This window comes from Choloepus didactylus, chromosome 5 (genome assembly GCF_015220235.1).
Source record: "Choloepus didactylus isolate mChoDid1 chromosome 5, mChoDid1.pri, whole genome shotgun sequence".
In the NCBI taxonomy this organism is placed as follows: domain Eukaryota; kingdom Metazoa; phylum Chordata; class Mammalia; order Pilosa; family Megalonychidae; genus Choloepus; species Choloepus didactylus.
Window position 1 is genome coordinate 21,956,480 of NC_051311.1, and position 144,179 is coordinate 22,100,658.

Genomic DNA, 144,179 nt, shown 5'->3' on the forward strand with positions numbered 1-144,179 from the left:
ATAAAGTTCTTGAAAATCATTTCTTGAAAATGATTGTATAACTATATAGCTTACAATACGTGACCATGTGATTGTGAAAACCGTGTGGCTCACACTCCCTTTATCCAGTGTATGAACAGATGAGTAGAAAAATGGGGACAAAAATTAAATGACTAATAGGGAAGATGGGAGTATGGGATGTTTTGGGTGTTCTTTTTTACTTTTCTTTTTATTCTCATTTTTTTTTTTTGGAATAATAAAAATGTTCAAAAATTGATTGTGTTGAATGTACAACTATATAATAGTACTGTGAACAATTGATTGTACACTTTGGATGATTCTATGTTATGTGAATATGTCTCAATAAAATTGAATAATTAAAAAACATAATAAGAGTTAGTCTTACTGAGAAGTTAGATATAATATTTTTCAGTGGTACAAGGTAAAATGGTTTCTATAATGGAATATCTTGCACAACCTATCAACAGTTCTTTAGGGATGTATATAAGTATGTGTTTGGAGGAAAAAGACAAGACATAATTTATTTCATTCTACACAATTTGTTTTGACTTGCAAATAAGACTACATGTTTTCCTATTCACATTACTACCTTGTTACACAGAGATTGTTTAAATAAAATATGTTTTTTAAATTAAAATTTTCCTGTTAGAGTTTGTATTTTGAAATTATTTGTTATAGGTTAAAAGAAGTGTTTTGTCAAAAACATAGCACCAATTACAGTTAGCACATAATAGGTCATCAGTATTGCCTCTTGACTGATTAATGTGGAGATCCAAAGGATAAAGATAGAGAAAAATGGGCTCTTCCTGAGTCCATTGGTGAAAAATTATTTAAAGTATTTTTATAAAATATATGGGCCAAGATAAGGGCATTGAAATTATAGTTTACCAGTGACTCTTCTTAATACCAAACTAGGTATTTTCTCTTAACTATGTTTTCTGGTTTGCTAAAGCTGCTGTTATGCAAAATACCAGAAATGGATTGGCTTTTATCAAGGGGATTTATTAGGTTACAAATTTATAGTCCTAAGGCCATAAAAGGGTCCAAACCAAGTCATCAACAAGAGAAACCTTCACTGAAGAAAGGCAGATGGCATCTGAAAAATCTCTGTCAGCTGGGAAGGCATGTGGCTGGTGTCTGCCAGTCCTCTGCTCCTGAGTTGTGTTTCAAAATGGCTTTATCCAAATTGTGTCTGCTCTTCTGCCTCTCTTAACTACTTTCAGTTCAGTTCTCTGCTTGGTTCTCCTGGAGCATTTCTCTCTAAGCATCTGGGAGTCCTCTCTTAGCTTCTCTGGGGCAAACTCTGGGCTTCATCTCTAAGCTTAGCATCTCCAAGTGTCCTTCTGTCTGCATCTCCAAGTGTCTGGCTCTTAGCTTCTCCCAAACTGACAAATCTTAGTTTCTCTCCAAAATGTCCCTCTCAGCTCCTCTTCAAAATGTCTCTGCCTTTTATCCTTTCATAGAGGGTGCCAGTGAACTAATTAAGACCCACCCAGAATTGGGGGTGGGTGTCACATTTCCATGGAAATTATCTAATCAAAAGGTCTTATCTACAGTTGGGTGGGTGACATCTCCATGGAAACACCCTAATCAATAGGTTCCACCCTAATCAAAAGACTAATAAGTCTACCCCAATAATATTGCATTAAAGAACACAGCTTTTGTGGGGGACATAATAGATTCAAACCAGGATGCTATGTCTTTGGAGAACTTTTTTTTTTTTTTCTTTGGTTCAGATTCTGTCAAAAATATTCTATGTCAACTTAATGAGGCAATTTAACCCCTCTGTGCCTGAATGCTATCGCTTGGAAAATTGGAGTTAGCCAGCTAGGTGGTTGATCTACCCTTAATCTCAATGTGGCAAGAGTTGTAAAGCTGCATTGACATCCCATAGGTGGAAACTTGAATTCATTCATGTCTCTTAATAACACATATCAGTTTTCCCCTATCTAATATTTTTAGATACCACTTCTCTCTTATTCCTACCCTGTCTGCTCCTGGAGTATAAACTCTTTTTAACATGAGGATTTGAGCTTTAGCCTAGGGGTATCAACTGCTGGTGTTTAACTATACTGAACACAACATATATATATCATCATTATTGGAACCAAAGGTGGTGGTAGGGTCTTCCTATGAATAGAAAGAGGCCTAGACAAGTAACAAAGACACTTTTCAATAAGGGTGTGGTAATAATTGTGAATATTTGTTGCCTGTATTTTATGAAAAGCAGAAATAGTAAAAAAATGAAGATTGAGTTTAGGAGACATGACAAAAACTCTATGAAACATAGAGGCACATGTAACTTTACTTTGGAATCTTTCCAAATGAATACAAGACAAAGGGGAAGGACTTGTTTCTGCTATTTTGTCATCAAACAACATTTAATTTGTCATTGTTAGATCTCTAATAGTCCTATTTAAAACAATGTATCGAGTCTATACATGGAATACTGCGTGTGTGTGTGATTTCTTCTCTTGATTATAAATATAGAAAGTAGATGGATAGATAGTAGGTGGATGGAGAGAGTGAGAGAATGAAACAGAAAGAAAGAAGAAAAGTAGACAAATTATTATAGTGTTGAAAGAAAAGGGATCTGGGGAGAGCAAATATCAAGATGAACTGAATGGAGTGTCTTCCCTGTAAGAACTGATAAGAAATTAGGGCTTGTTTGTCTGACACAAAATGAAAGCTGAGATGAAGATATGATCAAAGTTTATAAATCTGTGAAAGGCATTGCTAAGATGATCATGGACCTGTTAACCAAATCCCAGAATATTTGAACTATAGGGTTGTCTTTGAAGTTTGAACAGGATAGTCTTAGGATAGATGAAAGAAAGTACTGATTTGCAGTAGGAAGGAAATTTGTGGAACTTTTCAGAAGTTACATACTGAAAGTACTGTATAAACATTTTCAGAGGCATAATAGTCCCATCTTAGGTTTATTTAGGGAAGCTTGAGGAACATGCAAAACACTTAAACATAACGGAAAGCAAGCATGTCCTTTGTAGTATTCACTTAGTTTCACTTTCTTAATCACTACATATATGTATAATATTACTTTTTTAAAAGATGTTCACAATCATGCATGGCACTAGTATAAAATAGTAACATGACATCAGTCAATGCCCAGTTTGACTGTGATTTCTAAAATTCCTCTTTCTGGAAGAGATTATTGCTCTGCCAGCAGGTCCAGTGGAACCTCTTCATTTGGAGGAGAAGTGATCATCACTTTCTTAACCATCTACAGCTTTTTGGTCATTGGCATAATTAAACCCCATTCTAGCCTTGTGTCTTATTCTAACAGGGCTCCTATGACAAATACCATACAATTTGTTGACTTTAACAACAGGAATTTATTATCTCATGGTTTTGAAGTCCAACATCAAAGTCTTGACAGGCCTTGCTTTCTCCTGGAGTCTGTAGCATTCTGCTGCTGACTGGTTGCAGTCCTTGGGGCTCCTTGGCTTATAGATGCGTCGCTCCAAACTCGGTCTCCTTCCTCTTGATGTGGCTTTTGATTTCTGGCTTCTGTGGACTTCAGGCTTCTATTGATGACTGCATCTGAATTTCCTTTCCCTATAAGGACTCCAGTCATGTGGATTAAAGCTCACCCTTATCCAATTTGGCCCCATCTAAATAGGATCTTTGAAGATCATATTCACAGATGAGTCTCCATCTTAGCTAATAACAACACTGTCAAAGATCCTATTTGCAAATGGATTCACACCCTCAGGAACGCGGATTAAGAATTGAACACCTTTATGGAGAGCACAATTCAATCCCCAACACCTTGGGAGAGGGGAACAAGCAAAAGTCAAAATTCTACTTCATTTTCTCATTATTGAGAGATGGACAAACAAAACTCATATTTCCCTTGCATCTTTTTGAGCTGTATAACCCAATGCTATCTAAATAATGACTTTTTCACAATCCATTTCTTTTCACAAGTGGACTCTATATCTTGCTTGATACATATTATTTCTACAGAAACACTTTTTCTTCTTTCCTTGCCATCTATTCAAATTCAACAGTCATTCACTAAAGATCTATTAAGTATCAGGCACAACTGCACTCCATGCTGTCACTTACATGTATTTTGATCAGTCTTCCTAACAACCTTAGGTGGGCTTCGTGGCCACGAACAATCACACACATGTTCAGGAGATCCCCACGCTTGGTTTATGAAATTCTTAATATTTTTCATGCATGGGATCCCACATTTTCCTATTGCACTGGGCCCCACAAATTATATAGCCAGTCCTGGAGAAACAGACTTTTATCTCCATTTTACAGATGAAAACACCGATGTTCAAAAGCAGCGAGTAACTCATCTCCCTAGAGGGACAGAACTAGAAAGCAGCTGAGCCAAGTTTTCAGATTCAGGACTTCTGACACACATCCTTCTTCCATTGACAAACCACTCACTCATTGTCCCTCTAGGAACACAGCCCCATCTTTGGAACGCTACTGCCGTGGGAAAACAGCCGTTCTCTGTGGCGAGGGCAGGTTTAGAGCAGGCCCAGGGAAAACAGACTGTTTTGTACACTGCAGTTGAAAGACTCATTTCCTTTAATTGACCTTCCATTTGCCCTCACTTGATGGACAAGAGACGATGGTTGAGTGGAGGGGGTGGAGGAGTGAGGGACAAACAATATTCATATACACTTTCAAACTGAGATGCCCAGCTCCTATGAAATGAACCATTTTGGCACTGGCAACCTTCAAACTCAGTGCGCATGAGGATTCTGTATTAAATGATTATTTCCTCTTCGCCTGACCCTTTCCTGTTTTCCTCCTTTAGACCCTGCCTCTATTCAAAAGACTGTGTTGGGGCGAATTGGGAACAGTGAACCAGCCGTGATATCACTGCTGAGGCAGCAGCGGTTTATGAACCTGTCATCAAGAGCAGAACAATGATGCCATTTTCTCTAAAGCCGGAAGTGCTTTTTTCAATGCCAAATAAATGTCCAAAGCGCCGTTGCTTTTGTTTTTGGCTGAAATTTTTCCCTTCCCCCAGTGGTCTTCTGTTTTCTTTCGGTTCCTGTGAAGAGACACATATATTTTTTATTTTTATTTTTTACAGGCTTGGCTCTCTGGTGACCATTTAAATGAACAGAGGCTGACCTGCTGCTATTTGATAAAAGAAGAGGCACCTGCTCAAAGCCACAATTTTATTAGGAATCTGGCTTTTAAAGTGTAAATCTACATGCCATCGCTTATCTCCCTATAGCGTCTGCTTCTGAGAATGACAAAAAGACATCCTTTTTTTTTTTTAGATTAACAATTTGTGACTTAAATGTCAGAAACGTTGAAGCTGGATTAAAAGACATGGGTGATCGGTGCAATTGAAAGGTCTTTACAATTAGGAGTCCTAGAAGGGCACATGCACAAAGAAATTGTTTTGACCAAGAAGAGGAAGGGGGGAGTTTCTTTAGAATTTCCTTTGCTCAGTTTTATAGCTTGATCACTGTCCCTTGACATCGACTAGCTTTTCATGGCCATGACCTGAATCGTTACTGTGGGGTTCCATTTGTGTCATATTTTGGGAGTTGGGGGTGGGAGTGGGGAGCAGAGGAGAAAGACACCCCAGGCAGGGCCAACTTCATGTACCCTATACAGCTGCACTGTGCAGTCCCAGAGGGCCCCATGCTCAGAAAGGGCCTGAGCTTAGTTTAATGCTCTGATATCTCAAAATTCATAATTTTTTATCAAGGGTCCCCACATTTTAACTTTGCACTGAGCCCTGCAGGTTATGTACCCAGTCCTGCCCACAGGTGGTTTAAGAACATCTCTAATAAGTTGTCACCAAATTTTGAAATTCTTTTCCATGCATATGTGGAATCACTTTGCTGCTTATGTCAAATTTTGTGATAAATATGTGTGTGTGTGCATGTGTTCATAAAGAGGTGTGTGTGAATCAGAAAAAGAAACCCTCATAGGTGTATTTTGAATTAAAGTGATAACAGAACTGCTGCTGAGTCAATTTCACATCCATTTGTAGGCGTATTTGTTCCATCTGTTCCATTGTAATTTAATATTTTCAACTTCACCTATGACATGTTTGTGGATTACATTAAAGCTTATTCAATTAGCATATGACACAGTAGCTGACCCCTATTGTTTAGACAAGCCATCACTCGTACACAACATATAAAATTGAAGAAAACATAGTATTGTAATTGGGAGTTCCTTGCTAATATTATTAATATCACATCTCTGACCTAGTATGCAAAAGGCTCAGTCTTCCATAAGTCGTAAATTTTGTAAATTTACTTTAAAAGGGTTCATTTTTTAAAAATTGAAATCTTCTTGTTCTGTTAAGTCATTTATGATGTTATTTCCATTTAAGGCCTGACTGATTATTTTATTCGGCTTCTAATTTTAAGGGGCAAGATAGACTTTGGAACACATATAAATAACTGTCTACATCCATAAATAAAAGAAGAAAGAGGGCAGGGTAGCAAATGTACCTTGTGGTTGCATGTCTTACAGAGCTGGTGTGGGTTTGAATGTATTCTGTACCCCAGAAAAAGCCATATTCTTTGACGCAATCTTCTTGGGTAGATGTTTTAGTGCTGATTAGACTGGAATCCTTTGAGTATTTCCATGGAGATGTGACCCACCCAACTGTAGGTGATAACTCTGATGAGATAATTTCCATGGAGGTGTGGCCCTACCCATTCAGCATGGGCCTTGATTACTGGAGCACTATATAAGCTCAGACAGAAGCAACAAGCTTCCACAGCCAAGACGGATACTTTGAAGAATGCACAGGAGCTGAGAGAGGAACTGCAGTTTACAGAGAGATTTTAGAGATGGCCTTTGAAAGCAGACTTCTGCTCCGGAGAAGCCAAGAAAGAACAAATGCCCCAAGAGCAACTGAGAGTGACATTTTTGAGGAACTGCAGCCTAGAGAGGAACATCCTGGGAGGAGGCCATTTTGAAACCAGAGCTCTGGAGCAGACACCAGCCACGTGCCTTCCCAGCTAACAGAGGTTTTCCGGACACCATTGGCCATCCTGCGGTGAAGGTGCCCGATTGTTGATGACTTCCCTTGGACACTTTATGGCCTTAAGACTGCAACTTTGTTACCAAATAAACTCCCTTTATAAAAGCCAATCCATTTCTGGTGTTTTGCATCCTAGCTATTAGCAAACTAGAATAGCTGGTATACATGGAGTTGTCTGAGGGTAGTTTGGAACTTGACCTCCTCCTCAGTGTTCATCCAGCAGTTCTAGGGTTTGGTTTGCAAAGGATCAGCAAACTTTTTCTGTAAAGGGCCAGATAGGAAATATTTTTGGTTTAGGGTGCTGTAAGTTCTCTGACACAATGACTCAATTCTGCAGTTATAGTGTGGATGCAGCCATAGTCAATATGCAAATGAATGAGACATTGCACTGCAATATAAAAAGTTTGGGCTTGCTTCAGGATGGGTAGCCTGAAAAGAGGTGGTAGTAATGGGTCAGTTTTGTCTTTGATATACTTGCCAACCCCACCTCTATGTTTAGGCCTGGCAAGGAGAATAGTGATTAGAGGGAAAAAAAGTACAGTCTTCCAAGGCTGGTGCAGGTTCAATTAAGGAATGTACCCTCTGAGGGTGATTGATATCCAACTGCTAGTTCTTTCTCTCTGGGGGCTCTCTGGGGGTTTCTTGGAAAGAAACCTACAGAGACATCCAACTACATTCCCACGTGCTGGTATCCTCCTCTGCCTGGCTGCTTCCAATCCCCTTTCAGCCTACCTATCTTCTCCCTATGGGGTCTACTCCATAAAAAGTATCTTTTTGTTGGGGACACCGCTCTAGACAGCAAGGCTTCTTGGATGGAAGAAACTGATGGAATCCAGCTCTTACATAATGTCCACATCTGGCCCCCCAGGAATGCACATTTGGTCCCATCCTTGACAGAAGAGGCCCCTGTTCCCAGCATGGCCTCTCTTTCTTCTGGCAAACCTAACCAGAGCTTGTCTTTATCCTTTCTCAGGCATGTTACATATTAATTGCTGCCTTCTTCAAATTCTAGGGGCATCGCTCAAGCTCTTTAGCTGTGTTTCTTGAAGCTTCTTATATTTAGCATAGGAGGAAGAGAAGGCAAAACCTGCCCCTGTCCCATGGCATAAAGCATTATTGCACAGAGAACTCTTCTAAAGGCATCTTCAATACCTCATCAACTTCCTCCCCTCCTTATATGTAGCATAGAGCTCAGTGATGAGCTAACACCATCCCAACAGCTTTCGGGTACCTTTCTTTGGGACTTGAGGTTTTGGGCACTCTTTTTGTTGTTGATGACATTGTTGTATTTGGTATAAGAAACCTTTGCTGAAACCCTAAGAGAAGAAAAGCACATGTGGCATTCTGTGACATCTAAGTGAGATGGGTCATCAGTGGGCTAATGGCTTAAGATATAAACACGCATAGATTGTTGCTTTTTCCATTTTGCTTTCTAAGTGCAATAATATCTTGCCAGGAAGGTAACACTGTTGATTAAAATTAAAAAAAAAAGCTAACTAATTGAATGAGATAACTGAAAATCTACCTAGTATTTTTAAGTCTATTGCTTTAAAAAAATGTTTTAGACTCCCATGAAAAATAACCCAGAGGAGTAGAAACTTGGTCTTGTAATATTTCAGTGCTATACTCATGTTCTTCTGTTGCTCTTAGCATTTCTCTACTATCTCTACCTGCGGCAGGTAGGAAAACAACGTTGATGGAGTAGCAATATGAACATTGTTTTAATATTGCCATATTCAGTGGTTGGTCATTGCTGGCTTAAATTATGAATGATGATGTCAGCATCTTACCCTTGGAAGAAGGATGCAGTCTGATATATAATTGTTCTCCCTTGTATGCTGCTAAGATATTCGATATTTAGGTGTTCTGCATTCACTATGTGGTGTCACAGGGCTGTAAAAATCTATGACGAAACAATATGCTCTATGAATACCTAGTTTTGGAAATATATTTTTAGAAACATTTAAAACCAGATGTAGTTATCACTCTCTACTCCAAACATTTCCCTTAGTCGTTGTTCTAAATCACTCTGCCTTTTCTGAAAGTATCCTACGCCTTAGGCATAGAAATTTTTCTTAGATAAAATATCACTTTTTGTCTTCTGCATTTTACTTTCTGTATCAGCTAGCTTTTGCTGTGTACAAATCACCTCCCAAACTTAGCATTTTAGATTGCCAATCATATATTATCTCACAATTCTGTATCTTTGCACTTTGAGCTGGGTTAGCTGGGTGGTTCTTCTGCTGATCTGTGCAAGAACACACAGCTTACTCATTCAACTGCAGTAAACTGATGCATTGGTCAGAAGCTGGGTGTTCCTGGGTGGCTTCTCTCACATGTCTGGTGGTTGCCATGAATGATGAGGACAAATGGGCCACATGTCTCCAGACCCAAGCAGGCTAGACTAGACTTCTTGTGCTGGCATCTGTGTTCCATCACATTGAGAAAGAGAGACAGACTTAAGTAAGTTCAGTGCTCAGGGGCTTTTTAAGCCTCTACTTGTATCACATTCACTAATGTCCTACTGTCCAAAGCAAGTCACCAGGTGAAGTCCAGATTCAACCTAGGTCTTAGTGGAAGGAGCTGCAAACTCTTTGTCCCTATTTTCCTATCTACCACACTGTGTGTGTACAGTGTACAATGGGTGAGGCCAATTATTGAATTTATTCATTAGAATCAGGTTTTAAAGTTTCGTTTTTAATTTTTTTTTTTTTAATCATCATTTTATTGAGATATATTCACATACCACGCAGTCATACAAAACAAATTGTACTTTCGATTGTTTACAGTACCATTACATAGTTGTACATTCATCACCTAAATCAATCCCTGACACCTTCATTAGCACACACACAAAAATAACAAGAATAATAATTAGAGTGAAAAAGAGCAATTGAAGTAAAAAAGAACACTAGGTACCTTTGTCTGTTTGTTTGCTTCCCCTACTTTTCTACACATCGATCCATAAACTAGACAAAGTGGAGTTTGGTCCTTATGGCATTCCCAATCCCACTGTCACCCCTCATAAGCTACATTTTTATACAACTGTCTTCGAGATTCATGGGTTCTGGGTTGTAGTTTAATAGTTTCAGGTATCCACCACCAGCTACCCCAATTCTTTAGAACCTAAAAAAGGTTGTCTAAAGTGTGCGTAAGAGTGCCCACCAGAGTGATCTCTCGGCTCGTTTTGGAATCTCTCTGCCACTGAAGCTTATTTCATTTCCTTTCACATCCCCCTTTTGGTCAAGAAGATGTTCTCCATCCCACGATGCCGGGTCTACATTCCTCCCCGGGAGTCATATTCCACGTTGCCAGGGAGATTCACTTCCCTGGGTGTCTGATCCCACGTAGGGGGGAGGGCAGTGATTTCATCTTTCAAGTTGGCTTAGCCAGAGAGAGAGGGCCACATCTGAGCAACAAAGAGGCATTCAGGAGGAGACTCTTAGGCACAAATACAGGGAGGCCTAGCCTCTCCTTTGCAGCAACCGTCTTCCCAAGGGTAAAACTTATGGTAGAGGGCTCAACCCATCAAACCACCAGTCCCCTATGTCTGTGGTCATGTTAGCAACCATGGAGGTGGGGTAGGCGAATACCCCTGCATTCTCCACAGGCTCCTCAAGGGGGCACTACATCGTTTTTTTTTTTTTTGTTTTTTGTTTTTTTCCTTGTTTGTCTTTTTTCTTTTTTTTTTTTTTTTTTAACTTTCCCTTCTTTTTTCAAATCAACTGTATGAAAAAAAAAAGTTAAAAAGAAAACAAACATACAATAAAAGAACATTTCAAAGAGACCATAGCAAGGGAGTAAGAAAAAGACAACTAACCTAAGATAACTGCTTAACTTCCAACATGTTCCTACTTTACCCCAAGAAAGTTACATACTATAGCAACATTTCAGTGAACTTGTTTCTACTACATCCATCAGAAATTAACAGACCATAGTCATTTCTGGGCATCCCCAGAACGTTAAATAGCTTATCTGTTCTTCTTGGATTATTGTTCCCCCTTCCTTAATTGCTCTCTACTGCTAGTTCCCCTACATTCTACATTATAAACCATTTGTTTTACATTTTTCAAAGTTCACATTAGTGGTAGCATATAATATTTCTCTTTTTGTGCCTGGCTTATTTCGCTCAGCATTATGTCTTCAAGGTTCATCCATGTTGTCATATGTTTCACCAGATCGTTCCTTCTTACTGCCGCGTAGTATTCCATCGTGTGTATATACCACATTTTATTTATCCACTCATCTGTTGATGGACATTTGGGTTGTTTCCATCTCTTGGCAATTGTGAATAATGCTGCTATGAACATTGGCGTGCAGATATCTGTTCGTGTCACTGCTTTCCGATCTTCCGGGTATATCCCGAGAAGTGCAATCGCTGGATCGAATGGTAGCTCTATCTCTAGTTTTCTAAGGAACTGCCAGACTGACTTCCAGAGTGGCTGAACCATTATACAGTCCCACCAACAATGAATAAGAGTTCCAATTTCTCCACATCCCCTCCAGCATTTGTAGTTTCCTGTTTGTTTAATGGCAGCCATTCTAACCGGTGTTAGATGGTATCTCATTGTGGTCTTAATTTGCATCTCTCTAATAGCTAGTGAAGCTGAACATTTTTTCATGTGTTTCTTGGCCATTTGTATTTCCTCTTCAGAGAACTGTCTTTTCATATCTTTTGCCCATTTTATAATTGGGCTGTCTGTACTATTGTCATTGAGTTGTAGGATTTCTTTGTATATGCAAGATATCAGTCTTTTGTCAGATACATGGTTTCCAAAAATTTTTTCCCATTGAGTTGGCTGCCTCTTTAACTTTTGAGAAATTCCTTTGAGGTGCAGAAACTTCTAAGCTTGAGGAGTTCCCATTTATCTATTTTCTCTTTTGTTGCTTGTGCTTTGGGTGTAAAGTCTAGGAAGTGGCCTCCTAATACAAGGTCTTGAAGATGTTTTCCTACATTATCTTCTAGGAGTTTAATGGTACTTTCTTTTATATTGAGATCTTTGGTCCATTTTGAGTTAATTTTTGTGTAGGGGGTGAGGTAGGGGTCCTCTTTCATTCTTTTGGATATGGATATCCAACTCTCCCAGCCCCATTTGTTGAAAAGACCATTATGGCTCAGTTCGGTGACTTTGGGGGCCTTATCAAAGATCAGTCGGCCATAGATCTGAGGGTCTATCTCTGAATTCTCAATTCGATTCCATTGATCTATATGTCTATCTTTGTGCCAGTACCATGCTGTTTTGGCAACTGTGGCTTTATAATAAGCTTCAAAGTCAGGGAGTGTAAGTCCTCCCACTTCGTTTTTCTTTTTTAGAGTGTCTTTAGCAATTCGAGGCATCTTCCCTTTCCAAATAAATTTGATAACTAGCTTTTCCAAGTCTGCAAAGTAGGTTGTTGGAATTTTGATTGGGATTGCATTGAATCTGTAGATGAGTTTGGGTAGAATTGACATCTTAATGACATTTAGTCTTCCTATCCATGAACATGGAATATTTTTCCATCTTTTAAGGTCCCCTTCTATTTCTTTTAGTAGAGTTATGTAGTTTTCTTTGTATAGGTCTTTTACATCTTTGGTTAAGTTTATTCCTAGGTACTTGATTTTTTTAGTTGCTATTGAAAATGGTATCTTTTTCTTGAGTGTCTCTTCAGTTTGTTCATTTCTAGCATATAGAAACATTACTGACTTATGTGCATTAATCTTGTATCCCGCTACTTTGCTAAATTTGTTTATTAGCTCTAGTAGGTGTATCGTTGATTTCTCAGGGTTTTCTAGATATAAGATCATATCATCTGCAAACAATGACAGTTTTACTTCTTCTTTTCCAATTTGGATGCCTTTTATTTCTTTGTCTTGCCGGATTGCCCTGGCTAGCACTTCCAGCACAATGTTGAATAACAGTGGTGACAGCGGGCATCCTTGTCTTGTTCCTGATCTTAGAGGGAAGGCTTTCAGTCTCTCACCATTGAGTACTATGCTGGCTGTGGGTTTTTCATATATGCTCTTTATCATGTTGAGGAAGTTTCCTTCAATTCCTACCTTTTGAAGTGTTTTTATCAAAAAGGGATGTTGGATTTTGTCAAATGCTTTTTCAGCATCTATTGAGATGATCAATTGATTTTTCCCTTTCGAGTTTTTAATGTGTTGTAATACATTGATTGTTTTTCTGATGTTGAACCATCCTTGCATGCCTGGAATGAACCCCACTTGGTCATGGTGTATGATTTTTTTAATGTGTCTTTGGATTCGATTTGCAAGTATTTTGTTGAGGATTTTTGCATCTATATTCATTAGGGAGATTGGCCGGTAGTTTTCCTTTTTTGTAGCATCTTTGCCTGGTTTTGGTATTAGATTGATGTTAGCTTCATAAAATGAGTTAGGTAGTGTTCCATTTTTTTCAATGTTTTGAAAGAGTTTGAGTAAGATTGGTGTCAGTTCTTTCTGGAAAGTTTGGTAGAATTCCCCTGTGAAGCCATCTGGCCCTGGGCATTTATTTGTGGGAAGAGTTTTGATGACTGATTGGATCTCTTTGCTTGTGATGGGTTGGTTGAGGTCTTCTATTTCTTCTCTGGTCAGTCTAGGTTGTTCATATGTTTCCAGGAAATTGTCCATTTCTTCTACATTATCCAGTTTGTTGCCATACAGTTGTTCATAATATCCTCTTATAATTTTTTTAATTTCTTCAGTATCTGCAGTTATGTCACCTTTTTCATTCATTATTTTGTTTATATGGGTCTTCTCTCTTTTTGATTTTGTCAGTCTAGCTAGGGGCTTGTCAATCTTGTTGATCTTCTCAAAGAACCAACTTTTGGTGATATTTATCCTTTCTATTGTTTTTTTGTTCTCTATGTCATTTATTTCTGCTTTAATCCTTGTTATTTCTTTTCTTGTACTTGGTTTAGGATTGGTTTGCTGTTCATTTTCTAGCTTCTTCAGTTGATCCATTAGTTCTTTGATTTTGGCTCTTTCTTCCTTTTTAATATATGCGTTTAGTGCTATAAATTTCCCCCTTAGCACTGCTTTTGCTGCATCCCACAGGTTTTGGTATGTTGTGTTCTCATTTTCATTCGTCTCTATATATTTAGCAATTTCTCTTGCTATTTCTTCTTTAACCCACTGATTGTTTAGGAGTGTGTTGTTTAACCTCCAGGTATTTGTGAATTTTCTAAGTCTCTGATGGTTATTGACTTCTAATTGTATTCCATTGTGGTCAGAGAATGTGCTTTGAATAATTTCAATCTTTTTAAATTTATTGAGGCTTGTTTTATGTCCCAGCATATGATCTATTCTGGAGAAAGTTCCGTGAGCACTAGAAAAGTATGTGTATCCTGGTGATTTGGGATGTAATGTCCTGTAGATGTCTGTTAAATCTAATTCATTTATCAGATTGTTTAGGTTTTCAATTTCCTTATTGGTCTTCTGTCTGGTTGATCTATCTATAGGAGAGAGTGATGTGTTGAAGTCTCCCACAATTATTGTGGAAACATCAATTGCTTCCTTTAGTTTTGCCAGTGTTTCTCTCATGTATTTTGTGGCACCTTGATTGGGTGCATAGACATTTACGATTGTTATTTCTTCTTGATGAATTGCCCCTTTTATTAGTATGTAGTGGCCTTCTTTGTCTCTCAAAACATCCCTGCATTTGAAGTCTATTTTATCTGAGATTAATATTGCTACACCTGCTTTCTTTTGGCTGTAGCTTGCATGAAATATTTTTTTCCATCCTTTCACTTTCAGTTTCTTTGTGTCCCTGTGTCTAAGATGAGTCTCTTGTATGCAACATATTGATGGTTCATTTTTTTTGATCCATTCTGCGAATCTATATCTTTTAATTGGGGAGTTTAATCCATTTACATTCAACGTTAAAACCGTGAAGGCATTTCTTGAATCGGCCATCTTATCCTTTGGATTATGTTTGCCATATTTTTCCCTCTCTCTATTAATATCCTTTATTGTACCCATACCGAATCTCTTTAGTACTGAACCTTTCTCCAAGTCTCTCTGTCCTGTCTTTGTTTCTCTGTCTGTAGGGCTCCCTTTAGTATCTCCAGTAGGGCAGGTCTCTTGTTAGCAAATTCTCTCAGCATTTGTTTGTCTGTGAAAAATTTAATCTCTCCCTCAAATTTGAAGGAGAGCTTTGCTGGATAAAGTATTCTTGGCTGGAAATTCCTCTCACTCAGAATTTTAAATATATCGTGCCACTGCCTTCTCGCCTCCATGGTGGCTGCTGAGTAGTCACTACTTAGTCTTATGCTGTTTCCTTTGTATGTGGTGAATTGCTTTTCTCTTGCTGCTTTCAGAACTTGCTCCTTCTCTTCTATGTTTGACAGTGTGATCAGTATATGTCTCGGAGTGGGTTTTTTTGGATTTATTCTATTTGGAGTTCGCTGAGCATTTATGATTTGTGTATTTATGTTGTTTAGAAGATTTGGGAAGTTTTCCCCAACAATTTCTTTGAATACTCTTCCTAGACCTTTACCCTTTTCTTCCCCTTCTGGGACACCAATGAGTCTTATATTCGGACGTTTCATATTATCTATCATATCCCTGAGGTCCATTTCGAGTTTTTCAATTTTTTTCCCCATTCTTTCTTTTATGTTTTCATTTTCCATTCTGTCATCTTCCAGGTCACTGATTCGTTGTTCAACTTCCTCTAGTCTTGTACTATGAGTGTCCAGAATCTTTTTAATTTGGTCAACAGTTTCTTTAATTTCCATAAGATCATCCATTTTTTTATTTAGTCTTGCAATGTCTTCTTTATGCTCTTCTAGGGTCTTCTTGATTTCCTTCATATCCCGTACTAGGGTCTCATTGTTCATCTTTAGTTCTTTGAGTAGCTGCTCTAGGTGTGTCTCTTCTGGTCTTTTGATTTGGGTGCTTGGGCTTGGGTTATCCATATCGTCTGGTTTTTTCATATGCTTTATAATTTTCTGTTGTTTTTGGCCTCGTGGCATTTGCTGACCTTGATAGGGTTCTTTTAGGGTTTGTAGACCAGTTGAAGTCCTTATCTCTAATTTATCAGATCTACAGCTTCGTGGAGTACACTTTCTCTAACTAACCAGCAGGTGGCGTCCACGAGCCACCTGTTCTCCACAAGCCAGATCTCCCCTGCTTAGCCTTTTTGGTGAGTGGGGGAGTGAGTCTTGTGGGGCCCAATTGGTGTCCCAAGCTTGCGTGTGTAGTTGGTGTTGCCTGCCCTGTATGTGGGGCGTGTTTCTGGGCAGTCGGGGAGGGGGGGTTGCCCTAACAATCAAATCTCCCTGATGATCCTAGAGTTTTAAAGCTACTGCAATAGTCTAATCCTTCAGTTCAGTCCTGCCACAGTTTGTCTCTGCCACTGACCCACAAGTCTTTGGTATTGGCGTATGGCTCCTGAGACTTGCAAGTGGGCCCCTCTTCCAGGCTGTGCACCCCGGGTCCTCTGTTGAGGGATGACTGTGCTATGTCGCAGGTGAGTGCCGTCCCCCCAGGGCAGTTCTGGGCTGCTGGGCTGTGTTGGGAGGCTCCCAGTCTGCTCAAATGATGGCTGAATGGGGCTTTGTTAATTCACACTGCTCCCCCTTCCCAGCTCTGGGACATTCAGCTGAGGTTGCAGGGAAGGCTAATGTCCACGCCCAGTTTTGTGGTGTGTGCCTGTTATTTGAAGCACTTCCGTCACACTGGGTTGTCTGGGGCAGCTCTGGGCTATGGGGCTGGCGATGGGCAGGAGTGTTTCCTGTCCACCAGGATGGTGGCTGTGAGCGGACACCCCCCTTTTCTTGGGAAGTTGTGTTGTTTAGTGAATTTTCTCAGCCACTGGATTATTGCCTTTTGTCTCAGAGCTCTCTTAGTTCTGCTCTTGACTTGACGTGCCCAAATTTCAATTCTTTGAAGCTTTCTGTATTGAGCTTCTTAGAGTAATTGTTTTAGAAAAAGCAAAAAGGATTTAAAAAAAAAAAAAAAAAAAAAAAACGGCCCTCCTCAGAGATCTAATGGGTTATTGAAATGCTAATAGACAAAGCAACCAGGGCCATTAAGGAAAGGTGCCCAGGGCAGAGAGATCAGCCTTGCTTCGGGATTTGCATATGCGCCTCAAGGCCTGATCTCCGCCCTTCCCCTTTCTGTGTTCACCAGAACTCCAAAAATCCTCTGCTTTTATTTTGGAGTTTTTCGTGTTTTTTTTTTTTTTTCTATGCCTGTCTCCTCTCTGCTGGGCTGGCTGCTCTCAGAGTCTCTGGTGTCTGGCCTCAGTCTATCTATGGTTGGAGTTTGAATCAGTAGAATGAGTTTCCGGTAAGAGCAGCCACTGCAATTCTCCCTTCTCCTTCCTGGAGCTGACAGCCCCTCCTCCCCCGGGACTGAGCCTGGCAGGGAGGGGCGCGGGTCCCCTGGCCGCAAAAACTTACAGGTTTCGCTGATCTCAGCAGTTCCACGTTTTCATGAGTGTTGTATGAAGTATGCCCAAAGACAGATTGCTCTGTGGTGTCCAGTCCACGCAGTTCCTGGCTTTTTACCTACTTTCCTGGAGGAGTAACTAAAACATACAGCTCACCAGTCTGCCATCTTGCCCCGCCTCCCGTTTTTAATTTTTATAAGTTGTTTTAATTACAAAAATAATAAGTGCTCATTGTAAAATTTTCATACATAGAAAGGCGTAAAATATGCACTAAAAAATCCCTGATGTAACCATTGGGGGAAACTGGGTGAAGGGTAGGTATATGGGCCCTCTCTGTGCTATCTTTGCGACATCCTGTGATCCTACAATTATTTCAAAATAAAAAGTTTTAAAGTAAATAAAATAAAAGTTCCCTCCCCTTCAATTCAACTCTACAGATTAACTATAGTTAAGTAGTATATCTTTTTCTGACACTACTTGCATATACTATTTGTTTGTCTATATATTTTTAACAGCTTCGTTTTTAAACACATACGCATGTCATCTATTGAATACCCTAGAGTCATTCTCACTCTTCTTTCAGGCTAATAGAATGCTGGTGTGTTCTAGGGATTTCTTGGTCTCAGGGAGGGTAGAACCCTACCACGGAGTCAAATGAAAAGTCCTTAATTGGTCTCTGTAGGTCATGGGGAATTTCATTCCCCCAGCCAGCGATTGGTCTACTGATCAGCAAGCAATGCATGCCTGGCTAGTAAGTGTGCAGGTTAGACTTTAGAGAAGTCTTCCCTTCCTCAGTAAAGAGAAAAGCTGCAAAATAATGATTATAATAATAATAAAAGTAATAGCTAACATTTATACAACACTTCAAATGTGCATGTCAGCTCTCTAAATGCCTTTCCTATGTCAATGCATTTAATATTCACAACAGCCATGTGCAGAGGTGCTATTAATATCTCCATTTTACAAATGAGGAACCTGAGGGCACAGAGGTTAAGTAACTTGCCCAAGCTGACAAGGAGAGCAAATGATTTCAGTCCAGAAAATCTCATTTCAGAGTCTATGTTTTTAACCAATACATTGTACTATCTTTTGGCACTTTATTGCTTCTCTATTCTTTGTATTGTGAACATGGATGCGATGTCTGGAGATGAAGTGGCCACTTTGTGACTCTAAAGTCACAGAACATTATGATATTGTGAAACTACATATAAGCCCTGGCCTTCCTATGCCCAGACTTCTTCCTATGTATGAAAAATAAACCCTGTATTTATTTAAACCATTCTGCTGATTTTTCTATCATTCATGGTCAAAAATTCTAACTCATAAAACAAATTACTGTGCAACATGATTTTTTAAAATTTAATAATGTGGTTTGTTAATTTCTGGTGGGTATGGTAGAACAAGTTCACAGAAATGTTGCTATATTAGGTTATTTTCTTGGGGTAGAGTAGGAACACGTTGGAAGTAAAGTAGTTATTTTCGGTTAGCTGTCTTTAGGGTAGTTGCCTTTTTCTTATTCCCTTGTTTTGGTTTGTTTGAAATGTTTTTTTATTGCATTTTTTTTCATTTTTATTTTTTATTATTTTGATATAGTTAATAGTCAATTAAAAAAAAAAATGAAAAAAATATGCAAAGCACCGCTGAGGAGCTGCGGGAGAATACAGGGCTATTGGGCTTCCCCACCTTGATGGTTGCTGATGTGCTCACAGACATTGAGGACTGGTGGTTTGATGGGCTGAGCCCTCTACCACAGAACTTGCCCTTGGGAAGACTGTTGCTGCAAAGGAGAGGCTAGGCCTGCCTATAATTGTGCCTTAGTGTCTCCTCCTGAATGCCTCTTTGTTGCTCAGATGTGGCCCTCTCTCTCTAGCTAAGCCAACTTGGCGGGTGAAATCACTGCCCTCCCCCCTACATGGGATCTGACACCCAGGGGAGTAAATTTCCCTGGCAACGTGGAATATGACTCCCAGGGAGGAATCTAGACCTGGCATCCTGGGATGTAAAATAAAATGAAATAAGTTTCAGTGGGGCTGAGAGATTCCATAAGGAGCTGAGAGGTCACTATGGTGGACACTCTTATGCACAATATAGATAACCCTTTTTAGGTTCTAATGAATTGGAATAGCTAGCAGTAAATACCTGAAACTATCAAACTACAACCCAGAACCCTTGAATCTTGAAGACGATTGTATAACCATGTAGTATATGAGGGGTGACAATGTGATTGGAAAAGTCATGTGGATCACACCCCTTTGTCCAGTGTATGGATGGATGAATAGAAAAACGGGGGGCAAAAAAAAAAGAAAAAAAAAAAAACCTAAAAAAACAACAGCAACAAAAACTGAATGAAAAATAGGGTGGGGTGGGGAGATGATTTGGATGTTTGCTTTTATTTTTATTCTAATTCTGATTCTTTCTGATGTAAAGAAAATGTTCAAAAATAGATTGGGGTGATGAATGCATGATTATATGATGGTACTATGAACAGTTGATTGTACACCCTGGATGAATGTATGGCATGTGAATATATTTCAATAAAACTGAATTTAATTTAAAAAAAAAATAGTAATGTACCTTAGACATGTTTTCACATGAGCACCAAAATACATAGATTTACTACATTATTTACAATGTCCCGTAGGATTTTGTATTACGGCTGTCAAACAATTTATTACAAGCCACTGTTTATAAACATTTAGCCTGTTTCTAATTATTTGCCACAACTAACAAAATTCTGTGAACAATCCCTTTGTTTAGTCAAGCTTCTTCCTATTTGGTAGAAATTGAGACTGTTTGAATTAAACAGAAAAAGAATTTATTGAAAAGATTTTGGATATTTCCCAGAGCCACTCAAACAGACAGAAGAATAGGCTCAGAACATGGGATAAGAAAGAGTTTAGGCATCAGGAACCGTAGCCAAAATCATGCCCAGAATCAGCCAGATGGGGCCACGGTGAGTGTGGATCTGCGGCGTGCACTGTCGGCGCGGTCAGCACTGGGCCTCAGATGCTGCCACTGGTACTGCTACTTCTGTTTTCCCTAGATATTGGATTTTGTTTTTCAACCATTATAAAAAAAATTACATATCCCATATTCCTGCCTCTTTGTGTCATTATTTCCAGGTTAACGTTCTGCCCAGTAGCCTGTAATTGGCTGAGCCTGTATCACTGCCTTATGCAGTGACTCTCTGGACAGTGGTGGGCAAGGGGGACTGTTGGAGAGGGGGTGGCTGCCATTTTCAGCTTCTGTAGTGAGTTGTGGGCTCTGCTTCACACCAGGATGTAAACATGGGGGATTTCCCCAAACAGAAGAAGAGGGTTCAGATGTTACGTAGATAAACGGGAAGAAAAAAGATAAATGTCTCTTATATTCTCCTGTGTGGATTTTTCTGCACTTGTGCAAGTTTATTTGCAGGGCAGAAGTGGAATGTTTGGGTCAAATGCACATATAAATTTCAAAATTTGATATATTTCCAAGTTTCTTTTACAAAAAGTTTGTGCTAATTTATAGTCCTACCAATAGCATATGTAAGTTCTAATTTCTCCACACCCTCAAAACACTGGAAATTTCAGTCATTCAAGTGAAATGCTTTTATAAGAAATACTAAAACTCCTCAAGAATTCTTAGTTTGAGTAGTCTAATCTCGCTCTGTCTGTAGTTATTTAACACATGCAGTTTCTCTTAAAACCTTAAGCAATAATATTTTCAAAGAGAAGTATAACTGTTAAGACATGAATACATTTACTTTAAGTCTTTCACAAGATTCTAGCTAAGTTTATTCAACAGTATTACACATGCATTAATAGAAATCAAAATATATCATTAACTATGTGTGCAAATATACATATATAATGTAAATGTATCTATATGTAACTGAAAAAACAGCAAGCTAATTTAAAAACATTATTTTTCTATGGTGAGAATTACTTTCTAATTAATATATAAAATGTATGAATACATCATATGGCTAATATAATTTAACAAAGAGCAAATGAACTCAGAAAGATATTTATGCTAAGTGTGATGGTTAAGTTTATGTGTCAACTTGTCTAGGTTATGGTGTTTGGTCACTCTGGACTGATTGTTATTGTAAGGGTATTCCATAGATGCGTTTGCATGGATAGTCAGTTGATTGCATTTACAGCTGGCTGCATCTACAGTCAGCAAAGGAGCTTACCCTCAGCAATGAGGGGAGTCTCCTCCTCCAGTCAGTTGAAGGTCTTAAAGCCAGAATCGAGGATTTCAGAAGTCAGAAGTAATTTCTATCTCTGCTTCATCCAGCCAGCTTCTCCTGGGGAATTCAATGTCACCTTCATCAAGTTTCTAACTTGCAGCCTCCCTATGGAATTTGGCTGCATGAGCCAATTCCTATGATAAATCTCTTAATATTCAAATACATGTATATATTTAAATGTATATTTACATGGATATACACATACGTATCTTGCTGGTTCTATTTCTCTGGAGAACCCTGACTAATATACTAAGCAAACTATGATTTCTACATTGAATTATATCCTGGAGTGCTTTATCTCCATCTCTTAAGATACCACATTATACATTAGATCTAAATGTGTAGGTGTTAAAACATGGTATTAAAAATAATAACGATAAAGGTTCATGATCTAAAACATTTGAGAAAGCCTGGGTTAATCTACACTAGACAGACTTCCTTTCTACAGGGCCTCTATGTGCCTTTATATGCTGATGATAGGTTAAATCTCTAAAAGGGGAAAATAACAGGGAGGTTTTCCCAATTGAGAAGTCATGGGGTTACATATATCCTGGGACTGTATATTAGACTATGGTCCTAGTGTCCAATCAAAGACATTAGATATGTGTTTTCCCTGGGTGTAGATCCCCTGAATAGGAGATACTCATTATTAACTTCAGTGTTCTGCTTGATGCAGACACTCTACATAATACCTGACTGATTGAACAAATAAATAAATGAATTAATTCCATTTAATTGGAATCCAGACAATTGACATTCTCCAACAACTTACATTGAAAAAAGGGCCTTAGAAGTCTAAGCAGAAATTACACATTTCATGTCTTAACTTGTTTGATGTTTATGACATCTAGAAACAGCTTAACATTTACATATTTATTAGTAATTTAGAAGTCCCCTTCAACTGAGCCATTATTATTTAATTCTAAATTTAGCAGCTTATATTTTAGGCTTGCTCCTCTGTGGGGTTTCAGGTAAAGAAGAGGAAGATTAGTAATCTATGTTACTTGTGCTTTCTGCTTTGCCTTTATTGGATAGTGTCATTATGTTTTGTCTGTGCTTTCTTTGTTTAGTATGATTTTCCCCTGTGGTCACCCATCAAACACTTACTTCCCTTTAAAAATGAAGCTTCCTGAAACTCCTTTGCCCAGATGAAATTTTGTGTTTCCCAGTGCTCCGTAAATACCTCTATCATATAACATCTTATTCACTTATTTTGTCATTCATCAGTTCCTCTGTACCTCCAAAGTCAGATGAGAATCTAGCACATGGGCATCTCTCAATTAATACTTACTGCAAAATAATTGAATGGTTATATTGTTCAAAGCTTTGCTTACGAGATCTAGAATATTCTTTGTTAAAGCTTGGTGTTTCTAAAAATGCATTTTTAGAAATGCACTCAACTCACTATTCAGCTGAGTTCAGTGTCTTGCAAACTTAGGTCATAAACAGATGACTTTTAAAGGAAAAATAAAAGTTCTCGCGGACTGCCAGTGTTGATTTAAACAATTTTTTAAAACAATTTTACATAAATATACACAAACTTTAAACTAGGTCTAAATACTTGATGCTTATAAATCCAATAAGTAAAACCAAATAACCATAAATTTGTCCATTAAATGCAAACTACAAAACCAATAAAATTCAAATTAAGATTATGTAATTTAATAGGTTATATTGTTTTGCTATTAAGACACTCCCATTCAAAATGTAAATATTGTACCCTACAATGCTGGTAGTTTGATTTCAGCCTGACTTTACTGTAATTCACTTCTTCTGTGGCCTTTCTAAAGTCTAACTTCGGCAACATCTTAGTAACTTAATTATTATAGCACTGTCATTTCAGCTTGATTTCACTTCATGGAAATGTATCACTTATGCATTAAGTATATATCTACTGTCTCAGCATCAAGCCAAATTTAAATTAGTACCATGTTTTTCCCAATTTGATTATAAAGATATGCAGAAAAATATGCTAAAAAATTCCAAGGCAATATTCAGTCATGTGGTGATTTGAGATGACAACAATGATATTATCAATGAAATGAAATCATAGCATTAAGCACTTTGATAGTTAAAATAATTTACAGAAATTATATCCTACTTTGAAAATTACTTTTGAAGTCTGAGGTGTTTACATTCTGCTACTTTTTTGCCAATGCCATCTTAGAGTGTAATGTTATTAACTACATAAAACGAAAAATTCAGTTAATCAGAGCACATTACTCTTTGGCCATAATGATTAATTGATGTGTTTATCTAGCTGTTTCAATCTATATGCAATGTTCATCGTACCCATCCGTAAGTACAGTGACACGGTCATTTAGTAATGATTTTACAACATTTCCATTAAATGATATTTTTAAACAGAAGGTTTCCAAACAACAGCTTTTTTCATCTATAAAGAGGGACAGTTTTATCTCACACGTGGCTGATATATACAATTAAATGAGATAATGTGTAAAGCACTTGGCACTGAGGCTGACACCCCTTGGGGGCCTGATAAAGCCGTGTTTCCTCTCTTCTCCTGTTCACCAAGAGCTTCTCCATTTGTATTCAATTTGACTCCTGTTCATCTTTGTCATTTCATGAACTGTCCTACAGTTATAACTCATTCTATGCCAGGGTCTTAATTATTTAAACTTGTGACTTAATAAGAGGAACTTTTTCAAGAAACTCCGGCATTATTAAAAGGAGCAGAAAGATCTTGGACTCAGGCATGCTAGGTATGGTTTTGGCTCTGAAGGAGTGTGTCCTTGAGAAAGTCAACTCTTTTCTCGATAGTGTTTACACTTCAAGCAATATCTCTTTAGGGATTAGAAGGATTTTTTTTTTTTTTTTTTAAATGTATGTACAGAACCTGAGAGAGCTTGAAACAGGAGAGTTTGTAGACAAGTATAAAGCACTGTTCTTTATGTATCCTTGAGTTCTCCTTATTTCAAAGCATGGTTGAAAGAAAGGAATAGAATAACTGGAATGGCCACCAAACATCTTCAAGGACAAATATATGAATATTGCCAACCATCCCGAGACTCTCACACTGGGTCAAATAATGTAGAGCTAGAATTATAGCTAGGTAAAGTAGCCTTAAAATGTCCACAGTCTGAAGGTCAACAATGAACAACTTAATGGGAAACACCCAAGTTTTTCCTGCCAACAGCAGAAAAAAGACAAGGAAACCACCACTAAAATTGGAGTATAAACTAAACATCATAAATAAAAATAGTGTAGTGGAGGGAAAAAATACTATGGCTGGAAGGGTTATAAATATAGCTCATTTTACAGATTTGATTTTTGAACTATATATATTTTATATACTGTAAAATGAAATTAAATCTAAATTTAAAAAGTATTCTCTAAATACTGAAAATAAAAAGAAAATAAAAGATCCTAACTATTTATCAAGTTGGTAGCTACCCTGCAAATAAAGGGTACTTTATATTAAGTAACTTCAAAGCACCATAATTTTTTTTTTTTAAATTCAGTTTTATTGAAATATATTCACACACCATACAATCATCCATGGTATACAATCAAGTATCCACAGTATGATCACATAGTTATGCGCTCATCACCACAATCTATCTCTGAACATTTTCCTTACATCAGAAAGAACCAGAACAAGAATAAAAAATAAAAGTGAAAAAAGAATACCCAAACCATCTCTGCCATCCCACCCCATTTAGTTTTTATCCCCATTTTTCTACTCATCCATACACTAGATAAAGGGGGTGTGATCCACAAGGTCTTCACAATCACACAGTCACCGCTTGTAATCTACATTATTATATAATCGCCTTTAGGAGTCCAGACTGCTGGGTTGGGGTTTGGTAGTTTCAGGTATTTACTTCTAGCTATTCCAGTACATTAAAACCTAATAGGAAAACACCAAAATTTAACTGTACATCATTAGTGAGATATTTAATATGGGCCAAAAATATATAAAAACATATTAAACTCTTTTCAGTAATCATAATATTAATGATAATTTTGGTATTGTTATTTTGAAACTATTGTATATTCATAGTTAGAATCAGTAATTTAATTGATGCCTTTAGAAACTAATATTTTTTAAATGGGGATAAAAAGGGATCTAGCCACAGAATTTTAAAATTAAGCAAAAAACTCTATATTTATAAATTCAAATTAAATTTATAAGTATGTTCCTATGTATTTTCTTAAAATAAAAAGAAATTTCCTTAGTACTGTCTACTGAAAAAGCCTAGAAATAATAATCCATTCAGAAAAAAATAAGCAACACCAATATATAGATTGTGATCTCTCAACACCATTTCCCATTAAAGGGAACCAGAGCTCCTTGGAGAAAATGCTGATTCTAGGTATGGGCAGGAAATGTCCAAGATGACCCTGGGCCAGCTTCTCTTTCCAGAGACTAAGAAAGCTTTCTGGACTACTAGAATATGGCAAAAAGAACTAGAAACCCACTTGAAGGGATTCCTATTGGCAAAATTGAGTCAATTTGAACATCAAAAAGAGTATTGCAAAAAAGTTGATTGAAGCACATCAGATTGTTAAAATCTGTCAGTTCATAATAATACTAAATACAAATTCAGAAAATCAGCAAAAATGAAAGGAACAAACTTTTTTACATTTTTTTTCCCAGAATAAACTATTAATCTGAAATCTAGTAAACAGAGGGTAAAAAGTAAGCATTTATACCACTTTACCTGTATGAAACTTACTTTGGGTTTTTAAAAAAAGGTTGTTAAAGGAAAGTTATTTATAAAAGAATTTGGGTAATAAAAGATTTCATAGAATTAGAATACCACAATTTTGCAATCCCTAATGAAGCAGAGATCAAGGCAATAATCATCAATGCTGCAAAAACCATTAGGTGAAAAGCTGATAGAGAATTTGAAAATGGATGGATCAAGGCTTATAGAGAACTTTATATTGATTAACTGATTGCTCAATCCTAACCTCACAAAAGAGAAACCACTAGTTATCCCGTGCCTCTTCATCACCCATAGAATAGGCTTGTTCAGAAAGAGGAATCTGAATCTAATTTAAGCCTCTGGATCAGTGTTGTTCAATACAAATATTATGCAAGTCACATATGGAATTTAAAATGTTTTAGTAACCACATTTAAAAATTAAAAAGAGAGAGGCAAAGTTATTTTAATATTAATTTTGTTTAATTCAGTGTATCCAAAATACTATCATTTCAGCAGATAATCAACATAGAAATACTAATGAACTACTTTGCATTCTTTTTCCATATGAAGTCTTTGATATCTTGTGTATATTTTGCATTTATAGTACGTCTTACTTTCACTTTAAAATTTTCATTGGTAAAAACTTAATTTCTATTTAGATTTTATAAAATTTGTAGTTAAAAAGTAGATTCTTATACCCAAGTCACTCCAAACACACTTGAAAACTTTCCAAGAAGTAGAATATCAGTTTTTAAATTTACATCAATTTAAATAAAATAGAATAAAAAATGCAGTTCCTTGGTTGCAAAAGCTACATTTTAAGCACTCAGTAGCCACAGGTTACTAGTGGTAACTGTGTTAGATAGTACAGACATAGAAATTTTTACCTCTTTACAGGAAAACACAGGAAACAAAGAATAAGATGAGAGACATTATTAATATGCAATTCCTAAAATACACGATATGGAAAATCCTATAGGATAGATAATTCCATTTATTCAACAAATAAATTGCAAGTTATAAAAAGGAGAGGGAACTTGTAGATTAAAGAGACTTAAGGGACTTGTCAACCAGACATAATGCCTGGAATTTCTTTGGACTCTGATTCAAATAAATTGATCAAATTTATTGATATAATATGATATATGCATATATATTTATTTAAAATCAGATAATTTCAACACTGTTCAAATATAAAGTCTGAGATTTCCTTCTAAATAATTCTGGGGAAGGGATTGTACTTTTCAAGTAAGCCATATGTTAGTAATTGTTGAAACTAGAGGATGAGTACATGAGGAGTTATTTTGGAAATTGACCACATCCTAGATAATAAAAAGCCCCCAAAATGAAAACAAACTCAATTTTTATCAATAGAAAATGGTTGAATAAATTGTGGTTCAACTTTACCATGGAATATTATATTGCCATTTAAAGAGAATAATTTTTTGTAAACTGTTTAACACACTGAAATGAGAAAAGCAAGATGCAAATAAGTTACATCATATTGATTCCATTTTTATAGATTGAATAGTTTTTAGGAGCATGGCAAAAGAAATAGTAAGATATATAAATACGGGAAGAGCAGTTAGAGTACAGTAGAGGGAGTGAGGGGGATGAGTAGAATATTCTGTAATAAAAGACACTTGTGATAAAAATATCCCACCCACCCTGTGAGTGTATCTATACATGTAGGGTTGCAGTAGATAAATCATAGTTTGACACTAGTTTTCGCAAGATTTTGGGAGACATTTACATCTTCATATATATACATTTTTAAATAAGGAACAAACATTATTTAACAAGCAAAAATGCCTATTTTCTTTTTCAAAACAAAAGTATTAGCATGCCTAGAAAAGTTACACTAAATTCTAGCTCAGTATGGCCCAGTGGGCCAAGAGGTTGGACTTTGCTATCAGGTCCACTTCAGTTAAAATGCTTGCCATAGCTCCTACCAAAATTTCTCTGATCTCAGCTTTGCATCTGTTAAATGGAGATAGTAGTTCCAACTACATAGTTGTTTTGAGACTTTAAATATACCACTGTATATTCATGTATCCTTTGGTATATATTGAATTTCCAATGAATAATAATGGAATATTATATATTTTTTTATACAAAAGTTGCAACATGAATGAATGGCTTCCCTTGGGTTGCCATTCTATATTAGCAATTACTAAATGCTGCAAAACAGGATCAGAAAGGAGCCATAACCCATGCAATGGTGAAAACTTGGAGCATCAGGGCTTCCAAAAGGGCAATGCTTGGCTACCAGACCATCAATGCTCATTTGAAGGTCCACCATAGAATCTTCTGAATACTTGCCAGAGGAGGGTCTTGAGCCCAAAAGGGATGAATTGTTCAACTAAGCTGAGCTAAGAAGGCTCAGTCCGGCCACAAAGCAGCCCAGGAACAAGAGTTTCTAAAAGTAATTTCAATATTTCAGGGGGAATAAAAAGCATTAACATTTTCTTCATGGGAAAAATTAGAACATTGCAGAATTTCCTTACCTTTAAGATTAGTATTAATTTTATTTTGGGTTACAAAAATGACAAGCTGGGTATCTGGCTGGGACAATCTTTTTGGTGATCCAGGTGTTCACCTGACCCTAGAGAACAGATTATAATAAAAGAAGGGTAATTGAGGGCACATTGGGTGACATTACTCAGCCTGGTAGTGGGGGGAGGGGGGGCGGCACAAATCCCTGCTCTCCCATTAGACTTTACGCAGGAATCAATCCTCCTTTCCTATCGAGAACAACACGATTATCGATTCTGAGGATTTCCCAGATCATGGCTCCTTCAGGTCCTACTGAAACCTGGAACTTCCAGAAAGTTTTGTGTCTCTTGTGATAAATGTTAAGTCACTGTAATTCTATAGAAGCATAATATATATCCATTTTGAAGATTATTTTAATACAAGGATTGGGAGTGGAGTGCAAAATGTACTCAAACATTAGTGTGAAATAGAGTTTTGGGGCAAGAACTTGACTTGTGGACAATCTTACTTGATCAGGTTTGTGGCCAGTTCAGAGCCTAACTTTTATCAATCTGAGTCTATGCTCCATTTTCTGATTTTTCTGTTTTTGTTTTGTTTTCCACAAATCTGAGTCTCTAACCAGTGTCTTTCCTTTGAACTTGGCAGAGGAAGTTTGAGGCTGGCAGTTCCTTACCAAGAAAAATGGTTTGAAAAGTTTATACTCATTACTTTAATTCCCCAATAAAAGGCAACGCCTGCACTTGTTTGCTGTTAATACCTGTGAGGGTCTTTAAATCAGAGTGGATTAGTGCTATGTAGGGCCTGAACTGTTGCAGAAATCTTGACCTGAAATACAACTTTATCTGCCATTAATTTGAATTACTTCCGCTTGTGTGTCAGCACTATTTTTAAGAGGATCAGTGAAGGTTTATGAAGAAAATAAGCCTTGTCATCTACTACGCCCAAATGGACTAAATTAATTAAATTGCTGGAGCCAAATCTATGATACTTTTTATATATTGTTACTTTTTATGAATTGGTTGCTGACATTGATTAGAACAAAAAGATGCACCTTTTCAGCTGAGCACAATAGATGGTTTTCAGCAAACAGACATTCGTAATTTAACTTTCTTAGTTGTCAGAGTGGGATATGAGTGGCATAATTCTTATAAATCTTGAGGGTCTCCTAGCATCTGGTGGGAATATAATACACACCAATTAAAAACTGCAACAACTTCCAATTGATAGTAAAATCTCCCCAGCTACAAAATTTTGTAAATCCCTAGTGGGAAGCCTTTTCTCCACTCCTTTTAAGGACAACCTTGTCTTTCTTCCTCCCAGATTTGGGGAATGTCCTGGAAGTGTAATGAGGTAGATGTGGAGTCTGGGAAAAGAAATGTGACCTAGCTCCAAATCAGCCACAACAGTGTGGTCCTGGGCAAAAATTAGAAAGGGGGTCATGTATATATTTGCATTTTTTTAATCTCAAATTTCTATGTCCTGACATTCCTCCTTTTCACCTAGTACCCTTTGAAAGGTGACAAAGCTGAAAGGGCACTAAACTTAGAATCAAAAGATTGCAAGTGTTTTTCCCTACAGTTTTATGACTTATTTACTGTACATTAAGCAACCCATTTAATCCCTGAACCTCAGTTAACTTGTCATAGGATTGGCAGCTGAACAAAGGCAGCAATACAAGGAAGCAATTTGTTCCCTGTGTAAATGGCCTCCTACTGAAGACTACTCATCTCAGATGATGCTTCATCCCCTTTTGCCTCTCAAGACTTACCTGTTCTGAATCTTTACAAGGCCAAGGACTAATCTGTGGAAATTATTCCTATTATCTCCCAATAGTTGATAACAGACTTTTGTATTTTTAACAAATTTCTCCTACCCCACAGTGCTGTGAACATCATGATGGGTCAATGAGGGAGATACTTTTGGGCAGGGAAGTCTTTCCAAAACTGCCCTAAAATCACACCACTTTGGATGCAATGCACCATTGACTTTAAAGCAGCCCTGCATGCTGAAAATGGACAGCAGAGTGTGGCAGAATGAGCGTACAGTTTAGATTTTTAAAATATGACTTCAATTTCTGATTTCCCCACTTGCTAGCTGAGAAAGTTGTCCTGAGGATGCATGTGGCCTGGCTTGACCCAGTCATTGCGGACTGTGGGTCCCCTCCCTTTCCATGGTGATGTTTCCGGGCTGGGAGCCAATGAGCCAATGTGATCCATGTAAGGACAGATTTGTTGGTATTTTTGGGAAAACAAACAAAACAAACAAACAGAAAACACTTATTATACTTCCTTAAGACCTATGGAAAAAATTCTCTCTCCTAAATGGATGATATAGTATAGAAATACGGGCAACCCTGTTGACGGTTTGAGGGGTGAGCTTGCCTAGCATGGAGTCTGTACAGAGAGAGCAGAGACAAAATGTGAGCCTGGAGCCAATCTGCATTTGGTATGTGAGAACCTAGGCCTGGATTATTCTACCGTGGGAGCCAATAAATTCCCTTTAATTTAATGTTTCATCTGGTTTGGATTGGGTATTCTGTTCATTGCAACACAAAGGGTTTTCCCTGATGCGGTGGCCAAACACCAGTCAAACCCAGATCCACTGAGGAGCACGAAGTGCACCAGGAACCTTAGGCATTGATGGCACTTTTTCTTCTCTCATCATTTTTGTGCATCTTGCAGAAACCAGAAATCCTATCACCTAGAAAACTACAGGGTTCATAGTTTTGTGTATCATCCCAAGATCACCTTATTCACTTAGAACCTGGGTCCTTTCAAATGAGGAGTGTGGAAAGAATGGCATCTATCCCTGTATTACAATTTCTATGTCCCCTGGTACTTAACAAACATTAAGTAAAATACGGATTTATAATACCTAAATCTGTAGCGCCCTTCATTGATCGAATGGATCTGCTATTGTGTTGTGAAACACAATGAGTTAAATTCATAGAAAACTCTCGGGAAGACTCTACAGCCAGCCTGGATTGGGTAAGATGCCAGTGGCAACTCTGTTTACCACTGAGCTTTAATCTGCTCAGCCTGATTAGGAGACGTCTGTGTTGTGTTTATGTTTTATCACACTCTCACTCCCTGCTTAGACTCTGCAGAAGATTTGCAACATGGTGTATCCTATATGTTTTCCTAGTCTGTAAAATTCCCCAAACTAAGTGGAAGCTTCCATACCTCAAAATCTTAAAAATCTATATTTATGGAATGAGACGAATTAATCACATTCATATACAATAGGTCTTGATCACATCAGAGAAGAAAAATGCTTCCAAAACAGAAGGTTTTTGGAAATTCTGCTGAGAATGGCTCCTAAAACTGAATTAATATTTCTTTTCTATGGCCTTTTGATTACAAGGGCAAGATTCTACTTGGTATTGCAAGTAAAATATGCATACATCTCACGCATGTGATATGTGTTGCTACTCTTTCTAGAACTAGGAAGTTAGTCCATGTGAGAATAAATTTTAAGAGACTATGAACATGATTTGCATAGCTTCTTCCTGGAAATTCCATCTTTGAAGGTTGTGCATTCAAGAACAATGAGGACATTTTTAGGATGTCTGTGATACCCTGATGGCTAGAGTGCCCTGATATAATAACTGAAAGATGAGAGCTAGCTCTTCTGTCTAGCTATTAATGTGAATGCAAAGTAGCACTGTTCCACAGGTTCAAGGTCCTAAAGAAGTGAATTTATAAATTATGAAATCATAAAACAATAAGAACTTATCTCCCTACATAGAATTACTAGTCAATGTAGTGACTATTCCCTTATTTACAATACCTTCTTCAATGAACCAGGTTAAATGACCAAACCTTAAAGCACTTTGAGGCTCTCAGATTGCTATGAAACTAGAGTGGTCTCTCTTATGAGTCCACTAATTATTAATAATAATTAGCATTTGAATAGTTTCATAGAGTTTATATGACAATCGCACATACTTAATTTTATTCGATCCTCATAAAACTTTGTGAGGTAAGAAGACATTATTATTCCTTCTTCGTAGTTGACTGATAATCGCGATTCTTAAAAGTGTAGGGGCTGCTTACATAGCTGACAAGCTCTCATGGTTAGAAATCAGGTTTTTAAAATGTAATTCCTATGCTCTTTTTACTTAACTAGCTTTCTAATCCTGTGTCAGCCCATAGTTGGGTATAAAGGATGAATAGAAGATTTAGGGGAATCCAGGTACTTTTGAATGTCCAAATTTAAAAGTGTCTGCTTTATGCTCGAGGTAATTATAGCTAACTTTGTTATTGTTTGTGATGAAATAAATTATTCATTCATTCATTCATTCTTTCATTTAATAAGCATGTATTGAATGGCTACTATATAGGAAGAAATGTTCTAGACACTCAATACATAGATGAATAAAAGTCAAAGTCCCTGAGTGTACATTCAAGTAGAGGAGACACACACTAAACAAATAAGCAAGGAACTATATAATATGGCAGACAATAAGTGCAATGAAGAAAAACAAATCAGGATAAAGGGGAGGGAAAATACTGAATCAGGGTGGGAGTTGCTACTTTGCATAGGCTTCAAAAACCATGGCATTTATTCTGAGACCTGAAAGCAGGGGTAGAGAAAGCCATGTGAATTTGGGGAGAAGAATTTTCAAGGTAGAGGGAGAAGGAAGTAGAAAGGTCTTATACAGGAGTGTGACTGGCTAGTTTGAAGAAAAGTTAGGAGACTGAGGAGGGGAAGAGTGATAAGCAGTGAAATAAAAGGTTGCCAGGGACCAGATGGTACAGGGCTTTATGCAACCTTTGAAGAATTGAAGAGACAGGAGCAGTGTCATCATATGTGTGCTGGTTTGAATGTATTATGTCCCCCAGAAAAAGCCATATTCTTTGATGCAATCTTGTGGGGCAGACATAATAGTGGGGATTAAGTTGGAATGTTTGGTTTAGGTTGTTTGCATGGAGATGCGCCCCACCCAACTGTAGATGATAACTGATGGGATATTTCCATGGAGGCGTGGCCCCACCCATTGAGGATGGGCCTTCATCAGTGGAGCCATATAAACGTGCTGACTCAGGGAGATGGAACTCAGTGCAGCTGTGAGTGACGTTTTGAAGAGGAGCAAGCTTGCTAGAGAGGAACGTCCTGGAGGAAGCCATTTTGAAACCAGAACTTTGGAGCAGACGCCAGCCACATGCCTTCCCAGCTAACAGAGGTTTTCCGGATGCCATTGGCCATCCTCCAGTGAAGGTACCCGATTACTGATGTGTTACCTTGGACAATTTATGGCCTTAAGACTGTAACTGTGTAGCCAAATAAACCCCCTTTTCATAAAAGCCAATCCATCTCTGGTGTTTTGCATTCCACAGCATTAGCAAACTAGAACAATATGACATATTTTTTTTTTTTTTTTCAGTTATTCACTGTGGCTTTTTTTTTTTTTTATTAAATTCAGTTTTATTGAAATACATTCACACACCATACAATCATCCATGATATACAATCCATTGTCCACAGTATGATAACATAGTTATGCGTTCATCACCACAGTCTATCTCAGAACATTTTCCTTACATCAGAAAGAACCAGAACAAGATAAAAAATAAAAGTGAAAAAAAACACCCAAATCATCCCCCCATCCCACCCCATTTGTCCTTTAGTTTTTATCCCCATTCCTCCACTCATCCATACACTAGATAAAGGAGGTGTGATCCACACGGTCTTCACAATCACACTGTCACCTCTTGTAATCCACATTATTATATAATTATCTTCAGGAGTCCAGACTGCTGGGTTGGAGTTTGGTAGTTTCAGGTATTTACTTCTAGCTATTCCAATCCATTAAAGCCTAAGAGGTGTTATCTATATAGTGCATAAGAATGTCCACCAGAGTGACCTCTCGACTCCATTTGGAATCTCTCAGCCACTGAAACTATTTCGTCTCATTTTGCATCCCCCTTTTGGTCAAGAAGATACTCTCAGTCCCACGATGCCGGGTCCACATTCATCCCCGGGAGTCATACTCTGCGTTGCCAGGGAGATTTACAACCCTGGGAGTATGACATATTTTTAAAAGGATTACTGGAACTGTTGGATTGAAAACAGGTTATGGGGCAAGGGCTGAATCAGGGGGAAGAAATAAAAGAGGATTGCAATTTCCCAGGTTAGTGAGGATGATGGTGTGGGCAAGTATGTTAGTGGTGGAGATGGAGAGAAGTCATAATATTCCAGATTATTCTAACATTAGAAATAATGAGATTTGCTGATGCAGTGTTGAGAGAAAAAAAAGGGTCAAGGATAATACCATGTTTGGGGTACAGAGAACTTAGAGGGTTGAATTTGTCTTTGACTGATATGGGAAAGATTATGGGAAGAGAATCTATTGGGTGGTAGATCAACAGTCTGCTTTTGTAGGTAGTCAATACGATTGCCTGTTGGCCCAAGGAAGTGAGTAATAAATAATGGGCTCTATTTTAAGAAATAATTCATACTGGATCCCTGCCCACTTAAAAAAGCCCCTTTTTTCCTTGGATTAACTTTGCTCACTTTAGTTCCCCTTGACCCAAATTTTTTGTTCTAAGTCTCTCTAAATGCCACCAACTTCTCCACACCCTGCCAGGCATTTTTCATCATTTGTATTCTAATTTGCTTTTCCCTTCTTTGTGGTGATTGGTGTGAACCATTCCACCTCCAGATCTTGTTGTAACTTACTCTCTAGTCAGACAAAGCCATTCTCCACTGTCACTCCTCCCATGCAAAGGAGGGATTTGTCAAACCCTCCCAATCACATACTATCCTGGCAGAATAATTTCAGCCATACTCATAGGCCTCCAAATTATTTAACATTTCTTTTCTCATTTTCCCAGTAAAGATATTCTCTTAGAGTTGAATGGCAAAATCCCCATGTTAACAAACAGAAAATAGTGCTAATTTGGTTTTCTGTCAAGCTTTAGAGGCTTAAACCAGTGCATCCCGGAAACAAACCTGCTTCAAGTCACAAAAGGCATGGAAAGCAAATTAAAGTCCATGATTTTACAATAATACCATTTTTCCCTATTTATTTTTAAATGTTTCAAGAAGAATACATATAAAGCATACTATGTATCCAGTTGCTTATGCTAATAGAAAGAAAAAACAAACACTTATGAATATAAAATAATTGGAGTGTCTTCTCGTCCCTTTTAAATACTTCTAAAATGCTGTGGCAAATTTAAATTCAATTTTTTTACACTAACTGTAACTATTCAGTATATGTAAAATGATTATAAAATAAGAGAAATATTAATTTCCAAAGTGATGCTTTATCCAAGAAGCCAGTTTTCCAATAAATTTGAGTTGTGTATGAAGTAGCTAACATGAGGCAATTGAATGGGCAGAAAAGAAATTTGTTGATGAGAAGGTAAAATACCAGCTGTAACAGCAGCTTTTGCCACAACAGCAGCCAAATACGTTGGTCTGGAAATTTGGAGAGTATCCCAGGCCGGAAACCTATGGCCATCAAAAGGGCCTTTTGCTCACTGGTCCTAAGATCAAATAGGCACAAAAAGAAAGGACTATCGTGGAGCAGATAGTTCTAAAGCATGCAATTTCAAAGCTTCTTACCTAAAATGGAAACTGTACCACAGTAAGAATAAATTTTAATTATGTTTATCTTTAATGAAGCTGAAATGTAGGGAAATTGCCATTCCTGTGCACCCATGTTGCTTCTTCCTCTGGGTCTACAGAGCTTTACACAACATTGATCAGAGACTGACTCTGTTTGAATTGCTGACTACCTCACTGAACCATGAACTTGTCTGTGACAGGGCTCTGTTTTCCTATTCTTCGTAATTTTAGTGCCTCTTGGGATGACTGACTGTTATATGAATAAGAAAATACAATGAAATCAATAAACAGCAGAATCTCCATTTGAAAAGTTCAGCATCATCATTAGAGGAATGCATTGAACTAAACTGATGCAATGAGTGGATGTAGATGCTGATACAAAGTGTAAGGGGGTCAAACAGGGAAAAAGCTGCTAAGAATGTTGTGCAGTTTGTGCACTGCACAAAGTTGTCTATGAAGGGGGGGAGGGCTAAAATCCACATGGGTGTCCTAGTGTGGCTGCAAAGGACAGAGAGGCAGCCCTGTAAGTCACCCCCTTCTCCGTCCCAACACACACATAGCCTAGTTGTGACTTTGTGACTTTGCAAGGAAATGTGTTCCTATTTCTCTCAGTAGTTGTTAGAGAAGATAATCCTTGGTATCAGCCCAAGAAGGCTCATTTGGAATAGAGACATAAAATAAAAATTCATGATATGATCTAAGTCAGTGACTCTCAAGTGTTAAAATTCATACAACTCACCTCAGGGTCTTTATTACATGCAGATTCTAATTCCATGGGTCAAGGTAGGGAGTGGTGCTGAGATTCTGCATTTCCTCGCACAAGCTCCCAGGTGATAATCACTGCTGCTGTCTGCAGCCCACCCCCCTCTTTTTTTTTTAAAAGAGAGAAAGAATTTATTGCTAGATGTGAAGCAGGAGATGAGCCCTAAAATCTGTCTCCCCAGGTCTAAGGAATTCAAGGTTTTTATGGATTCAAACAAGGGGAGATGGAGTCATTAAAATTCAGTAGCAAGTATAAGCAGAAAGGAGGGTAGATGGTGTTATTACCATCTCAATAGCAAGTATGGGCAAAAACAATCTACAAATATAAAGGAGAGGAACTATGCTAGTACCAAGTTAATGGTTAGTTCTGAGCCGATTCAAGGGCCTCCATTATCATTAGGGGGTTGCCCTTGTGATGACAAGTTATAAAGTAAAAAACAAAACAAACAAACAAACAAAAAAACGGATAATGGGAGTACAAATTAAGGTCAGTCACAGGATTTTACAATCACAAATTCATAAGATAAAAGCTATACAATCATTATCAGAGATCAAGGCAACTGGATTACAGTTCAGAGATTTCAGGTATTTCCCTCTGTCTACTCAAATATACAAGAAAGTAAAAAGGAATATCTACATAATGATTCAGTAATTATAATCACCCCTTAAATCCTAACTTCTCAGTTATAACTCCTTCCTCTCATTTGATAATTCTCTCAATCTTGAGGGATATCTGGATGATGATCATTTTAACTTCTTTATGCTGAAAAGGGGCACTGACACTATGGGTTAGAGGAAAGAACTAGTTGTTCTCAGAGACTGGTACTTCTGGGTTTTGGTGCTTATCTGGCATAGGAACAATCCAGAAGCTTTAAGTCTCTGGAAAATAAACTTAATAAGTAAAGCTTTTATGGAGCCCAAAGTATTCTTTAGGTTTTCAGGAATATTGTTGGTTGGGGCTTTCCATACTGTGGCAGTTTGCAATATCTGGCTAAAACTTGCATAAGAGTAAACTCCAGAATGACTTCTTGACTCTATTTGAAATCTCTTAGCCATTGAAACTTTATTTCTTTCCCTCCTTCTGGTCAAACAATCCTACAATGCCAGGACCTACCCCTGGGAGTCATGCTCCACTTTTCTAGGAGACTTACACTCCTGGAAGTCATATCCCATATAGGGGGGAAGTAAGTGGGTTTATTTGCAGAGTTTGTGTAGTCCTCAATTTGAGTATTAAGAATCTAAGATACAGTGTGGTACACAGCAGCAGCATAGAACCTGTGGGCAGGAAGGTAGAGCAAGAAAACTCTACATTTTCCAGAAACCTCTTCCAGCTTGGAGACCTTTTCTTGCCTGCACCCAACAGATCCAGCCCTATTTATCAGGAATCACAATAATGTTTTATCTTCACTAAGGTCAACCAATGTTCAGTTCAAGAGATAAGTATACAGATGAGGTTTTGCTCCAGGGATAGTTCCAATCAGAAAAGAAAGGAAAAAGCCCTGTTTAATGGATCTTAAGGTGTTGCTCAATAAGCCAAAAGTCAGCCTTGCCAGGGCTCTCATAAGAGCAATGCCAATACTTGACCACTGGGCCTCTCGGTTAGAGAGCCTTTTTACTAGTTTCTCCAATTTTCAGCTCTTTAAGTGCTGCAACAGCATTAAGAAATCCTTATTATTTGGGGGAGGGTGGTGCTGTTGGGGATTGAATCATGTCCCCCACAAAAGGCATGTTCAGTTCCCGACCCCTGGTCCTGTAAGTGTGAACCCATTTGTAAGTAGGATCTTTGAAGATGTTATTAAGTTAAGGTGTGCCCACACTGATTGAGGGTGGGCCTCAATCCCCTAAAAGACTGAGGTCCTTATAAGCAAAGGAAATTGGACACAGAAGGGGAGGAAGCCAGCCACAGGGAGCAGCCAGAAGCTGGAAGTCAATGGAACCCAAAAGAGAAGATGCCACCCAGTACATCACCATTTGACACAAAAGACCAAAGACTGAACCCCGGTGATTGCCAACCATCCAGAAAATCCAAACTTCAGGAGGAAGCAAGCCTTCTAGCTTCTGAAACCGTGAGCCAATAAATTTCCATTATTGAAGCCAACCCATTTTGTGGTATTTATGATCACAGCAAAGAAATTGAAACAGTAGAGTTCTTCAGTTTCAGCATTCTGAGCAAGATCTTATTTTTCTCAGATTCCATGCCCTCAATATTTAATGGTTAATGTATATGGTTACAGTACAACCATATAATTCTTATAATGATGATGATGATAAATAGTAACAGTAATGAAACAATGGAACTCAAAATATAGCATATCAGATTTTATACCAGTGCATTCACTCATGCTTTTTCTTTTAATCTTCAAAACACCCTATGAGGATTTAGCATTTCTTCCATTCCACATTCCAGGACAAAATCCAAACCAAACATGGCATTTTCTGAGAATCTTTTATTTCTCATCCCTTGGACCAAATAAGTAGTCTGACATTTTAAAATATGTTTAGCCCCAAACCGATTTAGTTTCACAATAAATGAAAATGCTCTTTGCAGGATTTTGGCAACTTGGAAGGCTTCACAGCTACAAGCCAAGGAAGGCAAACCAAGAGAGAAAGTGATGCTCCCACAGCACAATTAATCATTCTTCATGCAAATTACACATCATGGTTTAGAAGTGACTTGTGTGTTTTTGACACAGAGGGAGTCCACTGTCCAACTGGGGTTTTGAATGCAGCTGCTCCATGGGGTATACCTGAACTGAAACTATGAGCAAAACTCTCTCTGCTCATCTTAAATATATACCACAAATCAGAAATTTTGAGCCACGTCTATGCATGCATTCCTGTGGTATGCATCTATCTCTCTTATTCTGATGAGAATTTATATGGTTATCTATTGAAGTCTACTTGGAAAAAAAGAAACGATTTCACATGGACCCAATGATGTGCATTAGAAAGCTTGATTAGAATATGACTTTTTAAAATTGACTTACTTGGTTGAGTCCAACCCCAAGAAATTTGGAGGGAAGTAAAATGAACTTCCTTCTCCCAGAATGAGTTGAAAGTAATCTTTGGAATTAAGAATTCATTATTTCAGTGAAAAATCCCCCTTTAAAATTTACAACTGTACACCATTTGACACGCAATGTAAAATGGTTTTTGCATGGGTATCAGTGTTCCGATTTGCTAATTCTGCCATTTTGCAAAACACCAGAAATGGATTGGCTTTTATAAAGGGGGTTTATTTTGTTACAAAGTTACAGTCTTAAGGCTATAAAGTGTCCAAGGTAAGATATCAACAATAGGTACCTTCACTGAAGAACACCAATAGTATCCGAAAAACCTCTGTTAGCTGGGAAGGCACATGACTGGTGTCTGCTCCAGGGTTCTGGTTTCAGAATGGCTTTCTCCTAGGACAGTTCTTTCTAGGCATCTGGGGGTGTTCTCTTAGTTTCTTCCAGGCAAACTCTGGACAAGCAAAAGTCTACTTTCAATGGCCATCTCCAAAAATGACTCTCTCGGCTGCAGCTCCTCTGAAGTCCTTCTGTTTCTGAGCTTTTACAGGGCTCCAGTAATTAAATCAAGACCCAAGCTGAACTGGAGGAGACACACCTCCATGGAAACAATCCCATCAACAAGTCACACCCTAATCAAACGTGTTAGTAGTCACATTTCCATGGAAATAATCAAAAGGTTCCCACCTAATCAACACTAATACGTTTGCCCCCACAAGATTGCATGAAAGAACATGGCTTCTCTGGGGGACATAATATATCCAAACTGGCACAATCAGTTTTTGTTCTTTTCTTTCTTTTTAACCAACAGAAATAAGCTGTTCTGTTTACATGAAATATGTCCATCTTCTAAGTCCAGTTAATTAATGATATTTGTGAGTGTATATTTATTGTACATATTTATATGTCTACTTATATATATAGTATGTAACTATGTGTGAAAGAATCTGCTTTCTCATTTATCATAGTGATTCCTTTTTATATAGAATCTAAAATAAGAGTTCAGAATATGATATTAAAGGGAGACAGAGTAGTGGGGGAGAAAACCTGAGCTTAGAATAAAAAAATCTGGGTTCAAGTATTGAATGCCTCCACTTCTTTGCCCCATTTTTCTTGGGAAGTCACCTCTACTCAGCCACAGTTTCCTCGTTTGTAAAACGGAGAGTCACCCAGCTCCATCTACGATGCAACGTTGCTGAGCAGACTGACTGGCATAGTATGTGGACTGCTTTGTAAACTCCAGTGTGCCATGCGGTGTGATGTATTATTGTAAAGAATCCAGTTACTCATGGCCAGCTTAGCACTGGTAATGATTTATATTATGTCATATATAATCATGGCATGTATTTGTGTAAAATTTTTAAACATTTTCTTGTAAATGTCATTTACCGGGTGATGCTATCTTAACATGCCCTGGGTTATAACTCATATTAAGTATATTAGGACCATGCAAACATCTTCTGAATTTTAAGTAACTATGGTGTAATTATTATAGGTGTTTGTCTCTGAATCAAACCAAAACAAATCTGATGTTTGAAAAGCAAAAATGAAAGGTTAACATTTCCCTGGATCACCAAAGAAAGCATCCTCAGGGAACCCTCCACCTCTGGAAAACCATGCCTTATGGGCATGGGGATGAAAAGAATTTGACCCATTAATCCAATATACACATGATGTCCTACTGTGAGCCAGGCACCATGCCAGTTGACAGCATGTTGAATAAGAACAAAAACTGCATAAAAGGTGGGGGAGAGGGGAGGATTCTGGGAAAAAGAAACTACTCGAGTGAAGGCCTTGAGGCAGAAGATGAATAAGGCTCTGAGAAAATGAAAAATGTTAACATAAAAGGCAGAGAGAAAAACTGAGTGGTTAGAAATGGATTGGAGATGTGGGCAGAGCCAGATCATTCAAGGCTTCATCGGTTACACTAAGAAATTGAGTTCTTTTCCTAAATGCAGTGGGAAACATTGAAGGCTTTTAAATGGGGATGGCAGGTTAAAACTATGCTGGCTGCTGTGTGGACAACTAATGTGAGAGGGCCAACGTGGGAGGCAGGAGGACCAAGTAAAGAACTCATGCAGGGAAACATAATCTGGGCATGAGAATGTGGTAGCCTGAAGCAGAGCAGTGTCTAGTCTAGGACCAAAAACATAAGAGAGATTCCAGATATATTTTAGAGCAGAATCAATGGACTCCATGACAGCCTGGATGTGGTAGGTGAGGGTGGTGGAGGGGCTGAGCTTGGCTTTGGAAGTGTTGTGTTTGAGCTATCCAGCTGGAGGTGTTGAATAGGTGGTTGGACATTCAGGTCTGGATTTTGGGGAGGGGACAGGGTTGGAAAGGCGGCTTTGGGATGAGTTGAGACCACAGTAGGAAAGTGTAGAAAACAGCGCACTCCCCAGGGCAGAGCTCTGAAGAACATTGATGGTTGGAGGACAGGGGCTTACACAGAAAACGAACACTGCCAGAGAAACAGGGCCAACTCTGGGAGAGTGTGGTGGCAGAACGAGCTCGGTTAAATGGTGTTTTGAGAAGGAGGGTATGATAAACAGGGCCAAGTGCTACTGAAAGGTCAATCAAAATAAAGATGAAAACAATGTCTGTTTGACTTAGCAATCTGGTTGGTGGAAGCAGTTTGTTGGAGAGGTTGGATCAGAAGCCAAATTGCCATGCAATGAGGAGCAAATAGAAGGTGAAGAAATGGAAACATTGGGTTCGGGCAATGTAGGCAATGGCGAGTATAGTTTGGCTACCCAGTTTATGTGCAGGTGTGTGTGTGTGCTAATCTGGACACAACTGGTCTTTTTATCTATACCACTTCCTCATAATTTCATGGTCTAGATATATTTTGAAAACCAGTATTCCATAATAAATGAGACTTGTATTCCAACTGGCTACCCAAGCGAGTTGTTCTTATCACCTCTTGACAGCAGGAACTCTACCTGCTATTCTGTCTGGTTGGCAACAAAGATAGGTTGCTTGAATTCTGTGTCAATGGATAGCTGCAGGAACTGTCCTGTGTTGCTAGGATAGGAATCTACTTCCTATGTCAAAAACTGTGTTGCCCAAAATGGTGGCCTGTTAGCCTATGTGACGTTTAGATTTAAATTAAAAAAAAATTAAAATTAATGTAAAATAAAATTTCTTCAGTTCTTCAGTTGCATTAGCAACATTCTGATGGCTCAATGACCCCCGTGGTTAGTGACGACCATATGGCACACTGCAGACTAATGGAACATTCCATCATTGCAGAATCTTACATTGGACAGCACTGGTCTACAAGTGTGAGGTAACCCAATGGATTGGGGATAAGCAGAGCGTGAATAGTCTAAGATAGTAGCCTGGAAATCTCAAGATAAATCAAGGTGGAGATTCAATAGCCAATGATACTCAGACTTAAAGGATCAAATCAACAGAAAGTCCCCATTGAGCAGTGGTTTCAACTTAATTCTACATGTGTGTTTTACCCTAGATCCATCTTAGAGCCAGGACTACAACCATCTTCCAGAAACCTCCTTTTTTACCAGGTCCTTGCTGGCATTTGGCCAGGATTTTTCTCCTCTATTATTGCCAGATGGTAGGGCTGCAGTCTAATAAATAATTGGATTTCTCATGAGTGAAACACAAATTTCCAAGGAAGAATATAGAAAAAAAATGAAAAATATGAGGATATAATAAGGGAGAGTTAGCCCTACTGGGTCTACAGGAATTAAAATAGTGCAATACTGGCAGAGAAGTGAATGTTTAATCACTGGGAAAAAATAGTTTTTCCAAAAGCAAATGCTGATAGAGAAAAGTAATGGATGACGAGGAAAGTGAAGATTATTCAATAAATGATGCTGGAAAATTTGTAGACTTAGCTGGGGAAAAAATCAACTAAAATTCTTAATTATACATAATGCAAAATAAATTGGAGAAGAATTAAATGGGAAATGTATCGACAATTAAAACAAAACAACAAACAACAATAAAAAACAGAGGAATATTTAAGTGATCTCAGAAAGGAAAAAGACTTTCCAAGGAGATAATCAATAGAAGAAATTATAAAACAAAATGCAGATAGATTTGATTATTATTCAGGATTAGCAACAACATCAAAGTATTGATTTTCTCCTCTCAGTCACTAATTTGTATCAGTGCTGGATCCTGGCTTGGTTTTAAAAATCCATCACAACACAGATCTTCAGATTGCTGCTATCAATTGGTACATTGCACTAAAGATAAAATCCACTTGCCATCCTAGGATTTCATATACTTGGATAAAGTGTAGAGAATGAAAAAAAAAACTTGGATAAATGAAAAAGCTTTCATTATAGGAAAACTTAAGCATATTTAAGAAGCTAGGGAGCTATATGCCACAAGGATTACAGACAAATTGTCTCCAGCAGAAAAACAGCCAAGGATTACTCATAAAATGGGAAATACAAAGACTTAAAAGCAAATAAAAAATTCTTCATACTCTCTAGTAATGAAAATAAATCCAAATTCTTAAAATGTTGAGATATCTTTTTGTTTTTTGCCTAACAAATTTGCAAACTTTTCATTTTCATTTATCTTTATTAATTAAAACCCCCCATTGATGCTAGAATTTCTGAGAGATAGACAATCTCATTAAATCTGGTAGGAGTCTAAATTGCTACAGAATTCCCAGAAAGTGAGTTTTCACTTTATAAAAATTGCCTTAAAATTATTAATGCCCCTTGACCTGGTAACTCCATTTCTAGGAATATAACCTAATAAATAATATGACTTATCTATAATTTATGTCAATGATGTTTGCCCTAATTATGTAGACGTGTTAACAGAAGTATTCAAGGCTAAGAGAATAGCTAAATAATTTGGGTACATTAATATGGTGAAATATGTACTTAGTCAATAAAAATTATAGTTTTAAAGTATTTTTAATGACTTGGAAAAGTTAGATGAAAAAAAGCAGGGTCTCAAGTTGAATAGGCAGCATATTCAGCATGATATGCACATAAATGTAGATTTGATTTTATAAACCAACTCAGATTCCCATAGCAAAGAAGATGGGGAGTATATATCCCATCCCCCAAAATAACAGTTTAAACTGCTAGGTTTACTAACATGACTGATGTTTATTTCCTTCTTTACATTTTCCATATTTTCCAAGTTTTAAAAAAATAATCATTTCCACAAAAATGTCAAAATGCACAATTTTAAAAAGAGGTTTCAGTGATGAAGTGACTCAGGCTTAATCCAAGGTTCTCCTCAATCTTATTTCTGTACTTCTGTAAAATGGGTTCAAGGGTCCTCTCTAGTTACGACGTCTCATTTTGTGGAGTGTGAGAACTAGCCTCGAGTCCTGAGATCCCATCTGAAATTCAGACTGTAAATTATTGTCTTATGACAGCAGAGAAGGCCATTAGAGATGATGGAGTCCTTTTATTTGGGGTGTATATCAAGATTGTGATGCAGTGGCAGAGACCAGTTAGAGAAGGATGTGTATAGCTAACTCAACAAACATAAGTCATTTGACAAACGTGTATTACATGCCTTTTTCACGTTCTAAGTATTATCTTCAATGTTAGGTTAGTCCAGCTATTCCATACTTACTAGTTCAAGAGAAACCCAAGATCACACATTGAGATTTCAGAAAACCTGGTTTGCTGAGCCTAGACTGAGCAGTTGAATAGTCAGAGGAGATTGGTGACTTATCAAAATTAGAAGCTGATTAGATTTAGAATGCATCTCAAGAATGTAGTGAGAACTTAACATATGCCCATGCTTGTGCTAGAAACTATGAAAGATACAGTAGAAACAAGTCCTCAGAATTTTTATAAACCAGTAAATTGACATGGAAAAACATATAAGCACAAGAGGTTTAAATAACAGTGCAAGACTATGTATGGCTTAGAACGGAATTTCCCAGACTGTTCAACCAAACACTACTTTCTCAAGATTTAGTAAGGAAATACACCACACACTCTCTCTCACACACACACACATGCACGTGTGCATTTATTCGATCAATTGAGCCTTTAAAAAGGTTAAATTAAACTAACTTCATTATTCCTTGTTTTTTCAAATACTTCAATATGCTAATGCTGTGCAGTGTAGATTGCTATTCTACCTCAGAAGACTTAGTGGTGGGGTCATCCCTATTAAGAATTGAATGGTCACCATTTGAAAAATGCTGGTTTAATGAAAAAAAAAAGTTACTGAAAAAAGTGCTTTGGCTGTTCAGGAGAGGAAAGATCAACGTGAGCTGCATGAAACTTGAGCAAGGCTGTGAAGGATTTAGTCCTTCTGGGTAGCCAGGTTAAAAAGAACTTGAGCTAAGCATCCTTCCAACCAGGTGCTTGGATAGAACTCTCTAGAATTTGGATTTTGAAGCACATAACATTAATGATGAAAGAGACCTTACAATATTCAAGTCATGCTTCTTCATTTTCCAAATATGGGAACTGTGTCCCAAAGATGTTAAGTGGCTTTCTTCCCAGATGCCATACATTAATTCTTGTGGCAGAACCAAGGATAGAATGGAGCCAGTGAACCTTGTGTGCTATTCCAAAGTCATTCTCAGGGGCCTTCCAGAGAAGGGTGCATAACCTGAGTCAAGCTAGGCTCTCGGTGTCTACTCCATGTACCTCAGTTTTCTTCACATAAATAATTTGTGCCTCATCTTCTCCCCTGGTGTGGTTTAAGTATCTTGCATTCAATATTCACCAGAGAATATGTGCATCTTTCTAAGCCTCACTGTAAAGAAAGACAAAAGGTAGAAATCCTCAGGTGAAAGCCAAGGAGGATTCTTAGTCCCTTCCACTGTCCAGATGTCACAATTCCCGTGACAATAAAGCACTAGAAACTCAATCACTCAATAATACCTGCACAAAGTGAGTCTATGCTCCCCTCTCTGTCATCATGAGATAATGTTAACAATATCCTAATAGCTAAGGCTCACTAAGCACTTATAGCCATAGTACTTTATAAGCCTTATATTGTTTAATCTTCAGAAAATCCTATAAATTGGAATTACAGTCATTGCCATTTTATAGATAAGGAAAAATGCCCATGATTAGCCAAAGCTAGACCTTGAACTCAGGGATTCTGACCTCAGAGCCTTGCTGAGCCAGGACCCTAGAGTTCCATTTCTTGTCATGTTGAAACTTCTTTGTGATGGACATCCTTTGATGCTCTGCAGTTCCATGAATTTCCTGAAGTGTCAGACAGAAAAGTAAGGGGAGAAGAGCAGTCAACGAGATAGTTTTACTTGGGAATTGCATTATTTCCATCCTGATGCCCCAGAGAAATCTAAGAAGACCAAGAAGATAAGTGAAGTAGTTACCCAAACGAAAACGAGTATCTGTTCACCAGCTGTGAGAGAAATTCCACAAAATGCAAAATTACCTTGTCACTTATTACTACTCTTAAAATTGAACACTACTCTTAAAATTGAGTTTACTTTGGACCACTAATAGATTTCCAGTTGTATAAATTATGTCTCCTTCCTTTTCAGCTGTCACTACGAATAAGACAGCCCCTGAACATCTGATTTAACACTTGAGGTGGCAAGTTTGTGGATTTCCTGTTTAATTTACATAGGGTGTAATGTGTGTTAAAGGGTTTAAAATATATTTTTCGTGGAGGAAATAGAAGGAGTGGGGGGATGCCATCACTCCCCCTGTCTTTCTATGGCCAATTTCAAATTCCACAGTAAGGAATTTAAAGAACAGAGCCCAGTTCCAAATGACACAGTCTCTCTGTGGGCTTGTATGCACCAGGTTCATGGACCTAGTGGTGACCAACACTACCAATTCATCTGGCTGGACCTCAAAACCAGTCCCATGTGGATGGGTTTAATATTTCAGTTCTACTCTCTACCGTGTTCTGTTTTTTTTTTTTTTCCCCATGAAAATGGAAGCTCTGCTCCCCTTCTGTCCCTCTCCTACCCATCCGCCAGAGCTGCGTTAGAAACTGGAGCTAGAGGAAACAAATTGCAGTACATGTGTTCTCACTCTGGGATTTCCAAGTGTAAATTAAAGGGTCATAAGGAGTAATCAGTGGTGGTTAAGTCTCTAGTCACCCAAACATCAACATTTGCATTTGACTTAATATATAATTCTAGGAGGCATGTGGGGGCAGCACTGCCAGCCCTTTGTCTTCTGCTGAAATCTACCCTTTGATCAGGAAGTGTGACTCATTGATTCCATCCCTGACACAAATGCCCCAAATGAATGTGAATTAACAAGAAGCAGAGTGACTACTTTCTTTAAGAATATTACAGAAAGTTCTGGCAAGTTTAGAAAAATTGTGAAGCCATTAAGTCATAATAGTAGAACACAACTCTTACTGAACCAGAAAACAAGCAAATGAAGACAGGCAGTAGGTGGGCATCCTGCTGTGAAAAACTAGCGGTTACAAATTCGTTCCCTAAAGCCAGAGTTGTCCCTCACTGCTTTAAATTCTCACAGCTTTTCCTTCAGAGCCTTCATGAGCTTTGATAGAAATGGAGCCCTGATTTGACTCCTTTATTGACTGAGAACCCAGATGCATGAATCCAGGTTCTGCAAAAACCCACAGCCCACACAGTTCTAAATTATGAGAGATTCATTAGGATCATAAAAATAGGGGACAGGGACATTTTATGTAATGTGGAAAGTAAAACATCTTATTCGTGTGCCTTGAATTAACTGGTGATGCCTTGAGGGTTTTGCAATTCAAGTATAATTGGTTAGTAAGAAGAAAACATCCCATTTTATTGTGTTAGTCACCCAAATCCAAACCCATTTTCTGTCTAAAAAGAAGATAATCATGCTCAAAAATTATACAATTTTTTTATAATATGGTATTGTTTATTCTAACCAGTATCCATTCCCAGAGAGATACAATGAACTAATCAACAAATATTTATTGAGCAACTCTTCTGAGCATACATGCAAAACACCATATCATTGATGTATAATAATAATAGATACGGAAAACTAGGTCCTTGTTCCAGTATGATTGTCTAATTATAATATCATTGTATTTCTGCCCCTGTTTACAGTTTACACTCTATAAAACACTGATGGTTAACATTGGCCCACTTTAAAGTATTGTTAGGCCTCTACGATGAGATAATGGGATCACATACACTGACAATCCCAAATGAAGGTTTAGAACAGTTAAGAGACATACACAAGATCACAGAGATAATAGATTTCGGAATCAGGACTAGACCCCCGTTCAATGATTGTACATCCATGACATGAAACATGAATATGATGACAACAAACAGGTTAGACTCCTATGAACAAAGAAACAAACAACAAACTGCAAAACTAAACAAGACCAATGACTGCTCCCCTTGAGGGAGTTCACGGACATTGGAGTCAGGCAGCCTGGATTTTAGCTCTGCTCCATCCCTCACTCAGTGGGGAAACTTGCTATCCACTCTGTGTCTCAGTTTCGTCATTTCCAATGAGCAAAATAGTAATATATCTTAGGGTTGTTTTAAAAATGTTATGAGTCGATATATGCAAAGGCTTTAGAAAACCTTCCATTAGTTATTAGAGGGAATGTGTGGAAATAGACTTGGCGACCAGTAGGCAGAAATAGAGATTTTGGTGGGGGAGGCAACCTGGAGCTGGGTGGAGCACATGGAAACCATAAGTTTGAAGTGTACGCTTTCTTCCTATGATTGAGAAACTGCACTAGCCTAAAAGCTGCCATTTCTGGAAACCAAACATGTCTTTGGTAAGTCCCCTATCCATCAGAGTGCTGGGCATCATGAAAATATGAGAGGACTCTAATCTTTACCTTAGAGTAGCCCAAAACTAGAATTGAGAAGACCAGATACAGTTTAAATCCCGTGGCCCAAATATAGTAGAAACAGAGGAAAAGAGATTTAGTAGTCCAGAAAGGCTTCTTGGACAAGGTGAAATTCCAATGAGACCTTGAAATGTAGGTGAAATATTTAAAGGAAAGTAATTTGAATAGGTGTAAGATCAAAAATTAGAATAATGGAACTAGACAGTAATGGGGATTAAATTATAGAAATGCCTAAAGGGTGGCAATCCCAAAATTGAGGGTCAAACTAAATAATTCTGCTATTGCAAAACACATTTCTAAAAATTGTACTGAATCTACATGAAAACATAATTTTAAAGGACTTTTTAAAAATTCCATTTTGTCCCTAAGCTATACTATGTTACCGACACACGTTTGATGCTTCTCTTTCCGACCAAGGAGGGAGGAACATTTTGTAAATGGAGACAATTCATTCTTGAGGCTTCAAACTGTGAATCTTAAAGACCTTGGTAGTATTTTTTTTAAAGCATACTAAATTACACAGGTGCAACTGCACACAGATTAAGTTTAGTAATTCCAGACGCAAAATATCGCTAATGTTTTTATTGTTATTGCTCCATTGTTACAGGACTATAAATGTTTTGAATTTTATTTCCTTTGTGGGAATGCTCTTGGTTCTGAGGATTTTAGTGTTTTCAGCAGAAGCCATTTCACTAATTTTTACATTTTACATCTACAGTCTTGAGGGAATAAGAAATGCCATATTATCCTAACTTACGGTTATAAGGTCCTATCTTTAATTTTACATGCTATATGCCCCTGGTTATCTTCACTACACCATTTACTCACTGTGTCAATCAGCTTTTTTCTTTTTTTTTTTTTTTTTTAATTTGAGTTGATGTAAATGGTCTCAGATGGAAACAGGGCTTATTCTTGTGCTGTCCTTGCTCCTTAGCCCCTCCAACAATGGAAGTTCCTTTGAAGCCAATGGGCAGCTGGCAAGTGGAGGAAGCTGGTAATGAGCTTTTGATGTATAAAGAAAGAGAAGGGAAGGCCTAGGTAAAATAAAGTGTAAGTTGCATGGTGGATAAATATGTGTCCCAAACTATCCAGATTCAAATCCTGGTTCTGCCATTTATTAGGTGATTCAGTTGGCTTCACTTTCTCATCTGTAAAGCATGGACAATAATAGTTCCATATTCTCGGGGTTACTATGAGGATTAAAGTCAATACATGAGAGGCATTTGGAACTAGCTCCTGCACATGATAAGAATGCTACAAATGTTTGTGATTACTGTGAAGGAGACATTAAGAAAGAACAGAGAGACATTTACCGAGCAATACTTTTATCCATCAAAAATTTAATGAGTGATTACATAGCAGGGGGATATTATAGACTTTGAAGTAAAAAATAAACAGATGAAGTCATTGTTGATTTAGGTAAAATAACACATAAAACAGTTATTATGTATTATGCAAAGCAATTAGTAAAGTATCTTCAAAGTGCTTTAAATGTATAGAGAAAGAATCAGTGTATTCCTTACATGAAAGAAAATTTACACCTTTGCAGAGAAATGAATATTTGATCATGTTCCTTAGGCCAAATTCAGTATCAGAAACATCCAGATAAAAAAGGTATGAAATAAGCCTCAAGGGGCAATGGTCTATTTAAAACACTAGAAATCTGGAAGCCATGATAAGGTTCAGAGATACCTGGAAATTGACTCTGCTCTCTCTTCCTGGGTGAGAGTGTGGCCTAGCTGATGTGAAGTTCTGTCCAAGAATAAATGAAGCCTCTCTGGCAGTGCAGGTTTTCATGAAGGGTGAAATAAGTATAAAAAGGTGATGGCCCAGCAAATGTTAAGTGTCTTGAATCCTCTCAATCCATAGCCTACCTGAAAGGCTGCAGTTCTTCGTCAATTAAAAATAGTGTCACCAGACCCTTTTGGTAATAAGATCTGAGCTTTACCCCTTTCTTGGCCTGACCTCTGAGGTCAAGGTGAGAAGTGAGATTGCGCTGCTCTTTGGGACTAAATTACAGGAACCTAAAAGTTGGTAGAGCATTTTCTAAGGCAGCCCAGAACTCATTATTAGACCAGAAGGTAAGTCTTAACTGGGAGATCAGCACAGTTCAATTCCAAAACTCAAACACAGGGAAAGAATAGAGTGAGATAATAATAATAATAATAATAATAAGAAGAAGAAGAAGAATAGAATAAGAATAATAGAATAAGAATATAATAATAATAATAATAATAGAACAAGATGCTGCCCATTTAGAGGGTTGAGGACTTCTACAGAGAATATACATGAGGACACCTTTTAATTGGTGCCTGTGCTTATTGTTGAGGAGTGTATTGCTGCTTAAAAGGTTATAAATAGTGAAATTAGACCAAATCTTCTAAAAGTGGTCATGGGCTATCCCAAGTTATTTGCACTCTTTCTTGGTGGCCCTGCTTTGAACTATGGCTGATTTTATAGCAGTCACCTGCGGCCATTTAATAATTTATTAGCCTGCCAGTCCTTTAGGATCTAAGCTGTAATATAATACTGTGCTCTAAACAAGGGCTCTCTGGTATTTTTCATATTTTTCACATCAAAGCAGATATAGGAAATGCTAATATTTATATAGCCCACAGGATAATTGGATGCTGCCACTCCTGGGGTTAGAGCCCCACCAGGTTCCACTCAGTTGCCCCAAGGGCTGAGGGATCCTATCTCCATATACTTGTAACTAATTCACCACAGACCAGACTGCCTGACAATGTGGTTGGGAAGCTCTGATCTGTAGAGCAGACCTACCAGTAAAGAGCTGGGATTTTTTTCCTTAACCTTTTAAAATTTATGTGAACCCATTTCATTTCAAGCATTTTTTTTTTTTTTTTTGGCAAGACATTTTAGACTCCTTTTGAAAAAAAGAACCAATATAAATAATAAATAAAATAATAGCCCCAAGCCAAAATTCACTTATAAATAGAAAAAGATATATGCAGAATGTGTCCAGAGAAAATAGGATAGAGAATTAATTACTAAAGGTCTTTTCCTCTCCAATTTGTCCATTTCCCATCCCTTGGGTCCTCAGTGATGCGAAGGAGAAAAAAAAAAATCAGCAGATTTTATTTAGATCAGTTTTGCTCAATGTTTTTCTTTCCTTCTTCTTTTCTTTTTTTTAAGCAAAGAAATATATCCCAAACACAAACCTTTGTCTGTTTAGAGTGTGATAACTTGAACCACTGAAGCAGCATCATGAGTTAATGAACTTTCAAGAAGCCAAGAAGTTTGTGCTCAGGATACGCTAGTGTAATTTTCTGTTTTTTAATATTAAATAAATGAACTGTGGGTGAACAACGTGATGGCAATATACATAAACAAACACCCATGGCAACCACTGTGAATTTAAGGTAAAATCTTGCTTTATTTTTGGTAAAGCCTGAGCTTATTTTGTTGTCTCTAAGGGATTGATGAACTAAGCAGGAATCATGACAGGATAACTTTCTTTTCTATGTTTTGTTGCAGCTGGGTACTATTGTCCACCATTTACATTTATGTATAGTTCAGTATACTCAACACTATGGGATTCAACTCTATGTCATCCCTGAGGGTCTCATCTCCCAAATTTTAAATAATTAAGATTCCTGTCACAGATTTCTGCGATTAGGAGTATAGATTTGATTTCTAATATCTTAGAAACAAAACTTTTTGTGAGTTTTGGAATTCAACTCCATTTTGTTAATTTTTAAGCTTGAGAATATTTTTCCTTTGAGTAGAGTATAAATGTAGGAGGGTTTTCCCCCTTTATTTGTCTGTTGTTTCCTTTGACCATATATTGCAACTATAATTGGCTGAAAGTAAAAGAGGAGTCCAGATAACCAGGAGTTTTGTGGGTCTTCATTACTCTCAATGTGAGTAATTTCACTCACTAAATTTATTGGACATTCAGCACAGGCCAGACAAATGTTGGGCATAACGCATGCAAGGATGAGAAAAATACAGGGCCTGTGCTCAGTGAGTTCACAGGCAAATGAGGAACACACAGCCAAAATAATTTGAATTTTTGTTTCAATAAACTGTCTGATTACAGTACTACTTTAGTACACCAGCCAAAATTTCTAGTATTGTGTAGACACACTTCTCTCTATTTCTTGAATTTATACCTATGTGTAAAGTACTGGGTGAAGCATAAAAAATGAAGACTCTGCACAAGGGTGGACAGCTGAGTATATCAGGAGGATCAGAGAGGAAGCTGCAGGCATAGATATGTAGAAAGAGACTAGTGGCACAGACAAACACTGACCATATACAGGAACAAAAGGACATGGGTTTCTCCGTTTTGATTTTGTAATTAATGAGTCTTCAAATTAAAAAAGAAAAAAAAAGAAAAAAGAAGTATGCATTTTTAAACTTTAAATAATACAAATAGTTAGATACTAGGAATTCCAAAACATCCCATCCCAATGAATGTGATGTTTGGGACTATATAACTGCTACTCAGATTTTTACATTTTGTCTGCGACTGCAAATGGAAGGCAGACTTTGTAAAGCAGAAACTCTTTTTCACTAGACCATGTCCAGGTATGGACAAAAAAAAAACTTCCAATGTATATATTTTCAGAGCTTCTCAGACATGGTCATTGGTATTCACCCATCCTTGACCAATAATATACATATCTTTAAAAAGTATTTCACTTCCTTTTCTCTTGAGCATGAAACTGCTATTAGCAGACTTTCACAGTAGCCTGTCTGAGCTGGTTTGAAACTGTATGGTCCCAGAAAAACATGTTCTTAAATCTAATCCATTCCTCTGCGTGTGAACCCATTGTAAATAGGACATTTTGATAAGTTTACTTCAGTTAAGGTGTGGCCCAACCCAATCAAGATTAGTCTTAATCCTATTACTAGAGTACTTTATAGGGGGAATGAAATTCAGACAGACAGTGAGAAAACCACAGGAAGCAAGACGCTGAGCAGAACAAAACCCAAAAGAGAAAGGAGAGACCAGGAGACGAGACCAGGAGAGGCTGTATGTGCCATGTGTCAAGCTAAGAACCAAGAATCACAGGCAGCCAGCCCCAGAACTCCACAGTCTTCAGGAAGAAAGCATCACCTTGATGATGCCTTGATTTAGATATTTCCCGAGTCTCAAATTGTGAGTGAATAAATACCCACCTTTTAACCCAAATCATTTTGTGTTATCTGCTTGAGCATCCCAGGAAACCAAAACCCTACCCCACGTGGAAGCCAAGCAACACCACTGCCAAAGTCATCCTGTAGACAAACCTGAACACCTGGGTCTTTCCAACAAAAAGAAAGAAAGAGGCTTCTCAGTCTCTGCGCACCTTTATGTGGCTGTCTGATAAGTACATTCTCCTCTTGCCAACATTATGAGGTATGTTTATAGCAAGGGAAGACTTTTCTTTCTGAACTTGCCTTCATGAATGAGATGACAAAGCTTTAAGAGCAAGAAAAGAGAGTGAGAAGAGCCCTGTTAGAGTAATCCAAGAAACATAAATCCCTTTGTAAATAAGGGAAATAAATGCTTCTCAGAATGTCTCCACAAAGGCTAACTTGAATAAGACAGGAATGCAAATGAAATCAAATCATAGGGCAGGCAGCAGGCTTTGAGTGGCAGGAGTAATGTATGAGTCTGTTGCTGAAAATGTAGACAATGAGAGAAAAACAGTCAACTGAAGAAGCTCAGCCAGGGGGCATCCAATCTATTTTGTATACACTGGTTACTGTCCCAATTTTAAACCCCTGATGAGGAGGACTGTAATTTCCGTATACTATATAAACCAGACAAAATGTTGAGGCAGGTTGCCATATTGGACCAGGTGCTGGAGGGGGGTAGGTAGTGAAGCAGTAGGTAATGAGAAGCAACTTACACACATCACATTGCAGCCATCCGGAGGCGATTACACCACGTCTTATGGAGAATTCCCAATTGCAGACATCAGTGGTTGCCAGTGTACACATCACTAGTTATTCTGGAACCGAGTCAAAGCTCAACAAAGTGGTGAAACAATATATGAGCTGAGAAGGAAGAGACATAATCCACTGCCTGATATGCACATAGCTACAGATCATCCTCATTCAATATTTATTTCAGTCCAAGTAGAAGAATGACTGACATCACTGACAGTGTGCTGAACAGGTGATTAACTTGCCTTTATTGGCACTGTAACATATGATTTCCCTTCATTGTTCCGATGGCACACATAAGCAAATCACTGTCATGTACGGAATTAGATCTTGAGATTTTTTTTTTCTACACAACAATTGAAATTCTGCCGGAAATACTGGACCAAAAAGCAACACATCCCATCCCCTAATTTTCAGCCTCAATAAAAATAAACTGCATGTCTTTAACACCGAAAATTAGTTGCCACTGTTAACTGAAACATTAATCGTATTATAAGTATCCTTAAGAAGATGAGTCTCCATTTATTCCAGTAGTAAATCCAAGATTTACTGAAATCTTCACCAGATCAATGGTGCAGCTTTCCAAGAGGAATGAGTAGTAAAAGGGCTGATAGTTCATACGGTGATGGCAAAGATTAGAATAGCTCTACCAATACACATCAAAGATTTATCTACCTTCAGCTTCTACAAAAGAAGTTATTTTTGTCACAGCTGTACAGGCCGTGCATGCATGAACAAGCAACGTTAAACCGAGAAAAAGTGAATGAATGCACAGATGATACAGGATGGGAGAGAATTTGGTTATTTTCAGGTTTCATAATCTAGAGACATGATGGACCTGAGAATATTTGACAAAAGATGTGTGTAAATGAAAAACTAAATAACATTAGAAAAATGTACCTCCTTTGCTCTCTCTCTCTCTTCCTTCCCTCTCCCTCTCCCTCTCCTTCTTTCTCTCTCACACACACATACACACAATATCCCTAGAAAACATGGAAATCCTCATTATAAGGATATAATTAAGTGAAAGTGATAAGGGCAGCCATCTTGAGGATGGCAATATGTAGAAGCAGAGAAAAAGGAATGGCAGGTATACAATTTATACAGTTAGGGGGGATAGTGGCCTGATCTGCATGAGTTCAAAGCACACAGTGAGAGAGATCAGTAGTAACAGAGTTAAAAAAAAAAAAAAAAGACTAGTAGTGATGGTTGCCTCTAACAAGAGCCTGCACTGTGACTTCACTATCAGAAGATATAAAAAAGCTCAAGTTATTTTCCACAAATTTGAGAATTCTGTATCACTATCATCAGGTCAGTGATTCATATATATGAATGACTTTAAACTTTTTCTATGCGGGGATTTATTTTCAGTTGTATGAAGCATTGCATCTTGTATATCCTGGATGTCCAATAGGTACTGTCAAAAACAAGCATATATTCAGGAATCAGCAATAATGGCAAAGGGTCTAGAAACCATTTTGTACAATTAATATCAGACTGAGGATATGTCACATGAAAATGGGTAGACTTACAGAGGAACATAATAGTTCTCTGCAAATATTTTAAGGGATACTATATGGAAAAGGAAGTAGACTGATATTCTAATCCACCAAAGGGAAAACCTAGGACCAAGGGACAGAAGTTACTTGAAAGCAGATTATCTCTCAATATAAGACTATTTTAGTCCTCAAAGGGCCACAACACTTTGGGAGCAATTAGGCTTTACGTTCCCATCTATCTTTAAAATGAAATTGAGTAACTACAGAGCACCTTTGCAGATCCCGTCCCCAAGCAAGAGAATTTACCCTCAATTAGTCAAATTCGAGTTGTGTTTACAAGATGCATAAATATTTGGTCAATTCATCAAAATCTAGTCAAGAAAATAAAATAATTTGGCTATTGTCATTTGGCCTGAACATTAGCTGAATCCACTTGAGGTAATTACTAACATCCAATGGTCTGTCAGTCAGAAAACTTTGATAGATTTCTTGAGTAACAAGTTTAAAAACCAGGAAGACTTCATCATGAAATTAATAAACCAGGCACTTCTGCTTTCCAACCAAGGGATCCGTCATTCATACAGCATAGCATACTCCACTCTCTTATTAACTAACAGTTTAGTTGTCCACTGCAGAGTAAAAATGACCAGTACTGCTTATGTCGAAACAGGGCTAAGATTTACCACAGTACTTTTAAGTAAGGGCAGGAGGTGAGTGGAAGACAGGATATGATGTAATGGCAGAGTCTAGTTCACATAAATATACTTGACAAGAATTCTCTGGATAAAGACAGCAAGCAAGAGATTGTGTGGAGAGTTGTTATTTATACTGAAAAAAAAAAAAAGCCTATCAAAATTGTTGCTGAATACTAAACCAGATACTCCTAATTTTAAAACAATCTTGTTAAGAAAAATATGCTCTGAAAAACATCATTAAAATTGAAAGCCAATGAAGTCTTGAACAAATGCTGACTTTACTAAATGGCTGCTCAATCAGCTTTCATGTGCGAGAAGCTCAGATGTTGAGTCTTGGTTATAAATAATTTATGGTAATTCAGCTAATGAAACTATCTCTAACAAAAACTCCTATCCATATCTAATCCACATATCCCAGGATTCCAGCTATGTTTGATATAAATATAAAATAGATAGTAATGATTTTTGTTGTATTCACTGCTTTTAGTATTCATGAACATTTGAATGTATTTCTCAGAATCCTGCTGAGATTTTCTCTGAACTAGAGGGTGCCAATTTAAAGACTTGGCTGGGAGTAAAATAGGGAAACCGTAGAATGCATTCATGTTGGGTAAGGGCATGGTTGTTGAGGCTTAAGGTGTAAGGTTTGGAAAGCAAAGGCAGTTAAAGAAAGGGGGAACAGGAAAGAGACCTCAGACCACCCAAAAGGTCTCAAAACTCTAGAATCTGCTACCTGGTTTCTTTGTGAACAGAGAATATGGATCTACATTAACTTCTATGATTAACTTGGAACCAGATCTTAGAAGAGCTAGTTTATTATGATTATGTTTTTAATCACTCTAACAGTACTTGTTGGTTATTTTTATAAAGAAGCTTCCTGTTGTTGTCTTGGAATCCACAGGGAGAAGAAAGTTAGAAAGTGTCAAAGAGACCATAAAATGCTTCAGAAGGAAATATGAGGCAAGGATCAGCGAGTAAAGCAATGAATTCTAAATCTTGTTTTATTACTGGTTAAGGAATATCTTTCTACTCTTATCATTGACTTGGAAATGTTTCCACTATTATGTTTGCATCCCATTTGCCTTCCTTATGAGGACTAACTGGTACATCTGATGACCACACACACCATCATTTGAATGGCTATTTGTCAAAGAAAGAAATGGAGGCCTCCCCTGCCCAGCAAAAGTCTCTTGAATGATTTATGCTTATTAAATTATGCTTCAGCACTCTCATCCTGTTAAAAAGTCTTAACTGTTTTGACCCAGAGTGTGTCTAGCTAGACAGCCAACATCACCAAAACCACTAAGCCAGCAGAAAGTTCTTCTCCTGGAGGAAGGAAGACAAGAGAGGCCCCTGACGGTGCTTACCTGGGCTGGGTGAGGTCATCTGGCAGCATCCCAAAGCACACATCAGGACTAAGTGGAATTCTCTCTAATGATAAAACCACATCATTAGTTACAGAACACCACTTAGAAATTGTCGCCATTTAAAATTTCTGTTAATTGGTTTCTATAATCGTTGTATAAAATATTGGTAGATGCAAATAATTTACATTTATGTGCATTGGGTTCTGCTTAAATGCACTATTGTCTCTGGTTTTCCATTGGAACAAATTGCTAGTCCATCAGCCACACATGTTCATTCAAGTCTTTCCTTCTTGCTGTCTACAAAGGGAAAAAAAATCCTCATTCACTATACAAATTATATCACAGGATGTGGGGATGAGATCATTTGTATTCAAACAAAAGAAATTTTGCATGCAAAGGAATAATAAAAACACAAATTAAGCAAAGCAAACATTTTGCTGGCCTGCCCAATAATACTATTGCACTTTCAAAACACTGTTCACCTAAGCAAAAAGAAAGAAAAGTCAAGGAAACGATTCAAAGAAACAAAATTTCCAAGTGGAGAAACCAATGAAAAACAGGATTTAAATGTGTAATTGTACTCAGACTCAAAGGGTCACAGTATGTCAGAAATGATAGAGTCTAACTTATTTTAAATAAGATGAAAAAACAAACCTGAGGAAACACTATATGAGGTGATAGGTTCCTATCTTAATAATTATATGGTTCCCCAAAGGGAGTGGAAATATCCCAAATCTACTGACATATACACTCTCTATCATACAAATCATATTTCACTAGAGAGATTTTTCTGGACTATATCTTTACTTTTAAATAATTTCCCCCCATTACTGAATTTGGCCTGTAAGGAACAAAGGAAAAAGTTAGTTATAGTGTTAGTGAATATACTGATGACTTTGGAGGACCCATAAAGCAAAATTCAGAATTATTGGTCTTTGTGTGTAGCCTCTTTATACCTCTACTTTATTGCAGAAAAATGGTTTTAGGAGGGAAAAGAAAATCATCTGATATTTTATTTTCGTCTATAATTTATGCCCCTGACTGCTTCTAAAATGTTTGAGGTCACAATGGTTCTAGTTAGTTGACCAGCTGTGCACAAATTGTGAAATAATCCTTTGAAAATTAAAAGAACTTCTTCATATTCATTTTTACTTTTTCTATGACTTGCTCATTTTTAGTGTATTTCATGACATTTCAAATTTTGATCTAAATAACAGAAACAACTATCTTCAGACTCTAAAAATATAATAAACCAAAAGTGATTTCATGCTGACATTTTGCTGAATTCAAATGACAGAGCCACATCTGCAACATTTAACAGATTCTCCAGCAGACAGGGCAGCTGAACGTCAGGACACGGCCCTACCAGTCATTGGGAAACTTTTATCAGAGCAAGAAGGAAAATAACAATAATAAACTTAAGAACGTTTTTGTGGTGTTTGAGGACAAACTCATTTTAAGGAAACTTATAATTGGTGGATATGAAGAAATGGAAATAACAGCACTTGCAAGTATTATAAAGGATAAATCTGAGGCTCGTGGTTTTCAGTGATACTCAAAGTTTGCATCATTTAACAAGCACTGGGAAGAGATAGGAAAGAGGCAAGATCTTTGAAGCTGGCTAGACCAGAGTTTGGTCTCAAAGTCAAAAGGCCCATTTTGGAAAGGATTCAGAAACCTCTATGGAGTAAAAATCCTTCTCTTTTGATTTTGAATTGCTTATTTTGCTTCAGGGATATTAGACGTTTCTTAGAAATGAGCTGTACTTGAGCAGCAACATGGAAAAAATGTCTTCACCACAAATAAGACCATTTGAGAAACAAATGAGTTTCTCAAGTATGGACAGCCATTGATGCAAAATGCACTTGATTCATCATTTGAAGGGAAGCTATATTTAGTTGTGATATTTTTAGAAATAGTACCATTTGTGGAATTATTTTAAATGTTGGATGACAATTTTAGGAGATGTTCAGAAGTGACCCTTGCCACCTGGAAACTTGGAACTCCTCTTCTGTCGCTCCTCTGCTGCAGCTTCACCCAGTGAACAGCCCCTGCAAGTCATCTTAAGCAGGCAAAAGTTCTGATTATTCAGCCCCCGTGGCTGGGGCCTGCCTAATCCTATATGGAGAATCTGGGTCTGGGTGTGTAAAATTCCCCCTGCAGGAAGCCATTGCATAATTCTTTTTGAGATTCTCAAATCACATCTGGGTCCCTGGAAAAGATAGCAGCAGAATTTCAGAACTGGAAGGACTTTATTGATAAATGAACATGTCTGGCAATCTCAATTTAAATGAAAAAATTGAGGCCGCCACTGGTTAAGTAATCTTAGCATAGCCTGTCCAAAGCATTGGTGGGACTCGAACGCAGATTTCTCAGCATTCCACCCTGTGCGTATTCGTCCACAACACAGCTGCCTCTCATTAGTTACCAAAATGAAGTTATGTAACACCGAATTCTGCAGAGGGAGGCTAAAGCCCTCTGCTGCTTCATAAGAATAATACTCTTTCAGCCGAAACTGGATTGTGGTTTCCTGAGAAGTATGCTGTCTGGTCATTCCACGTCTTTCCTCTCGGAGTAATACAATTTTTCCATGGATCTAATTCAAAGAAATATCACCCTTCCATGGAAGAACCATATGTGGTTAAATATCCACCTTACTACCCCCTTCCGGTAATACTTTTGCCCTTTCCCAGCTTTCCACAACTTTTCCTGGGATTCACGACTATTTCTGATTCATAGTCACATTTGCAGATGTGGTCATCACTTATCACATTTTGTTCCATATGACCAGTAACCATCATTGTTTTCCTGAATCTGACTACAGCAACACAAGTGGATGTAATACAAAATCAAAGCAAAACCATGCACATAAACTTCATCTTTCTCTCCTTTAAAAAGAAACCGTTACGTTTAAACCTGATTCAACAAAAATGCCAGGGAAAGCAAAGGAGTAGTAACAACAGTTCAAATATTTGAGCTCTCTTATTAATGTTTCATTCACGGTGAATTGACCTTTACGAAGGTGATTCTTACAATGTGCATATGAAAAACAGGTCCTGTACAAACCAGTGAACCAAAAAGCCACATTAAAGATTTACTTTAAAACCATCTCTAAGCCAGGTGGCTTGGACTTAATATTTTGGCATCTTTTTTTTCCTCATTTTTTTCCCATTCCATTATAATCATTTCCAACCCTTTAATTTTTTTCATGCAACTAAGCTATGAGCATATTACTGCATTTTGGATCTGTACAGTTATCACAGACTTAAATAAATGTTTTGATCATTAGGATTTGGCAAAGAATGTCTACAGACACATAGGATGTTGTTGCTTTGTTGTGAGAGCTATAAAACAAGGAATGTGAAATTCCAAATATCTTAAGCATGAAGGATACAGTATGTTTGCTGACATAATGGATTCAGACCAGATCACTCTTTCTAAGTGGTATTCAGAGCTGGTGGTCTTATCTGAGTGTTGATCAAACACAGGAATGGGAGATGACCACCCATTTGCCAGTTTCTGTGCTCTGAGTGGATATACTGGTGATATTTTTAGACATTCCTACAAAACCAAGATTTTGTAAATGCAGACTATTAGGCAAAGGCATATGTCAGTCTTGTTTCTAAAATAATGACTCAGGAGAAAAAGCACAGGAGAAAAATAATGTTTTACTATGCTCGATTTCCTAATTCATCTTAATGGTGAAGCTAAACCATCATTTTATTTGAACGCTGGCTTTGATTTCTCCTCTCACGGAAAGGAACAGTGTTAGTGTCAGCTGTGCAACAAAACAACTCAAAACATGCATGGAACCTATGGGAGCAACCTCTGGATCATGCCAGGATGCCACTAAGATAATGCTACCTCCCCCATTCTCCATGTGATCTCTCCAAGAATTCACAGAGAAATTTGGGGACTGGTTACTAATATTTTCAATCTCGTAGAGAGGTTATTTAAATTTACATATGAAAAAAAGTTTGGTTAGGAGTCATCACTGAGTTAAACTTCAATGTGTGATAAAGCAGGAAATAATGTGTTTCAAGACTCAGTACTCGAGGGCCACTTTTCTTTTCTCACTGTGCTCTCTCCCTTGATGGTAGGGTAAGTGTCATGGCTTTAAAAGCTCTCTTTAGGCTGATAACTCCCAAATTTGTATTCCTATCAGGGACCTCTCTCCTAACATTCCAGATAGTCTACCCAAGCACCTATTCAACATCCCCATTTCAATGGTTTACTGGCATCTCAAAACTAACATGCCCAAAACTAAGCTAAAGATGTTCTTCCCCCAAACTGCTCATCTTTCAGTCATCCCTATATCAATGGATGACAATTCCATTCTTCTGGTTGCTCAGGACAAAAATCTTGGACTCATCCTTGACTCTTTTCTGTCAGTTCATGCATCCAATCATTCAGCACACACCATTGGTTCTGTCTTTAAAATATATCCAAGTCTTGCCACTTCTCATTGCACTACAACAATGACACAGGTATGATCAGTTCAAGTCTTTCTCCCAAATTATTGCAATAGACTCCTTGTTGGTCTTTCTGCTTCTACCCCTGGCTCTATTGCAATCTATTTTGGACACAGCAGCCAGAGCAATCCTTGGCAATTTAAAATATAAGTCCAATAAGGTCACTCATTTGCTCAATGGATCCCCATTTTGCTCTGAGTAAAAGCCAAGCCCTGCAAGCTCTGGTACTTTATCTCCCTTGACCTCAACTCTATTCTGCACCTCCACTGCTCTGCTCCAGCCACACCTGCTTCCTTACTCTTCTTAAAACACACTTAGAATCTCTTTCCCAAATAGTGCCAATGCTTGGAACTTTCTTCCCTCTGATTCTGTACGGTCAACTCCCTCAACTCCTTTAAGCCTTTGGTCAAATGCCAACTTCTCAATGAAATCCATCCTGGCCAGCCTTGCCATCCTGCAGTATATTCCTGATCATCTCACCCTGCCATTCCCACCCCACCCATTGTACTCATCACCTAGTAAGACCGTGTATAATGTATTTATTTGATCTATTCTTTAATGAATACCCTGCATCACCAGAATGTAAACCCCACCATAAGGATGAAGATCTTTGCTTATTTTGCTTACAATGTATCTCAAATGCCAAGAACAGTGTCTAGTATATACCAGTGGCTGCTGGGTGCACATTTAATATCTGTTGAATGGATGGATGTTGTGGTATGAAGAGGAGGCCCTAGAAGCAGACAAGGAATTATACCCCCCATTGTAGCCTTTACTAATTATTTTTGACATAGAAGGACAATCCATAGAACGTACCTCAACTTTCGTACCAGAAACCTGCCCCTGAAACAGCCCTAGCTTTGGGTTGGTTCCCAAGGCTGACTTTCTGTTGGTTTTCATGTCTTCTTCAGACATGGGCCTTCAGAAATTCATCTCTTGAGTATGATAATTCTTGCTAACTGCCTTTTTATGCAGAAAAATAGAAGAAATGAGAGCAAAATGCAAGCAAGAAATCATGTTGTGAGAGGCAAAATGGGTTGGTATTTTAGAATTATAGTTCCGGCGTCATGCTGCATGAGTTTGAATTCCTGTTCTGCCATTTACTAGCTCAATATTTTGAGCAAATCACTTAATGTCTCAGTTTCTCAATTTTCTCATCAGTAAAATGGGCCTAACATGATTCCTATGGTGATTAAATGGGAAAATATACATAAGGTTCATAGCACCCTTCCTACAAGTGCTCAATAAGTAGTACCAATACTTATTATTTCCTAGGCTTAAAAGATATTATTTTTACAGCAGAAAAAATTACTCTAAGTATCAGAGATGAAGTAGCTCTCTTACTGTAGACATTTGAGTAGTTTCTATGTATTATGTACACACACATACAAAACACACACACACAGCCAAAATTTTGTGTAGAAAAGCTTTATAAATGCCAGCAACCACACTGAAATCTTTGTACACATTGTCTAATCCCTCTTTTTATTCCAGCTGCACTATTGCAGTTGCTTCTCAACCTTCTCACCCCACCACCCCTACAATCTTCAGTTAGAATTTTTGTCCTAGTACACAAAGCCTTAAGTGACTTCTCGTCACCGATGCTATGAATGCAACACCTTCTCCTAAGCTTATCCAAGTCTCAGACTTGGTTCCCAAGCCGCTACTGCCACGGTCGTACGATTATGGCCATTCATCTTTCCCTGGGCTCTCCTATAATTTTCTGTTTCCAGGTTTTGGCCCAATATCTCTCTGGATCCTTTTCCTTCAGCTCAGTTCAAATACCACATCCTACCCCAAGCCCTTTCTAATCCTTTCTGCCGCCCACTGTACTGTAACACATTTCAAAAGCTCCACAGTGATTATTCCACATTGCCTTCTCTGTCCATTTTTTGTTTTCTCTTTAGATTCAGCACAGCCTAGGTGCAGACCTTCATCACATTTTCCTCTCAGGTAATCTTCCTATCTTTAAATATAGTAAGTGCTATTGAATGACTTTTTCTGATACATAGGAGTTTCTCTTAGAGGTCAAAAGCCAACAGTGAAGGTACTGAGTACCCCCCACATTCCAGTGGGAGTGCTGGCACATTCCAAACAGCTGCCAGAACCATGCCCACTCTCAAACTAGGACATGGATATCCTGACCTTAGACACTCTTCAACTCCATCACCCATCCAGCCTATATAAAACTATAAAAACTGAAGGCTAAAATGCGTTTTGCTTGAGTTGCAGATTTTGCTTGACTTATTGATCCCTTGGGGGTATTGCAGCAAATAAGTGCTCCCTAATCCATGCAGAAATTGGGGTGCCTGACATCTCACTCCTTGGTTGAGCACTTGTCTGATAGCAGAATTTTTTAAGCCTTCCTTGGGTGGCCCCTAAATTGGAGCATGGAATGGGGCTCTGAGAAGTTGACATGTCTTCCCTAGAGGTTGAGGATGTGTGTACACATAGAAACAAGTGCCTGTTTCTTTGTTGAGAACGGGGAGCTGGAGAGCAAGCTAGCAATGGGCAATCTATACACCCCACCCACCCCCACAATGTTTGCTGTGGAAATGTTATTGAAGGGGAATTATTCCGAGGGTGGCATTATGGAGAGATAGCCTATCATCCCTAATAATTATTTTTACACATGGTAGACATTTTTAAAAGTGGGTGAGGGGAGGCTTACAAACACACACAAAATACTCCATTTGGTATGGTTCTTTGTGAGCTTACATGATCAAAACAAATATCACAGAAAAGAGGGAAATGGCTCTGGAATCTGGGGTTGCAAAGTCAACGGAAGTGTGATCAATTACTATTTAAGGGTAATAGGGTATCAGCTTCTTACTTTTCACCCATCTCCCTGCTGCACTGAAGTATGATTCTTTGAAGTACAGTATCATCTCTATGACACAATATTTCACCAAAATGATGCTTTAGTACTGATCAATCTATACACTTGCCACTGTGTAAGTACAGTGTCCAGAAGTTTTATGCTTGAAAAAATGAGTCTTTTGCAATAAAGCACTATTTATAGGACACCTCATCATGTAGGCATCTAAAATGTCTAATATAAAACACCAAAGAAAAACAAACCCAGCTCAGTCACAAGGAAAATCACATACGACGAGTTCCAATTTATTTAGAAGATTAACTACATGAAAGGTGCCATATTCCCTTTATTTATTTGGTTTTATACATAAATGTCATACCTAGAATAGTTTCAAATTCTTTAAAGAATAAGGGGATGTCCACTCTCCTCCAAAGACATTTTAAATAAATTTCTGGATGAGAGAAAGAAAAAATGAAGTAGAGTAATTCATGTTAACAATCATAATGTTGCCAGATGGACCTGGATAAATTATTAAAAGCAGGTTCCTTTTGATTGCTTTAAATGTTTGTTTGTTTGTTTGGTTGGTTGGTTGGTCATTTTTAATATCAGGTCAACTTCTATATAAGACTAAACTTTGACTTTGTCCCTACTTAGAGTAGAATGTTCAAGCAGGAATGAATCTTTGTAACCACATGGTTTATCTCCATTTTAAAGTTGGCCAGAGTTTGCATCATTTTCTCAAGTTTACAGAGCTACTTAGTGTGGGCTGTGTCAGTCTCTTGCCTAGCACAAGTGACCTTTCTCTCAATACTATGGATTTTTCATTGTTTTTGGTAATATCCAGCCTCTGTCATTAACTAGCTGTGTGGCCTTGCATCTTAGTTTTCTCTGAAGGCAGCTGAAGGAATTCAGTTAGATAATCTCTGAGACTTCCTCCAGCTCTGAAATTTAGTGTCACTAGAGATTCAAAGATCATGAGCAAGAATTTCCTAGCATAAAGGAAGTATCCGATTCAACAAAGATTTTATGAAATGGATTGTGGAATATATTTCTTCATTCGTTCTACTTATAAATCAATTAACCAATATTTCTTGAATTTTTTATGAATTGGACATTGTATTATATTTTATTCCTAATCCATCCAAAGGCGCACACTGGAATTACAAAATATGCAGCCTAAGTGGCCATGCCTGGCCGCCCAGCATCCTTGCAGGCTCAACTCATTTCCTGGGTAATTAGAAAGTCCTCTCTGGATATTCGAAGCAGCATTGATTCACTTCTCTTATAAAATCAGAGTGCTGCACTGTTCCTTTGACATTCAATATGACATTTAATCATTTGCCTTTATAATACACAGTTACTTGTAGTGTTGATTTTTGCATGTTCTATATTTTATCTTCTAATGTAGGCCAAATGCTCCTCGAAGAGACAGGTGCTATGTTTTTGTTTTTTCTTTTCCCTGTAGTATCTACACCAACACTAAATATCACTCAAAAGTTGGCTGAAATGGATGGATGCAGTCCAAGGGTCCATTTACTGATGAGTGGAAGGGCAATCTGTGGTGTATACATATGATGGAATATTGTGCAGCTGCAGGAAGGAATGAAGTTGTGATGCATGCAACGACGTGAATGAACCTCGAGGACATTATATTGAGTGAAATAAGCCAGAAACAAAAGGATAAATATTGTATGGTCTCACTAATATGAACTAACTATAATGAGCAAACTCTGAGAGTTAAATTTGAGAGTGCAGGTTTTCAAGAGATAGAAAGATGTTAGATATTGGGCAATCAATGCTTAAGGAGTACAGAATATTTAATACAGTTGATCGCAAGGGTTCCGAAATGGATAGTGCAATATTGTGTGAAGGTAGCACAATACTGTAAGTGTAATTAAAAAGCTGAGTGTGAATATGATTGAAAGAGAAAGGCTAGGATTATGTATGTGACCAGAGGATAAAAGCTGGGACTGTATATATTCTGGTTTGCTAAAGTTGCCAGAATGCAAAATACCAGAAATGGATTGGCTTTTATAAAGGGGGTTTATTAGGTTATAAATTTATAGTTCTAAGGCCACAAAAGTGTCCAAACTAAGGCATCAAGAAGAGGATAACTTCACTGAAGAAAGGCCGATAGCATCTGGGGTTCCTCTGCCACATGGGAAGACACATGGCAATGACTGCTGGTTCTTCTCTCCTGGGTTCTGGTTTCAAAATGTCTCTGCCTTTTATCCTCTCAAAGAGAACACCAGTAAAGACGATTAAGACCCACTCTGATGGGTAGAGTCACATCTCCATGGAAATAATCTAATCAAAAGATCCCACACCAGTAAGTCTGTCCCCCCAAGAGTGGATAAAAAAGAACATAGTCTTTTTCTGGAGTACATAATAGATTCAAACAACACAGTATAAATTAGCAAACTCTACAGTGGACAATGGTGGTGGTTAATTGTACAAATATAAGTTCTTACATGAACTAGAACAAACATAGATCACTATTACAATGTGTTAATAATGGGGTGGTAAATGGGAGAAAATACATTTAATGCAAACTATAGTTAACAGTAACATTGTAATGTTCTTTCATTAATTGTATCAAAGGGTTTATACCAAAGCTAAATGTCAATAATAGGGGATATAAGAGGTATGGAATATTTTCTTTTTAGAAGAAATGAGAATGTTCCCATATTGACTGTAGTGGTGAATGCATAACTATGTGATTATATCAAGAGATATTGATTGTACAATTAAGATGGATCGTACGGTATATGAATAAAACTGTTTAAAAACCGGTTGGCTGAGTAAATGGTAAAGTGGTAGATGTAGACGCCTGGATGGAAAATGGCTGGTAATGTTGGAGATTGACAAAGATCAGCTGTTAAACTGAGGAGGACTCAGGGTTAGGCATTATCTTGGTAAATTTTCCATGATTCAGGGTCTGTCTTCAGCCATACCGAGCCAGAAGTTTACCAGAATGATGATCTCTAGCTCTGAATGCCTTTCAGAGAGAGAAATACAATTAGATGACTTAGATGGACATGTCAGAAACTACAAGTCTAGCTACATCTACTGGGAGCCAGGTAATATTCTGAGGTTTACATAAATGCTTTCTGCTAATGAGTTTTACATAGCCATATTATTGAAGCTTAGAAAGGTTAAGTAACTGTTTGGGCCTATGCTGCTATAAGTGATAAGACCAGATCTCAAACACCAAAACATAATCTCTTTCACCAAAGCTATCAATAGAAAACTTCAATTATTTTGATTCTGGGGCGGTTAATATTTATGAGTGGACACTATGGATTGAGCACTTTTGTATACATTTTCTCATTTGGTTCCCTTAAGAAGGTAGTGACTTCCCCATTGTAGAAATGGAATAACCTTCTCAAAATTACACAGTTAGGAAATGAGTTAACACAGATTAATAAATGCAGGATTTTCAGAGCTCCAGACTTAGTCAAAATGAGCAAAGCAAAGGTCTTGAACAGGAATAGTGCAGCAATTATATTAATTTAGAATTCAGATAGAAACTGGGAGTGAGAGTCATACCATCCATAAACTTCTTTAAATGAAAATAATGCCCAGTCTTGAGATAAGAGCAGGTATTTCAGAAGAGAAAATCCTAAAACAAACCCTGGAAAGTGTGTTGCACTTCTCCTGCTAGATTCAACATAACTGGGGCTATTTTAAAGAGAATTCCTTTTATTTTGTGCCCAGCCTGCAATGACAACCTTTAACTGGAGGCTAGCTAGGGAGTAGGGAAACCATCGTGGATTCAGTCCTGACGTTTATGGACATTGATGGATTAAATCATGTGAGCAAACCTGATTTCATTTCCTCATAGAATTATAAGATTGATAGCAAAGGGGAGGAGAGTAGATGGTATATATGCTGGTTTTAGAAAAATACTTGACAGTATTTTCATGACATTTTCCTTTATAAAGAAATTCAAAATGGTTTGGAAACAATCACCATCATTTATATTTAAAAGTAGCTGCGTGGAAAATCCAATGGAACTTTGTCTCTCTGGGTAGTGAAAAACAGCAAGGACGAGAGGGTTGAAATTCAGAATGCCTAAAGTATAATGAAAAAAAAATCTCTGCTAGGGAAATGAAAAAAAGCACAGATGATTTGGAATAAGGGTTTCAAACATAATGGAAAGCAGATAAGCTCTAGAAAAGAATCTTACAAGACAGAGTCAGAGATAATTCACAAAATGAGTTCAAATCCAAAGGTTCTTAAAGGTGCTTGCCAGATTACAATCGTGTTAGCAATGTATGAAAATAGCAAAATACTGGTTTCTATTGGCTATTTTCCCAACAGTGAGCCATGTTGCCTCTTGCCAGATGAACATCCAAGACAAATGTCAGATAAGCCATTCTTCCCACGAGTCATTGGGGCAGTACATTCATATACAAAAATTATCAATCTTTCCTGATGGACCAGGAATATCTATAATCTAAACTCTTTTGATCCCATACGATTGTAAACATTTAGTCTTTTAAAAATTTCCCACCATTGTTTTATTTCTTCCCTGTCCATTCAGGACTATTTTTATTTTTCTACTAGAAAGAATATATTCGAAGATCCCATTATCTCACTTAAAAAATTAAAAAAAATAATAATTTCTTTGTATCTTCAGTTATTTATTAGAAAGTGGAATAAGCAGGAAAAAGTGCCTTTTCTTTTTTATTTTTTTCCAAATGAGTCAAGGATATTTTTAAGGCAAAAGTTGTTCAAATGTCTCACATAAAAATATCCTCCTTGTTTTGTGCTGTGAATATGCTACTTATCTACTAAAAACCCTGTCTTGATCCTAAGAAATCTAAGGCAGAAGATTTAACACCAAAAGACACACTAACACCCACTCCACTCCCAATAAATTAAAGAAGTCATCCAAATTTCAATCTGGATTATAGGCTATATGATAGAGGTTTCTCTAACATGCCCCTTATTCTGATCAAATCCAGTTAATTCACTGTTTTACAATCACAGATTAAAAAGGGTCCTCAAACAGCCACTGGGTTAGCTGGAGTCCTGGCTAAAATGTCTTCCTCACGCAAGTGCCTAGAGGCGAGCAGGTGATCCAGGGAGGGGAGGCAGATAGATCTCTTCCGCAAGATGATCCAGGAGCTGGGTTCCTTCTCTCTTGTTGCTCCACCATCCTCCAGGATGTTTATTTTTTCTGGTCTGCAGAGTCGAATCTGGCTCCACTACTACCAATTCCATTTTCTAGTCTATGAGACAGAGGAAAGGGGAAGTGGGCAGTGCACATATCTCTTTGATCATACTCATATCCAGAAAGTAGCCATATGCTCATACTTAGCTATACTCAGCTAAAAATTCAATTGGGGGCGTGTGAGAGTAGGAAGCAGCATCTATTACTAAAAGGGGGGGGGGAGGAATAGGTATGGGGTGACAATGAGTAGTCTCCTTCACAATTACCTATCCATGTTTAAAAAGCATAATTTAAGATAAAGATGATGTGGTTGTGACCAGCCACAGAGAATGTTCAAATTATCACTTGAAATAAGCTCACGCTTCATTTTCTAAAAAAAAAATATACAAAATTTATTGAAAGTAAAAGTAGAAAATGGGCATCCACACCATAGATTCTTTTTTCACAATGTTGCCAAAATCCATCCATTACTTTCCAGCTCAAAGACACCATTGTTCAGTCACTTAATTTATTTAATACCCATTAAATAAATGCAGCAGCCACTCAACGGGTCTCTCTGCCTTTCAGTTTCTCCCACATCTGATCTCTCCTATACCTGATACATTCCTGAGTATTGATCATCTTAATTCCTTCCACAAGAGCTGCTAGTGGCTTTACAGCTCCTACCAAACTCCAGACTCCCCCGCCTAGCTTTCACAGTACGCTACGATCTGGCTCCCAAACTAGCCAATAATGAGGTGTATTTTCTCATTCCTGCTCACGGAATTCAGGCAGACATGTGTGTGAACACTCCTTTGAATGCTGTGTCTCCTAATCTTTTTATCCTTTGTTAAAAAAAAATGCTTTTTATTTTAATTCCTCTATATTTTTTGTCTGCATCTGAAATCCTTTTCCTGTTAATGACCTTGCAGTGGATGTTTCCCTTATTTGAGGAAAGAACAACAAAGCATTAGACACCACCGTTCTGCCTTTCATGCCTATTAGTTCCTTATTAAAGTATTATATGATGCACAAACAGCTGTTTTCAGAGAACTTTTTACTTTAAGCTCCTGACACAAAGAAAATATACTCCATGGCAAATCATTGTTAAGCACCCCAGCAGGCAGACTGTTTTCAGAAGTAATCACTCCTTATGGGGTCCCAAACAATATATGTGTATATTTAGAAAAAAAAAAAAATCAGTCAAGAGCATTCATTTTTGAGCAGTTGGTAAGACAGACAATATAATAGCTTTAGCCTTCAAAGTAACTCCACATGCCTTTCATCTTAATTAGCTACTGCAATAGCCCAGGCAAAGCAAACAAAAGTTACTTTCAGAAGGCTAGGTTTAAGGGCGAAAGGTAAATTGGTAATTGGATTCCTTTCCATGGCATAAGCGTCACTGACTGAGCAATGGGGAACCAGCTGGTGGCTGGCTAAGCAGACAAGAGCAGTATTTGCCAAGCAACATTTAGTTCTGTCTGAATTGTCTAACGTATTATATACATGGTCAGCAGACAAAACACATCTTTGATCTTTTTTCTCTCACACGGTATAGAACGTTTTGTTCCTTCTTCCTGAGATTTTATTAATATTTGCTCTTAGGAAAGCCTGGAGTGTCAGTTTATTTTACGTCTGGGTGAATTAAATCAACATACCACCTCTTCAGGAGCATTTTCTTCTGAAGCCTAATCTGTACCTGTGGAATAGAAGATCTGTTCCCAGGTTTACAAACTTTTGTTACCTATGGGTTAGTAAGAAAGCATTTTTCTAAGTCATAAGGGTAATAACAAAAATGGTATATTGTTATATTAGACAAAGCATGATGTGATGGTCCCATGGTATATCTATAATAACATTCTAAAAATCAGTAAGGCACTGTCAGGCAAGTATGAATTTTAAGAGTGGTAAAAAATACATCATGAGAACAAATTAAGGAAACGAACCCTGGGAGTTCCGTGTCCATTGCAGATGCCAAGAAATCTCCTTTCCCCTCCCTTAAAGAGCTACACGAGGAGGTCACATTCCAATTCCATTCTGCAAGCCTTTATGAAGATTAACTGAATTGGGCTGAATCGAATTGAGAAAGCTTTGAGGAGGTCAGATTTCCAGAGGAGCATTGTATACAACTCTTAGGGACCAGTAAGGCAAGCAGCCTGGCCATGGGGAGAACCACCTGTTCCGCTATTGATATTTCATGTAATTTTTTCTTTAACTAGTAAAAGGGAATTATAAGTGGCATCGAAGATCATATTTGTGGATATTTGCCAGTGAACTCTGTATAATGCTCTGGCTGTTGCTTTTGCCCAGAATTACTGTCCTCTGCCCTGTCCACGGCACATCTTGTCCACCTTTTCCATGGGTGAAACCTCCTTATCCTTGAAGAATCACTTCAGCAGGCATTTCCCTCCATGGATATTTTTCTGTCTTCTGCCTTTCTCCCCCACTCCCTCCCACTGGCGTCCCTGCTCTGAGCTCCCCTAAGCTAGAGGCACTGCATTTAACACATCCTATCGTGTGTCACAATGTATATATCTGTCTCCCCCAGAAGTTTGTCTTATTCATCTTTATGTTCTTAGCACCTGGCACAACACTGTAGGAGATACACAATATGTGCCCAAGTTAATATATGTAAAATCATAGTGAAATATGTATGAAACAGTATTGATTTGGCTGGAGTGGATACGGATGAAGGAATCCCCTGCTGTAACTGTGTATACTCTGACTCTGCAGCTCACGATTTGGGAATCACTAATCAGAATGAATCTAGAAAAAAAGTTAGAAAGTGACACATTAGCTCCGGTGGTCCCTATAAAGTTGAGCTGATTCTGTGGATTTCTGTGTTTATTACTTAAAGTAAAGGCCCCAAACATGGAAATTGAGCAGAAGCTTGTTGAGTCTTTAGAGAGGATGCCTCACCCATTCTGAGTGAACCGAGAAAACACCAGCACAGAATTCAAAGGCCTTTCTACTCTTTCACTTAGAAATTGGCTTTTTGCAGAGTAGTCTTGGAGCAGGATTGTCCTGAGTCCTAAAGGCTACTGTGCAATTTAGACTCTAGGTTCAAAGCACATGGGTGATAATAATAACTCACATTTATTGATTGCTTCTTATCTAATAGGAAGGCACTTTAAATGTATTATTTTATTTAAACTTTGTAACAATCCTATGAGATTGCTTTTTGTAATACCCATTTCACATATGTGATAACCGAGACTCAGAGAGGTAACTTGAGTACCTTAATTTTACTGGTGGAAACAGGACTTCAATTTATCCATCTGCAAAGCCTACCATTTTCACTATCTACAGAGGGAACCATATGATCCTGTGAAGTGTTCCAACATTGCCACCAAGATTTGGTGGCTCTCTAATAATCGATGCATTCAGATTATGCAGTATCTTCAAAATGTACCCATATAAAAACAGAGAGGATATACCATTTTTCCTTCCAAATCATTATCGCTGTTAATTGTTGTCCTTGGTCTGGTGGAAAGATCACTGGTTCTGAAGAGAGCATTTGAGTCTTGCCTCAGTTGTAAGCTTGTTATGTGATCTTGGATAAGTCATTTTATCTTGCTGTGTCTCAGCTTTCTCTAAAATGGGAAGATTGGTTGAGAATTACCCTTAGGGTTCCTTTAAGACAGTACATTCTACAATATTTTTTTTCTTTTTTTTTTTTTGTCTTCCTGAACAGTTAGCTAGAATGAGTGAATTGGTTCTGCCCTTTCATCTTGCTTTATGAAGCTTATTTTGAAAAAAATTAAAACCAGATAGGAAAAAAGCAGAACTGATTATGCTGAGTATTTACAACAGGGCTTTCTTTGCTGCTTTTTTGTATGTGGCCATTGCTATGTGACATGTCAAATGCACTTTCCTGTGAAGGGGGAAGGGTAAAAAACACATGGATATCTCTGGACTTATAACTGACACCTAAGCTGGGATAGAGATCTTGAGGCGAGGGTTTGGGCCATTTTCCAGGGATCTGCCTGAGGAATGTCACAAGCAGATGTTTTTGTAGAGCCGTCTTTCTCTATAGTTGTTACTAAAGTAACTATCCCACATTTGTGAGGTTTCACTCATTAAGCCAAAGCATATGAATATTTTATCTGCTACACTTATTCATACGGTGGTAGGTACTTCGTATATTGATAGCCGAATTGTAATGATCATTTCCTGAACCACATATCTTTTAAAAATATCTAAGACTCTAATATGGCTAGGTTATTTTTTCTTACGTGCCTTTTGAAAGTTAATTCAAACAAACATGAATATATTATGTTCTGTTTTCTATTGATTCTGTGGCAGCCTTAAAAAAAAAAAATAGCCTCTCATCTAAAGAAGGATTTTGTAAAAATAGCAGACAAGTATTTAAAATAAGTATAGCTTTAGGCATGACCCATGGTGGTTGTCTTGAAATAGGACATTAATTCAATCAGGTTTTTTTCATTAATATGTGAGAATATCATGCCAATCCGATTTGTGGTACTGGGGCATCTTGCCCTGATTAAGTTCTTTTCTTTCACTCTTGGAGGTGCCTCTACAGCATTCAACTTTTTTATCTGTAGTCTCTCTAAGTCTGGTGGCCTCCAGGATTGAGATGACAGTTGTCAGCTGCACTCCGAGTGCAGGCACCCAGTACACAGCAACACTGGCCCATGACATGGGGGTGCTAGAAGTCGTTTCCCTTCCCCACCAGTGTTATGTGAAATGCACCTGCCCAGAACTGCAGTCAACCTATTCGAGGGCTCTTTGAATCTTTTCGTTGATCACAAAAATCACTTATGAAGATTAATTGTTTCTCACTTATAACTGTAGCTTTCAGTAGACCCATTTTACAGAAAAATAAGGGGCAGCAAGGGTTGTTGTGTGTTCAACAAACATTGAATATTATTAACAACCATGCTTCAATAAACTTGTATTCATTTCCCATTGCTACTGTATCAAGAGCTTAATGGCTTAAAAACAACACAGATTTATTACCTTATAGTTCTGGAGGTCAGAAATTTGAAATAGGTCTCACTGGACTAAAAGCAAGGGGTTGGCCAGCTGCATTCCTTTCTTCCAGGGGAGAATCTGTTTCCTGGCCTTCTCCAACTTCTGGAGACCACCAGAATTCTTGAATTCCTTCGTTTGTGACCATAATTCTCCCCCTTCAAAGCCAGTAATGCCAGGCTGAGTCCCTCATATGCTGCCATCTCTCTGGTTCTCCCCCTTTCGTATCCCTCTCCCACAACTAAGGATGCTTGTGATTACATTGAGCTCACTTGGGTAATCTAGGATCCTTTCCCCATCTCAAGATCATTAGTTTAATCGCCAATTGCAAAGTCCTTACAACCATACGAAGTCACATCTGCACAGGTTGTGGAGATTAGGACATGGGCATCTTTGGGGAAACATTATTGACCTTACCACAGTCTCCCCTCTGGCTGCCAAAGATACACATCTTCCACATACAAAACACATTAACTTCATCCCAAGTTCCCCCAAAATCTCAACTCATGACAGCATCATACTAACATCCCAAATCTCATCCAAGTCTTATCAGCTCCAAAGTCCCAAATCTCATCACACGAATCATCTAAATCAGTTATGGACGAGACTCTAGCTATGATTCATCCTAGGGCAAACTTCTTTCTCCATCTGTGATCCTGTGCAACTCAAGAAACAAGTTATTGGCTCCCAAAATAAAATAATGGGACAGGCATAGGATAACAGTTATGGACATTCATATTTCCAAAGAGGGAGAACTAAGGAAAAAGAAGTCACCAGAACCAAGTAATTTCAAAATCCAGATGGGAAAATCTCATTAGGTTTCAAGGTCTGGGAATAATCATCTGTGGTTTGAGGCTCTGCCGTCCCCCTGTGCCCACAGCTCCACCCTCTAAATCATCCATCCTTTTTCATGAAGTGTATCATCTGTTCGCCACTGAGTTGTTTTATCAGTCCATTTCCTGTCTGTAGAGTCTTGGAAGTCCAACAGCGTACTTCATCCTCTTTCTGTTCCCTTCAGTCCAAGCTGGCAGTGTTTTTGTTGGCGTAACATTCTACAAAACTCTGTGGCTCTCCCACCCACATACACCACTAGGATTCACACCATTAGACAAGAATTTCCTGCATAGGTCTTTCCTGGACATTCTAGTCTCTATTACTGGCTTCTGCTGAGATGGCTGAGGGGATCCATGAGTCAGAGGCCTGATTTCTTCAAAGAGCCCTCTGAATGACTGAATACTGAAGGAACTTTTGATCCTTCCGAGGCAACAGCAAAAGGTCATCCAGTCACACCCTTGGTGTTCTCTCCAGAGCACACTTTCTTGACACTGAATCTCCTAATTTCAGCATTTTTTTGCAGTTTGGATGGGCAGAGAATTTCCCAAATCATCCAGTCCTGGTTCCTTTTAGCTTAACAGTTCTTCCCTCAATTTACTTCTCTTTCTTCTCCCATTTTACTGTAAGCAGAAAGGAAAAACAAAAACAAAAACACACAGGCTGTACCTTCTATACTTTTCTTGGAAATCTCCTAGGCTAAATATCCACCTTCATTGCTTGTAAGTCCTGTTTTCTGTATAACTGTAGGAAACTATTCAGCTAAGCTTTCAGCCACTAGATAAAAAGGATCCCCATTCATCAGCTTCTAATATCACATTCCTAATTTCCATATGAGCCCCCACCAGTAACCCCATTAACTTCCCTATTTCTACCAACAGTCTGTTTATGATGATTTAGGTATTCTTGAAGATGATATAGGTTTTCAGTACCCTGTTCCTCACTTCCTTCTGGGCCTTTAACATCCATATTTCTACTTAGTCTGCTCACCACAATCCAGGCTTTTCCATCGCACTTCTCAAAATTCTTCAAGCCTCTGTCCTTTACCCAATTCCAAAACCACTTCCACATTTTTAGAAATTTGATACAGCAGCACCCCACTTCCAGGTACCCAAATCTATATTAGTATCCTATTGCTACTCTAACAAATTAACACAAAATGAGTGGTAGTTCAGGATGTGAGAAATCTGAAATGGTATTTCCTGGGCTGAAATTAAGGCTTTGACAGGGCTGTCCTATCTCTGGAGGCTCAAGGAAAATATCCATTTTATTGCGTTTCCCAGTTTCCCAAGGCCACCTGCATTCCTTGGTTCATGATCCCTTCCTCTAGCTTCAAAGCACATCACTCCAACCTCTGCTCCCATTGTCCTATTTCCTCTCTCTGATCTTTATCCTCCCACCTCCCTCTTACAAGGACCCTGTGATTACATTGGGCCTGCCAGATAATTCAGGATAAATCTCCTCATCTCAAAATACATAACTCAATCATTTATGCAAAGTCCCTTTTACCATGTGAGATTACATATTGACAGGTTCTAGGAATTAGAACCTGGAGATCTGCTTGGGGCCATGGTTCAGTCTACCATAATGACGGTGTCCCATATTCATCTAGAAAACAATGAAATGAAAGTTGGGGCTTGAAGACTTACAGGTAATTAAAATGTGTAAAGTCCTTGCCTTATTTTAGCAGAGAAAAGTGAGAACTAATTTTCACATTGTTATCAAAATCTCTTTACAAATATCTGTCATATATTTGAGGATAGCTACTAAGAGAAGAGAGATACCAAGTTAGTGGAGAGAAAAAAGTGGGGGAGGGGAGGAAATGTCATTAAAGCAACAAAGGGCAAAAAATAGAGGGGAAAGGAAACACATGATAATAAAGATATACATAATAAAACAGTAGGTAAAGTAATTCTAAACATATGAGCAATCACAGTAAATGTAACTGTTAAATTAATCCAAGAAAAGATAGAGATGGACTGATTAGACAAAAGCCAACATACAAAAACCCACTAAGTCACTTAGAAGAGATATATCTGCAACAAAAGAATTTTAAAAATTGGACATGGAAGCAATAGCAGATGATACACACTGGATAAAGTTTAACCAAGATAAAGCTATAGTAACAATGTTCATCATATCCAAATAAAGGTAGAATATAAATTTAAAAGAAAGCTTTATTAAGCATAAAGAGGAATAATGCATGATGATAAAAGTAATAATCAACTTACAAAAAAAATGGACAATCAGAAATGTGTATGCCCCTAACAACATGTTCTCAACATATACACAGCAAAAAGTGATGTTATGGAATAGCGCTGACAAAACCAACAATGGAAATGGGAGACTTTTAAATGCCTCTCTCAGAAATTGATCAACCAAGTAGATAAAATATTGGTAAGGACAAGTAAGATTTGAAAAGCCAAGACAACAAGCTTCATGTAGTTGACAAATACAATCCTGAACTCCGAAATAGAAAACATACATTCTTTGTTTTAAGCCACTAAGTTTTAAATTCTTATTCTCAGGAATGCTACTCCCAAGAATGGTAAAAACACTCTTCTCAATCAGCGTAGTTCCAACTCCCTGCTCTGCAGCGCATGAAATTATATTATATACCTTGTAGGGCCCAGAAGATGAGGAAACTTTTCACTGTTCCAGTTCTCCATTCAGTACGGACTCCTACACTCTTTGAGAAAATGTCTTTACACTGTTCTCCAGAGCCAAATACGAATCTCTTAGTATTTTCCCCCCTAAAAGCTGTTTGAGAAAGAGTCAAAATAAATCAAGCCCCAAAGAAAAACTTGTATGAGAAGCTCTAATATTCCTATATTGGTAGAATTGTTGCACCTTCCATTTTTTTTCTTCCCTGTGTCAAATCATTGCTATCTGAGTCAGAGTCAGGGATAACTCAGATGATCAGTCATGAGTCAAGACCCAAGAGTAGAATGGAGAGAATTCTATTAAGGTCTCAAAGGCTAAAAAGTCTAGAAAAGATTTTTTGTGTGTGTTTGTTTGTTGTTTTGTCATAATTCAAGTTCAATTCCATCAAGATCTGGAAGCAGCTAAGGTGAAGTTTCCTATAAAATAAAAACAGACAAATATTTGTAGAGACCCTTTATTTAAAAATTACTGTTTTAGAAGTTTGATTCTTTCCTAAAGGTGGAAAAAAAAAAAAAAAAAAAAAAAAAAAAAGGATATATTTCCAGACATCAGAGAAGGCTCCTACCCTGTTCTGAATTAATAGTTTGGCCAAACAAATCATGACACATTTCATAGCTTTGTGTTGATTTTGAATGTCAGGACTCACAAAGTCATATAAAAAAATATTACTTTCCAGCTTGAATCAGAAGAAACAAATCTAAAAGGATATACATTAGAGCCAAACCAGAAATATAATCTATAATTTAATCCATTACTTTTATCACTAAAAAGTAGATTTTGTTCATGTCCAAGGAATCAAACATTGCTAAGGATATTAATATTAAGAAAGAAGATATAAAATCAAATGAATTTGAGTTATTCCCATAAAACTATGTCTACAAAAATCTTCTTTGCACCTCCATGACAATTTACACTGCATATTATGATGAATCTCAGTGCTGATCTTTGGTCAACGTATAAGTAAAAGAGGTTGTGGTGAGAAACCAAAGCACTCCTTAGACTCATTGTCACCCTCTGTTCCTAAAGTAAGCATTTAAAAAAGTATAGAGAGCAGTACCATTGGTATATTCCTATAAATGTGGCCAGGCATTCTAAACTCCTAAATACATATGAAGGAATCTTTTTAGACTCACAGGCTATTTTCAAAGGAGAGGATTTTAAAGATTACATGGTCTAATCCATTAATTTCACAGATGAGAAAGCAGTCTTGGAGAGATTAAAAAAGATGTGAATTTGGTGTTAGACAGCTATTGGCGGGAAGACAGGAACCAAAATCTAGTTCTCATTCAACCCCACAGCATTTTGCTCTGCTTTTGTATGTACAGCAAAAATACACAAGTCCTAGTGTATTTTTTTTGTAGAAGACTTTCCCAATGGTACAATAATCCAAATCTAATGGGTTGACAGTTTTGTCATTTTTAAAACTACGGAAAATATGCACATATACATAAATTAATTCTCGTATATCCAGAAATAAGGAGTGCTTAAGCCTAGAGGTGGTTGTCAGTGGTTAGCTCTGGGTTAGGACCAGGTATTTGCATCCCAAATCTTCTTGCAACCTGTCGCATGGGAAATAAGCATAACCAGAGCCTCCCAACCAGGAGCCTCTAGAGCCCGAAGAATGGGTTATAGGACCCCACCGTCACTCCCAATATGAGATATGATCCTTTCAGCTCTTGCAACAGCAGAGCCCATGGCTGAAGCCTTGGACTGCATGCTTAGAACACAAGCAAACCATTTGGTTGACCCTAGTGTGACATTCAAGTATTGTCGTTATCGACATATGTCATAACTATTTTACATTATGCTAATATCTGGGGATATATTTTGTGTACTGTGCTGAGTGCTTTATAAGCATTATCTTGTTTAATCCTTACAACTTTCTGCAAGGGTGTCACTATTATTTATATGTTTTTAGGCTTACAGAGGTGAAATGACTTGCTCAGAATGACACATCTAGCAAATAACCGGCCTGGGATCTGATGGGGGAGACTGTGGGAAGGAATCAGAAAAGGCTTATCTCTATCCTATATCTGCCATGATGGAGTAAAACAAAGCCTATCAATGCCCCCTCTGTTGGCATAACATAGCAAATCAGAGATTATTCATATCTTTAAAATCACATACTTCAATGGACTCATATTTTAAAACCTGGAATCCAGAGAGGGCTATATCATTTGCCCATGGTCACAAAATCTCTCTAGGACTCAAATTTAGGTATAAGACTCGACGATCTATAAGGTTCCTTAGTCTAAAATATAATCTAATAAACTTTAATCTATAAAGCTATAATTGCTAGGAAAACTAACAACCAATCACCACCAGGCAAGGCCAAATTCCACTCATGGGTGGCTCAGCTCTCCTCAGTAGAATTGCACAAATGCCCATAGCAAAATATGTATTTCCCTCCACCCACTTTAGAGTAGGATGAATTGGCACATTCCATTTTTTAAAGTGGGCTGCTGCCACATATCAGCAGTATCAAGAATTTAAAAAACTTTAGCGTGGAACTCAAAGGAACTTGCTAGCTGGATTTACTCACCAAAGTAAAGCAGTTGAATAGAGGGTATAGAGCCACACACTTTCTAAATGCCATTTCAAAGCCAGGCAGGAGCAGCCTAAGCACTGACTTATGTTTGTGATAATGCCATTTAAAAGTCTAAAGATCATAGGGTTGTTTACAGAGATTGTCTTATTATAAAATAATTGCATCCAACTTCTCATAAACATAAAAGAAAGTCATTTTGTTGTACCTGGTTGAAAGGAAAGGTTTCCTTAAAGAATGGAGAAAATAACACTTAGAGTTTCAGACAAAAAAGAAACTTCAAAGGCTATTGGGAAATTCAAGGAATTTTAAAGACAAAAGCTCACTCAGAAATTTCTCTAAAATTTCCAAAATGTAAAAACATTATTTTTCTGCAGACATCTAATTTAGATTACATATCAAACCTGCAAGGCACCTCCTACAGAGAAATAATAGTAGACTGTATGCATTATAGATGTTCAGAGCTCTTTCTATTTAAATACAATTACTGACCTTCCCCCAACAGTCAGGAAGCATAACTTTCCATGGCAACGGCAAAAGAAACGTCACAATAATATTTTCCAAGGTAATTTTTGGCCCTGAGGAGGGAGTCACCATTATACTTAGAACTGTGTCACTCGAGGGACAATGGGTAAAGATCAAATTTCACCTTGAACATGCCTTTTGTTCTCCTCCTAGTCACAAATAGCTTGCATCTAAGTGGCATCTACCAATCCAGTAAGATGCATGTTTATTCATCATAAACCATCACAACTCCCCACAGTGAAAGTGTAAATGGAAGATGAGAACCTCCTGGTCTTTAAGGTATTTGACAACCATTAATTCCAGAAACAGTGTTTGGAGAGATCCTAGCTTTATTTCTATGGTCTGCAAAACCTGGGATTGCTGGCTGTGTGTGTTTCAGCCACTTACTTAAACTGTCCATGCCCCAATAAATTGGGAATAACAGTATTCTCTCTTAGAGTTGTGATGAAAACTAAAGAAGGTAGTGATTCAAAAGTCCAGTGGCTGAAAGAGAATAAACACTCATAAGAGCAGCTATCTTAATTATTGACACACACTTATCTTAAGTATTTCAGTGATTTTTGCATGTTGCATTTTTGGTGAGATTGAGCAGGTGGTTAAAAGTATTTTAAAATATACAATATCAATGTATTATTTTAAATTATCCTTGGCCTATAGAGCATGAAATTCATGATTTCATGGATTGTGAAGTTGAATGAGAATTATTAATGTGCTTATATATAAAAGAAATAACAATTATCATCATAACTTTCGCGTGTGTATATATGTCAATTAGTTCATTTTAAAGATCTTCCATAAATGGCATTTTTCAGTAAAGTGCAGTGGAAACTTTCACTTGTCCTGAATAACAAGTATACAAATGAAGTTGCAGTATCAAGATAGTATACTAGCAAATATGGAATTTATAATGTTTCTTTTTTTATAGGCTAAAGTCATGACATTCATAGTAACTTAACTAAAGAATCTGAAAAATCATTAGTCATTTCACCATGTTAAGACTTTGCTCTAAATCAATATCTTGTTTTCTCTTTGAAATTTATTAAAAAAAAAAAAAACACAGGAAAAGGAATTCAATGTCTCTGGTTAACAGTATCACTTGTAAAATACCCAATCAATGGGTGACTTGAAAAGTGTCAGAGCAGAGCATCTGCAATTGCGTTTCTAGTTCTTTCCCTGAAAACAGTACTAACAGAAGTCAATCTCTATCTGTGTACCAAGTTATAAATTTCATAAAATATATTCTTTTAAAAAATATTACATTTCTATAATATCCTATTTGAATTCTCAAAAACTTATAAAATATCGGTGCATGTCATGAAGACATACACATTTATGCAATTTAGATCTTTACAAAACAGTCCTTCATTCATTCATTTCTTCCTTTGGCAATATGTATCTCCCTGCTGAGGGCAAAAGTCATAATATCGCAAGGGTCTGAGTAAATTGAATTCTTTCATCTTCAGTTTCTTCTTGACTGCTGACAAGAGAAAAATATGTGTTAATGAAAGCCTTCTTTTCTAAAAGATCTGCTACATCAAGAAAAATACTGACTTTCAAAAAAATACATGCCTTTAAAAATTAGATTATTTGCAACCCTCAAGCATAACAAAAAGAAAAATATAAATGTGTATGCACTGATTCCTTCTTTTACTGGAGACATAGCACTATCTTTTCATGATTTTTTTTTCCTTGCTGGCTAGCAGACACTCTCTTTTGTGTTATCATTCAAGGCCTACCCCTTATTTTTGACATCACTGCAGTGTTGCTATGGGAATGATGATTTGATGTGTCTCTGAAGGAACAAAGGGTGATTTCCATTTGAGGGCTTCAGAGCATGCTTGGTTCCTTGTTGATAAATGATTGTGGTAACCAGTATATAAAATGTTATCGGCAAAATTCCATTCATATTTTACATGTCTACTTTCCAGCAAACACTTCTTTCAGTACATGTTATTACAACAACCTTGGGACACAGGCTGGAACAAAAATGAGAATTTGAAGGGTTGAGTAAGGATCACAAGTCAAAAAAGCAAGTAGCAGGATTTTGAATAGTGTCTTTTGTCTTCTGAATCCCAGTTACAGCTATTTCGAGGAGATTTCATTTTTTGCTGTAATTTTTAAAAATCTTGGTACCCATATGACTAATTTTAAAGTAGATGGAGTCAATTGGAAAGCTCTTTTCCCAAATCCTCCAGCTTTCCCAACCCCCAGAGACATTTAGCTAAATTCAGGTACTCAGTTTATGTGTAGAGACAATCTTAGCAAAAAATCTAGAAAAATTCAAAATCTCTGTTAACAAAACATTATAATGATTGAAATGATGGCTCTTATAATAAATAAGTTCTCTTGAGTAATTATGCAATTTACAGATAGATTTATTTATGACATTTCCTTCATTGCTTTGTCCTGAAAATATTTTAAATTAAGTACTGTAATTTATACAAATAATAACTATATAGCTCATTACATTTTAAAAATAAGCAAATGCATACAACTACCATCCAGATCAAGTCATCAAACACTACCAGCATCCCCAAATGCTCCTTCACCTCCATCATGTCATACCCCTTCAAAGGTAACTACTATTCTGACTTCTACCACTATAAATATATTTGACCAGTTATTGTACTTTATAGAAATAGTTATACAGTATCAAATAGTGTGTACTCTTGTGCCAGCAGCATGTCCGTAAGAGTCACCCAGGATGACCGTGCATCCATAGTTTCCTCATTTCACTGTGGCATACGCTGCATTGCATGAAAATAACACAAATCATGTATCCATTTTACTGTAAAGAACATTTAAGCTGCTTTCAGTTTGAGATGATTACAAATAAAGCTACTGTCTTTCGGTGGTAATTTGCACTCTCTTCATTTAGGCATATACATAGCAGAGATTTGTTTGGTCATGTCTATGCATGTGTTTCTTTTAGCGGATACTGGGATACTGTTAAGTTTACAATGTAGATGTATCCAATTAGGATACATCAAGCTCATACCAGAAGTGTAGGAGAGTACAAATTGCTCCACATACATACTTGTCAACACTTGGAATTGTCAATGGTTTTGTTTTGTTTTGCCATTCTGGTAGGTGCGTAGTGCTATCACATTATCATTTATTCATTATCATTTTTGTTTGTATTACTCAATAAAACTTAATGCTGAGCATCATTCAGTACATTTAGTGGGACTTTTGTTTTCTCATTGGGAATGTTTTAAATTAGAGATTTCAATTTCTTCAATATAAATAAGATTATAAAGATTTTCTATTCTTTTTCAGTTCTGGTAAATCACGTTTTCTAAGGAATGTGTTTGTGTCATCTAAAGTTTCAAATGTATCAGCATAAAATTGTTTCTAATAAATCTCTGGGGTAGGCGGGATAATGGACTTCCAGAGATGGTCATATCCTAATCCCTGGAACCTATGAATATGCTGCCTTGCGTGGCAAAACACAAACAAAGCTCCGCAGATGTGATTATGTAAAGGATTTTGAGATGGGGAGATTATCCTGGATTATGGGGGCGGGGGGGGAGGCACAGGCAATATCATCATAAGGATCCCTCCAAGTAAAAGAGAGAACAAGAGCGGCAGTGTCCGAGAAGGAGATGTGACAATAGAAGCAGGGGCCAGAGTTATGCGATGCTGGCAGGGTGCCACAAACCAAAGAATCCAGGCAGCCTCTAGGAGCTTTCTTTGACTCATTTCTCTCTTAAGTTCCTTTCTATTTTTTCCAAACCTTTCTCTGTGCTTTCTTCTGGATAGTCTTTTTCCTGAGGATCTTCCAGTTCAATAATCCCATTTATTGCAGTATCTAATATATTGGTAAACCCAGTTCTTAAACATACAATTTTACTTACTGTATTTTTAGTTTAAGAAATGTATTTAATTATTTTTATCTATACTTGTTCTCTGATCATTTTCATCATTTAAAAAAAATTATTATTGGACATATTATTGGGAATTATTTTAAAATGCAATAGCTGAATCAACTGTGGAGCTGTTTTCGGTTCCCTGTGTCCTTGGCTTCTGATCATTTGTCTTATTTTTGGGGCACCATTGCCAATTTTAGATTGAATGACCGATAGTGAATATGGTGAATGGTATATAGGCTTTGAATGAGGTTATCATCCTTCAGAAAGGAATTAATTGTCTTCTGGCAGGCAGCCAGAGAATAGGAAGATCATTCTGATCCATTCAGAGACAGAATTGATGCCAGGCTGTGTTCAGTCTATGGGAAAGTCTGTTCCTATTTTTTCATTATTCCTAAGGAATATCCCTTGAGGGGGTTCCAGGTAAAAGCCCAATATATTTACCAGGACCCTTTGTTCTTGGCATTCTCTGAAGCTAATCATCTCTCTAGCACCATCAAACTGCTAAAATCTCTACTTAGCATTTTAGCGTCTCAGCAGCTGTTTTTTTCCCCAGGTTTATCTGCTCTTTACTCCACACACAGGGATTAGAAATTTGCAGATGCCTCAAGGGGAAATCGCATGTGGAATACTGCCTTCACTTCTCCGAAATTTTCTTTTCCCCAGAATCTTGGCCTCATTCCTCCTAGCTGAGTTGAAAGATCTAAACTCAAATTTTGGTCACAGTGAGACTTAAAGTTAGCCGCCACTTTCCTTTCAGTCTCTCTGCACCCCGACCCCAACACTCACAAATTGGCAAATGTCCCAAGGTCAAAAGTAGCAGTAGATAGAGTCTCACCTCTCTGCTTTCACTCCAAGCTGTTGGCTCCTCAAATCCTACCTGCTTTGGCTGTTAGAAGAAGGCTGCAAACAGATGTTATTTTATTGTTGTTGTTGTGATTTACCCAGATTTTATAATTGGATTTGGTGGGAGGGAGTCAGTTACAAACTGTCCTTCACAATCAGAAGGAGAAATCAACTCTAATTGTATATTTTTAATATAAATGAACAGTCCATTTTCATCCCCCAAATCAAAGAGTTCCTCATTTTCTCATTATTTGTGATGATCGTTCAGTCATTTAGAAGCAAATTCCCTGTCTCTTGATTACCTGGAATTACAAGCAGAAAGAAATGAAGAGAATGTAACAAAAGAGGTAGCTTGATAAAACATTTAGCCAACAAACAAAAGGGGAATATTTACAATAGGCATGTAAGAAAAAGTGTATCAGAAGCTGATAGTATGATGGCAAACCCCATGGTGTCCAGGACAGTCTCAGATTACATCTGTTGTCCCAATGTATTAAAAAATAGGGCCCCTTTCACTCCCACAACTGTCCTGATTTGGATGATGAATTTATATCTTCACCCTAATTAGAAGCACAATAAATGGAATTACATCTGGTAGTTTATGGGAATCCCTAGAATGTAAGGAACATTGTATGTTTTGTTAGCCACTAAATCCCCAGCCCCTCAAACAGAGCCTCAGTAAATATTTGTTGAATGCTTGGTTGATCAAAATTTTCTTCTTATTGGCAGTTCAGAAAAGTTGCTTTAAACTTGTAACTTGATGTGGGAAATGATAGGCAAGTTTTTAGGATTGCTGTCTAATTTGGGAAAATTTCTACAACTATATTTCAAAAATGGGCAGTTAAGGCTTATTTGCTATTTGTGGTACCGCTTCCTCTTTGTGTCCTAGAGACATAGGGATTCTGGTAAGCTCTATTCTGTGTGCTTCCCAACACAAAAGAAAAGAAAATGTATGGTGAATTTATAATCAGATATGCTCCGTAAATGAGTATATTCCATTTTGACTACAAGTTGATGAGAAACAATTCCTCCGGTTAGCATTCTACATATCTGATGATTGGAAGAAGTTTCCACAGACTAGCTTTGTTTTCAATATATTTTGGCCACTGCTTCTCTCCACTCCCCACCTACTTTCATAGAAAGTGAGAAGTATTTATATTGTGATATGTTCTCTGGCCCGTTATAGTACCAGTATGTTATAGCATATCTGGAAGCCTTTTCTGCACCAAAACACTTAGCAATAAGTTTATGCATGGAAGAGACTGCAAACCACTTAAATATAGATAAAAATAATCTAAACTGTATACCCAACTGACTTCTCTGGAATCAAATCCCACTTCAACACCATCTGACATAAGGGGAAGTATGATGGAGGGGAAGCTAGAAAACTTAGATACAGTGGACTTTCTGATTGTAGTTAAAATACTTCTTTTGTAAAAACATGTGGTATGTGGGAATATCACTAGGATCTTTCAGGGCTTTGGAAGGAACCTGTGAAGTGAGGGGCCGAGAAGTTTAGCTTTGTTAATTTCAAGGTAAATTTGGTTCTGGTTACAGATTTGCACCGGGGTCTCTGGTGTGCAGCGCAGGGTTATCTGGGGCTGTGCAGGAGTTGAGATGATTAGATAAATGAAGAGGAGGAGCGGTTATGGAAGCCTGTGATAGCCTGAATTGTTCTGGTAACTCTGAGTACTTTGATGCAGCTAGATTAGAGAAGAACCTGTGCTTGAGGGACAAGAAACAAGACCAGACAACATCCTCAGGGGCTTGGCCTTTCATGTACCTTGCATATTAAAGTACAGCATCTAAATTTTATCCTGAAAGGCAGTGGGATAGGGGTAGGTGTGGCACTGATTAATTTTCAGCCTATGAATGACATTATCAACTTGTGTTAATGGAATTTGCTCTCTCTGACAGTAGTTTGGAGGAGGTATTTTAGGGGCCCTGACTAGATGAATCTTTGCCAATTAGAAGGCTGTTTAGGTAGTGCAGGACACTAATGCATTGGTATAGGGAGTGAAGAGGACAAACAGATTTAAGCAACAATATTAACGAAGTAAAATCTGTGCTTTGTGGTTAAGCACATGGATGAGGGAAGACCAGAGCAGGGATAATTCTGAGGCCGAGGTATTTGTCTTGTCACTTACCCTCATGTCCTCAACCTTCCTACTTCACCATTCACAGATCACAGCTTCCCTTTTTTGGAAACTTCTCCCTTGGTAACAGCATACCAAACTCTTCCAATTCCCTTCTATTTTGGTGGTCCCTCCCTCTCAGTCTCTTTAACAAACTTCTTACTTGACCTGTAAATGTTGATTTTAAGAGGATAATTCTCAGCCCTCTTTATTTCTGTCCCTACACTTTGTTCCTATTTGATCTCATCTATTTCCCCATTTCCATGGTTTTAAGTATCGTGTATGTGCTAATGAGAGATAGAGTCCAACTCTCTTCCTAGAACTCCAGACCCTCAAACCCACACACACACCATCTCCTATCAAATATCTTAAATCACTCTATGTTCAACATGGGGAAAACCAAACCCTTGAACCTCCACTTATACCTTTTCCCTTTTCTCACCCAGCCTTCTTTATCAGTAAACTGGGTCATCATCTACCCAGTCACTTAAGCCACACGTGAGTTTATTTGCTCCTTCTTTTATTCCATTGGCCCTTTCCTTTAAAAAAAAAAAAATTCTTTGGCTTACCATTATACCTCAGATAAAAAAGAACTGCTTACTAAGGTCAGCCAAGCCTTGTAAGATCTGACCCATGCCACTCTCCTTCCAGGATTAGGGGCTTCACACATGCCATTCCTACTGCCTGGAAAACCCTTCTTCTCACTCATTCTCCAGGAGTCTACTTAGATATCTCACACTCCCTTATCATCCTATTTAAAAATGTCTCCTGTCTCTGCCCCTTATTCTCTATCTCAGCACAAGGGTATTTTCTTCAGAGCACTTACCCTTACCACAACTTGTAATAGCATTCACATTTTCTATTTTCTTATTTCTTTTCTGTATCCCACAATGAGCTGTGAGTTCCAAGAAGGTGTGTCCACATCCTGAATGCTTAGCCTGCCCTTTAATGAGTTGAGAGACAAAGTAAAGAGTGGTTACCTCTGGGTTATGGGATGGAGGGTGATTTTTTTGCTTTCCTCATACTTTGCTACATAAATTGAATTGAACTGTATTCATCACATGTTGCTTCTATAATCAGAAAAACAAAACAAAACAAAATCAATAATAAAAAGATACAAAAGAAGCATTTATTTTGTGGAATATTATCATTTAAAACTGGTTTTTAAAATGATGGTGCTCTAAAATGATGATGCCTAATACCTCAGCTCTCCAGAATAACTCCTTGCTCAAAAACTACATTTAGAATTTTACTATCTGTGTCTTATAACACTGAGATTATTGCCTCTGTACATGACACGAGAAGGGAGGACAAGTATTTCTAACTTCTTTTTTTAATCTTGGGTCCACATTGAGGGTTTTCATTTCTCATGCTTGGCCTTTTAATTTTTTTTCTTTGCATTTATCCTTGGTTTTCAGGAAGAGAAGACCTTTAGCATTTATCTCACAGGACCTCAAACTGATTTAAAAGGCACTGGATTGGGTGTAGTTGCTTTCTGCTGAGAGAGTATAAACTTTTTCTTAGGCAAACTCCCCACTGACTTCCCAAAATAGCAGATAGTCTATGTGGCTCAACATGTTTTCAATCTAAACAGATTTATTTATGTGGATTCATAGATGAGTCATAGCTATACTGCTATTTTATTCTGGAGCAATTAGCAATGTAGTGAAGAGTCATTATTTTGACAACTATTCTATATACTCACATCAGAAATTTCTCTCCACTATAATAGCCATTAATAGCCATAGCCAAGATTTGTTAGGCATTTCCTTAGTGTTCAGGCAGGACTCAGCATACCTTTATAAGTTAGTTGTCATTGTTCACATTTTCAGTTAAGGAAAACAAGACTCAGCATCTAAATAACCTGCTCAAAGTCGCGGAGCTGGACAGTACTTTGACCCATTGGCTATTCTCTTTGTTCATCACTACTATTGTGTTTGTCTCAATTCTTTTCCCACTCTCTCCACTCTCCCCTGACAGTCTCCTTCAGGCTTGAATCCCTAAAATATGAAAGAAATAAAAATAAAGCCATATTAGTACAATGACTCATTTGTGAGCCAAGCCTAATTTAACTTAAATACTGCTCAGCACATAAGGTTAATTTTGAGACGGCTTACATTTCCCCCTGTGGCACAGCATGATAAAATCACTTTCTTGTGGAAATATAGCTGCTACAGAAGAGGTAAAGAAACAAACAAACAAAAAAACACTTTCCCTGTTCTGATTACCCATTTAGAACTTTCCAAGACTACATTACGAAACAACCATACTACCATTTCCCCTTTCACCACTTCCTCCACCTGGAAAAACCACATGAGTCACAACCACGAGTGCCATTCCATCCCTAATCTTCTTTCTCATGGGTTAGACATGTGCTTTTACTGGAAAACAAGTCTGATAAATCCCAGGGTTAAGTATTTAGAAATCATTATTATTAAAATAATAGAATATGATGATAATCATCCGATAGAAGCCAAGGGAGAGCAATCAAGTCAAGCAGTAGTCAGCAGTTAGGGATTCACACGGTTTCTCTGATGCTCTTTTTAGGAGGAACAGTATAAGTCAGTCAATGAAGTTGCTTTAAGTAAGTCTTGGTAGAATGGTAGAGAGGAAAGAGCACAGGGCTGCAGCAATTATGAACCATGGGCCAGTCATCTAAATGTTTTTGATGACTATAACACAGAAGACCATAAATAATATCTGCTTTTGACTCCTTGAAAAAAAATAGTTTATCACTTATTGAAAATAGCATTTTATCAATTTTTCAGTGTAACAGTTACAGAGATAATGTTTACCCAGTGTTTTATCATCTATGATCTTAGTTTGCCAGAGCTGATGTAACAAATAGCACAGATTGGTGCACTTAAACAACAGGAGTTCATTGTCTCACAGCTTTGGAGGCTAAAAGTCCCAAAACCAAGTTATCGGCGGGCCATTCTTTCTCCGAGGTCTGTAGTGGTTTACCAGCAACCCATAATCCAGTCTCCACCTCTGTCACATGGCCATCATCTCCTGTCTCTTACTCCTCCTCCTGCTGTGCCCAACTTTCCTTTGCTTATAAGGACTCTAGTCTTACTGGGAAAAGGACCCCTCAGATTCAGTTTGGCTTCAGTTTAATAGACTCTTTGAAGATCCTATTCACAAATGAATTCACACCAACAGGATGGGGGTGGGAGTTAGGACTTGAATGTGTTTACGTAGGGGACATGATTCAATCCATAACATCCATGCTTGTAGATGTGAACTGGATTCTTGAAAATTCAGAGCTTTGGAGTACAACGTTCCAGAGGGCAGATGATTCACAACATGGTCTTAAATACCTCTTCTGTGATGGAAATGTTCTGAAAGGAAATCTATTCCCATGTTACAAAATGGACCTTAGGATTGCTCAAAAAGATCCACCTCCTCCACATGTACAAACAAGCAAACAGCTGAAAGTTACATTAACAGGTTGGGCAAGCGAAGTGTCAGAGCCGTGGAGGCAATGGATTAGGAGGGAGATACTGTACCGACCTCAGGCCAGTCACTCAACTTTTCCAAGCTTTAATTCACTCAAAGGAAAATGAGGATAATGATACCTGTTGTGATGATGTCAGGGCAGGTATCATTGTGAAGATCCACTGAGATGCTTTATGTGAAAGCACTTGAAATACACTAAATTGCTAATCTGATAGAAGGCACTATTTAATTTCACTGTGCTATTTAATTTTATTTTCATGAAAATGACATCTCGAGAGCTCAATTAAAAAACAAAACAAAACTGTACTTGAAATCTACTAATATAAAATTAGTTTGTTTTATAGTCCCAGTACCTAAATAGAAATTACTTAAAATTTACTCATATAAAGTTTGTTTGCGTTATATTCCTAGAAATATGTTTAGTTTTCAAAATAACAGAGATGCACTCTGTTTGGATATAGCAGAATAGCTGTGTTTCCAGGAAAGTTTACTTATCAAGTTAAGAATTGTTATACAAACTATCTTTTCAGTGGGAAAAGTGAGAGAGAGAGACTTGATTGTTCATTACAAATATTTCAGAGTCTCATCTGTACATGTAACAAGATTTTCTATTTCTATCAAAAATAGACCATCTTAATATCTAAAATATTTTGGATGGCAAAGTAAGACATAAATTATAAAAGAAAGTAACATGCAAACAACCCTATCAGATCTAGAGCCACAGTTTGCCCTTATATTGAGCTGTGATCTGCTTCTATAGAACATCTATTAACTGGTAAAACTGGCCAAGCTGGTTGAATTCAGTAAATGCCGCAGTGACTTCTGCTTACCTAGAACCTGTATCTATTTTTTTTTTTTTTTTTTTCCCAATCAGAGGGAGAGTTGGGGCAACAGCTCCAGTGTCTAGACAGCTTTGGAGTCATGGAAACAAAACTATTTTCTGTCCCTTTGATTTTTAATTTGTATCTTGATTCAAAATCACATCTGAATGAGCAGAAGTGCTCTCCAACATCCTCCCTCCCACCTGAATCCAGAAGAGAGCTATCAAGTTCTCTCTGTTGCAAGTCAGAAAAAAAAAAAAAAAAAAAAGGTTTAGGATCAATCCCTCTAAACTCAACATTTAATTGGTCAAAATCTAATAACTCTATGGATTAGATCAATTCATTTGGTTAATTAGAGGTATAAGGGCAACTTATCCTCAAAGTTTGACTGCTTAAAAATTGATCATGATGGAAATTTTGAGATTTTTTTATGCCTACAAGAGCCACTGCTATTGTCCCCTTAAAAATGTTGCACACTAAATCATCACCGCCATAATCATAATATACGTTGTTCATTAACTTCCTGCCCTGGTATATCATACTACCAAGTACTTTACATGTAGTATCACATTTAGTTCTCACAACGCCTCTAACAATGCAGGCACTATGATTATCCCCAGTCAATAGACAAAGAATTTGAGGGTTAGATTGGTACCTGCCCCCAGGAATAAAATGTTGATTCTTATCCAGGTGGTTGAACTTCAGAATTCTGTTTTTATGTTGGAGGACGTAAACTGGGACTTAAATCACTCATTCATTTACATGATATGGGTTATATCAACTCATTATTATCCCCTAAAACAAATGTGTGTTCTCCCATGCCCTCCTCACCTTTATAACAGTGAGAGGTGGCAGATCTTTATTTTCAATGATATCTCCTGCTGATACGCTTATACAACTTTACTTTAATGATAACCTTGAAGTATTTGTTCTTTCAAAAGCTTGATTTTGAGAAATAATATTTCTAGAGGGTTACCTAAAAGATACCTAGTTCATATATCCTTCTAGTCTAGATTTGACTACTGGAGAAAACCAGACCAACAAAAAACTGTGAACTTCGGCTAGCCTTTTGGTCCTCCATGGAATCACTTTTACTGAATTGTTATTGGAATTACGCTTTTGGGCCTAAACGGAGGAATGTTATAAGAAAAATACTCATAACAGCACTCTTCTTAGTATGCTGTTTAGGAAGTTTTTCACTCATCACTCAGTATTTTCCTTATAAATACTCAAGGAAAATTGCTTCTTAATATCTCTGAGCCTGGGAGTAAAAAGGCAAAAACAACAGAAAACAAAACAAAACAAAACAATGAAAACAAAAAACCTTTCTTTTGGAAACTTAATGTATTATTTTATGGATAATGTGAATTAACAGATATCTCATTTTTCCATTATCTCTAGCCACTTGGAAGCAACTTAAATGTAGTGTTATGTAGAATATGTGGGATTAATTTCTGTGTGTGTTAATTGCCCTTTTGATTTCTTCTTATTCTTTTATCTTGATTTTCTATTTTTCCTGTTTTTCTATCTGAATGTTGACTTCAAAGTTTCCTGACTGATTAAAAAACGTACATGTATACTTTACTTTAAATAGCCTTTGCCATGAATACAATTCAATCCTAATAATCCCTGGTGGTTTGGACCTGTATGTACTCTAGGAAAACAGGTTCTTAAACTTAATTCATTCCTGTAGGCATGAACCCTTTGTAAGTAGGACCTTTTGATGAGGTTACTTCAGTTAAGAAGTGGCCCACCTCAATCAGGATGGATCTTATTCCTGTTACTAGAGTCCTTTATAAGCAGAATGAAATTCAGCAGACAGAGAAAGCCACAGGAAGCAAGAAGCTGAAATTCAACAGAACCTGCAAGAGAATGGAGAGGGCAAGAGAGATCACCACGTGCACTGCCATGTGACAGGAGCCAAGGACCAAGGATCACTGGCATCCAGCCCCAGAATGCCACAGTCTTTGGGAAACAAGCATTGCCTTTATGATACCTTGATTTAGACTTTCTCCTGGCCTCAAAACTGTGAGTCAATAAACTCCAATTGTTTACACTAACCCATTGCATGGTATTGGTTTGAGCAGCCAAAGAAACTAAAACATCTTCTATCAAAATTCATTCAAATTTCTGATCATCTCGTCTCTCAAAGCAGACCCAGCTACATCATTTGCTGAGCCCAGTGCAAAATGAAAATGCAGGGCCAGTGGAGGCAAGGAAGTCAACCATCCCTTCCAGCAACCCTTGGAGGCCATGTGTTCCCCAGGGTGCAAGGTTGCAATGAGTAGACAGCCTAGAACCTGTCCCAGAACCTGTCTTGGGGAGACAGGTACCCCAGCCTGCATGTGAGCAAGCTCCATTGTCCTATGAGGCTTCAGTTACAAATCACAGCTCCAAGATGAAATCAGTAAGTCTTTCCAGATGACAAAGACAAAGAACTAAACCTTTCCGGCCATCAGGCATCAGGGACTGCACAGGTAGACACCCATGTGGCGGGCCCTTCCTCCACCCTTCCCAAATCTTCCAATGCATCTTCTCACACTTGCTTCCTCTGTCTTCCAATGTACCCTGGAATTCATGGAAAAATATTTCAACCCTATACACATTTAGTCTCACAATCCAGCAGTTGTTCCTCCCACAGTTGGCTTTGGGATGCCTACTGTTTTCGAGCTGTTCAAGGCAGGAGGAAACCAAATATGTTTCAGCTTCTGGCACTGTGCCCTTTCTCTCCAACTTCCCAGAATTTGACATCAGAGGCATCACCTGCATTTCTGCACAATCTTTCAGCATCCTGAGACTGTAACGCAAATAAGTTGACCATGTCCTCTCTATCTCTTCTTCTATCTTGGGCTTCAGTTCCCTCATCCTGAATGAGTTTTACCCCTTCCAGATTGAAGGTTAGGTTTTTTGATGATGAAAAGGAAAGCAAACTAAAAGCTGAACAGCTTCACTTTATGTCATCTGTGCATTGCCAGTCATCTGTTGCTATCACACCATGTGCCTGAAATGGTAACTTTTATTCTTTTGCTTACCTCAAAAGCAGCTAATAAAACCATCTCTTTTTTCTTAAAATCATTAGTAAGCCCAAGCCTACTCTGGACTTCAGCAATGTTGATTCTGTTCTTAAGTTTCCATCACTGCTTCAACCCTTGTTCTTGGTTTGGGGCCTTTCATCTTCCTTCCATGATGTTTTACACGCACTTTTATCAGAGAGCTCTTTTTTTGCAGCCGTACTGGTTCTTTTAGATACCTACCCATCTGTCCTCACCAAAATCTTCTCTGATCATTTTGTTCCGCTCTCTAACACTTTTTCCAGGTAGGTCTTGAGGGAATGCTTTTAACTTCGATACAATTGCTCTGTACCTAGATTTGGTACAGGTTGTCCAGGTCAAACCATACATAAACTATGACCATCAGCTAGTGAGAATGCCTCTAATTGGGGTCTCCAGGTTTAGCAAATAAAAATACAGGATATAGTTAAATGTGAATTTCCGATAAACAACAAACAATATTTTAGTATAAGTTAATTTGGTGACATCCTTGTACTAAAAATTATTTGCTGTTTACCTGAAATTCACATTTAACTGGGAATCTTATGTTACCTGGCAGCCCTACTATAATAGAGCTAGCTTTGCCTCTGGCAGTTCGGTTTCCTCATCTATAAAATAAGAGAGTTGGATTTTACAAATCTCTCTTTTTAAATTGTGTTCCGTGAGTCCGGTCTCTTTACTTATGCTCTCAGATGGCAAACCAGAGAGGCAGTGTAGCTTCACTGAGCAGGTGTTGGAGGAAGACTGCCCAGCTCTGATTCCCATCTCTACCACTCAGTCACTGCGTGCCTTCAGCAAATCATTTCTTCAATTTTAAAATGGAACTAATAAAAGCACGTATCTCATAGACCTAGAGCAAGGATTAAATAAGCAAATAAGTAAAATTATTCAATAGTGTCTGCCCTATATTATGCACTCAGTAAATGTCAGCTCTTATTATATGAGGGGCACACACCCTCTAGCCACAAGCCACGCGGGTCCTAATTGTCTTACCCTCTGCCAGATTTTCCTGTCTCCTGTCCGGCCACTGGAGGCATTTGGGATGGTGATACCTACTGTAAGTTATAACTGAGGATGTAAGCATGGCACCCTGAGTTCTGCCAAAATAAATATTTCACCTTCACATAACAAGTCTATCTATATTTACACCCATGATTTTCCCATTACATACCTACTTCATAATGGAAAAGCGGTCCACCTTCGACTTTCACTATAACTTGCACGATGGCAGAGACTCTTACAACTGGCCGAGAGCCCAGTCTCTCTCTCTTCCTGGCAAATCTCCACTTCTGCAACTTGCAGCAGCTAGGATGATCATGGCCTCAAGAAAGAACCTAGAAAATTCTATCATGGAGGGGAAAGCTAAACCTGGGAGAAGATTTAGTTGGTTAATGGAGGAGCAAGTAAAGGAAACAGGTCCCTTCCTTTACTGATTTTCCTCCGGGTCTCAGTTCCTGGGGTTCACACACTTCCACTCAATTCTTTGTGTTGTCATGTCACTACAAAAGAATTGGTGTTTAGAGAGCAAAGCCCCCTTTCTCCCTCCCTTCCAACTCCCCACACTTCTCACCCAGCAATTCAACTATTTAAAAATACTTTTTTTTTTTCCTTTCCAAAACATTTAGGACCCACTGGGTCACTCCAGCAATTTGAGCGTCCTGAAGAAACATTCTCGGGGCTAAAATTGGGGAACAATGGCTTGCTTCAGCTTAAATAAAAAGAGCTGGAGCAAGATAAAAAGAAGTGATCCTTAACCCTCTAATCTTCAACCCGATCTCACAAATCCAACGTGATGTGAGAAACCACCTGGGAAAACCCCGCTGTTGCCATGGAGACCATGAAATCCTGAACTACTCTCAAAGCCTGTCATCACTCTCATGCCTTTTTCGGAGGCCATGTATTTTTAAACTGATAATGTGAAGCTGGCATGGATCTTGGGCCCAGACAGCAGAGTTTTCTGTTTTGTTTTGCTTTTCTTACTTTTTTTTTTCTTTTTTTGGTAAGCTAAAGTGACCTTACTTTAAATACATACCTATTGAGAAGTACACACAACACAAAGACACCCACCTGGATAAATAAGCTTTAAGCAGACAATAAAACCTGTTGTGGGTTATAAAACAGTTGGCAGTATCCTCAGATACTCCACATTTCAAGGTAGAGAATCCTACCCCTGCTCTCTCTGCTGGCCTAGGGGGCTCCTCTTCACAGGTGGCAGGTAGAATTTAAAGGCCATTGAACACTGTGAGGTTTCCCAGTGTGGTTCAATTTTAGAAACACCTGTGATCAATTATTTCTGCTGATCTACTGTTTGGGAAAAAAAGACCCCAAGTGCCTCACTTAGCCATGGTAAGATGGCGGTGTGCATAATTGCGCATTGGGCTGTTGCATAAATCCAGGAGGCACTCAAAGGCATGAAACAGCAACTGCCTCTTTTAATTACTCCTGCCCTCACACACAATCTAGTGTTTTTGTTTGTTTGCTTTGCCATTTGTCCATCCCCTTTTCTCAAAATATACCTGACAGGAACTCATTTTAATCAGAGTCATCCAAAGAATGCCAAAACCTCAAGCTTACGTGCTGTGGTATAACAAGCAGAGTCAGAAATCCCACTCACCTAAGAAGGAAAGAATATATTTCATCAATAAATACAAATATAAGGCAAGTGTTTCACATGGCATCCCTCTGCACTTTAATCAAGTAAAAAACCAATTTATTACTCCTAATGTTTGTATTTATAACATCCTCAAAGAAGATATTTGATAGCAATATAATAAGGACACACTAATCAGAAAGGAATACTTGGCTCTGACCAGACAACTCTTATTAAATATTTTCCTAGGAGAAACATGATTTACAGCAGCTTATTGGAAAATATATTTTTAAGATATTTTATTTGAAAATTTTCCTATCATTGGTTGGATAACAATCTACTAAGGTCAATAATCCAGCTCTAGCATGAATAATAAGTAAAACTGAATACAGCTTTAAGAATTTGAAACGTGGCCCAATCCAAAATATGTTTTATAGTGACAGACAGCTATTACCATATTTTAAAGACCTAATCTGCCCCCTTAGAGTAAAACCTCCTAAATGGGGAGGGGCAGCACAGAGCTGTTACTATAATAGTTTCATCTTATTTTAGCATTAATTCAGCTAAAACGTGACTAAACTCCCACAGAGGCTGTTATAGTCAGGTTCCCATACGCAGATACCTGAATGTTTGCCAATTAAAATCCTCAGAACTCGGAATGGGTAGGCATAAACAAATGCAAATGGACTGACAAAATCCTGGGCTCTGGTTTATAAATAGTTTGAGCAGCAATTTTTTATTGGCTAAGTTTAGCTCTCACCTGGTAAGAATTTAAAATTAATCACTAGCTGCATCCTAACCTAACTGGAATATACACAACAGAGTCCCTCAAGTCTCAAATTTGATCCCAACTAAAAAGCATTAAATCTAAGGAGGTAGAAACCCAGGTTCTCTTGTGCTGATTCCAGTATGGGCCTGGGCCATTGGCCAAGAGAAGGCCTCCCATCTCTCAGAGCTTCTCTGTGGATAATGACATTTATCTCTGCATTTGCTGGTTATTGACTTGGATGGGTAAACACATAAAGCACATGGAGATGCTCAAATGAAAGATAGTTGTGGTAACATCATTCTAAGCAGGTGATTTCTGAATATGGCAACTATCTTTAATGGGAGGTAGGGGTATAGCAAAAACTCCCATTTATTAAAAAATTTAAAAAGTAAAAAAAGGCATGAAAGACTACAGAAATAAGTAACATGGCCCTAATGACAGAAACAAGAGGAATTTAAAAACAGAGATATATGAAAATATTTTTCACATTTTCAAAGTGGGCAGGTACTTCCAGAAACACTGATTGCTAAGTGGGAAGTGATACTCTAAGGTTGTCCACCCAGAAGATTCTTTAGAGGCAGATCCTCGTTTTGACAGATTGGAGAGTAGGATAGAATGTCACAATACATGCTCTAGACATGCCTCCTGAAAAGGGACAAAATCTAAGAGAGAAATACTTCCTAACAAATGTGTATAATGTCACAATAACCTGCTAATTACAGCAAACAAAAACCTTCCATCAACAATCCAGAAGTCACCCTCTAAGGATATAAGCAGTGATTTTTTTTTTTTTTAATAATAGCTGTGAAGGTTATGAATTTTCTTTTCAGAGCTTACTAATATTCTTTTCTAAATTGGAAACTTTTTAAGGATTAGGACAACTATTTTAATTAACACAGACCTTTATTTATTTATTTTTTTTGGAAGAAAGAAAACATTTCCACATCTATTAGATAGTCTATCTTAAACCCTCCCTTTATTTCTCACATTCTTCCCAATTCCAGGACAGGATTTTTATTTCCTTTATATATCTCTATATAAGAGATGCCTAAAATGGGATGCATGCCTCAATTAACAATTTGACCAAGGTTTAAAAAATAGTTGAATGGAGTAAAAATGAAGGATTCAGACGGATGCAGAGAAATATATTGCAGGGCTTCTTTCTATGCAAATAATTGATTTTTTTCCCTATGCTAATCATAATCTACTTAGGGTGTCCTACACAACCTTATTTCTATTTCTATGGCTGGCAATTGTGGCAGAAATGCACACATTTCAGGCAAGATTAAAATATGAAATTATGATGATAACATTATCTTCACACACACATTCTCTCATTTCCTGTAGCTATAAACACTTTGCTATTTAAATCATGTTTACAGCTCACTAGCCTATAGCTTCCTCCTAATTTGCACTTGATTTTTTACCAAATAGCATTTAAAAAGGACTGAGCATAACCCAAAGGCACAAGCAAAGGAAAATTGCCAAATCAAAAGTGGGAATATCAATTTGGGAAATGCAGACCTTCCTTGTAAAGGTAGAACCGTAGAAATTGCATGGCTAGGAAATCACAGATTCTTGAGCATAAAATAGACTTGTGAGAAACTAATTGCTACAGATTTTATAATGCCCAAAATAAAACACCAGGGAAAATATCATGAGCATACTGTAATGCATAAAATCTTGACACTTGTGAGAAAATACTTTAAGTATACACTGGAAGGTTGGAGCTTGTCTTTAATGTCTAATTCCTTAAACTATTTCAAACAGCTAACCATATTTGTAGCAGCACATTGAACCGGGTGTTGAGAGTGAGACAAGAAACAAAAATAGACTCTGTTCTTCTTTGAAGAATTTATATCCCAGAAGGTAGATTTTGAACAGCACAGGATCTGATGGGTGGTGAAATAGAAAACCCTCATTTTACAGTTCCAGAAATGGGGTGCCGGACAGGTGAGGAATTTGGCCAAATCACCCCCTTGTTAAAGGCAGACACTCAGAATGTCCTACAACCCAGCCTCTCGGGGCAGGAGTAGAGGCTGCTATTTTGCAATTATCACAAATGATTGTTTATCACTTCAGGAGTCTGAAGGAGGCATATGGAAAGATTACATTCCAAAGGCTTGATCACTAAAAATGCTGTGGTTGAAAACTGTAATTACCACTCTCTCAGAGTCCCATGGCACCTCCTCTGGGATTATTTGCATAAACTCATTGCCTATGACATTTCCGGAAAACAACTGTCCCAGCCCTAACAGTGTCATACAAAGAAGAAATCTCCTTACGTTAAGAAGCATAAGCTTTTGCTCCCCAACATCAGAGTTGCTGTAGTCTTAAAAAGGTAGAGTCTTGTTTTTCTATATCCAGCAAGGCACTCCATATTAATTATATTTCTCTAAAATAATCAAGAGTACTGAATATGAGAGTACTGTATTGTATATGAGGGAGACGTCTTTAAAGCCAGTCAGTTTCAATCAGAAGTTGTCTGTGGTGATAATGGGTCCTGAAGGGATGGAACTTACTTGGTTAGAAATCAAAAAGAAGAGGAAAATGGAACTTCTGGGAGCTGAGTTTCAAAAAGCCTAGGGTTTGCTGTCAAAGGAGTCAGCGTTTGAATTCCACTGTATGTTGTGAGGGTCAAATGAAATAATGGGCTGATATCAGTTATCATTATAAATTATACAAAATCATATAACCATCAACAATAGGGCATGGAGAAAGGACAAAGAAAGTTAAGGACTTGAGGGACCTAGAAAGAACTGTTCTGTGGGTTCAACCTGTATAGGAGAAAATGGAACCATGTAAGATTATGTCCATTAAACACAACCTTACACAATTTATTCCCCATCTCCAAAGTCACTCACATCATCCACTTGAAGGGAAGCAGTCCAGTGAGAAAAAGATAAGCTATTAGGATCGAGGAGCTCGGTGGGAAAACGTGTCCCCCTTTAAACATGTAGAGGTGTTAGCAATGAGGGATTGATTAATCCCTAGGGAGAGATCTTTATAGACAGAGCCTATGTTTTTCCCAGGCTCATCATGTTGTCTTATTTAGTAAATGCCTAGTAGCTTTTAATTTACTTTTCTTTTCTGAATGAGTGATCTCCCAAATATGACACGGGGATGCAACTCTTTGTTCCAAGTCATGCACACACTCCCATACACACACACACACAGTACTCAAACTGACTTTTCCTAAGCAACCCCCCCATTCCAAAAGAGATCATTAATTCTTTATATTAATTTTCCTTATACTAATAATTGTTTGCTTAAAGGTCAATTTACCTCCTACTTCCCTATCTCAACAGCAAGGGATACCTAACTCACCTATCATAAAAGACCCATGAAAGCTTCTGAGCTGCTGGATTAACCTCAACCTGAATCTTTAGTCTCCTTGTCATGGGAACCTCTTGAATGACCTTAGTGGATTTAAAATCAATGATGTACACCCATATATTACTATTAAGAAAGGACATGATCATTCCCTGAGAAAGTAGTCAGGGTGTTTATCCAATCTAGCACAGCAGAGCAACAGTGAATCGTAAGTACTTTCATTGGTAATAGTACATGATTTTTTAAAAAGGCGGGACCTCTAAATACTCAATGACTTAGACTTGAAGGAAGAATAATCTATTTAAGGCCTTCTTCACTCTCCTGACTGTGGCATGTAATAAAAGATCACATTTGTGCATTGCAATATTTTAGTAAGACTTCTCTTGCATCAAATTTTTTACCTTGACGAGAATTCAGGGCAGGTTTTTCAGGTTCCTTGGCCCAATGGTCTAATTACAAACTTTATGCAAAAACAGTGACAGGTTGCAACAGGTAATGAAATTACATAGGCAAAACCTTAGCCCACTTTTCTGACTGATGTTTGATGGGAACTAAGGAGTAGCTGACAGCGAATGCAATATTCTTCACATGTCCTTCATGTTCCCGAGTTGTGAAGTGGCCATCTCTTTATCAACATCCATTTCACACTCAGCTTGATGATGCTAACTTTAAAGGGTAAATGGATGCAATCATTTGCTCTTCCTTTTTTCTTATTCTGTTCATCACTCCTTTGGGTTTTGCTGCCTTGAAGAGAAGGCTTCTCCTGTGTACACAGTGGGAGATGTTAGACCAGTTTTCTCTTTGGGGATCTTTGTGAAATGAAAAAAATTGTTCTAGATTTTCTCCCCTTTCAAATTCCTTAAAGGAATGGACTGACATATGGCTTTTCCCAAAAGACGGCAGTAAAGAATAGAGGCAGTTTACCCCAGACCGCCACTGAATTTTCATCGTTTCATCCTAAATCTACTCCCTTTGGAATCTAACAACTGTCTCAAATTAATGTTCATGTTTTGTCTCCAATTCCAGTATTAGAAACATTTTCATTAATTCCTTCTATTTATTTATCTACTGAGCACCTATGATGTGTTCACCATTGTTAACAGTGATGGAGACACATGGGTGAATAAAACAAAATAATGTTCTCTCAAGCTTACATTCTAGAAGGAAAGTCACAAAGTCAAGTGACAGCTAAAGTTTACAGCAGAGTGAGTGAGTAACTGAGTGAAGGAATGAGGAAAGGAATGAAGGAACTCTGATTTCAGAATCGAGACCACAAAAATATAAACTTGTAGTGAGAGTATTTAAGGATTTGCTTTCTAATACAACATAAACCACAGCATAGGAAATGAAGTATTTTATCACCCTCTTTTATGTATTTGCTTTTTCAGGTTACAGAATTCCTAAGTGAGATTTCAAAAATGAAGGCACAGGCTACTCAGTGTGAGTAATTTCAGTGCTTTCTATAATCAATAGCTTTAGAAAAGCAAAACTTATTGCCTTATCAGTAGGCAGTTCAGCCCATTGAGTTACTAGATTTGATACAGCCATAATTCCTCATTGTTCCTTCAGGTTTTAATTTGGACTAGAAGAGCAACTCTTAACATTGGCTACACATTGAAATCACCAGGGAGCTATAAAAAGAATGATGCCTATGTCCTATCCCCAGACATTCTGATCTAATTGGTCTGGAGTGAGGGCTGGGCATTGGGATATTTAAATCCTCCCCAGGTAATTCTAATGCACAGCCAAGATTGAGAACCACTGCTTTAGAACACTCTAGTTAATCCATCTGCTTTCCCAGCAGGGCTCTAAGCTTCATGTTTTGCTCATCTTTTCAAATATCCAAGAGTAGATGAGTGTCAGAGTGTCAGGCTGATGAGTGCGGATGGCTATCCAATTCAATTTCTGAGAGCCTGTGATAGAGGGGTAACGTTTATTTACAAGGCGTAGCCCCAAAATCAAAATATTTACAATTTCCTCTTTAGAGGGTGAGCATAGGGGGCTGGAGTGGAGAGGAAGAGGGAGATGGAGAGGGACAAGGAGAGGGAAAACTAGGCAATTTGGGATTATGTCTTCAAAATGGGAACAGACATTTGTGGGGATACCTGTTATATGTCAACAGGTTTACACTGATTTCATTTATTTCTTACCACAGTCCTATAACCTTGCTGTTACTGTACTCACATTACAAAAGAGTCAGCTAAAGCCTGGTAACTTTCCCACAGTCACACAGCCAGTGATGACAGAGCTGTGGCTTGACCTTGGGTCTGAGTCACCCCAAGTCCTGTTCTCTCTCAACCATAAGAAATACTCACTGTATATTGGTAAATACCATAGGTTCTACAACTGTCTTCATTGGCTTATTTTTTTCTAACAACTTTCATACAAGGTTTCTGGGAAATAGGTTCCTGTGCTAACTGAAATCCAGCAGAATGAAGGCAGAATTAATCTTCTGCCTTTTTTAACTTGTTTTGATCCTAAGTGACCCATTAAAATGAGTAAGAAGCAACCTCCCAAACAAGACACTCAAGATTCTTTTTAATGTGACTATGTCCCTTGCTCCACAATTTGGTTGCCAAAACTTTCTTGCTTTATTAGATTCTTAAATCTAGTTCTTCTCCTTTAACCCTGTGCCAGAATTAGCCAAGAGCTTGCCACGTGACCCTGAGACTGTGCCGATTCACCGGCTTCCCTGTCTAGTCAGTCACTTTTTTATGGGGACAATAATGTCATTTATAACATCTGTAAAATTAAGCATGATGTTATTCTTTTTCAGGCTTGTGGTTGCTTTTCACTGCACTCCCCATAAAGTACCAAATTCTCAGCAACTCTTACCTGTCATGAAAATATTGAGAACCTTAATCTTCCTTTCTTGGTCTTATTCTGTAGGTTAATACTCAACTCCACTCAGGGGAATGTGCTCAGCTTTTACCTTTGACTGGATGTCACTCTTTTCTATCTCTGAATCCTCAAATTTCAGTGGAATACTAGCTCAATGGGTCCTTAACTTTATTCAACCAAGTAATTCCTAAAAGCGTATTTCCTGTGTGAGGCTTTCTGGGGCTCCTCAAAAAAGGCACAGTGCCCTACACAAACATACAATGCCCATAAAATTACCCACCACTCACCAATCTCTGGGGGAGCTAGTCTTCAGCATATCAATGATGCCATAATAACGGATTATCAACATATGTTTTTGTTACTCAGTTCCATCGTCGATAAGATCTATGCATCAATGTGTTCTTTCCCTTCGATTCTAATGTTTAGAGCATAAGCTCAAACCTTGCACCCACCCCTCACCATGATTCTCATATTTGGCACAAAATTGGAGTATCATCAGAGGTGCAGCAGGTAGCAGAATTTTACTCAGATAATCCAACTGAGAAAGCTTAATGAAAAAAACTATTTAAAGACATTTTGGCAGAGTTAAGAATACCAAAGGGATATTAAGACACCTAGAGACCAGAAATAGAAGGCCTCAGTGAGCTGGGAAAATAAATATTGATCCCAGAGCTCAGTGGGAACTGGAGTCCTGGAGGAGGGGCTGCCCGGCAGGAGCTACCCCCACGGAAGGACACCTCTGCTCCCTCAGACCTGGGGCATTGAGAGAGCAGGGAAGAGATCTCTCTTCTCTGGTCCTCCTATCTTCTGCCGGTGAAGCTCATGAGCCAAACCCAACAGGAAGACAGCCAGCAACAGAACCGAGTGACACTGTCCTTCAGTGGGAGAAGAACCAGCACAATCGATTCACAGTGACATCTACTAGCAGAGAGTTGGGCATTGGAGAAAATAAATCATTTAACTTTGATTCAGCTGAGCTGCAGCCTGCTACGATTACAGGAACTTACGTGGATTTCCTAAGAGAAGGTCTGCTCAAGAAGGCATTGATTTTTGTGGTTTTATTCACCATTGTTTCTATATCACCCCTAACAATATCTAGAAAAAAACCATGTGGTCAGTAACTAACTAAATTTAAGCTTTAACATTTCATTTCCTCAAAGAGCATCTGTTAGGTGTTTTGTGAAGGCTGGTGAAGAAACAACTAGCTAAGATGAGGGTTTGTGACAAAACATGAGTCAGTAGTTTATCCTTGCCTTTACACTTCGTGGAGTCAGAAGTAGTCAAGGATGACTGAAATTTATAAATGCTATATCTGTAAATGGATTATGACTGTATGTTGATACTAAAAGGTACTCTGAGATTGGGAGTTGATTCCTTTCTTTTCTGGGTCTGTTTATTCTTTAGCTTCTATATCCTATTTCCCAAATACTAAATTACAATGCTCATTAAATCCCCAAACATCTGGCATATTTGGAAACTCTGGGCAAAATATCTATTTATAGTTTTAGAATCATTGGATTTTAATAAATATTTTTCAAGGCTTGCTAATGCACATTGTAAATACAGGTTAGCTTTAATTATTACTAAACATCTTAAGTTGCTGTCACAAAGTTTCTAATTAAACCTTTACCTCCCTTCCATACCAATCCTGTCATTTACTCTTTTGTCAAATATTAATTGCCAAATGTAAACAGAATTTCTCCTAATATAAGCTATATAACTTACTCATGCATTATGTGTCTTGTTTCTTATCTGTCTCCTCCATCACCACCTCCTCACTCCTCACTCCATCTGATAGAATGAATACAAGCTTCAGAAGGGCAGGAATTTTTGCCTCCTCTGTTTGATACTGTATTCCAAGGAACTAGAACAGTGCCTGACTTATAATAGGTAAGTCATAAATATTTGTTGCAAAGATGAAAGAATTCAGTGTTTACTCCATCTGAGACAGTGTAGTGATACTGTAGTGAAACTGCTTACCCTTACCTTTAAAATCCATACAGTAAGGAAGAAGAAGGGCTTGAATCTGAATTATCCCATAGTTCTTGCAAGAGAGGGAGTGAAGAAAAAAAGTCAGAAGGGAAGAGAGAAAAAAGAGGAGTTTGAAAAAAAAAAGATGAAGAAAAGAAAGAAGTTCTATTTCATTATTTATGTTAACATTTTGCATAGCCTAAGTGTTGTATTATTACTAGCTATTCCTGTAGTGCGAATTCCTTGTGGCCTATAGTCATCAGATGTTTGGCATCATCAGTAATTCCTAGTAGAACCGGAAGCACACTCTACCTGCAGTCCTGAATGTCCCAAACCAGTCACACCTCTGTTACTGCTATTGTTTCCTGTCTTCCCCTCCCCTACTTCCTTCTTACCTAACAAACTCCTACTCATTCTTCAAAACCAGCTCAACCACCCTTTCCACTCTCAGAGCCTCTGTGCCCATTGGCTATGCCAAGACTCTTCCATTCCTCTGGTTGATGAGAAAAATAGCTTACATTCCTTAAGGACTTACTCTATTCCAGGCACTGTTTTCATTTATTTCTCTTTGCTGACATCTTGGAGCATAGGAACTGAGGCCCAGAGAAGTTAGGGGCACCAATTTAGCTGATGTCCACTGTATTATTTTTTGCATGTGTCTTTTTAGTCCACCAAATTCTGAGTTGTTGAGGTGAAAAATCACATCGCTGATTGCTTTGTATTTTCCAAATCCCAGTACTGTACTGGACAGTTAGATGCCTAATAAATATTCATTTGACACTTTGATAATTATGCTCTTGAACTCCTAGATGTCTCCCCTCTCTGGACTCCTCCACCTCTGAGCTATCTGTTAAATGACACCAAGTTTAAAACGGTAAAATTCTCATGATATTGGCATTTGAAAAGAGACTTGAGTTGCGAATGTAATGCGGAGCCCAGAAGGAATGGTAGAATTTTAGGTTTGTGCCCACCCTGGTGTTCCTTCAGGAGGAGGGCTGCCTGGAATCCCTCGGTTTAGTTGATTCCCTACAGCTCCTGTAATTCAGTGGCATGAGAGAGTGTGGAGGAGGACTCTCAAGTCAGAGGTTGCAACTAGTTTATTCTGCCTTCCCACACACCACAGTGGAGTTTAAGTTGACTCGGGGTAGGTAATACAAACCTATGTTGCAGCTCTCTCAGAAATTGAAAGCTAAAAGAGTCCAAGTTCGGGAAGAGAGAGAAGGCTAACAAGAAATATGGCAACCAGTCCAAGGCCTTTTGTTCCTTATCTCAAACACCATGGGCAATACACGAGGACATTTCACTTTCAATAACAATTAAAACAGCAGCAGTGGCAAAACAACAATAAATCAAGCCAACTTTTGCAAGGCATTGTTATAAGTTCTTAACATACATCTGTTCAGTCAATCCTCTCAATAACCTTAACCCATTTTACAGATAGAAAAATTGAGGAACAGAAAGGGTAAGGGACTTATTGAAGCTCACACAGCTAATAGCGAAGAAGAAGAAGGAGAAGGAGAAGGAGAAAGAGAAGAAGAAAACTTCCCTTGTCCCCCCCCACACTCACACACACAAATTAAATAATGTAAATAAAAGGACACAGTTAATGATATAAGATTAGAATTTACACATAATATAGAAATAGAAAATAGAATAATATACTTTAAACATTTATGTTTATTAGAGCTAGAGAATTTGGAAAAATAAAAGAGGGTAACAATCCTGTCATTAGTTCAAATTTTGACATTTTATTTTTCATGGATATTTTTACATTTGTTTTGATATTTTTAAACTGCATTAAAATATTTATCTTGATTACTGGGTTGTTGGCACTCTTTGAAATTTATATGTGAGGCAGATGTGCTTCCCCCAACCCTGTATTACTAGATACAGGTGAAATGAATTTAGACTGTGTGGTATTGGGGAGAACTTTCCTCATGTGGAGGCCAGTTGACCAGTCAGCAGATTCACAGAATGTAAAATGAGAACTTCATTACTAGGGATAACTGAGCCAGAAAGATCAAAATCCCAAAGGATAAGCGCTAGAGTGTCAAGCTGATAACCTCAATCTGTTCCTGCCTTGACTTCCTATAATTCTAAGAATATGTTTTCTTTCTCCACAGTTGGGAATGAAGAAAAAAAGGTGATCTCTAGGTGAAATTGAAAATCCCCTGGGGCCAGAAAGTAAACGTAAAAAAATTTTGGCTCTAAAGGAAGAATTTAAAATCACAGTTCTGAGAAACTGAATATTAGGGCTAAGACTACCCCAATGGGCCACCAGTGCTAACCAAATTTTCTACTGCTTTTTCTTATAAGTTCTTCTAATTCTTAATGGGAAGAATTCCAGTTTGGTCAACTAAAGTTTGTAAAAGAGAGAAGTAAGCTATCCATCTGCCATTTGTTAATGCCAATCACTGTAGTTACCGTTTCATTTGTAACTTTGCCTCAGCCACTATACTTAAACTCATTGTTAACCTTCTACCGTAAATATAAGCCTGTTAAAGAAAAGAGCGAATGTTCAAAGAACTGTCAAATAAGTTATTCATTAAGAAATAACGAAGTGTTTGTATTCAAACTTTATTTTTATAATTTTGAGTCACTAAGGAGCTGTAATTTAATCAGAAACAAGCCTGTTAAGAGAGCAAGCTATGGGAAGAGGAGTGAATAAACACATTAAGCAATGACAAAGAAATAGAACATGGAGATTCCTAAACTATAAGACACTGAATTTGAATTTCACGTGGGAAGAAATTTGCCAGGGTGATTTTTAATATTCAGTATGTCATTTTAATTAAATTATAACTCCGAATTAGACATAAATCAACCAGACCCAATTTGGTTTCATTTTTAACACAAAGATCCTATCATCTTTAGCATTTCATTCAAAGCTAATTAAATATGGATTTATGGCTCACGGTACCTTGAAACATAGACGGACTTCCAGAACTTGCTGACCCATTGAGAAAGGAACTATTTTGAGTTTAATAACTGCATGTCCAACATTGACCACACCACTCTGCTTCTAAAAGCTAAATGTCTTTTCTGGGTGTGTAAACAAGTCTCATAAAACCCTCATTGTTTTCCATCCTTAGTAACAGTGTAAATTCACAACACATTGAAAGTCTCTGTTTGCTGCCAACACTATTTCAACACAATGGCTCCTGTTCTCTCACTTTCCAGACCCTTCCTTTCTTGGCATTCTTGTTCTACTGAACATAAGCAAAGTAAATATACACAATCTTTCCTTATTCGGACCATCTTTTTCCCTCTGTCCCCAGCAAAAATTTGCTGTTGAGGATTTTCGATTCTGGTTGTGGCTTAGTAAATGCATTTTAGCTGAGTTTATTGAATGCCTTGAAAACCAAAATGCCAGCTTAGTCTCATAATAACTATAATGTGCTCTCTGGAGGTACACTGCTGTCCTTAGCTGATGATTTAACACTTTCAAGTTGGAGAGAACTATACTAAATAAAGATGTCAGCTTACTTCTTTCCACATCAAAGATAAGCAATTAATTATACAGAAAAAAAATGTACTCCTGGAAGTCATGGGCCCAGGCATAGAATAAAAGTACTGTTATTCAATAACTAATGGAAATTAAAAGCAACAAACCACTTTGGGGAAAAAAATAGTGTTTTAGTGTATTGTTGGAAGGAAAATGATAGCTTTGATACTTAGAGGATTGTCTATATAAAAACAGGTATTTGGGCAGATTTCTTGGCTTCCATATTCCTCGGTGCAATTTTTGAGAGACTGCAGGATGCCTATAAATATAAACATTTTGGGGTCTTTTAGTGACTAAGAATCAATTGAAAAGTTTCTTTGGTCAAAAAAGAAAGAGAGACTTCCTAAAGAAGCCACGTGAAAAGGAGGAAATTCACAACATGGGAAGTCTAGTGTGAATAACAGTGAGAACAGAAGATAAAACGCTTGCAAGAAATTTGATTACTGAGGAAAAGCCTTTACAAAAAGGACTCTATCTTGGTCAGTCAACAGCATTTAGTGGTGATGCATCCTGGGCCAGTGTCAAGTTGTTTTGTAACTTTATTCTAAGGCAGGAGATTGCCAAAATGCATGGGTCAGTTGTTCTATAGTTATGACTTACATGCACGCGTGCACGCGCACACACACACACACACATTCCACAAATATTTTTTCTTAGTTAAAAAAAAAAAAAATTAGAAATTCCCTTTTGAAACTCAATGCATAGCTTGCAGCAGGAAAAAAATCTAATAATAAGGTCAACTCTCTATTGCTATGTAGATCCAATGTCCCCATTCTGGGGCTAAAGGACAGGAGCCCCTCTCACAGCATTTATCCCCCAATGTATGAGTTTACCCAGAACAAAATCCTCAAATGTAGTGGGCGCATAAATCTGGTTGATGATGATCTCTGATGCTGTTTTTCAACACCACCATGCAATCACATATTTCCCTCATCAGACAAAAAGACATTATTAAAATTGGCCTTCATCAGCCAGCTTTCTATAAAAATAATATGGTTATATAAATAAGATGCTTTACTATGGAATTTGTTGTTCTTTTTGTCATTCTCTATTTGGAAGCAAAGATCAGTCATCGTTGACAGGGATTGCTAATATATCTGTCTAGACATAATGGCAAATAGGAAAACATAGGAATCTAATAACACAGGGACAGCAACATGTTCATGTCAAAATTTGGGCCGTGTTTGGGCCAACATCTATTTTTCAAGGTGGTATCTCTAGCTGTGTTAAGGAAAGATTGATTTGCATTTTTTTTTGTTTTTTTTTGGAGATAGAGACAAAGCACTCTTACTTCAGGTTCACTGCTGGAGAAAACCTGTCTTCCTTCTCTCTCAGTAATTCAGGCTTTAGCTTGCCTCCCCTTTCCCTGTCCACATCGCACTCTGAGCCAAACAAAATCCTGAAAGCCGAGAAAAATGTCGAGACTCGGTAAAACCCAAGGCTCCCAAGAGAATCAGAGCTGGGCAGTGGTCAAAGGGCAGCTGTGTCCCAGGGTTCCCTTATATGGGACCCATTTCTCTGTAAGACAGGGAGCAACTGGACACATTTGGGAACCGAGGTGGGGGATTTTCTACTCCCACTCTCTCTCTGAACCAAACTGGGAAAACCTGGCTCAGCAACAGTCTGAAACATTAATCTAGCTGTGGTTTGTCCTGCCCTAGACTCTGTGAAACTTTATTTTGGCTGTTTGCAATGGCATAATGAGTCACGCATTTCACAAGCACTTTTCAAAAAGGGGAAACACCTTCCTGCTTGAAATGTGATTCTCTTGGAAAAGAGACTGTGTAAAAACACCAAGGAATTCATCTCCCCTCAGTGTTCCTTTTAATTCTTCCTGCTTGATTTCTGCGATGAAGACTAGTTTAAACTGTTAGAAGCCTGAAATCCAATCCTGTTAGAAATCAAGAAGCCAAATTCTCCTTGGTTTTATATCTGGGCAAACAAATTAGCACCCCCTTGAATACTAAGGATTAGGTCATGGGCCAAAAGAAATATAATTTGCTTTCTGGATTTAGAGAAAAATGTGCTGTACCTGAGCTAACACCAAACCAAGCCAATGCCAAAAAATAAAATAAAATAAAAATAATAAAAAACTTGCTTGACCTGTACCTCGAGCAAATGTAAAATAAGTGACATCGAGAAGTATGTCTTGATGAAGTGTGTGAAGTATGTCTCGAGAAGTATGTGAAATAACTGACATAGGGAAGTATGGAATGCAGTTTCTCCTCCACTGAGCTTCTCCTCCACTTTTAACAATACCTAGTTTTGCTATAACCTAGCAACTTTTCCAAAAAAAATGTCCATTTTAGTTTGACTCTTTTAATTATCAACCAGAGGACCAAGGGCAATTGGCAAGTAGAACCACATGCACTTGCCCCTCAAAACTAAAGAATGCTCAGGCTTTCAGAGCTCACGACTCTGCGTTGCACTTCTTGTCTGTCTCAAAAGCACTCACCGCATCCCTGTTCCCACATCTAACTGGGATCGAGAACATTCTCTTAAGAGAAAGAAGGGCAAAACTTTTAGAGTCAGTCAGACATGGTATGGACTGTTTTGGGTTAGATGATTCAGCTCATTTTTGTGGATTTCCCAAGATGCTTTCTGAAACTCTGTTGAAAAATATCTTGTATGATCTTGTAACAAATTAAACAAAAGACAAACCACCAAGTGCTTGCCTGTTTGAATAGGTTAACCACAATAACTCTGATTCATGGTGACCTATTGTGGAGGAAAAGCCCTGGATCATCATTTAGATCCTAACTTTCACAAGCTCCAGCTCACTGCATTCCTTCTTAGAGCTTAATGAGGGAGGGTTGGCTACATTTTTAATAGCCCAAGGTTCATTACACTAAAATATTTTTAATCATCTTAGGAGACATGTGCCTCCTTAGCTGACTGTGCCAGAATGCATTGGTTTGCATTGTTTACCATCTTCCATTTTAAGTGTTTTGTTTTTTTTTTTAATTTTATTGGGGGTTGGAGGATGCTTGTGTATTTTTATTTCGTTTTCATTTGAGGGACTCTCTAATAGCTTAATATATATTTTCCTTAACAATTTTTTAAAAATTAGTCACACATTTTGCTTAATTCTATTTTTTTTCCTGACTGTACACACCCACATTTCTTTACTGACTTACTCATGGAGCCAAACAATAAGCACTGGGTCTGTTTTTCACCAGCCACAATTACTTGCCAGGATTTTCCCCACATACTTCATGGAAATGGAATTTCTAACACACCCACTCTTTATCCTTCTTGTTGTGGATGTTGTTGTTGATGTTGATGGGTGTTTTCCTCTGGACTGTAAAAGAGGGGGTGAGTCTAGGCTCTTACTTATCTCTTGGGGAACTATCACAACAAAGAAACATATATTTGCAACACAGACAGCCCTGCCCAACCCTGGGATGTAGCTTATCCTACCAGCATGATAAGCCACATAATGGGCTCATTCACACACACTGCTTCCTCTTCTTTTCTGTGCAATAACTCCCTCCCTCTACCACTGGGAAGGTTATTCCCCAGCTGTCTGGGAGAAGTCCTGTCCTGCAGAATGAGTTTTGAAGTTTGCAGTTTTGCTGAGTAACCACAATGGGAATATTATTTGCTCATTCCTGTTAGGTTGTTTTTGTTTTTGTTGTTGTTGCTATTCATCCTTCTGGACTGAAATTTTGGCCTTTAGAGAATTCCTGAGTTATAAGGAATGCACTGACTCTGGGGGAAAACTCAGTGCATAAAGGGAAGGAGCGGCCCCGTGGTGTGGCTTGCCAAAAACCATTTAAAATTTCCTGTTTTCTGTGTCTTAGATGTAACTTTACCTTTTGGGGTAAGTTTTCTCTCTTCCTGGAAACTGCAGCTTTCTCTTCCTGATTTCTTTAAGGATTTATAAAAAATATTCAGTGGATTTCTTAAAAAAAAATGTGTTTTTTTTTAATCAAACCCATGTCTTTGTGAGCTAGACTCAGTGGTTTTGAAACCATATGCATCAAATTTCCCTTGAAGTATCCATCAGCTTATCAGAAAGGTGAAATATATTCAGACAAATGTATAGAGGATTTCATTTTACCCTTAAACATAGGAAAATAATTTCAGACACTTAATAGCCTGTGAACAATTAAAGAGTTGTGCTAAATATCTCATTTAAATGGCTTAAGTAAATAGAAGCCCAAATATTATAAATTTCATTCCATATATTCAGCCATGTATGAATTTAGAATAGATCCTACATATATACATACTATATAATATAGTAATGTTTCAATCACAGACAAAAAGAATTGTAAACAAATGTGTATTTTTATATTTTTAAGAACAAAGTCCCTAATGATTCCTCAAAGATTAAAATAATACATATATAAATAAATTATATATATATATATATATATGTATATATATATAGTAGGTTATCTCTGAATAGTGGAAAAAATGCAAATGCAAATCTTCAATGTCATAAAATTGAATTCTATAGAAACTTCCTAAAATGTCAGTCTCAAGTCTGCAATCTGCTTACTCCTTCCTTCAAATCTCTAATCAACTTAATACTAATTTTAGTTGAAATATCATCTTATGAGCAAGATCATCTACTCTAAAAATTTCCTCCATCAAACTCTAAAATAGAAACACTGCACACTTTCTCTATAATTATTCTGGAAAATGCTCAGACATGTCACAAATTGTTATAGTGTCCTAGGTCCGGTGAATGCTTATAGTAAAATTCAGTCTACCTCCCTGCACATGATTAAAAACAGAAGAGATTCAAATACTCTCTGACAATGCAATTAGCTGGAGTGACCCTGAATTCATCCATTTGCAATATATCATTCTTTTCTCCTATAAAGGATTCTAAGCATAAGCTGAAATCAGTTTTTATGGGTATCTCCTTCCTTGTACACTCAGGCCTTTCAGTTGAGTTTTATTCCTGAAATCTGCATAATGCTCAAGTTAAATCTTTACAAACAACATTGAAAAGACTACCTGCTTTAACTCTCAGAAAGCCAAAAAGCTGTTGCAAGCTGTCATTATGGGATCAGCAGACCTCATTCTTTTTCTCAGTGCACCACTTTATGAGTTGTAGCTTATGAATATGAGATTGCTTTCTATCTGTGTATCAAGGGGAAAGTTTGTCTTGAGGAGTGTGATGGTTAATTTTATATGTCAATTTGATTAGGAATGGTGTTCAGTTGTTTGGTCAAACACTAGCCTAGATGTTGCTGTGAAGTTATTTTGTAGGTGTGATTGGAATCTATAATCTATTGATTTTAAATAGAGGAATTTGCCCTTGACAGTGTGGATGGGCCTCATCCAAACAATTGAAGGTCTTAAGAGCAAAAACTGAGGTTTCCTGGCGAAGAAGAAATTCCATCTCAAGACGATCACATCAACTTGGGTCTGAGTTTCCAGCCTACCAGCCTGCCCTACAGATTTCAGACTCGCCAGCCCCCACAATCTCATGAGCCTCTTCCTTAAAGTAAATCATATGTATATATATATATATGAATTTTATATATGTATATATGATTATACAGAGCTTGTATAGTGTGTATACATATGTATGTGTGTGTATATATGTGTGTGTAAATATATTTATAAATGCTGTTAGTTTGTTTCTCTGGAGAACTCTGACTGATACAAAGAGAAAACTCTGAAAAATGCATATAAACTTGATAGCATTAATAAACTTGCTGTTGACAGGAACTTAGAATTTGAAAAGTAAATCTTTTTAATTTTGCGTGTGTTCTATACTAGCCACATATGCAAACCAATTCAAGTAAACTCCTGAACTCAACTGTTATGTTCTTCATGCTGCTTAGGAAAAGATGGTGTAGTTAAGATAGTCTCAAGGTCAGTGTGCTGGTTTTTCTATATACACCAGAATGCAGTCTCTTTAGATCTGGGGCTGGCAAACTGAGGCCCAATGGACAAACCCTGCCTGGAGACCTGTTCTGTAAATAAAGTTTTATTGGAACACAGCCATGTGCATTTGTATATGTATTGTCTATGGCTACTTTTCTGCTACACTGGTTGAGTAGGTGAGTAGTTGAGATAAAGACTGTCTGGCCTGCAAAACCTAAAATATTTACTATGTAGCTCTTTATAGAAAAAGTTTGCTGATGCCTGCTTTAGATTAATACACAGATTTCTAAGTCAAATTTATTTATTTATGCATTTATTTCTTAGTAAATAAGTATCCACTCATGGCACTGATGTTCCCAAATCAATGATGTAAGACAAGATTCTTCTTAGCAATGCACATCTGTCTCCAGTAAGCCAAGCAGATATGATTATTATTAAATATAATATGCTACACACAAACCCAGCTACTACCAACTCTTTTAATTATTTTGATTTTTCTTAATTTTTTTTTTTTAATTTCTAACAAGAGTGAAATAAATATACTGCTCTCTGTAATTTGTGGAGATGTCTGTCCAACTATGAGAGCTCAACTATGAATATTCATATTCAGTTAATTCATCAGCCACAGGATGACATAAATTATATGAACTGAAGTGTAAGGAAGGCACTAAGCAACTATTCACTTCTGTTATTTTTACCTTCCTGCAGTCTTCATTTTAGTCTGTTTCATACCCTGCCACAGGATAGAAAAGAGGATCCTAAAATCTCTACAAAAGATTTCACCTAGATTATGAAGGGCAGAGTGGAGTCTGTTGAGGCAGACAAGAGATTATTCCACTTTCCCCCCCAAGTCAACCTCACTTGCATAAGTTAGGACAGGCTAGTTGCTATAACAAGTTGACCCAAAAATGTTTAACAGTTTAAACACAATAAAGTAACCATCAGAATTGAGTGAACAGTTAATGGATTCCCGGCTTCTACATAAAGACTGCTGTCCTCACCATTTAGCAACCAAGGTCACTTTATGTTCATCTTCATGTTGTCTAGTCAAAAGGGAAAAGAGCATGGAAGAGTGCCTCTTGGGAAGTTTTTCTATGGGCCTGGATTGGAAGTAGCTCACATCAGCTCTGAACACATTCCATTACCTAAAATTCATTAATGGGGCTGTATCTAGCTGCAAGAGGCTCTAGAAAATGTGATCTCCAGTTGAGTAAAAACTTCCTAATACTAAAAGGGGAACATGAATTTTGGTAGCTGAATACTCTTATTTCTGCCACAGTACCTATGACACAGTAAGGTGTCCTGATACCCAAATACATTTCCAACTTATTCAAGAAGGCTTCAAATTTCTGTAATAGCAACATAAAATCTCTAATTTTACAATTAGCATTACTTATTTTTAAAATGCAAACATGCCTGAAGAAGTGAGATAATGAGACAAAAATCAGTCTTGTTATGGAGCAAATATCATTTTAGCTACAAGTTTTGATGCAGTACTGTGGATTTAAAGGGGAAGAAAGAAATGTTGAAGACAATTCTTCCTGACTCTCTTGTGTTTTTGTATGCCTTGTAAGCAAAGGCGTTGGTGGCCCTTGTTCTGGACTATCTTTTCAAGCATGTTTGTATAAAGTGAACAGTCTTGGGAGACAGAGATAATGTTTCCTTCTGAGAAAAGGGCAAATTTGCTTGCGGTCTTGGAAGATGGAGCAATGGGCAGGCATGCTTATTGCCCATTATCAAAGATGTGGGATCCCTAAGCTTTGGGTTCCACTCTTGTAATGCAAACCAATGTGCATGCAAATATTACCTGGCCCTCTATGTATCATCTGATGGGAATTGTGTTTTCAGGGACCAGCAGAAGAAAAATGTTGCTGTTTAGTCAACTGTCATTGCATTGAGTGATACATTGTCATTTACCTCTGACCCAAGAATCTTATGTCCCATGGCAGCAATCAAGAAACTATGGTACACTAACATTTTAGATTGGAAGTATGGTAAAATCGCAGATCCTTTACAATTCTTGGCACAAAAAAGAGATCATCGTAGACAGAGAAAAAATGACACAGAGATAGGAGGTCATTTTTTTCTTTATCTAGAACCAGTTACCATGCCTGTATGTAGAATAAAAATACCAATGAATATTTTTTCTGCATACTTGTCTAAAAGCCTAGATCCACCTTCTTTGCATAAAAGTGTAGAAGCAAATGATGTTGTGAAAATGCTGCTGGCTATGCACTCTTCTCATAGAGGCAATCAATTGTAAATTATTCATTTCAGATTAATTCTAATTTTTTCATCTATATTTTTCTGCTGCCCTTTATGTATATCAACTCCACTTATTATTCCAGATGATTCTTTAGAAATTAATAAAACTATCTTAACCTGGATCTGTCTTCAATACGGACATGCTTAAGAATATATAAAAATATATAGGGGAACTAAAACCCTGTAATGTCTCTGTGGACTATCTCCCTCCAGAAAGAAGGAAATAGCGGACAAAAAGATACCTTCACACACTAACATCTTCAGCCTTATCTGTGGGAGCAAGATTTTAAACCACGTTCTCAGTTCTGATGGTACCAGATGTTGATGGGATTACATCACCGATATCTTACTATAAATATTAGAAGCGGAAATATAAACTTTGAGTTAAAAAAAAAAAAAGCTAATATTACCAAGCTGGGTCTAACAGATATTATCTCAACAAGGTGACTCCATGGAAACTCATGGGCTTCTAGTGACTGACTACATTGGTTTAGCATAATAAAGTAAATAATATTTCCTTTCCTTCATGTCTTGTGGATTCAGTCAGTTAGTTAAATGGAATCCCTGCTGGGCTTGCTTCCCTGAGAATCTACTTGATACATGTAAGGACAAGAAAGGTCATTTTTCCATAAACTGCTTCATTGTTTTGACTTCAATCTGAAGCAAATTATCCTTCTTCAGTAAAAGTGAAGAGGTTTAACTACACAGGATACTTTTCAGAGTCAGAAATGTAATAACAAGCCAGCGTATTAAAATCACATTCTGCTCATGTCTTGGTATATTTGATTATGATGTAGCCCTTTGCAATATATGTAATCACTAGATAAGACAATAGTGAACTTATTACCAGCTAAGAAAACAGAGGCAGGATCTGAGTATATATAAATCGGAAGCTATTACTTCAGGTCCTGTGAATAACTAAGACTTAAGCATACATCTCCCTGTCAGTGGACATCCCTTTACCGTCTCCAGAAATATCCACAATGGATTTTTATCAATGTCAGATTGCATGGAAAATAAGAGCTGGAATATGTTAAAGTTTTCTAAATCTACTGCTTAATTTTTATTAAATCTAATCTAACATCTCCATTTGATCAAAAAGTCTATTGCCATAAAGTAGAAGTTTCCCAAAAAGCTGATGAAATAAGAACTTAGAATCTTACAAATTTCCCATCTTATAAATGGAAACTGAGACACAGATAATAAATGTCAGAGACAAAAATTTCATCCAAGTGTTTCTGCCTCCTAAGTCAACATGGTATTGGAGCCAGAAAAGTGCAAAGGACACATTTAGAGAAATGAGAATGAAGTATCTGGCAAGGTAGTTGAAGGAATAACAAGAAAATGGGAAAAATTTCCTCATCTTCTCTGTTTATTGGGAATTTAAACTCATCACCATTTGATTTCTCCAGAGTAGACCTATCTCTGGTTTTCCCATTAGAAATTACCATGTGATGATGGTGGGTCTTCAGAGGCAAGGAAGCCAGTCTTTGAGCATGGTTTAAGACTATGTGCTACAAAGGAAGCTTAATTTAAGGAATTATTTGAGCAATTCTTTAAAGAGAGAAATAACATAAACCAGATGTCATAATGACAATGAGTGCAAACTTGATGTCAATCTAATTGGGATTAGGAAGTTGGTTCTATCTGGAAGTCAAGTCAAGGGAAGACTGTTTCTTTGGGATCTAGGCCAGATGAAAGCCAAGCCTCTGTAGGAATTTTGGATGGGATGTAGGAAGCAACATGAAATAACTAAAGCTGTCATTCTTTAGTGTCTCCCGGGTGGCATCTTCCAGATGGGGGCCAGAGAGTCTAGGGATGGTATTAGCCAGGAGAGGTCTTGAATATCTTAATGTGTGCATGCACTTCAGAGATGAAGACATAGAATTTTAAGTAAGAGGATTCAAGCTTAAAAATCAAGAACTACAACAATGTGAAGTACCAGATGGTGGTATGAGTCACTAATGCATAGCATGATTAGTGACAAAGAAAAGAAAAACATAGGTATATAACTGGCTAGGTAGTTTGAAACAAGGGTTTTATAGGACACAGTGTGTGTGTGTGTGTGTGTGTGTGTGTGTGTGTGTGTGTGTACTCAAGAGCATGCTGAAAGGTGATACACTTACTTCAAGGGAATATGTTAGGATAGAAGTTCTTTTAACTAATGCTAATAAGAACATTCCTCAACAGGAGTAAAAATTAAAAAGGCAATTTGGAAAACATGAATATTTTGTCAAATCAATCAAGGTGGAATATAAACTGCAATTTTATATAAATTGATTGGAAATTAACTACTAATAAATAATTTGTAGCCTGAAGCTTTTTAAATTTATAATAAACAACTTTGGTCTCAGTAAAACTCCTTAGCATATTTTGAGAGTGACACGCGATGAGGAAGGTACCTGGTGAACGGAAACAACAAATACCCTAGTAGCAAAGTTACAGCAAAATGAGGGTAAACCCTGGCATCTTGGTTTATGCAAGGAAATTTGTCCATTACAAATGCATACTTCCTGTCTGAAAGTGCTCCACATGGCTCCTTTACAAAATTAAAAGTCATTGAATTTGAGTTTGAGGTTGAGTGAGGATAGGAGACAAAGCTAAGACAAATGTACGTGTATATGATTGCAGAGAAACAGGGAAAACAGAGACTTAGATCTTTCCCCATTTAGGGTTTTCAAATGTCAGTAAAAGAGATGCTTTGGGGAATTATTGTGTCACTTCCTGTCATACATATCGGAATATGTTTCCCAAACTGTAGGAGTCATTCTATAGACACTACTCCTGACATCCAAAAGGCCTTGGGTGTGATGTGAACCTCGACCTTGATCACCAGGAGCATCTTAGATGATCCAGTGTTGTCAGGAAATAATAATCAGGTTTTACAGTTTCTCTTTTTGAAGTCGCTATCTTGGTTTCCATAAATCCATTTTTTGTTCTTTATATTAAAAAAAAAAAAAAGCCTTGTTCAGATGTGGATAGCTTAGTTTGTTCTAAGAATATTTTGGAAATCTACATATCCAGACTTCTAGCTAGATCTGGTTTATCCCTGGGCCACAGCCTCTCCGAGGTCCCTGATTGTCACACTCCATTCTCAAATCAATTGATGGAGAAGTTACGGTATCTATATTCTATCAGAGAAGCATAATTTTCTATTTTAAGAGAGTGAATGGGGGAGAAACACTTGCATTCATTCAGCATTTACTCTTGCATTTTTCCTTTTAAATGTGTAGAGTATTTTAAAAGATTTATCTATAAAATTAGGGGGGGAAATCAGAACCATGAAAAGCAAAAGCTTCCGTTCAAAGGCATTAGTATTTATGGGCTAAAACGTTGATCCAAAGTTCTCATATCATTTATTAAAAATGTTTAAATAAATGAGTGAATGAGGGAATGGTCCTGAAGATGGCAGCCTTGCTAGAAGGACATATGCTGTGCTATACTTGTACTGCTTGACCATGAAGAACTCAAACCTATGAGGGAAGTCATGCAGAAAGAAAGTTTAGCTAAATAGAATGAAGAATTTTCTAAAAATCTAAGTTGACCAGCTGTGGAAAAGATTACCAGTAGTAGAAGCAATCAGATAAGCTGAATGAGCAGCTGTCAGAAGTACCGAGAGGGGGTTGTTTTCATTGAGAAAGAAGTTGAATTGTTAACGTAAAGAGCTGTTCAATTCTGATACTTTAATACACATTTTATAATGTACAAATCATATAATATAGTAGGACACATTGCTGTAACCCTTTGCTTGAGAAGCGTCACGCTACAGAAACTCAACCCCCTAAGCAAAACCCTTGAGCCAATATGTGTTTCAGAGTTCTTAATTTTTAACTTTAGAAAGATAATATATATTCACTAAATGTTACATGACACCCCCAACAAGAACTGGAGCAGTATTCTGTTTTTAAAATACATTAATATTTCTATGTCTAACATTAACCATATTCAGAATAAAAGATTGACAAAGATTATCAGTAATGTCATGCAAATTTTGGTTACCAAACTTATTAATATAACTTTGTGTTTTCAGACTATTTTTGATTTCAGAATTGCAGATAAAAACCTATATGTTAGATTTTAGCATCATGCTATATCTGATTTTTTTTCTTTATTATAGAAGTTGTGGGATTACAGAACAATCATCTATAAAATAGAGGATTTCCGTATTACCAGCCTTCAGTAACACCTTGCATGGGTGTGGAACATTTGTTACAGTTGATGAAAGGACATTTTTATAATTGTACTATTAACTATAGTCCCTGGGTGAATTTAGGGTTCACTGTTTGTGTAGTTTGTGTAATGTAGTTCTATGGATTTTTTCTAAAAAAATTATTCTGTTACCATATATATAAACTAACATTTTCCCTTTTAATCACATTCAGACATTTATTTCAGTGCTGTTAATTACATTCACAATGTGGTGCCACCATCACCACCATCCATTACAAAAACTTTTCCGTCATTCCAAGTAAGAACATTGTACATTTTAAGCCTTAACTTTCCATTCCCTATCCCCAGCCCTCCCCCTGGTAACCTAAATTCCAGATTCTGACTCTATGAGGTGGCTTATTCTAATTACCGCAAATCAGTGAGATGATACAATATTTGTCCTTTTGTGTCTGGCTTATTTCACTCTGAAACTTGAATTTAAACCCGCCCCCACCAGTTGATGGCTATTTATCTTTGGGCAAACCATTTCTCCCCTCTCCCCCCCAGTTTCCTCACATGAAATGGATGTTAATAATACATATCACTTTAGGATTTTAAGGTGGAGGCTAGATAGAGCTAAGAGAGATTCCCCTATGTGACAGCAAATTTCCAAATTTCCAAATATGAACCTGGAAATAAACAGCTGTTATATTTACCCTGATGTCAGAAAGAAACACAGTAGATTACTAAATGACCCACTCCTTCACTACTTCACTAGAGTCAAAGCTCTGTGCAGTAGCATATATGTGTGTGTGTGTGTGTGTGTATACCCAGTACTAAATAGTATGGTTTTGTTAAGTCAAACTGAATTACACTGAACAAAGAGAAATTCAATTAAGAGATGAAAAGAGTTTTGAGCTGCTTTGAAGACAGTTAAGAAAGGAAGCCCAGAATCCAACTGCCTAATGCCGTAAGAATAACCCAGAACCAGGCCTTTCTGGCTCTGTTCTGGGTGCTTCTGCCCAGCCACAGGCATCAAAGAAGACAGTCTTGAGGTCCCTTCTTTTTCTGTATTCTGAAACAGGCTGAACTCACTGTTTCTAGCCTCTGAAGTGGCAGATGGCAATTAATAATATTAATAATAGCAATAAAATAATAATAATTATTATTATAGAACTTCATAGGAATGAGCTGCCAATTAAAAAATATAATCATATATCTCAAACAGTTTGCATTTAATGAGGTGTTCACTTTGCACCATTTTCAGGATATCCCATTATACTTGTTTACAAATTCTTTCCCCAAAGCAGCATATTTTTATTGTCCTCTGTTGCCATAGAAAAGGAAGTCACTGATTTGAAATAAGCTGGTAACCCCTACTGGTAGAAAAGAGCAATCCCTATGGTAAGATCTTTCCATCAGGAAGAAATTCACATTACTTTTGAGATGAATTTGGGAGCCCAAGGCCTGCCATCACTCTTTGTAAATCAGATTCCTTTGCTGTATTAAGCACTCGGCAATGCAGAACAGACCCCAACTGTTATTGCGAGCAGCATTCTATTTTAATCTGCCCCTTCTGACTCTTGGAATGTTGACTTAAACTGCAGTTTGGAAAGGCTCATCCCTTTGATCTAACCTCAAAGTGGGTGTGCTGTTCAAGCAGAAACTGTGCTTAAATTTGGGGTGCAACAACTCTCAACATCATTTTTTAAGTAAAGTATGTTAAGCATCCTTGCTGATAAGTGAAAAGGCAGTTTCTCATTCCCTTGGGATCCTGCATTTACAGGAGGGCTTGGGAGGCAAGAGTGTATGGCCTGCACCTCCTCAGAGGGTTTATAAAAATTGCTCTGCACCAGGAGGAAGCGGGGTTTGCTGCTTTATTGGCGACAGCCTTCGTGCTTGGTGTGATTAAACCCCTAACTAGCAAATCACAGATCTTTTATGCTGATAATGACTTACAATGACTCGTTATATTTACAACCCATTACAAAACAGCAGGGAAAATAAGCCACTGGAGTTGAAATACAGCCTTGGTCATTTATTGCACTTTTCATAATGAAGCCTCTTTAAGTGCTTAAATCTTTGGTGAGATTCCCAGACAAGTCCTCTTCTCTTTGGGCATGAGGATAGTTCTGGTGGGGAAATGGCTGCATGGAAACAGGCAAAACCAGAAGAAAGTATTAAGGGGGAAAAAAGGAATGAGGTAAAATAGGCTCAGGGTCTATGTATGATAATTTGAAGGATGTGCTACCTGCTGTGTGCATTTTCTCTTTCCCCAGAGGACACCATCAAGCTGACACTCCTTAGAAAGGTCTCCAGGTTCTTTGAAGCATAGTGGGCCTTTACAAAGAGGGGTAAGAAAGAACAGTTCTGAGACCCTGCTGGAAAACAGCTTGTGTTATTTGTTAGTTAGGGTATGTGACTAAGTAGTAAACAATTCCATTCATTTTTGTAAAGGTTAAGCCCATTCTCCACAATGTGACTCAGTTCATAAGTTTGTGACCTTCTGCGAAAAAAAGTGTTTCTTTGGTTTGCAGCCGTGATTACTATAATGATTCCATGTGCTTGCATGGAAGCTTTCATCTGAGGAACTTCCAGCACCTTCTAAACAATAATTAGCCACACCACTAAGTGGCCTTTACAGTTGAATTAATGAGGCACACTCAGCCTTGAACTATTTGAATCTTAATGTCTTGCACATAGTGATTATGACAAACCAAGAACTTAAGAATATGAGTGCCCAGCCCCTTATTTTAATCAGTGGTCAACAGCAAATTGAAGGAATGGTAGTATTTGAATTCTATTGTTTTTAAGTATACTTTACTAACGTAAGCAAGAAAAGGATGAGTCAGTGAACTTCATTAGTCTTTACTTGAGTGGGGAAAGAGAGGGAGAAGCAAGGGAAAAGTGAAAGAAAACAATAATTTGGAAATGGGGGACAATGAGAAGCAGGACATGTCCCTGGTAAGGTTTGGAAATTCATTTTATTCTGCACACTTGGTGTCACCATTTATTTTACCTTCCTGGGGATCAAGTGCACCAAGGACTCTGGTTCTTACTCCCCAGCTCCAAATGAGAACTCTGGACAGGCCATCTTTCCCCAAACAGACTTGCAGTTGTATTTCTACCTCCCCTCTCAAAACTTCTTTGTACTGGGTCCTTTTTATCTTGAGGTCCGATTATCAGATGAAGTATTGGGAAAAAATTTAAAGCAACTCACCCTAAGATTGGGATTAACTTTGAATCTATGGTGAAGAGGGCACTGCTTAGCTTTTGGTAGGAGACTGGTAAATATAGCTTGAATAAAAGGAATGAAGAAAAGGAGGAATGGAGGGATGAAAGAAGAAGATAGAATGGGAGTGGGCTTAAGACACCTGCTTGGGCCAGTTCTACCACTTTCTAGCTGTATGATCAAGTTAGGGGGCTTCTCTCTAAGTCTGAGATTCTTTATCAGCAAAATGAAAATTTTAATAGTACTTTCATTTCAATGTTGTTTGAAAGATTGAGTGAGATAATATATAATTCTTAGCCTACTGACAGGCACAGAATAATTGTTAACCATTATCTCCTTAATATCAAGAATAACAAATGTTGATAATATCTTAAAAAGGAATGATTTTTTTAGCAGTACCTTCCTGCAAAAACTAGAAGGAAATACATGTCCAAAGGTGTAATTTTAAGCAAAGACAGAGAGACAATTTGATAGGGAAAGAATTTTTATTGAGGAAGGCTTTTTTTAGCTTCCTTCAACCCCAGATAGATAAAATTGCTCAACCCTGAGAAGGGAAAAAAAAAAAAACCCCAAAACATTAAACCAGTTAAATATTCTATACTTAATACCTCTAGCCAAAGTTTTGATGAGCCGAAATTTTACATTATTGACTAAAATGTAATTCCAAGATTGTGGGTAGATAATGTATAATCTCTTATCTCCCTGGGTCTCAGAATCCAGTCCCTGCTTCAGTGGGTGCTTCATCTATGTTAATCGATAATGATAAACAAACGTCCTAAGCATTGTAGCATCTTACCTATCCCTGTAAAACATTCCTAGAATAAAACACTTTGTTCTCTTTGTCTTCCCTATTATTCTTTATGTGTCTTTTAAACACTGAATAATATAACTTAACTGGTGTACACATTCTCTAGATAGATGTCAAAGGGGCACAAATGCGTTCCAACCCACATGTTTCTAAATCTTCACTCTTCTGGGATCTCTGTGCAGCTCCGTGAGTGAGTCAGTCTCCATCGTTTTTCCTACTACTCCCCAATCATTTGCCATTTTCGTTTGTTTCGCTTTATGACCAAAGATGGCCTCCTACAAAACTCAAAGGAAGAAAGATAGTATCTCAGGAAAAGGGATTAATCGAAGGCTTTGCATCTGAAAAAATCTTAAACGTTGTTTAATGACCCTTTCATTAAATTTTGGGTAACATTTTTCTTTTCTCTTCTAGGGGTAGCTTTGGTAGAGGACTATCAGCTTGATTCCCCCTTCAAAATGAAACATCATTTAGCCTTGAGACCACAGCTTTTCTCAGCAGTACACCCCAAAGATACTTTGATCCAGATGTTAACATATGAGGTGCAGAATGTTAAGCCCACCATGGCCTCCACCGCAGTTCTTGCCTGAAATTATCAATTACGTAGTCCCAAACACAAACCTATGAGTAAACGTTTTCCTTCATGTACCGTCAATTAACCTCCTTCATTAAAGTCCATTTTTTTTTCAATTTTAATAATGCCATTATGAACAACAATCAGTTATACTGAGGCTATTTACAATGTTTATGAAATGTTCAAAGCCTCCTCCAATAATGCGTTAGCACTTAGCCAGCTAGAATCCTGGTGACAGACACCAATTAATTGGAATACCTCTAATAAACTACAGATCCTCCTTCTCATGATGGGCTATTATTATCTGAACTGAAATTCTATACAAAAATAAAAGTTCCAAGTGCCTGCTTAAAATTGACATGTATTTTACAAATGAGGAGAATCTTGTGTTTGGGGAGCTTTATTCTATTTATTGTTAGAACGAAACCAATCTCATCAATCTGACTGCTTAAGAAGAATTGCTACTTCTGCTTACCCAGGTAAAGAGGGTGATGAGAAAGTCTGATGCAAAAATGAACTTATTTCACTTCCTGGAGTTAGCATTCTATCCCTTATTCATCATTTCTCTTATCTTTTGTAGCCAAGTGGCTACTTCCTCTCATTAAAAGCCCAGGATGGCTAGAATTTGCTGGATGAAGGTGGAGATCCAAAGGTAGCCAGGTCTCTCTAAAGGTTTTCAGAGGGGAGATAGTCATCTGTAAATAATGAGTAAACCTTTGAAACTACACCATGCCTCTAGGGAGTACACAGAAAGTGAGGCTCCCCTCCCTTGCACTTTTGTTTGCTCACCCTTCCACTGGAAAATGACATCCTCACCATGGGGAACTTGCAGTGCTAACATGAGATATTGCATTAACACATCTATGGCAGCTTTCTGCTGCTAAAAGCCCCTACAAACTGTCATCTTCATCCTTTTTCTATATCGGGTCAGTCATTGAAATTCAGTGAGCCATTGCAGATGCTAGTGAAGTCATTATTTTAGGTTCTATTGCAACATCTTCTAAAAGAAATAGTTTAATCTTAATTGTAGGGAGAGCACTGAGTTAGGATTTAAGAGCACTGGGTTCAAATTCTAGCTGTTTTCTGACCTCCGTAAGCCTCGTTTCTTCTTAGCTGTAGAATGGAAATAACGGGATCTTCCTGGTCAATTTTACAGACTGGTTGTGAAGAGCAAATGCAAATGTCTGTATGGAAGAGCTCTGAAAAGTCATATTCCATTAAGTTAACAGAAAGCATTGTTCATGCTCTTTCTCCCAAGTCTTTCTCTCAGGAGACTCAAAATTGTCATTAAGCCACCTACCTCATTTTTTCTCATAAAGCAATATGCCTGCTTTCCTCTCCCTTTTATTTTCAGTGCTAAATAGAAACGGTGGAAGTTTAAATAGGAACAGGTTCATGTGCAGTAAAGACGAAAAAGCCAACAAGTCCCCCAGAGTTGCCATGGAACCTCACTAACTTGGTCAGTTCATCCCTGGGGCTATTCTTTAGCCACATAGGCTCAGACACTTGATTGGTTAGGATGGATCTTTTTTCAAGGTCTGACTCACATCAACCAAACTCATGAGGATTGAAGTGGACTATTTGGCTTATTGCCATAAATGTAATCACTTTGGGGACCAGAGAGTCAGGTCTTGCTGAGTCTGGTGGATGGGCATGCAAATTAAAAACAACAGCTTGCTTCAGTGAACACAGAATCTTAGAAAGAAGGGTAAGTTGTTAGTTAAATATTAAATAGCTTCAGTTGAGGATAACCTGATACCTTCAGGATAAAAATGGAGATGGGCTTCCACTGGAAAATCGTATCCATCTCCCTAGGTGGTCACTGCCAAGCTTTGCCACTGATGTTCCTTTTTTGGTGTATCTCCAAGGCTGACTCACTACCCCTTCCACCTGTACACTCTTTCTTAAGCCACAGTTAAGGGTTAGAGGTTCAGAAACTTCCCTGCCTCTTTGAGGAGACTGCTCACATTTGGGTCAATTTCTAAAGTTTATGTCTCAGAGGATAATCTCAAATTTCTTATTTCCAAGTCCTGGAAAAAGGAAACAAAATGGAAAAGCAAAAGTAATTGCTTATAAATTTCCAAGCTATCAAATACCGTTAAAAATGCAAGGAAGGAAACAAACATAAAATTCCAACTTCATGCTTACTTTGTAGTCTTCTTTTTCTCCTCCTCCTTCCCCCACTCCCCTGGTTGTATCTCAATGAAATCATAAAACTGTCATTCAAGGACATATTTTGCTCCGGACCACTACCCACCACGTCTCCTGCCCCCTAATGGCTTTTCCCAGTTCATCTCAGTTTATCTTACCTGTGAAAAGACTAATTTGCAAAGAGTTCCAGAAGCATGTCCTGCCTAACATATGAGACGTATGAATGAATATTTGCTTGGCAGTATAGCACTTTAACTCCCCCCTCACTGGCTCGAGCTTTGAGAAGATTTCCTGGCAGCTGGGCTCAGTTAAATATATTTTTTGATAAACTGAAACTGTATTTTATTGGATTCTTCATCCATAAAATTAGGTGGTTAGACTAGATCATCTCCAAGGGATTTTCCAGCTCTAAAGTGGTATGATTCTATGATTTTATGATGTGGTGCTGAGTTTTTCAATTACATTTTGCTCAATAAGGATTATCTAGCATCATCCTGACTTTGAGCAAGAAAGGGGCATATCATAATATCCAAGCCAAGCTCACATCCAGGCCTATTTATTCCATGGTCAATTTACCAATTATTTCCTTAAACCAAGGAATTTTCTCCAAAATTTAAATTAATGGAAAATACTTCAGTAAAACTCAAAATAATCAGGAAGACTCAAAGTCAGTGTCAGGTTATGTTTTTCACTCATCCACTTAAAATAAAGAAATCTTATTCAGAGTTTATTTCAATGTCAGGACAAGAAGAACAGTGCAATAAAAAAATACATATAATATAAAATCAGTACAGAGCACATTAGTTTATGGTAACATTACATTCATCTGTCCTGAGGCACCATTCAAAAAAGACACTACTTTCAGTTATTGAACCATAACTAAAGTCACATTAAAGTCAATTAGTAACATTAGAGATAAATGGTTTACATGTTGTAATAATATTTGAATTTTAACTTTTGTCCTCAATGGTTTTTTTCTCTCCCTATAAATTTATCAAGAAGGGAACGCTAAATATCATCCAACTCATATATCCCACTGAGTTGAAAATGTGACCTACTTAAAGAAATCCAGAAATGAGTGGGAAAAAATTCTATTTCAGAAGTTCCCAAAATTGACTGAACATTAGAATCTCTGGGGAGATGGGATTGGCCTATGTCCAGGTCACAACTGATACCAACTGATTCAGAACATCGGGTGAGAGTCAGGCTTCAGTAATTTTAAGATTATACTATTATCACCCCTGTCTTACATGTGAGGAAACTGAGACACAGGATAATTAACTTTTCCAAGGTCAACAGTGAGTAATTGGCAATTGACATAAATGAACATCAAATCCAGGAAGTTTAACTCCAGAGCTTATGCTCTGTATTGCAATGTTACACTACCTCTCATACAATCTCATTATAGAAAAATCAGATAATACAAATTAGCAAAGAATATACAAAATCACACACACTCAGAGAAAATCAGTGTTGATAGTTTAGAGTATATCATTCCTGAATTACCTACCTTCGGTGGAGGGCCTTAGATTGTGTATGTGACATGAAGGGACGGGGTATAGAAGTTTCCAAATAATTGGCTAGTGGTATATATATATATAGTTATATATCACAATATACATACTGTTTTGTACTGTGCTTTTTTTTAAAATTGGAAAAGTTGTGGGTTCACAGAAAAATCATGCATAAAATACAGTGTTCTCATATACAACCCTATTATTAACAACTTGTATTGGTGTGGTACATTTGTTACAATTAATGAAAGCATGTTTTACCATTGTATGCTTAACTATAGTCCATGGTTTAAAATAGAGTCCACTATTTGTGCTGTGCAGTGCCATGTATTTTTTAAAAAATTTTTATTCTAGTAACATATACAATCTAAAATTTACCCTTTTAACCACATTCAAATATGTAATTCAATTGCTGTTAATTACATTCACAATGTTGTGCTACCGTCACTGCTATCCATTAGAAAACATTTCCATCATCCCAAATAGAAACTGTACATTTTCAGCATTAACTTCCTGTTCCCTACCCCACACCATCCCTTGGTAAACTATATTTTAGATTCTGACTCTGTCAATTTTCTTATTCCCATTAATTCTTGTCAGTGAGATCATATAATATTTGTCCTTTTATGTCTGGCTTATTTCACTCAGCATGATGTTATCAATGTTCGTCTGTGTGATCACATGTAACAGAACTTCATTCCTTTTTACAGCCGAATAATTTTCCATTGTATGGCTATACTACTTTTGTTTATCCATTAACATATTGATGGACACTTAAGCTGTTTCTGTCGTGTGACAATTGTGAATAATGCTGCTATATACATCAGTGTGAAAACATCTGTTCAAATTCCTGCGTTTAATTCTTTGGGATATAAACCTAGAAGTGAGATTACCAGGCCATATGATAATTCTATATGCAACTTTCTGAGGACTTACCAGTCTTCCACAGCAGCTACATAATTTTACATTCCTACTAGCAATGAATGAGTGTCCCTATTTCTTCACATTCTCTCCAAAACTTGTAATTTTCTACTATTAAAATAGTAGCCATTCTATGGTGTGTGAAATGGCATCTCATTGTCATTTTGATTTGCATTTCACAAATGGCTAATGACATTGAGCATCTTTTCACATGCTTTTTGACCATTCATATATTTTCTTTGGAGAAATGTCTATTCAAGACTTTTGCCCATTATTTAAGTGAGTTGACTGTCTTTTTGTTGAGTTGGAGGATTTCTTTATATATTCTGGATATTAAACCTTTATCGAGTATGTGGTTCCCAAATATTTTCTCCCTTTGTGCAAGTTGTCATTTTACTTTCATGATAAAGCCCTTTGATGCACAGAAGTTTTAAATTTTGATGAGGTTCCATTTATTTATTTTTCCTTCTGCTGCTTGTGCTTTGAGTGTAAAGTCTTAAAAAAACATTGCCTAATACAAGTTCCTGGAGATGCTTCCCTATGTTTTCTCCTAGGAGTTTTACAGTTCTGACTTTTATATTTAGGACTTTCATCCACTTTTAGTTATATAAAGTGTTAGGTAGCAATCCACTTTCATTCTTTTGCATATGGACATCCAGTTTTCCTAGCACCATTTGTTGAAGGGACTCCTCTTTCCCAGTTGAGTGGTCTTTGCCCCCTTGTTGAAAATCAATTGGACATGAATGTGAGGGTTGATTTCTGAACTTTCAATTTGGTTCAATTGATCTGTATGTCTGTCTTTGTGCCAGTGCCCTGCTGTTTTGAATACAGGAGCTTTGTAGTAAGTTTTAAGATTGGGAAGTATGAGTCCCCCAACATTGTTCTTTTCAACATAGTTTTGCTACCTGGGCCATTTATTCTTCCATATAAATTTGATGACTGTATTTTCCATTTCTGCAAAGAAGGTTTTTGGAATTTTGACTGAGATCACATTGAATCTGTAAATTGCTTTGGGTAGAATTGCCATCTTAATAATACTTAGTCCGCCAATCCATGACCATGGAATACCTTCCATTTATTTAGGTCTTCTCTAATTTCTTTTAGCAATGTTTTGCAGTTTTCTGTGTACAAGTTCTTTACGTCCTTGGTTAGATTTATTCCTAGATACTTGGTTCTTTTAGTTGCTTTTGCAAATGGATTTTTTCACCTTGATTTCTTTGTTCATTACTACTGTATAGAAACAGTACTTATTTGAGGTGTTGATCTGGTACCCACCCCCCTTTGCAGAATTCATTTAATTTGGGGAGTTTTGTTGTGGATTTTTCAGAATTATCTGTATGTAGGATCATGTCATCTGCAAATATGGCCATTTTCACTTCTTTCTTTCAAATCTGGATGTCTTTCATTTCTTTTTCTTGCCTAATTGCTCTTGCTAGAACTTCCAGTTGGGACTCCCTTGGGCATAACATGCTGTTTGTCTCTTTCAGGCTTCAGAATTCTCTCCTTATCCTATGAATTCAACAATTTGATCAATATATGATGGGATGTATTTTTCTTTATGTTTATCCTGTTTGGTGTTCTCTGGGCTTCCCATATGTGCATATTCACGTATTTTGCTAAGTTGGAGAAGTTCTCTGTCATTATTTCTTTGAATATTCCTTCTACCCCTTTCTTTATTCTTCATCTATGACTCCCATAATGCATATATTGGTATACTTGATGGTGTCCCAGAGGTCTCTTAGGCTATTTTCACTTTTTATAATTCTTATTCTTTCTGCTCTTCAGTCTGACTCATTTCAATTGTCTATCTGTGAGTTCACTAATTCTTTCCTCTGCCTGCCCAATTTGTTTTGAAACCTAGGAATTTTTCATTTCAATTATTGTGGTCTTCAACTCTGTTCTAGTTTGCTAATGCTGCTGGAATGCAAAATACCAGAGACGGATTGGCTTTTATAAAAGGGGGTTTATTTGGTTACACAGTTACACTCTTAAGGCCATAAAGTGTCCAAGGTAATACATGAGCAATCGGGTACCTTCACTGGATGATGGCCAATGGTGTCCAGAAAACCTCTGTTAGCTGGGAAGGCATGTGGCTGGCGTCTGCTCCAAAGTTCTGGTTTCAAAATGTCTTTCTCCCAGGATGTTCCTCTCTAGGCTGCAGTTCCTCAAAAATGTCACTCTTAGTTGCACTTGGGATATTGTTCTCTCTCAGCTTCTCTGGAGCAGGAGTCTGCTTTCAATGGCCTTCTTCAAACTGTCTCTCATCTGCAGCTCCTGTGCTTTCTTCAAAGTGTCCCTCTTGGCTGTAGCAAGCTCACTCCTTCTGTCTGATCTTATATAGTACACCAGTAATTTAATTCAGATCCACTCAATGAGCAGCCAACACCTCCATAGAAATTATCCAATCAGAGTCATCACCCACAGCTGGGTGGGTCGCATCTCCATGGAAACACTCAAAGAATTACAATCTAATTAACACTGATAGTCTGCCCACACAAGATTACATCAAAGATAATGGCATTTGGGGGGACATAATACATTCAAACTGGCACAAACTCCAATAGTTCTTTCTGTCTGGATCCTTTAGAAAAAATTTTGTCTCTTGATTGAGCTTCTCATATTGTTCATTCATTGTTTTCTTGATATCTTCAGTTACTTTCTCTGTATTTCCCTTCAACTCCTTGAGTATATTGAAGATCACTTTCTAAAAGTCTTTGCCCAGTACACCACAGTCTCTTCTTTGTTGAGGTTTTCTAGATTTTTATCCTCTTCCTTTTAATGGGTCTTCATTTCTTGTTTCTTTGATTGTCTTGTCATCTTTTGTTGCACCCTGTATATTTTAATATTTTAAAATATGTTAACTCTGAAATTTATTCCCTGAGATTTTCTTGAGTTTCAGGAGCTACAAAACCAAGCGAACCTAAGCAAAACAAAAAAAAAAAGAAAGAAAAAAGAAAACAAAATCACCGTTCCTGGGCTTTGCAAATTGTCTTTGCATTAGTTACTGCTCTCCATCAGAAGCAATCCCCCTATGAGGAGGGTCAGCTCAAGGTAAATGCACAGTGCAGTGTCCTCCCTGTCTTTTCTGAGCCTGTGTCTTGTCCTGGGCTTGTGCTTTTTAGTGGTCTTAGGAGTTCCCTTGTTTATAAGAGTTGAAATGGTGCCCCCTCTACTTCCCAGGAAAGAGGTCTCCCTCCTCTTCCTCTGTGTCTGTGAAGAAATGTGCCATCTTTAAATCTCCTCTATCGGCTTTGTCAAGGGTGGGTTGGAATAATGGCTGCCCTCATACCTGGGCTGCCATCATTCTAAAGGAGCTAATCAAAAGCAATGATCTGTGATCTGTCCACATCCTGCCTCAGATCTTAGGGATGTGGATTTTTATGTCCCTCTCTGGCACAATTTTTATGTCCCTTTCTGGCACCAGAAAGCTACACCATGGGCCAAACCCCAATGCTGCCTGCCATGAGAGCAGGGAATGGGTGATGGTAACTATCATAGAGAGAATAATTTACTGATATTTACTGTAATTTACCATCTCTTCCTTCTTTTCTTCTCTGGATGCTGCACAGTGTTCTCCTGGACTCCAAAGTTTTGTAATAGTTGACTGAGACAGTTGCTACCTGCTTAATAGTTGCTCTGGTGTAGGGACTGATTCCTGGGGCTTCCTGCTCTATCTTTTTCCAGTCTGTAATGTGCTTTTATGACTATATTATATTATGAATATAATTTAATCTTGGGTACCCTTTTGCAACAATTTTAAATAAATGTGATGCATTTGATTATACATATGATGTGGTAGTTTTAAAATACTTCCTTAAATTCCTTCATACAACTACTTTTCCAAAACAGGAGTCTAATTCTCCTCCCCTTGAGTATGGGCTGGACTTGGTGACACACTTCTAAGTAACAGAGTGTGATGGAAGTGATGGTGCATGACTTCCAAGACTAGGTCATAAAAGGTGGTTTCTTCCTCACACCCTGTCTTGGCTCACTCATCTGGGGAAATCCAGCTGACATGTCAAGAGGAAACTCATGTGGCCCAATGGAGGAGTCCAATGGCCACCTGACAACAACCAGCACTAACTTACCAGGTAGAAAATGAGCCACTTTGAAAGGAAATCCTCCAGCCCTAGTCAAGCCTGCAGATGACAGCAGCCCTAGCAGACATCTTAAGTACATTTTCACGAAAGACCCTGATCCAGAACCACCCAAGTAAACTTCTCCTGGATTCCTGACCCTCACAAACTATATGAAAAAATAATGACAGTTGCTTAAGTTTCTAAATCATGGGATAATTTGTAACACATCAATAGATGATAGATACAAATGGTATATCATGACTTACCTACACTACTATTGTTAGACATCAGAATTTTTCAAACTTTTTCCCATTGCTGAAAGCATTGATATGAATAGTTTTGAATATAGAAATGGTCATTTCTCTAGGATATATTTCCAAAGAAAAATTGCTGGATTAAATGTCTTATGTATTTGCAGGGCTTTTGCTAATGCTATATCCCTCTCTAGAGAGATTCAGCATTTACATTCCCAACAGGGAGATATGAGAAGGATCATTTCCGCATTTCCTCACTGTGGTAGGTAGAATAATGGACCCCAAAGATGTCCTTGTCCTAGTCCTCAAAACCTGTGAATATATTATGTTACATAGCAAAAGGAACTTTGCAAATGTGATTAAGTTAAGGTCCTTGTGAGGGGGAGATTACGTTTGATTATCTAGGTGGGTCCAGTGTAATCCTGTGTATCCTTAAAGGTGGACAAAAGAAACAAAAGTCAGTGGGACACAATGTAAGAAGGATTCAACCTCAGTTGCTTGCTTTGAAAATGGAGGAAGAAAACCACAAACCAAGGAATATCAGCAGCCTCTAGTAGCGGGAAAAGACAAGGAGAGGAATTCTCCCCTAGAGCGTTCAGAAAAGAACACAGTCCTGCCAAACATCGATTTAGCCCAGTGAGACCTACATCAGACTCTGACCCATAGACCAGGGAGATGATAAATTTGCATTATTCTAACTCACTTCATTTGTGGTAGTTTTTTACAGCAGCAACAGAAAACGAATACACTCACCAACAGTATATATTGAATTTTTTTCAATTCAACTTTGTTGGGTGAAAATGGATAGTTCATTTTGTCTGGACTAGTGAATTGTCTTGATTTTCTTTCATTATTACAAAAAGATGCCTTTTTGGAAGTTGACTTTACTACACTGTTAAATCATGGCTGCTCCTCATCCACTAAGTTTTGCAGATCTTTATCTGTCTTTTACCTAAATAATCAATAGTCTTTTCTCAACTGTGCATTTTGTCTATACTAACATATTTATGATCTTATTTGAAAACTTGGTGTTTGCTTGTTTTGATTTTGTAAGGTTATTTATATATGAATACACCCTCCAAGCCCCTCCAAGAATTGCCCTTTGGTCATCAAGGGAGAAATAGGTAGATAAGAACTCATAATATTCTGTAGGAGTGGAGAAGCAGAACCTGTAGTCATAAATACGAAAACTTCAAAAGGGTTCCTTTAAAGGAATTGATGCCATACATTTAAAGGGAAGTGGAATATCTCTCCACAAAAACATCAAGCACCTCTTCTTTCACTGAAATTTTAACATTCTTTCTCTAACGTTGATATGTAGTGTTGGAGAAATAAAATAATTTTCCCAACAATGACCCCTCTGTACCAAGAAAGAGAGAATTTATTATGGAATAAGCATGATCTCATTTATATGCATCTAAGGAAGCATGAAAGTGACAATAAAATCTGGACAGAATTTCATAGACATATATACAGTGAAGTAGGAGAAAGAACAATTAAAACTTTTCTTATATCTTGAAGAGTTAAGTGGATGTGCCTTGTGATTCTCTCCTGTGTGCCTTTTGAATGACCCCTGAGCTAATTCCAAAGGGACCCATTAGAGTTCCAATGATCAGAGATCTTTGACCTTGCACAGCAAGATCAAAAGATGGGGCATCTTATTTGCCTGTTATGTTTTCAAAGAAACATGAAAGGAGGCAAGGTGAAGAGGAAGTTGTTGCCCTTATCAAAAAAAAATTACAATTTTACGCTAACAGTAGTGCTGTTTCATTAGGTAAGTGTTGACTTACTAGTTACTGCCTGTTAACCTCCTTTCCTCTTTCCAGATTTGTGTCATCATCCACCTTAAATGAATTGATGCTTGATTAAAATGAACAATAAACCTATGAATGTTGAATGCCACCTGTGTCTTTAAGTTTATCGATCTATAAATAACTACTTTCTGAGAAGGATTTTCTTGGCAATTCTCTTATAAGCTCTTCTCTTTAAAAGAGTTTAGAATGACCTCTATTTAATAGAAGCCTAGGTTCAATTCTAATCAGGCTATAAGTGGTAAATATTTGCTAATAAACTTTGGGGTGTGTAATTAATCAGTAAAAGATTACCATGTACACACAATTTATGTGACAAGACTAATAGATCAGATCCAATAAAGCTCATGGAAGCAACCCTTTATAACTTATTTTATGAAAATTTAAGATCTATATAAAACTGTTATTTTTAAAATAAGAATTAAGTGTGATTGTTCTCCAACATTTCATTCTAATTTCAGTAGCATGTATAGGAAATTATTCTTTCTATTTTGTTGCATTACTTCAGCTACTCCATTAAAACATAATGCATAAGCAAGAATTAAATGTATTCTGTATCTTAACCCTTGTGTGGTACCTGAACATGTTTCTGTTAGATTATTGTTTAAATGATGTTAGGTTGTATTTTATTCTTCCAATGGATAGAATGTGCTATATCTGGAATTCCCATTATTTTTTAAGTTTTAATAAGGTCTGACTTACATACCATAAATTCAACCATTTTAACTGTACAATTCAATGATTTTTAGTACTTTTACAGAGTTGTGTAACCATCGACAAAATCCAATTTTAGAATCATGAAAAGATTCTTTGAGAACTTTTGTAGTCACTCCCTATTTTTATCCCCACACAACTAGGAATCTATTTTCTTTCTCAATTTATTTGCTTTTTCTGGATTTTTCATATAAATAGAATCATAGATCTGGTAGAATTTGTTGACTAGTTTATTCCACTTAATGCAGTGTTTTCAAGGTTTATCCATGTTACAGCATGTATCTGTAGCTCATTCTTTTTTATTGCCAATTAATATTTTATCTCATGGATATTGTACATTTGTTTATTCAATCCCCAGCTGGTGGACATTTGGATTGTTTTCACCATTGTTTATTGTGAATGATGCTGCTATGAATATTCATATGCAAGTCTTTTGTTGAAATATATTTTTATTGCTCTTGGGTACATTCCTAGGATTAGCATTGCTGGGTTGTATGGTAAATTTATGTTTAACTTCTTTAAGAAATTGCCAAACTGTTTTTCCAAACAGGTAGTAGAGTTTATATTCCCATTAGTATTGTAAGAAGAGTTCAGTTTCTCTGTCTTCTTCAACATTTCTTATTGCCTGCCTTTTTGATTATAGCCATTCCAGTGGGTGTGCAGGGTATCACATTGTGGTGTTAATTTGCATTTCTCTAATTACTAACAGTGTTGAGAATCTTTACATGTGCTTTGGTTATTAGCCAATTGTATATCTCCTTTTATGAAATGTGTATTCTATTGTATTTACATAACATTAGGTTTGCATTACTTTAACATCATCTCATAAATTTCAAATGCATTTGATTATATCTGAATGAATATTAACTATGCACAATGTGCTGGTCTATGTGCTTTTTCACATTAAATGAATATAGTTTATAAGCAATGTACTGAGCTAGGATTTTGTACCATAGAAAACGAAAAGAGATCTTTAATCCCTTAAGGATATTATAGAAATAACCACATGATAAGGTAGATGATTCACTACTTTTAAGAGGTATAAGAGACATAATTAATAATGAAGTGTTTTGGGGAGTTCAAAGGAAGGAAAATAATTATCCCAACATGATAGGAAGGAGGAATCAAAGAAGGCTTTGTAGAAAGACAGAGTTTGAGCTCCATTTGTAGAAAGGTTAGAAGTTCTAATGTGTGGAAAGAGAGATGGAAGGAAAGTGCATTCCAGGGAGAACAAGTAACAAAAACCAAGGAAAGGGAGAAAATACTGTGCATAAAGGAAGAAGAAGGAACAATTCGATATAGCTGAACTATAGAATACATGAAAGGGAGTAGTTAGAAAGGTAGGCAAGATGTTATCATGGAGTACTTTGAAGTGCTATGCAAGTAGTATGTATTTCATTCACCAGAATGAGAACATTTAGAGCTATTAGATCACCTCCAGTTGAACAAGATGGTGGTAAAAGTCACTCCAGGTTGTCTCCTCCACAGGACCTTTGAGTAGCTAGCAAAAATAAATGTAACCAAGGATGTAAAAGAGCTGTACATAGAAAATAAAAAAAAAATACATATATTTCTTAAAGACAGCAAAGAAGATCTAAATAAATGGAAGGATATTCTGTGTTCATGGATTGGAAATCTAAATATTGCTAAGATGTCAATTCTACCTAAAGCAACTTACTGGTTCAAATATACCCTAATCAAAATTCCAACAGACTTCTTTTCTGAAATGGAAAGCCAATCATGACCTATTTGGCAAAGGATCCCCAGATAGCCAAGATCATCTTGAAAAACAATAATGAAGTCAGAGGATTCACTTCCCAATTTTAAAACTTATTACTCAGCAAAAGTAATCAAAACAGCATGGTACTGGCATAAGGGCAGTCATATAGATAAATGAAATCAAATTGAGAATTCAGAAATAAACCCTCATATCTACAGCCAATTGAATTTTGACAAGGGTGCCATGTCCACTCAATGGAGAAAAAGTAGTCTCCCCAACAAATGGTGCAAGGAAACAGGATCTCAGTATGCAAAATAAAGACCTTTGCCTTATACCACAAACAAAAATTATGTCAAAATGAATCAAAGACCTAAATATAAGAACCAAAACTATAAAACATTTAGAAGGTAACATAGGGACAAATCTTCATGACCTGGGATTTGGGAATGGATTCTTAGACATGACACAAAAACCACAAGCAACAAAAGAAATAATAGATGAATTTCTTGTTATCAAAGTTAGAAACCTTTGTGCATCAAAGGAAATTATCAAGAAAGTCAAAGGACAATGTAAAAAATGGGAGAAATAGTTTCAAACCAAATATCAGATGAGAGTTTAATATCCAGAAAGTATAAACAACTTCTCCAACTCAGCAACAAAACGACAAACAACCTAATTAAAAATGGGAAAAATACTTGAATAGACATTGCTCCAAAGAAGAGATATAAATGGCCAATAAACACATAAAAAGATGCTCAACATCATTAACTACTAGGGAAATGCAAATTTAAACTCACAGCCACAGGAATGGCTATTATTAAGGAACAGAAAATATCTAGTGTTGGAGAGGATGTAAAGAAATTAGAACTCTAGTTCATGGCTGGTGGTGTAGCAACCGTGAAAAGCAATATGGTGTTTTTCAAAAAGTTAAATATAGAATTACCATATGACCCAGCAATCCCACTTCTAGGTATGTATACAAAGAGAGGGAAAACAGGGTCACAGACAGATACTTGTACCTCAATGTTTATAGCAGCATTATTTACAATTACCAGACAATGGAAACAACCCAAGTGTCCATTAACAGATGAATAGATAAACAAAATATGGTATATACATACAATGGAATATTATTCAGCCATAAATAGGAAAGAGGCTCTAATACATGTGGCAATGTGGATGAACCTTGAAAACATCATCTTGAGTGAAATAATCCAGACCAAAAAAAATGGACAAATATTGTAAAATCCCACTGATATGAAATAATTTAAATTATTTTTAATAATTCATAGAGTCAAAAATCAGAATATAGGTTACCAGGGGTGAGAGTGGGGTAGGGAATGGGAAGTTTAATGTTTAATTGGTACAAGGTTTCTGTTTGGGGCAACAGGAAAGTTTTGGAAATGGATGCGATGATGGAAGCACAACATTGTGAATGTAATTAACACCACTGAATTATATATTTAAATGCAATTAAATGGGTGTATATATGTTTTACTAGAATAAAAAATGTTAAAAAGCCATAAGACTGTACAACACAAACAGCTAACCCTAAGGTAAACTATAGACTACAGTTAATAAAA

General features: G+C 37.5%; 1 long non-coding RNA gene across 14 annotated transcripts; it reads right to left on the bottom strand.

Moving 5' to 3' along the window:
* Positions 1-69,259: 69,259 nt before the first annotated feature.
* LOC119533829 lies at positions 69,260-112,049 on the bottom strand. 14 transcript variants are annotated; one of them, XR_005216896.1, is made up of 9 exons: positions 111,973-112,049; positions 98,720-100,162; positions 92,016-92,218; positions 91,045-91,161; positions 90,231-90,386; positions 88,076-88,385; positions 76,792-78,257; positions 75,249-75,404; positions 69,260-71,890 (listed from the first exon to the last, which is right to left on the bottom strand). It is a non-coding gene; the product is annotated as an uncharacterized LOC119533829 (long non-coding RNA). The 14 variants fall into 14 exon arrangements; XR_005216891.1 differs by lacking the exon at positions 111,973-112,049 and having other exon boundaries at positions 92,083-92,218; positions 98,720-108,838; XR_005216892.1 differs by lacking the exons at positions 91,045-91,161; positions 111,973-112,049 and adding an exon at positions 91,199-91,288 and having other exon boundaries at positions 92,083-92,218; positions 98,720-108,838.
* Positions 112,050-144,179: the final 32,130 nt, after the last annotated feature.